This window comes from Amblyomma maculatum, chromosome 1, assembly GCF_055883805.1.
Source record: "Amblyomma maculatum isolate TAMU_Amacu chromosome 1, ASM5588380v1, whole genome shotgun sequence".
In the NCBI taxonomy this organism is placed as follows: Eukaryota; Metazoa; Arthropoda; class Arachnida; order Ixodida; family Ixodidae; genus Amblyomma; species Amblyomma maculatum.
The window spans coordinates 197,071,464-197,215,642 of NC_139344.1; positions in this window are offsets into that span (position 1 = coordinate 197,071,464).

The window sequence follows — 144,179 nt, forward strand, 5'->3', positions numbered from 1 at the left end:
GGCTCGGGCCTCGGCTCAGCGGAGCGACGCTGCGCTCCGCGCGAGGGCAGCGCCTGCGAACCGCCGAGAGCGCCGTCGTTCGTCAGCGACACGCTCCGATCGCGGGATCAAGCTGCGCAAGAAAAGAGAGCGCAGTTGGGGGAGGGACGGGGGGGGGGGGGGGGGGGGGCGAACCTGTGCGCCGCAAGGCGAAGGCATGCAAGTCCGCCTCAGATATGGTGGCCATTTCGACTACTTTGCACGACGTCGAGTGAGGTGGGGTGGAAGTAGGAAGCGAGCCTGCGCTGTCACTTGATCTCAAGCCTGTAGGTGCTGTTTCATCGAACGAGTGAAAGGACCCCCATAATGTTTAGTGCCACGCGGAAGTTAACCTGACGAAAAGATTTCAATGCTATTAAAGGAGGCAAACTGAACATCCACGTAGTGTGAGTAAAGCTGTTTCCGGCGCTTCTAAAAGCCTAGATGAGTGTACGATTACACCCACTTTTGTTATAGGAGGCCGTGTCCTCAGAGGTATGTAGACTAGGGCCCGAACACAGGGTCGAGACAAGCGCGGCGCAGTTGATAGAAAAGAATTGCAAGGCAGGCCATTCCCTGCACAAAAGAAATCGACGCACTGCGTTACCGTTTTCAGAGAGGAAGAGGACCTGGTACCAAGCCCCTTGCCCCGGAGTCACACATAACTCATCGACGTTCTTTAACACTGGAAAATGCCTCCGGTTTATGACCACATCAAATTAGCCCCACCGTCTACTTTAGTACCATCCATAAAGACAGTGACCCACGAATAGATTGCAGACTTAGTGACCCCTGCAGCGAGTCGCAAATGAATGAACGTATTGTGCTCGTTACCTTTATTTCCGACTGTCAAGATGCACAACGATGTTAATAACGAGACCAGTCATGGAAAACTAGGAGCCACTTCTATGCAATCGCAGCTTTAAAGTATCATTGTTTATGAATTAAAGTAAAAATGATAAATAAGGAGTTAGGGCTTCATTATTAGATTATTGTGAAGCGATGACGACTTGGGAGTGAATAGTTGTACGTTGCTTACATTAGGCATTATAGCCGAGATGAAAAATGGTATAATATTAAACGCGCGTTGTGGCTGAACGTTGTCCACATATGATGCGCACGTACTGAACGATACCGCCCCCTCACACAGCGGCGATCACCGAGCGCAGAAACAAAATGTGCGACGTTAACTCTAGTCATAAAATTGGTTCTATGTCCTTCTGAAGTTTTTATTGCCTTGCATAACAAAAGCACCAAATGTAAGAGATGCGGATAGGTTTTCACTGCAAAAGAAAACAATATGCGTATAAAAGTTTCCACATTTTAATAAATGGGCCCCGCGTGCGGGCATGCGACTGAACATAATAAACCTGCGAATAGTGCTCGAGAAAGCGAACATTTCAGAACCAGCACGTGCCGAGAAGAAACACACGAAGCGATGCGCGACATGCTTGAGACCGCAGAGGCATCGAGCGCGGCGTCCGAGACCTGGCTACGAGATTAAAACTCGCTCATACGAGTGGCTCAGCAATGCTGCTATAACAAAAATTTGCGCTCACGTTTTCTTATCACAGGAGATAGACCTCAGTCAGTGCGGACGGCCCGTCATACAAAAGCAGAGGCAAAAACGAAAATCCCCTCTCGGAGGTCGAAAGCGCCGGAGTGGCTGGGCGAATTTTGGGGAAGAAGATGGAAGGGCAAAAAAAAAAAAAAAAGGAAAATAAAGGTGGGGTGAGGAATACTGAAGCGCAGGGGCATTTGGAAAGAGTGCAGAGGCCAGCAGCAAACGAAAGCGTCCAGCCGCCAGAGGAGAGAAACAATGCGAGCGCCGCCCCCGCCGGCGAGCCCGGGACACAGGCGCGCGCACACGTCCGCCGATGCCGAGTTGGCATTCATTTTAGTTTCTCGCATTCGTATCTCGGCTGCCACCCCCTTCCCCTCGCTCGTGTAGCTCCTCTCCCGCGCGCTTCATGAAGCGACCCTCGGGGTAAACAGACGCACGAACAGCTCGGGACGCGCTTTCATTTACTGCTCGGCCTGGCTCGCGCGTGGGCGCGCTCCTCTGCATTGGTGCTGCATCCCGGCGCCCAGGCGCGCTCTGCACGCCACTGCAGCCGTCCAGAAAAGAAGGAAGAACAAGCAAATAAACCGAGAGCGAGAAACATGCATCTAGAGCAGCGCGCGCGCGCGCGCGCGCGAAAGCTTTGTCCATCTCGTTCTAATCTCATTCCTGAAGTCCGCGTAGAACGCACGCACAGCCGGCGTTGGCGCGCATCCCCTTCCGCCGTTATCCCCTCGGACGTCCCCGCCTCGCCATTCCTCGAGCGCCATCTATCTTTAATTTATTCATTTTTGCTTTCCTATCTGGCCGGGCTTCTTCCGACTTTTATTCTAATACAGTTTCTTCTTCCCACTCTCCCCGCTTCTTCTCCCGGCGGCATTTGTGCTAGCGAGGTGGCTCATTCCGGGTCCGGCGCATCGAACTCAGGTCCGTTCGGCCGGGGAGGCTCCATCATCAGAGGGAGACGTGTTTCCTTTTGATGTCCTCAACAAAGCTTGCGCTGGCGGCGCTCTCGGCGCAGCGCCTTAACGAAATAAGCTCGCAGGGTAGAGGGGGGAGAGGCGGTAAGCAGAGCAAGGAGGCCCCGGCTGCGCTCCACGCCGAGCACCGCAACACAAGGAGTGCAATCAATGCCGCAGACGGAATAATAAGCGACAAGAGCCACGGAAGAGGGGGCGAAACGTGCGCGCGGGCTGTCGGCGTCGGCCGGTGCGGGAGCGATGCAAATGGGCGCCCGCTTTCTTTCGGACGCCAGGCCACAAGGCACGCGCTGCCGCCGCCGCAAACAAGGCACGTCGGAGAGGACGCCGCAGGGCCAGGCGACACGTCGTCCCCCTGCCCGCCCATGGCGGCCGCAGCGTCCTGGGAGGAGACGGAAACGAGCGCCTTGTTCGCCGTCGCTAAGCGCAAATGCTTCACTGCGATATGCAAGCGACCACGGCTGCCCGTGGTTGCCAAGTTTAGTTCGCGATAAAGGACAGAATACAAAGGAGCTTTCTAGTGTACCCGGGATTTAACTTTTTAATACTTCTACTCTGTCACATGAACGATGAAGTAATGACAGTCCCCATTCTCGTCCTAATGAATAGTTGCTTGGCATATTAATGGCTCAAAAAGGAAAACAAAAATGCTTATATGTCGTAAATATGCCTGTGCAGTACATTTTCTTAGGAGAAGAGTTGTATGAAGTTCAGAAGCTTTAAAAAAGTGAGGGTCCAGGCTGGTGGGTAATTGACTTGATGTTCCATAGAGCAAAGAAGAAAGGAAGCAGCCATTATTTTGTTTAATACATATAATTGCTTTAAGTACATTTAGACTACTCAGAACAGCCATTCGGAATACACATTCAGAACTACCGCCACAATGACCTAGAACGGCCGGATTGATTGGGGGAATCGGGGGTCAGGGAGACAGTTGCCTTCTCCAAGAGAAATATTTTACATAAAAAAACCTTCTGCAACAGTTCTTTTTATTTTAAGAAAAACCCAGTGCACCACCTCCACCCCACCCTCTCCAAGAGTAGGCCGTAAATACGCCCCCTCTGGATACCGTCCCATATACGGTGATAACTGGGAGCGCATAAAAATAAAAATGTTGATTCAGGAAAAAAATCACGAACGAATGCTTTTAATACCTCTCAGTTGTATTCATTTCTTCTCTTCGCACAAACATTTTATTCTAAGAATTACGTGCCCTGGAAGTGTGTAAAATTGGCGGGTGGACAGCAGGAGCACGCTTTTAACCTCGGTTTATCGAGAAGAATGCTACTCGATAAAAAGAAAGAATTATATTTGCACCATATGAGCCTGTGAAAATCAGGGAACTGCAGATCTTTTGATTGACGATGGGGAGATTGGGCTATAAAAACTCGCCCTTTTAGAACACGATTCCGACCTCGAGCGCACGGAATCTTGGAAGAATGCTACGATTACCGTAATCAATCAGAAATAAAATTTGAACTTGAAAAACTACCGTTCGTTCAGCTTGCGGGTCGTTTCATATATAACGCAATCATTATAGTAGTCGCTGATAGAATCAGATTAACCTTAAGCCTAAATAAACGAAAGGACCAAGCAGGCCTTCGTAAAGGCCTCTAGATCATCAACTATACTCACACCCTCAACTATATTAAAGGAAAATGAGCAGAAAAAACAATACAACCTCTTTAAGTTGCCTTCATAGACTACGAGAAAACATCCGACTCAATCTAATCATCGGTTGTCATGCCTACATTCGGTAATCACAGTGTAGAGGAAGCAAAATGCCAATTAAGGAGGGTGTCAAGCAAGGAGGCACGATCTCGCCAGTACTATTGACCCCATGTACACAGGATGTATTCTTCGAACAGGATTAGAAAGACTCAGGAATAAAAGCTACTTGAGCATACCTTAGCGATCCAGGATTTGCTGATGACATTGTCTTGCTGGGCAACTGGAAAGACGAAGTGCAAATCATGACTGAGGACATAAACAAGTAAAACAGAATGGTGGGAGTATTAATTCATGTTCACAAAATTTATAGTAACGTTCAGAAATCTCAGAAGGAACAGAAGGCAGAGTACGAATCGTTAATGGAATACATTTCCTCAAGGCAGGTAAATAGCACAGACTCGGACCACGAGAGGGAAATAACTAAGTAAATAAGAGTGGGGCGCAGTGTATTTGGTGGATACTCTCAGTGTATGTGTGCTAATATATATATATATATAGAAGGCATGCATAACAGGTTGCTGCAGAGGGTCAAATTGGGGGACAACATTAGGACATCTGCGAAGACAATGCAGACGCCAGCAGCACACGTCCACTTAAATGCAGAGATACGAGAGAAGTTTCTGCCCTGCCACGCGCGTAGTCAGGCTGCCTACGATGACGAGATAGAGTCCAACCTGTGCTTGTGCACAGTCATGTTCTTAAGAAACTGCTGACAGTTTTCGGTCTTACTTATCTCTTCTCATTAGTGAAGCCCTAATCGCCGTTTAGGGCTTTATCATGCACATAGAGTTCTAAAACCGTGAAGCAGCTCCTGGAGTATGCAACAGATGAAGCCGTTCTTTACTAAACTTTTTCAATACTATAGAAGGTTTGTTTCACGTATATGTATGGCCACGTAAAGACTTTTCTGGGTCTACAAAAACCATGCCAAATGCTTAGCGTTTCTGACACACCCAGGCCCAGGCTTGCTAAATCCATCTGATGAAAGCGCGCTTATCTCTGACAAGGAATTTTTATACTGGTTGTGATGTCATTCTTTTTATAGTGTCGTTTACTAACCATTCCGCTTAACAGAGAATGCACGGGCCGTTCTGTGTTTGCATTTGGAAATTGAATGTCCTTTTTTTTTTTTTTTTTCATATACTTTGAAATCAGCTGAAAGTACCTTTTATATTTATTAAATTTCTTTACGTCAATATATCAAATGTCGAACTACTACTCGAGCGTTAACTGATCACGTAATTTTATTCCGTAAAAATACTATTTAGGATGAGCTGAAATTCTCCTTTACCATGACGCAAGGTTGGCAAATTGTTTGACCCATGAAAGTTTTGCCGTTTTGCCATTTTACACCAGCGCTTTAAACGAAGGTCATTGGCAGAATTTGTTCCTTAGCTACGGGCTTCACATGCGTGCATGTTAGCATTGCAATGTTAATAAAAAAAAATGCGTCCATATTTTACGGAATAAAATTACGTTATCAGTTAACGCTCGAGTAGTAGTTCGACATTTGATATATTGACGTAAAGAAATTTAATAAATATAAAAGGTACTTCCAGCCGATTACAAAGAATATGAAAAAAAAAAGGACATTCAATTTCCAAACGCAAACACAGAACGGCCCGTGCATTCTCTGTTAAGCGGAATGGCTAGTAAACGACACTAGAAAACGAATGACATGACAACCAGTATAAAAATTCCTTGTCAGAGATAAGCGCGCTTTCATCAGATGGATTTAGCAAGCCTGGGCCTGGGTGTGTCAGAAACGCTAAGCATTTGGCATGGTTTTTGTAGACCCAGAAAAGTCTTGAAAAGCTTTTGAAATGTCTTGAGAAAAGTTTGAAAAGCTGCGTGGTGATTTGCCTTGAACTCTTCCAGAGTGGTACTTCAGTATTGTTTAATGTGTTCAAGTTTGCCTTCACAGGTATTACAATCACATATTTGGCCAGAGCTGCTGCCTGTAATATTTGTAAAATAATAGACAACGAACACGGTGCAAAAGAGATGTGGAGATCCGCGAGAAGCATAGGAAAAGCATCGTTTTCAGTCTAGACTCATCTGTGACCTCCAAGAAACGGCTTCTCCCTCTACAGGAGCCACTGAATGCTATAATATCTGTTTTTGTTAAACACGTCGTGGCTGTACTTCCAGAGAAGTTTCAATCCCATAATATAAACGTCGTCTCGTAAAGATTTCTACTTCCTAAGCCGGTCGTACTACATTATAGAGGCTATTTTGTCTACGCAAATAAACCGATGCATTTACGCAGTTTTCATTCCTGAAGGTAACGGAGTTTGTGTCATATTATTATCAGCTCATAGCTTATTACTGATACGCGTTTTTTTAAACCAAAGCACAAGAATAATTTTCAAAGAGTGCATCATCTTTCCGTGATTGCTATGATGAGGGACGCCAAAGAAATGTTTGCAACAGATCTTGTCTATACAGTTGTGTGGCATTAGGTATAGGTAACTAAAAGAGCACCACGAGGAAACTTTACGTAAATTGAGCAGGCAAATGCTCATTACAGATCTTGCTGCACCCTAAGACGCGGATTGATAGAAAAGATGAAGACGAAAAGCTCCAAGAACTTGAAAAAAGTAACGTCGCAGCACCAGCGAGCACAGCAAAGCACACAGCCAGATTATTGCAACTTCAAAACGTGTCGGTACCTCGAGGAACCGAAAAAGGAAAACATTCAGGACATATTCCGGAACTTCCTTGCGGTGATTTAGTTTATTCTTGGTGGAGTGAGGTACGCACCGAAACTCTAGCAAGGCTACATGCATAGGTCATTTGCTTCATAAAATCACCGGCTGCCCATGCCAAAAGTGCTGATTATATATATATATATATATATATATATATATATATATATATATATATATATAAATCAGAGAACATGTCAATTCGAGACATCTTGTGGGTATTGTTCTTACTGATGCTACAACTGCTGAGTAGTCTTCAGTCTATAGTCCACAATAGATGGAGGAGTTTTCAAATTCCGTTGCCGTCTAAGCGTCGAGAGAACCATATTAAGCACAAATATTTGCTGGAATCTGCGCTCTCCTTCACCATGGCCGCGCAGGACCCACAGAATGAATATGATATACCAATAGATTAGCAGTTTTTTTCATCTTTCATCCTCATCACCCTTTCTTAATGGCCACTGGCGGTTATGGATATTATATATATATATATATATATATATATATATATATATAGTGTGTGTGTGTGTGTGTGTGTGTGTGTGTGTGTGTGTGTGTGTGTGTGTGTGTGTGTGTGTGTGTGTGTGTGTGTGTGTGTGTGTGTGTGTGTGTGTGTGTGTGTGTGTGTGTGTGTGTGTGTGTGTGTGTGCGCGCGTGCGCGTAAACGCGGGCTGTGCTATGATTTTGACGGCCTTTAGTATCGACATATAATACTGCCCCTAAAGACAAGTTAAAAAGTGGACAACATTAGTTAATTTTAGTTAATTAATCATTTATTCATTCAGCTCTACCAGATACATGGCATCTGACTCGCTGCAAGACGCACCTGCACAGATCCCAGTGGTGAACCTTTCATAAATTTTAATATACAAGCTTGTAAACGGTTACGAAAAAAAAAAAAAAATCATCCGGCATATGCGGAATGCACTGATATGCTGTTGAGGCCTGATGCGAGCTGGAAAAAAAAAAAAAAAGAAGACAGTGGCAACGCGAATAGTATAAGCTGCCTTTGTGATGAAGACACATTGTACGATGAGTAGACGAAACTCGTGCGCAGCAAATGGCAGTCTTTATTCGAGTGTATTATGGAAGAAACATATCACTTGCATACACTTGAATGCTTTTATACCCGTGTGATTATTTCGAACGGCGTTATATGTAAAGTTTTTCTCTTTTTTTTTTTTTTGTAAGAACCTTAAATTGTCTTTCCTGAGAAGTTGAGAACAAAGTACTTAATAATGCATTCTTTCAGACTTTTTCTCATTTTTGCTTTTTCTCACAAAGAGAAAAACAGTTAACGTTGAAGATTGAAATTTTTTGTTTACCTTTCCATTCAGTGAAAGTTTTTTTTTTCTTGCATAGCTTGCGATGGTTACGCCTACCATTTTAATGAAGTGGTAGGAGAAATAAAATAATGGCTCGAACTTGTAGATATTCTTGCCTGTTTATTTTGCTTTGTTTTTTCTTCTCTCTTTCTTCGCGTTGCAGAGCGCCACGTATTCTTCTTTCTTCACCTTCGCTGATTTCATTGGTTGCCCCTCCATGGATCCGGGATGCTGTAAGTAACGAGCGCCTTGCTCCCGCTGCTCTAATTTATGCCCCCCCCCCCCTTCTTTCTCTAGTCGTGGCTGTAAGAGCGCGAGGTTCCTTAGCATAATGGCACACTGCTCTTTAGCATAACTGAGCGCGCCCAGGGCGCGAACGGGGTGTCTCCTTGGCGCCCCGTAACGATCCTACCCCTTTCCTGCCGCAGGCAAGCGCGGCTCGCTCCAATCATTACGCCTAGAAACACGCGCTCGTCGGGGGCGGGGCCGCAGTGTTTAAGCCCGCCAGTTACCTCATATAGGGAACCGCGCAAGCGCACTGCGCCGCCGTCCTCCGCTTATTTCACGCCATTCTTGGCAGTCCGCTTTCTTCGCCTCCTTTCTTCAATTTCATCCCCACTCTTCCTAATTCTCTCCCCTCCGCTGCGCCGCTATGCACGGAGGCGCCTCCTGGCCGGAGTAACGAGCCCTTTGTCTCCTCCTCGCCCTCGCCGGCAGGAAGCGACGAAGTGCGCCGGGAGAGCGCTCGCGGCGCCTTCGGGATTTTAGAGGCAGCGCCGAGCGGTGGCTCTCGCGCGCTCCGACGCCATTAAAGGAGCGGGCGCGCCGAGACCAAGGAAAGAGAAATTCAAAATGGCCGCCGAGCGGCGCGTGCGCGCAAGAGCGCAGCGGGATGGAAACGGGATGAAACAGCGCGGAATAAGAAGGGAAGCGGCACAGGAGCCTCTTGAAAGCAGCGCGCAGCTTGCGATCTAATGTTGCCTCCGAGCTCATTTGTGATTTGAAGGAGCAGCAGCAGCGAGCAGTCGCAGTGATTGTGTTGGTGGAGAATAGGAGTGAGCGGCCGGAAACGACGCTGCCCCAGCAGAGAGACGGGGGGGTTGCTCTCGGGAAGGAATGCGCTGCAAAGGAATTCTGCATTCGTGGAAAAAGCTGCCATCGCGAGATTCGGCATTCCGCGCTTCGCCTTTCTTCTCGCGCGTCGGCGAGGGAGCGCCGTACCTGCGAAGGGAGGCTGCAGAGCGCGCGAGTAGGTGGGAAGGAGCGGCGAGAGGACGCAAGATAAAGGGTTCCCGGCTCGTTTTCCGCTCTCGCCTGATTGGAGAACCAACTACGTCCAGAGGGCGGTGCCAGTAACGACCGCCAGAGCAGGCGCTCTCGCTACTTCAGCTTTTCCTTGAGGTACCCCCCCCCCCCCCCCCCCCCATTTTTTTAGATGCGACTTCCTTCCTCCTTTATCTACGAACTTTTTTTCGCCCTACGCTGTTTCCGCTGAAAAACGGTGCTCTCGTTCTATCTGCATCTCATTAAACGGGCAGAATGAATCAATAGGACAATGCGTCCTTCTTTGGCGCCGTACAAATGGTGGTGAGCCTCAGAGAAGAGCCTAGGGTTAAAAAAAAGACAGAGGGAATCCCAGAAAGAATGAAGGAGAGAGCGAAACCCACTTTCATCTAATGGCAGCGAATGCGAAGAGGGAGGAACCTCGTAAGATAAAAGCGGCACGCGCAACTATGGGAGAATAAGACAACTGGAAACAAAGACAAAAATTCGATTTATATCTCCTGCCTTCTCGGGGTTCTGGTCGGGCACCGCCATTCGTTGCTGGCTGCACGAGGCGCTTTTTGCAAAAATCTTGGCAAACCGAAGGAGCAGAAGACGAAGATGAGGAGATGCAATGAGAGGAGCCCGCGCGGAGGCCCTGGGACTCGCAGGAGGGGGAGGACGTAGAGGCGCTCCCCGACGGCGCAGAGGCCACCGAGCGAGGGGTCCGCCGGTGCAAAGAAAATGGAGCCTTCGAATATGGATGTTGGGCTCGCTTCGAAATGGAGGATTTCTTGCGAGAGGAGCTCGCATGGCGCGCTGAGGTGCCAGGCGAGCTGCTTCGCGGGTCGACGCTGCGCGGGATGCTGCTCATGTCGTTCATAATTACGGCGCAGGAGTCGTTAGAAAGGGGTTTCAATTTTTACAACTATCCCGTTGGTGCGTTTGTCGCAGCCCTTTTTTTCATATTTTTTTTATTTGCCTCTTCTTTGCGTAGACGGAAAGCCAGCGCCTGGGTGTCGAGGCGTAGACGGGGAAGTGCACGTTTCGCTTGGTCGCGACAAGCTTGCAAATGTACCCTATGCGCACATTTTGCAGTAGAGGAGAAAAACCTGTCAGGGTATTACGTTCAAGGACAGTATGCAGTAAAACAAAAATGTGTGGCTTTATGAAGTTAACATACAGGTGTTAGTGAAAATGAGGCTTTCCTATAAAAAAAAGCCATAAAAGGAATAATTGATCGTATGATGGCGTTTATTACGGATTGCAGCAGTCAGGTTGCTTCCAGGGTGAACACTGCTACTGGAAACTTTGTTTCGAAACCATTCTGCTATTCTGCCACAAAGGTAGCCCAACGGATGGCCATGCATTAAGCTTACGCAATGCTCACTTCTTTCCGAATACCGTTCCAAAGGTTCCCTCAATAGACTTGGCGTTAGCCGCTTGCCGCAGAGTAGGTGAAGACCATTATACAACGGAAGCGCATGTAAAAAAATGCAGGTAAATACCATCTTCTGTTTTCGAAATGCTCATTGTGAAGTGCTTATAGGCGATCATTTCACATTCTCAATTGGTGGAGCGAATCACGTGGTCCAGCACCACTGGCATGGGTATATTACGCGGGTGTATTAAAAAAAAAAAAGTTTTTAGCTGCCCATCCTGTCTGCTGTGCTTCTCTTTTATGTCCTCGTTCCTTCACGCATGGTTAATTCCTTAACAGCAATGAACCAACCCAGACCAAAAACCAGATTAATTACCAATCTTGTTGGTGATTAAAAATGCTTATTCAGGTTTCTTTCTCTACGTCGACGTTTGAAAAGATTGCATAACTATATACAGTTGCTGCAAGTTTTAGCATCATGGCGCCAGGTAGCAATGCCCAGAAAACGTTTCGGAATATCAAGGCTGTGAAAAATTTTGCAGATGCACTTAAAACTGCTTACTTGTATGAATGCGAAAGCATTATAGTTCTAGCGGCAAAAATGGTTTTGATTGAGGATTTCGACGAGTATTTAGGTTCTTTATGTTGGTATTGTATTCAGTGCACGCTTTTCCATATTACACGTAGACTTTCGTGCTTTACACGGCGTCTGGGAGCCGTATTCACCAAAACCTTAGTTTGAAAGCGTACAATGTGGTATTGCACATATCTCGTTGATGAATTCCTGTCGCTAATTGGCCTTCAACTTGACTAGCACATGTCACGTGATATGTGTTGTGAGAAAGCGTATGACACCACCGAAATGCTGTTCGACAAATGGTTGCATCACAGTGTTGATGCGAAGGTCAGAAAACCGGACACCAATTAGAGGTCGAAAAGCGGCAAGTATATAGACGAACGAGATGTTTAAGGATTGTCTGAATTGGTGGTAGCATAGGTCGCGGATGGATCTAGGTACATCTATTTGAGGCATCGTGGGGGGTCCGCTCCGCTTGCGTAGTGCGTTAGGGATCTCTTTATGATGTCATCACTTAATGCCGTTTTTCTTGCTGTGCGCCTGCTGATGACGCTTTTTTTCTAGCCACCTATATGATACACAAAAACATCGGCAGCTTTTCGCTTAATGTAATAGGTAATGCTTTCGCATTAAATCTTCAGTTCCCTCGCTGCTTCAAGACTCAGCCAGGCATTAATGAGTGTATTGGGGAGGCTCCGCAGAGAAGTCCACAACTCACCCTTTGATTTCTCTCTGCTTGCTTACGATTATCAGCAGTTACACTTTGTCACATTTTTCCTGCTCGGAAAACATTGTTGGGCACTTGTACAAGCTTATCAAATCTAAAAAATAAAATAAAAAGACGCTCATGTTGGAGTTCGTCCTAATACTCCGAAAGAAGTACTGTTGCGGGTTTTAGCCGTCCGCGTTCGTTTAAGGAAGAAAGAAGGGGGAGAGGGGGGGGGGGGGGGCTTGTTCACGAACAAGGGCAGGTGTATTTCATTTCGCTGGATGAAGTAATGGTGAAAGAGTACTTGCGACCGCTGCGGGAGCCTTTCTACCTTTCTACGCGTTTCGATGGGGCATGTGTATGTTGCGAAGGCACGCCCCTTGCGTTGTTGCGGGCACTTGCAAGTCTACTTATGCTCATCAGCTGAACGGAGCTTGAAGAGCAAGACGTTTATTTTTGACTCGCTTGAAACTGGATGATGAAAGTAAATCTAGTTGGCATCCGTAGTGACAATGCGGAAAAGGCAAGTGTCTGCGTCTGCTCCTGGTGGCACATTTGATTCTGATATGGACGCTTCTGCGTACGAACATTGAAAGAGCACCGCTCGTGAGGGAGCACAAGAAGTTCTGTTTATGCCCGCATTAATACTTTCGCTTTAAGCATCATTAAATTAACTTGAAAAAGCATTCTTCAATTCGCTGAGGAGAAATTTTTGTGATGCGAAAGGAACGTCATAAAAATACGAATGGAAAGTGGCCAATTTAAAGCGCAAAATATTTCGCGCAAGCAAAAGCTTTCACAAATGCATTTTGTTATCATGTGTGCTTACTTGGCAGAGGTTGAATGGACGTGCATCAGCGCCACTTTCTTAATAGCGTGACAGGGAGGAGTGGATGACATGATATAGAAAGCTTTCGTATTTGCTTAAGTTTTATTTCTACTTGTGTTAAGTAGTGTAGCATTCCCCTTGCGTCTCTCAAATTCCTGATTGTGAATTCCAGCGATCGAAACTAGCACTTGTACAATAACCTAGATTCCTCGTCATACCTTCTCTGTACCTGTTCACTCATCTGCCATCTTAATCTCCGGCTGTCAAAGAGAATGAAAAGCCAGACGTGAAAGGATAGGAAAAAATCGTCGCCTCAGTTGTCAATCAGGCCACGAACCGGAGCAGCGTCGGCCGGAGCATCGCAGCTCGAGACGGCGCAATAATGGCCAGCTGCGCCGTGTTTCTCCCGATGTTGCGAGCGAGGAGAACCTTCGCCGAGAGCTTTCTTCGCGCCTTCATTTGCGGCATTATTTCTGGCTGGCCCTTTCCTACGCCTCAGAAGGCGCGCCACGGTAGCCCGAGGCGAACGCGACATGTCGGAGAGAGTGAGACGAAAGCGCGGGGCTGGCTGATGAAAGCGACGGTACATTTCTCTCGGGCGGCTATGCCGCGCTGAAAAGGCATAAGACAAAGAGGCCGCGCGACTGCCTGGGCGACGGGCAAAGAGAGCGGAAGCGAACAAGTAATGAAAATGGATAAAAAGTAGACAAGGGCGACCAGGAAGAAGGTAGCAGCGCCGAGGGGAGGGGGTGGTCTGCCGGACATCGAACGGACCTCGGTGTGAGAGGCGTCCGAGGAGTCCAATCCATAAGGGCCGACCGCTGGCCGTGCGGTTTCTCCTCCCTCTCCCCGCTCGGCCCCGGCTGTCCGTGCCGAACGCCGAAGGCGAATAAATTCTCAGGGAAAATTAAAATCATATTTCATTTTAGTTCGCGTCCGCTTCTTTGCGTTTCTTCTCCTTGGCTTGCTTTCTGACTATCTGTCGTCGTCGTTTCCGACGCGGGGTGGGGATAAAAATAATGAGAAAAGGAAAATAAAATGTCCAGAGGAATGAAGGAGGAAAAGAAAGTCGCACGAAGGAGGCAAGGGGCCAGCGAAAAGCGAGGCACTGCACCCATGCCAAGCATCGTATAGAGATATAGCTGGAGAGGGATGTACGCAGAGCACAACGAGGAAACGGCGCAATGAAAACATCTATACGGCAGCGTATTATAAAGGAAATAACTCATCGACGTTGTTGCTGTTGCATTTCAGGCGCAGGAGACTGCGGGAAAAGGAGGCGAGACGGGTGGACATCTATCCTCACCTTTTATGGTTTTTCTCTCACTGCCAGGCTTTTCCGTAATATCATTTTGGTTTTCTTTTTGTTTTGTTTTGTTTGTTTTGCAGCTGGCGGGGATACTATTTCTTTCGTTCATCCACGCTTTTTGTTTCCGTTCTACCGGAGCATGCTTCTTTTCCGCCCCAGAGGCAAGAAGGAAAAGTGAAAAGCGTTAACGACGGATGTACTGACACGAACTGAAGTAAAAATGCGAAAAATGAAAAGTGAAATGATCGCGACAATTCGGGTAAGGGCGCTCGATAAGGTAATATTTTACATTAACACGGCGCTTATTGCCATTCGCGAGAGCACCCTGGCCAAATACGTGTGCCCGTTACTTGTCACGGTGCTATAAAATGGTGTAACAAACGAAAGAGACATTGGAAACTCCGTGGCTGCTTTTCCTTCTTTTCTGCCGCGTCGAATGGCGTCATTTCGAAGCGGACGCAGAGGGCCAGCCGACCACAATCGGGAACGCTTTGTACCTGGCTTCCTGCGAAAAGTTAATATTGGGATCTGCATCGTCCAAAACGGGTGTTTCAATTTGTCCTAAATTTAAACACCGAGAAAAAGAAAAAAAAAATGTAACAGTGCACCGTACGGTTGCCCGTTACGCAGCTGCTTCGTGATGTCAAGTCTGTCTTCTTACTGCTAACTTAACTGTAGAACTTTCAATAGAACCCGATTCAATGATAAAATTTGGGGCTAAAGAATCGATCGCGACAAGCTGCACTTAAATATATTAGTTACCAATAACCATCGATATTCAATGTGCGTTCGTTTCCAGGTTCATTCACTACGCTGATAATCTTTAATACACCATGGGGCCATAGTAAACTGCTACGAAGTCAGGTGGGCCGAACATGCTTTTCCGCAACATTGCACTATATTTATGGATACGTATTCCTTCTCAACATAACAGTTATCCAAGTCTATGCACCGACCACTGCTGCTGAAGAAGCTGACGTTGAGAGATTTTATGCGGACCTACAATGCCTTTTAGACCGCACCCCATCATCAGACGTCGTTTTTCTCATAGGAGACTGGAATGCTAAGGTCGGGAGTGAAGAAATATCCGGAATTACAGGCAAGTTCGGTCTTGGTGAGCCAAATGAAGCTGGGCAGAGGCTAGTAGAGTTCTGTCAAGAAAACAACCTGACCATAGCGAATACTCATTTTCAACAGCACAAGAGGCGCCTGTACACATGGATTTCACCGGACGGTCTGTACAGGAATCAGATCGATTATATTATTTGCCGGCAGAGATGGAGAAGCGCTATACAAGCAGTAAAAACAAGGCCTGGGGCCGATTGTGGCACCGATCATCAGCTTCTTGTTGCCAAAATTAAGCTTCGATTGAGGAAAACGCAGAAAACTAGAAGGCCTTTCAGGTATGATCTGGATCAGATTCCATTAGAATATGCTGTGGAAGTGAGGAATCGATTTCAAGAATTAGATCTAGAAGACAAAGAGCCCGAAGAGATGTGGACTGATGTTCGTGATATAATACAAGAAGTTGCTACTAAGGTAGTTCCAAAGCAAAAGAAATGCAAAAAAGCAAACTGGTTATCTGAAGAGGCTTTGCAAATAGCTGAGGAAAGGAGGATGGCAAAAGGTATGGGGGAAAGAGAAAGATACAAGGTTCTCAATGCGGATTTTCAGAAAATAGCAAGGAGAGATAAGAATGCCTTCCTGAACATACAGTGTCAAGCAGTTGAGGACAACAGCCAATTAAGAAACACAAGAGCTCTGTATAAGACAATCAAAGATATCAAAGGAAGCTTCTGTGCTAAGCTGGGCGTGATAAAGGACAAACGAGGCAAGGACCTCACTGAAGCCTCAGAGATAAAGAAGAGGTGGCAGGAATACACAGAAGAACTGTACAAGAAGGACCCGTATGTGCAATCCCAACATAGGACAATTGTGATTACTGATCTCGAGCCGGGCATCCTGAAGAGTGAAGTTGAATGGGCCTTAGCCAGCCTTGCTAAGAACAAAGCAAGCGGAATTGATGGTATTCCAGCTGAGTTGCTTCAAAATCTCAACCACGACGCTGTTAACACACTGCATACATTATGTCAAAAGATTTGGACAACCCTGCAGTGGCCACAGGATTGGAGGAGGTCAGTTTACATCCCCATTCCAAAGAAAGGCAGTGCCAAAGATTGTTCCAACTACCGCACGATCGCGCTTATTTCGCATGCTAGCAAGGTGATGTTAAAAATCCTGCAAGGTAGGCTGCAGCAGTATGTGGATCGGGAGCTTCCGGACGTGCAAGCTGGGTTTCGCAAGGGCAGAGGAACTAGAGACCAAATTGCCAACCTTCGCTGGATCATGGAAAAAGCAAGAGAGTTCCAGAAACCCATTTACTTCTGCTTTATTGATTATGCGAAAGCGTTTGACTGCGTAGATCACAGCAGATTGTGGCAAGCTCTCCGAGAGATGGGAGTTCCAATTCACCTCATCTGTCTCCTCAGGAACCTGTATGAAGGGCAAGAGGCCACAGTCAGAACTGGGCATGGTCTTACTGATTGGTTTCCGATTGAGAAAGGGGTGAGGCAAGGCTGCATACTGTCGCCCTGCCTATTTAACCTATATGCAGAGTGCATCATGAGGAAGGCCGGTCTGGACGAGTCTTCAGCTGGAGTGAAGATTGCTGGAAAACGTATCAACAACCTTAGATATGCGGATGATACCACTTTAATGGCAGAAAGTGAAGTGGAACTCAAGAGACTTCTGATGCGCGTACAAGAAGAGAGTGAGAAGTTTGGGCTTAAACTGAACATTAAAAAGACGAAGATCATGGCGTCTTGCCCTATCAAGTCCTGGAGCATCAATGGACAAGAAGTGGAAGCTGTGACAGATTTTCTGTTCTTGGGCGCCAAGATTACCTCGGAAGGAGACTGCAGCCATGAAATTAGGAGACGCCTGCTTCTGGGAAAGAGAGCAATGGTTAGCCTTGACCGCCTAGTAAAGAGCAGAGACATTAGTCTGCCAACCAAGATCCGTATAACCCGTGCTATGGTCTTTCCAGTTGTGATGTATGGATTCGAGAGTTGAACTGTGAAAAAGGCTGACCGCCGAAGAATTGACGCGTTTGAATTGTGGTGCTGGCGAAGACTCTTAAGAGTTCCTTGGACTGCCAGAAGATCAAATCAGTCGATATTGTCGACCATAAACCCTGACTGCTCATTGGAGGGTCAAATTCTAAAGTTAAAGCTCAGCTACTTTGGTCATCTGATGAGAAGAGAGGAGTCGCTGGAGAAAGATTTGATGTTGGGAAAGGTTGAGGGTTGCCGGAGAAGGGGTAGGCAGCGAACGCGATGGTTAGATGGCATTCTCGAGGCATTGCAGATGAAGCTATGTGATGTTAAGAAGATAGTGAGAGACCGGAAAGCGTGGCGTGACATGGTCCATAGGGTCACGAAGAGTCGGACACGACTGAACGCCTGAACTGAACTGATTCCTTCTATTTCGGGCATTTGAATGCCACATCAATGACCTAAGCAGATAGCGACGTATGGCGATACATGAGCTGCTAAAAGTCACTGTTGCAGGAAGGTCAGCAGTTCACATCTTTTCCTGTCTTGAGGCTCGCAAGAATTCACCTGTGAGCCTCTCCGTCGACGATGGACGACCCTAACTCGCTTCAAAAACATTTCGTTTTTCTGCGCTGTCACTGTGTTGCAGGAAGGCTCAATTGTGTTGGCCAGCTTAGTTTTCTCATCACTTATTCGAAGCAAGCACTCATGCTGGGTCCTGCGCAGCTTTCATCCAGTGCACGCAAGTAACCGAACAAATGCAACGGACTTGGAAATTCTAGACGTCAGGCACTCGGTGCTATTTCCTTCCAGCCTCTCTTCGGTCTATCTGCCTCTTGCCTTGCTTCTTTTTTCTTCTTTCTCCCTCTGACCACTGTTTATTTATTCGCTTTGAGTAGGGCAGTTACCATGGCCGGCTTCAATTTGTTTCCCTTTTTGCGTTTTGATATAATATTATACTCCACTACCCACACTAACGCTAAACGGTTACTTTTTTTTAAAAGTCAGGACCGGGAAAGACAAGAATCAAAGCCCGCTAGCGCATCGCTCTAATGTTGATAGCTTCAAATATTTCTGCTGGATTTTTGTGAATTCCCTTCAAGTGCGATCTAAGGGAACGTTTCAGTCATATTTTTGTTGCCGATATTTCTGGTTACCGGAAATTGTAAAGGAAAAGAAAGCTTGTACGCTTAGGGGCGAAGAAGGCCCAATGAAATGCATGTAAAAACCCTGACACTTTCTTACACATGACGTCCAGCATTGAGGAGTGCACGGCTAGCCACATGTAAACGCGTGGCACAAAAGTGGCAGAAAATAGCATATTTGCCTGCCTAGGCACTGCAAGTCCTGGCTCCTTAAAAAATGCAGTGTCGTCATAACATTATCATCCTTTATGGTGCTGAAGCGTTGCTCAAATGTTATCCTCCCGCCAAGTAAGTTGTTCATGCTTTATATTTTTCTAAATGTATAATCCTCCAAACCCGTTTTCAAGAGGCACTGCATAGGGCCTAATGAGTAGAGTTTCCCTGCTGATTAGTTTCACATGGGCTGCAGCACGCAAATGTTTACGGGCAACCGCGACTCATGAATGGTCTCCGCATCTGCTTCGCTAATCGATTGACTAATATGAACGGCTGAAAGGTGAACGCCAGTTTAACTTCCTAAATGTTGTCGTTTGTTGTTTATTATAACAAAGGCTAATTACGACTGTGGGAGTTTCTTACTTTGTAATGTAGCGCGAGTTAAAGTGGGGCGTGCAAGTCTTTCCTGCATGGCAAATCCATGAGCCAGAACGAACACGCATCCAAATTTTGCAAAATCACCACCGATCTTCAAGACACGCCCTTTTCTTTTTTCTTTTTTTTGCTGAGGAAATCAAAAAGAGAAACAAACTCCGTTGACCGCCTAGTCTATCAGAGAAGGGAAAGCCTCACATACCACTCGAAGAAGGGAAGAGTATAAAAATGCTAGCGACAAAGGTCTCTGCTGGCATTGAAGTTTGGAGGAACATGATAGCTAACCTAAGTAGCCTTATTATGGAAACCGCGGGCATCTACGATATGCCTCGTGTTTCGGACTTCACCAGTAGCATGTAATCTCTGAAACGATTTTTGTCACGCACCTGCCAGCCATGTGACACGCGGCGAGGTCAGCTAGCCGCCTTCTAAACACTACGGTTTGTTCAGTAGGAAATGACCGCGTAGGCTTAACTCTCTTTAAAAAGTATAAAGATTGTCCTTAGTCACGCGATAGTTTCGAACCATCATATCAGAATGTCTGAAGAGAAAATGGCAAGACAGTACGACAGTTTCTCGGGCGTGGCCTTTACGCGTGGACGTCTGCTTCCGGCCGCGTGGTCAACCGGCGGCCATGCGGTCCGGCTCTTCATTTTGCAGAAGCCCCTCCCGTCCTCCTTGCCCTTCCATGACGCTTCTGAGCTTGACCCCGCAGTAGCAGCTGACGCATATTCCCCCCCCCCCCTCCCTTCTCTCTTCCCCCTCGACGTTTGCAGTACCGGCTGACGGTGACGGGCAGTAGAAAAACTTTGCTGCACTGACGCTCATTGCTGAATACACCAGGGTTGATTTTCGGACAGCAGAATAAAGGAGGGGTTTGTCTTACGGTAAAGGCGGTCTCCGACAGACACCTGTTCTTAGGTCCAGTACGCCGAAGGAAAAAAATGTGCCCCTTTAATGGCATTATGCGAAAGAATTAACGGCTCCCGTCTGCAGTTCCTCTTGCGGATCCTCGCTCGAGTAGATGTTTTCCGCGTAATCACCAGTACCTTAATTTCTGTCTATCTTGTCTCGAACGTACTCACTGCCATACAGTCGTAAGCTATCCAGATACACGCATGACTACACGACATAGATATAAAGCTCAGCATTAACCAAGCCTTACGAACTTGATTGGCATAGAGGTAGCATGATAGACTCGAGATGTAAGAGTCTCATGTTCCATTCCTTTCTCCTGCCACTCATACCCTTCTACCACCTCCGTCCTGTCATTCAGTCTCGTAACGCCACACAACCAGTCATGTTCCCTGCCAACTACCACCTGTCAGAGACATGCACGTAAATGTTTCCTTCCAACGCCTGCAACGCTGACACCGAGTATTTGGCTGAATGGGAGCCTTAACGACATATTCCTTCAGAATGCTTAGTTTGAAGAGCACTGAGGCAGCTAACAGATGGGAAAAGATAAACAAGGCACTACGGGGTCGTTGCTTCAACCTGCTGCAGGAAAGAACAGCCCTCTATCTTATTAGCTTCTATTTAATTTGTCTGGTATCTCTACCTTGGATAAGGAAAGCTGCACATGGCGTAATGTCCTCAAGAAAAAACAATTCGATGTGGCTTAGCTGTGGTTAAACCAGGATGGAAGCGGAAGCTTCTTTTGCCTGCTACATTGTTCCCCTATCACGCCCTGTCAGTGTAGGGCGCTACATTTTTGGGGACACTTAAGCTCAACCTTTAAGGGTATGACGCGAGATAGTGAGCTACCAGCCCACTTATAAAGTCCCGCTTTAACCAAGCCGTATAGACGTGCCTGCGTGTCGTAGGGGTGACGAGAATGCAAACGGTTGATTCTGATATCACCCTTCCATATGAAATGAACGACCCGAGTTGGCAGCTCCTGTTCGTGGCATAGGGATAACGTGAATGCAAATGTCACGACAGGCTGACTCTAACATCACCCTTCCACATGAAAGGAGAGGCTCGAGTTGGCGCTCTTGCAGGCACCCACCGACACTGACGCTGAAGCTGCCGTAGTGAAGCTTCCGCTTCAAAGGACGTAGGCATTGAGGAAGGCAGTAGTATTGAAGGGTTCCAGGTAACTTCGTGCACCTGTGGTCCTTTAACCTGCACTGACATCGCACAGTACACGGGGTCTTGCGTTTCACCTATACTAGAGCGTGGCTGCCACAGTCGGGATCGAATCTTGTCCTTAGTTTCACCAGTCGAACACTACCACCACTGAGCCACAGCGGCGGGGACGGAAATAACATATGTGCAACATGTAACTTGGCTACTTGAATACAGCTTTTAGATTAAATAGAGTTCCCGTACTTGCTTTGGAGATAAACTTAGTTAAACTTTGTTACCTTAATTTGGTTCTTTCCCTTTAGATTGTAAGTTACATGTATTTCTTTTAGTGGTTCCTTAGGTTGCCTTACTGTTTCGTTGTCACAAAAGAATAGACAGATCTAAGCAGAGCTTTTGGATGATACGAGGTGGGAAACTCCGCTTCAAAAAGTGACTGGTTTTATTACGCACTTTTTGGGTGTCTATAAATTGTCACGCCATCTGAAGCGATCAGTAGAAACTTTCTGCTATTGTTATCATTGCTTTCTGGAAATGACGTCTTTTTTCTTTCTTCTTTTCGCCCTTAATTACTTCAACGGCTTCTATATCTAAGAATTTTCCCTCCTGCAACATTTGAACATATTTCATGGCGGTTGGGCATTTATCAAAAATCTGAATGTTTACAATTTAGACACAGCTTTTTTTAATGACCGCGGGCGCCGCCACTATTCTTAGACACCCGAGTTTTGACCAATCAATACCGCCGTTTTTTATACATGAGCCCTATGGGAAGTTTTGCAACTAGTAATATTAAAGAGCTCTGGATACAAGTTATCACTGACTTCACGTGACACTGCCACGTTCTAAAGTAGTTATCCTTATTTAAAAAAATAACATATATTATTTAACTGGTACTCAATCTGGCGTTGCCCGCTCTGAATATTGCTAAGGAGATTACTGTTGTGCTGGAAAGGTAATTCGTGGTGTATATTACATCATCAGCCGGACTATACCCACTACAGAACGAAGGCCTCTCTCATATTCCTCCAGTTAACCCACTAGCTGCATTCACTTTATCCATACGACGTTTCTAACCTCAGCCGCTCACCTGACTTTCTGCCGCCCCCTGGTACGCTTTTCTTCCACTGGTATCCAATTTGTTACCCTTTTCGACCATTGGATATCTTCTCTCAGCCCTACATGCCCTGCCCATGCCTATTTCTTCTCATTGATTTCCACTAGAATATCATTTACTTGAGTTATTTATATGACTCGATCTGCACACTTCCTATCTCTTACTACCATTTTTCGTTCCATAGCAGTCTGCGTTGTCCTGAACTTGCGTAGAACCCTTTTCGTTAGCCTTCACGTTTCAGCCCCATAGATGAGTACAGGTAAGATTCAAATGCTATATATTTTTTCTTCAATGATACCGCTGCTAGTCATAATGTGCGAGTAGTTGCCAGTGCGCTCCATCCCAATTTTGTTCTCCTAGTTACTTCCCCTTCATGATCCAGACCTGCGGTTACTACCTGTCCTAAGTAGACATATTCGCCTACCACTTCCGATGCTTCGCTACCTATTGTAAACTATTATTTCTTCCCGTAGCTGTTGAACATTACCCTAGCCTTGTACATATTGGTTTTGAGCCCAACTTTCTGCTCTTGCTACCTAAGCCATCAATCATTATTTGCAATTTGTTCCCTGAATTACTCATTAAGGCAATGTCATCAGCGAATCGCAAATTACTGGAGTATTCTTTATCAACCCTTACTCCTAACTGTTCCCATTCTAAGACTTTTAATACTTCCTCTAAGCAAGCTGTCAATAGCACTGGGGAGACTGTGTCTTTCTGCCGAACACCTATCCTTACGGGAATTTTATTACTTTCTTTATGCCTGAATATAAATGACTCTTAGCTCTACATGAAATAGCGAATAGATACCAAACGAGGTTACATGTTTAACTTTTTTTATGAGCGCGAGACGGATGCCTAGTGCTAACTTATAAGTCACCAGCTAGAAGCGTCACCGTATCACGGTGTATTATAAAAATACTTTCAGATATACGCACTATCCATTTCTTTACTCGATTCACAACGTACGTGACCTGTTGCAGACAGCATACGCCCATTACTTTGGTAAAAGATTCCGAGAGGGGAAAAGAGGCCATGATACGATTCACTCATAGAGATACATTGCTCCGAGAAGAACCCAAAGCATTCATAAGGACAGTTTCGTGGCCGCACGTGACAGGTTCTTATGTTTAAACAATAATATATAAACAATGGTGAAGTTGCAGCGATAACACTTGCGAGCCCGCTACGTCTATGATGAAGCCCACTCCAAGATATAATTAGGTGAAGCTTACCTGAGTGGCATAACCAAATGGAACACATTCTCACTGGTGCTACTTCCAGATCATTCAGATTAACCTCAGCGTTGTCAGGAACGTGCACGCAAACGTTTGAGGCTGTGACACAATATGACGCCAGAGGCGCTTGCTGCAGCTGCAGCAGCGAAAACAGGAGCAGCGAATACTGGGTAAATTGATTAAAATTTCACTTCCATACCGTCAGCGAGAATAATCTGGTCACAAGTAAATTGAAAGGTTTAATATAAAATCCGATTTCGTTTTCTTTCTTTCTTTATGTCAAACGGCAACATCGCGGCTTGCGATCAACAAAGAAGTCTGTCTCTTCTGCGTGAGAACCAATCGCACCAGACAAGAGAAAGCAAGGGAATTCTTCACTACGTGGAACAAGATCGCAAACCGAAAAGCCCATGAATTCGGAAGTGCGAGATCTCTGGCCGAATGGCAGTAAAAGGACGCTGGTCGAATGCGAGCCCGAAGAAAATGTCAAAATAGAAATAAGCAAAATGGCGATGGGAGAGGTGCATGAGCAGGAAAGGGCAGCGAAGGAAGGAGGGGAAGACGTACCAACTGGACACAGCGCTCGTAGACCTGTAACCGAATTAGCGGCTTTACTTATTCATTTTGCCATCCGAATTTATATTGAAGCTAGCAGGTATGCATAGCTGGCGGCCATGTGGGTTCCAGCGAAGGCCTATGTCCTAAGAAGGAGGAGGGAAAAAAACAATGGAATGAGGAAACCTTAACGGAGAAAGGCAACTGCCAACTCTAAAGAAAGACGAAGGGGGGGGGGGGGGGGGGGGGGGAGGGGCAGGGGGGAGGCGGAGCGGACAGGAGACACGAAGCGTTGGTACTGACATTCACGCAAAAGCAAGTTATAAAGGATGGAAAATTTACATAAAATCAGGGCAGCACTATGCGAAGTCCGGCTCTTGGGTAGAGGAATGCCGTGCGTGGTGTTCTAGGAGCCGAGTAAACTAAGCTCAGCAGGGAGAAGTGAAAGTCGGGCATGTTTTTCTTATTTGTTTTAGTTTCGTTTACGAGCGCCTGAACAGAAGGTGGAATGGCAGTGGCGACGAGCCCCGCAAATTCAAGAAGGTCTTGGTTCATTAAAAAACACAGAGAACTGAGAAGCTGAGAGAGGAAAAGAGAGGAATGGAAAATGAGGGAGAGGAGGTTGTTGCTAAGCTTGGACGGGGAGAGTAACATGGCGAGTACAGAGCGAAAGGGCGGAACACTGAAAAAGAGCAGTCGTAGTGACGACGATAGGACCAGGTCCTCACCGATTGCACTGGCGGCCTAAATTATTCAAACTTTCTTGTTTTCCGCCCGCGTCTTCTCGTTCTTTCTCTTGTGAACCCGCCCCATCCCTGACGTTCTTACCTCCCTTACCGCCGGGCCAGTATTGTTACAGGGGAGCCTAGTTTATGGTTCCCGGGGTGAGCATGCATGCACGGGAGAGCGCACGTAGCCTCCACTAGAGGCGGGCTGGCCAGCGGCGGCGTCCCTCAGGCATGGCCACTCGCTCGTTTGCCCAGGCGCGGGCGGTGAATGCGGCACGCTTCGCCGTGGTGTTTTTTGGCGGGGCCGCTCGCATGCGCTACCCGTCTCGCCTTTATTTTTACGCCCGCGCAGTTTTCGCGCTCCTCTCCGCTCCAATTGCTGATCAGGAAAGGTTCCGGGAGCTTTATACGTGGTCCTTTCTTTGTGCTGTTTTTTTTTTTTTTATCTTCATTTTTCGCTTATTTCTGTGCCGCCAGCGAGCGCGCTTGACTCCCCTGTTTGTCAAGCGCGGGGTGACGAGCAAAGGTACGGCAAGAAAAGAAAAGAGAAGCGCATGCGCAAGAAGTTTATTTCAGATGCCACAGCCACGGCTCTTTCGCTCTTTAGCCTCCATGACGGCGCAAAACGTATTAACACAATCAGGCCCAGCTTTCAGCCCTGTCTAATGCCAGCGGAGGGTCCGAAAAGGAGCAAAGCCCTGCGAAGTTGACCGCTGGTATTGTAGGGCTCCTTGATCGAAAGCTATTTACAGACGAAGTTCTAAGCGGCAAAGACAAAAATAAGATAACATAAAACGGTAGGAAGCTTTGCACACAAATCTGATCTCGCTAAGTATACTTTGTACAAAAACCACATGGCCAGTGTCACAATATGTTTAGGAAATCAACAACCTTTCTAACGCGAGTAAAGCTACTTTGCAGCCTTTAGCACTTATAATCTATGGTGTACGTAGAGAACAGTCACTGAAACAGTAACTTTGCGCATTTGCTTTTAATGGGATAGCCTTCGCAGTCTCGTCGGGAAAGATGTGTCGTTGGTCACAAACATCATTCATTGCCTGGAGGGAAGATGTCACCAGACCAAAGTGAAAAGTACACACACACACACACACACACACACACACACATATATATATATATATATATATATATATATATGAAGGAAAGAAGCCAACAGTCGGCGAGGCCATGGAAAGCGTTGGGGATGGTACTTTGTCTTTTTTTTTTTTAATGTTTACTTGGATAATCACAGAAACTAGTAATGTAATCTGTTTAGGGGAAAGATAATTAAACACAAAGTAGAAGAAAAAACAACGTGCCGATGGTGGGAACCGAACCCACGACCTCCGAATATCGCGTCCGGGAGGTCGCGGGTTCGGTTCCCACCATGTATGCCTTGTATATATATATATATATATATATATATATATATATATATATATATATATATATATATATATATATATATATATATATATATATATATATATATATATATACAAGGCATCCCTTTAGGTCATGTATGTATGTATGTATGTATGTATGTATGTATGTATGTATGTATGTATGTATGTATGTATGTATGTATGTATGTATGTATGTATGTATGTATGTATGTACGTGCTTTTGTGTGTGTGTGTGTGCGTGCGTGCGAGCGTGCGTGCGTGTGTGTGTGCGTGTGTGTGTGTGTGTGTGTGTGTGTGTGTGTGTGTGTGTGTGTGTGTGTGTGTGTGTGTGTGTGTGTGTGTGTGTGTGTGTGTGTGTGTGTGTGTGTGTGTGTGTGTGTGTGTGTGTGTGTGTGTGTGTGTGTGTGTGTGTGTGTGTGTGTGTGTGTGTGTGTGTGTGTGTGTGTGTGTGTGTGTGTGTGTGTGTGTGTGTGTGTGTGTGTGTGTGTGTGTGTGTGTGTGTGTGTGTGTGTGTGTGTGTGTGTGTGTGTGTGTGTGTGTGTGTGTGTGTGTGTGTGTGTGTGTGTGTGTGTGTGTGTGTGTGTGTGTGTGTGTGTGTGTGTGTGTGTGTGTGTGTGTGTGTGTGTGTGTGTGTGTGTGTGTGTGTGTGTGTGTGTGTGTGTGTGTGTGTGTGTGTGTGTGTGTGTGTGTGTGTGTGTGTGTGTGTGTGTGTGTGTGTGTGTGTGTGTGTGTGTGTGTGTGTGTGTGTGTGTGTGTGTGTGTGTGTGTGTTCAGACGAGTAGGAATCCGCAAACACAGCAATGAAAGGATGACAGAAAACGACGTAAAGGCATTAATGAACCTAATGTGACGTTGTGTCCTATGTGTTTATCTTTAAGGGTTTTTTTTTTTTTTTTTTTTTTTTTCGCAAGCGAAACACTCTCAGGTCCGGGGTGTGAAAGTGAAAGGATAAATCGCATTGGAAAATGACCGCAGCCAATCGTTAAGTGTGCTGCCTGTAAAAGTCGCTTCTCCTTTAAATGTGTTTTGTAGTGGAAAAGCAACCTTTACAAAACGACCGCACATCAACGTTAAAGGGGCCTTGTACCACTTCCTTTGCTTGGCTTGTAATGGAATTCACTTGCTAGATTGTGTTGCGATGAAGACTGAAGCAAAACAATACACACATACATGCAGTATAGAGCGCACAACTTCCTTAAACGTTTTCAAGCACTCTTTCTGTGAAAAGCTTCTATGTTAACGTTTTAAACATGAAATGTTAACGACCTTGAGGTTACCTCAAGCCAACACCTAGTACAAACATCCAGGCTTCGATTACAGTTCATCTGAGCACCGAAACGTGAACATCCGGAATCCAAACGGGATTTAACGATATGATTTCTCCGCTCTCTAAGGCTTGAACGCTCTCCCCAAGTGTGACGCCATGGTGCCACACGCTCACGCATGCAAACACTCCCGACGCCGGCGGTCAAGGCAACAGTAGTTCGAAGTGCGGTCGGCTATTTGGAATCAAATATTTCACTATGGTGCGGTGAAACTGCTTTTCCCCCTTTATCAAGCGGATGTATACACGCTCGGCAAGCGCTCGAATGCTCTGCTTGTCCTATATTCTTGTCAGGCCTGCGTCGCTTCTTGGACGCGTGCGCTTCTGCATAGTTCTGCATTCTAATGCCTTCATCGCCACAATTACTTAACTTCAGCAGTGATACCTGGTGAAGGGAGAGGTAAGAAACGTCTTGCAGAAAGCGATCGTTTGGCGAATTCTACGCCACAGGAGAAGACTGCTCGCCCCGGCCGACTACGTGCTCTGTTCAGTGCCATTTCATGCTTACATCCACTCTCAGTTACGGGAGAGGCAGTGATTTTTTTGAATGGCTATTGTTCAGCTTCCTGCAGATGTCACGCATCTATTACGCACTAAAACGTGCTCAAAATAAATTGTAACATTAACTTTCAGTTGATACAAATCAAAATTATGCATCAGTACAGAGGAATGTTTTTGAAAGATTTTTGTTTTACAGTTTCGGCCTCATGAGGCGGCCCGGCCGGCCTTCGCCCTTTTTGCATGAGATCACCAACTGTACCTGTCGCCGTTGCCATGGCGGCCGGATTTTTGGTGGCTGTAGTGCGTTTTTCATCTTTATACTTTTTCATTCCTTGTATTTCCCATACAACAACGGCTTCGAAGTTCGCTTACGCGTCGGCAGGTTTACGACTGCAGTGCCTATGTATCTTGCACCTACGTACCCCCGCCGGGGTGGCGCAGTGGTTACGGCGCTCGACTACTGTTCCCAAGGACGCGGGATCGAATCCCGGCCGTCTGAGCCGTTTCTTTTCTTGTGAAACTTTTCTTAGAGAACTGCCACTTTACAAAGGTATGATAAGATTTACATCTGAGTACCCTTGCTATGTCTAGGAGACTGCGAAGATAATTTCCTAGCATCAGTTCCCAGAATCCGTTTGAAATCAGGCCACTAATTTTGTACTGCCAAACTACCCGTACCCCGCAAGCCTATCTGAAATGAATCGTCTCGAGCCAAATTACCTTGCTTTCCGTTGCATGTCCTTCTGTCTAACATGGCTTAACTGAACCATTTATTGAAGGAACAGTCGTATCTTAAGCCAGCATAGCCAACCTTGCGGTAGCCGTAGGTTGAAAGTTGGTAGGCCATTTTTTCGCGACCGTAGATATACAATTTCTTTCGTTATCTACATCTCAAACAAATTTAATCTTGTTTCAGCCTCTATTGCTGAACTAAACTCATAGAAACTATAACCAATTTTATCTTTTGCCTGGCCTCTTTTAGTAATGTCGCCTAGCATTGAGGCAGGGAAAATGAATAAAAATAAACACTCAGAATGAACTCTCACATTTGATGTCTGGTTTGAGTGCCTGCTTTTTGATGTGGAGGCAGAATGCAAGAACGCCTGTGACTCAGGTTCTCCAACACGTTGAAACATTTTATGTCGCTGAAATCAGTGCGACGCCTTCATCTGCACTGCACCTGATAGGTCATATGTATCTTTGATCTGTACCCTAACATTCACTAGTCCCGCTGAAGCACAGAACTGCGCCTTCGTTCGGCAATCAGTTATTTTTAAGGTCTTCCACAGGCATCTGTCAAGAAGTGTTAATTTTGCGAATCTGTGCTTGCAGTCATCTCTCATTGTGATGAGTTATCAGACCAATTCTCCACATTTCGGACGAACCTGTGGACGTATGATAGGGGAAAGATTCGGCAATATTAGTGCATCTCACTTAGTTCCTCATTTAATGTTATCAGTAGAATGTAGTTCCCTAACTACAAAATGTAGGCTTTGTTTTGACTGGGGCAGCACTGCAATATCCTCTTCTGAATTTCACCATCTTCATTTTCCTGCAGTCTTTTCCCTACATGGTCTGTGCCTGGATCCTTTAAGCTTTTCTTTTTTTTTTTTTTTCAGAGGATGACAGCCAGCTGTGACCTGAAAAAGAGGCCAAATATGAATCATCTTTTTTATTATTTTAAGAGAAGGCTCTTCTGCGTTCCTTACGTGGCAAAATCGTATGTATCGAGTAATGGCTGTATAAGAACCATTTTGCCTCACATTACCTACGTCACTTAAGCAACGATTCTCTCTTTTTTGCATTAGCTTGTATATGTCGCCCCTTTATTGAGAATGTGATGGAACAACTTCAGGATGTTAAGATAAAAGAATTTAGGGTAGGTGATCTAACGTTGAGGTATTGACATCGCCTTTTCTTGCAGCTCCATTCCGCATTATGGTGGCACTGGAGTTGACCCACCAGCCGATTTGAAGCTGTTAGGTAGTGTTATAGAATCAAGTGATAGCCCTGAGTAACTGGCTCTAAGGCAAGACAAGCCACAGTCTGTATCCTCCCTGAAACCTGTATCTTGGCCCAAATATGTACCTGCATGGCTTTTTTAAGTACACTACAATAAAAATGCACTGTTTTCTCATCGATTTCGGCTTGGTATCCGCATAACTTCTGGTTGTCCTCAGAAAGCATCTGAAACATTTTCTTTTTGAAAAACAGCAAGCAGCTTCGGCATTTATTTTCAATTTAAAATGATGGAAGGTGTTTGTTTTATTTTTATGCCCGATACTTTGATAAGAACAAACAGAAAGTTACAAACGCTCTTTCCTGTCTCATGTGATAAGACCTGTGCGCAAATTTGAAGCGGCATGTGTGCCCACAGCACGTCACGTGATGCGGATTAAAGCAAGCACAATTTATCACTGATGACACATCAGCTGATTTGCCTCTAGGTACATCTGCGAAAGTACCCTGGCTATGCAACGCCTGTGTTACATGGACCGGCGGTTGGAGTTTTGAAACACACCGCTATTGTTATTCAATGTGCGCAGCGAAGCAGCGATGTGCTGCTGTAAATGCAGCAGCCAGCACCTAGTACTGCACTACTGGACACACGCCTTTGAACCTCCAAAAACAAAATCAGCAGGACACAATGTGCTTAACTCACCCTGGTCAAGCCTTCAAAAGAGCTGCCACTACAAAGTTCTTAAGCTTGCCTGTGCTTTGGAACCTGGTGTATGGCATGTCGATGCAACCTAAATACACTTGCTTCAAAGCACTATTCATTAGACACAACTTGTATAAGACAAGACTTGACTCTCAAGATTTTATGTTGCACACCTATCCTGTGCATTTTAATGTACAAAGGGTCTGCCGAGAATGTATTTTTTCGTCTTTCCTTTTTATTTACAAAAATAAAACTTACAAGCTTCACTGGGCCCATAGCCTGTATCGCTAGTGGGGAGTCCATATGCAAAATAATCACAAGAGAAGTGGCAAGAATTTCACAATACATACAAAAGTGCACAGAAAACATTAGTCATGACAATGCAGATCTTCAAATTGTGTAAAAGAATAAAAACAAATGTACAAGAAAAAATAATACCCAAATGAGGTGACAAATTAGCAAATCTAAACACAAAACATATTTGCTTCAATAACTCTGGACAGTCCAGAAAAATGTGTTTCAATAAAACTTGAAAATTGTGTTTCAATTTTATTTTAACAGAAATCTTAGTACATATCAGGGCACCATTGTACTGTAACAGCATTTTACCATAAATGCTGTGACAAAGGTTAAATCTATTATTTGTCGCGGCTCTTGTTTGTCTCAGCGGTGATCTAAACAGTGAAATGAGCAAGGTATTATTGTTTCACATTATTGTATTTATTACTTGAGCTATTTTTAATTTGTATGCAACTCATACGAACAATATTGTCAGCTGTGGACAGAGTGGCTGACTAGCGGCAGTTGCCTTTAAAACAGTTATTGTACGAACAGCATGTTTCTATAAGCGAATAACTGATTCCAAGTTTGTTTTATAAGTACTGCTCCACGTGTCTAAGCAGTTGCACAAGTGGCAGTGAACAAATGAAAAATACAATATTGGCAAAATTGGGCCATGAAAACATTCTCTAGCCCTATGGAAGAACGGCGAGCGCTATTTTAGAGGAAACATATGCAATTTGTTGCTACCACTGAATATCCGATTTTAAAGCAACGCCCAAATACGTAGCGTGAGAGACATTAACCGAACCAGTACCATCCGCCCCCCCCCCCCCCCCCCCCTAGGTTAACTTTAAATTCTCACAGCTAATATTCTTCTTGCTTGAGTGGAACACTGTATACATCGTTTTCTCTTTGCTGGTTGAAGTTGAAGTCACGTTTATTAGAGGAGGAGGAGGAGGAGGAGGAGGAGGAGGAGGAGGAGGAGGAGGAGGAGGAGGAGGAGGAGGAGGAGGAGGAGGAGGAGGAGTGCGGAAGGAAGTTTATTAGGGAATCCAAAACAAAGTTACGAGCATATACACCGAAAGGTCCCATTGTACAAGACCGCAGCTGGCACCTCCCATAAAAATAAATTTCTATAAGCCACTAAAACGAAATGCGTTAAGAGTGTTAAGTGTGAGCAGATTGTTAGCGAACCACTAGTTCTTCGCTTATCTTGCTCTCTAGTTCCTCTATTGTACACCCTCTGAAAAACAGTGTAGTATCATCTGCGAATATAACAGCTTCAGAATGAGTCAGACATAATGGGCAGTCATTATTGTGCAGATAAAAAGGAGAGGTCCAAATACAGAACCATGCGGTACACCAAGTGTGATTTTCTGAAGGACTGATATGCAATATTTAACTACAGCACATTGCAACCGTCCTGGGAGATAACTATTAATTAAATTAAAGATTTTGCCCCTCATCCCATAAGTTACCATTTTCTGTAATGATATCGAGGGGTCCACTGTGTCAAATGCTTTTATATATCTAGGTAAACTACTACACCTATTTTGTTTTCATGTACCGCAATATTTATCAGCTGCGTCAAAACAAGAACTGCCATGGAGGTGGATTCATCATGGGGTGAACTTCTTGATTTAAATGTATCTCCTACATTTATCGCATTTCCACTCTATTTAAGATACCACATTCTTCTTGCGTGGCCGCATTTAAAAGCATTTTTCAGTCTTTTATTGACTTTCTTATGCACCCTCTTGTAATCAGTTGCCTCAATTTCCTCAAAGAAGAGCAGCATGTCAGTTCTTTTTACAAACCGGATAAAATATGTTTTTCTTTAATGGTTTGGTTTATAGGGTTCAATGTCCCAAAGCAACTCAGGCTATGAGAGAGGCCGTATTGAGTGGCTCCGGAAATTTCGACCATCTTGAGCTCTTTTTTTGTTCCCAAGTACGTAAAAATAACAGAAAAAAAAAATACGAATACAAATTCGTGCAGCAGGTTCTGGACTTCTATATTTTACATTTCGCCCCAAGTTTCTTTGTCCATTCAGAACTGTATTTTATGACGGACTGACTACGAGAATGTCATGGTTTTGTTGTGTGCTAAATTAGGATGCACTATAATGAAATGTGCAATATAGCATTCATTACCTTTAGCGATATGAAGTATTGAAATAAACGCCGGAAAAAGGGTACTGCGCCGGCCAGAGATCACACTGGCTTAACGGCCTAATTTTTGTCAAATTTTGGATTTATCTTTCGAAATGTACATACATTCCCGTTTACATATGAGCGATTCTCTCCAAAAAAAAAAAAAAAAAGAAAGAAAGAAAGAAAAGAACTGAAGGAACTGGCCTCCTCAGCACTTTCCGTTTCGGTGTCCCTGACAATGATCTTAACTGGGCTAGTTGGTGAACGAATTCAGACATGGTTCTAGCGCAGAAGAAAGCCACACAGAAGGTGGGGAACAGGACACACGCTAGGCTTGCAACTGAATTTTACTCCGGAAAAGACACATTTATACGTATCTCTTTTCTTTCTTTTTTTTTCTTTCTTCCTCCTTCTTAACTTGCTGCGCTGGTGCCCCCTTCAGTTGCAGTCGGATCAAATGTGATAAAAAGCTACCTAAAAACCTCACGTTTAAAACAATGTGCTAACGTCACTAAAACCGTAAAGGCTGAAATGCAGGAGTGACACTGAATACGAAGATTACTGTACGAAATAGACCTCAAATAACATAAAAATACAAACACGAAAGAAAAGACGGCGAACCAGTCATCAAAAGGCAACGTGAAGGCTAAAGTTGTCTTTGAGGCTGTCGATATTTACGGGCTAGACCACGGCTGCGGTGCTCATAGTATGATGGAGACGGAATGTAATTAAAATAAAAAAATCCCCGTGTACAGTGGTATGGTAGCGTGGAATAAAGAACCCTGCAATCGGCTTAAACTCATCTGCAGCCCTCCACCACACGGCGTCCCTCATTGTCCACATGTCGCTTCATCTGGCTTTGACGCAGTTTCAGTAAAGCTGTGCTCGAACACAGGCCTTATAAAAAACAAAGTTGTGGAGAGGCGCATTTTTTTTTTGTGTGTGTGTGACTGGGTTGAAATTGCGAGATATCCAAATTCCCAGCCGGGCTTTCACGGAATTCCATAGCCTATTTTAAGTACTGTCTTTCCCGCTCACTTACTGCGACAAATCCGCGCTTCTTCACACCACAACCCCGGAAAAAACCACCCGGGCTATTAAAATATTTCCACAAAACGTATGCTGTGATTACCACGTCTAGTTAATAATTACAGTATTATAATTCAGTTCTTACCGGCAGTGTCAGAAGAATCAGCTTTAGTAGCGCTCCTTGACGCAGAAGCAATCTTCCCGGGGAACCCAAATCACGCACCCCATCCCACTTGAAATTACAGGAAAGCAGAGGAGACTCGTGCCCAAACTTATGGAGATTTTTATTGATCGCTCCAGAGCAGATTTTCTTGCTTCGCGATGAAGAGTTCGAATTCCACTGTTCGACCAAGGTCGGGGAAGAACGCAGTAAGGAAACTACGACGAGAAGGAATGACACAACACAGGCGCTGTTGTTTCTCGGTTGTTTTCGTCGCCAATATTCAATGCACCCAACTAGCCCTCCAAAATGCTTTCTTCGACCAAGGTAGGTGATGCGTATTCCGCTGGTCGTCTGGAGAAACTCTGAGTGCTCCAGCTCGATCTTCCAATCAGAGCCAGATCTCATCGGAAGTTCTAATCGGCGATGTCGTCACATCCGAAAGTAGGGGGATTTCTTGCATTTTTTAGGGGTTTGAAAAGTATCGCCAGAGGAGACCTGGGCATCAGTTTTTTTGCGCGCGTATATTGAAGTGCATCTGTCAAAAATGTCTACAGCTTTAACAGCATGAAAAAGCAAGTTGCAGAGTGCCGCGCCCCCGCCATTCCATCAATCGCGACGCATTTTGGAACTATAGGATGTGACCAACTTCTAAACCTGGTTCAGAATTACCTCCGCCGTGTGCCCTGCATGTTCCACTGGTCGACTAAGGCTGACTCGCTGCGTAAGGGTTTAGGTCGCTCTGTACCTATTCTGGCGCCCAGCTCCAATCGGCCAGGGGAAATCGCCATTAGACGCTTTCCTCTCCACAGCTCGCTGACCGATGAGCTGTAGCCGCGCTTGCTGCAGGCTGGCGTCTTGAGGCACTTGGTATAGAATTTTCCGGCTGTCGGCCATAAGCGATGCCTTCGCATCGATTGACTGCACAGTGTCGTAACTTTCCGTTCATCTCTCATCGAAAACGATCGTCAAAGGCTATCTTCACCAAACCAGTGAGCGAACAGGCGACCACAGAGACCTCCGTACCTACAGCACACGTCGCACACGTGAAGTAACACAAAATCAGAGGCGAGGTCAAAGCCCGTAATGTTTGGCGCAGAAAGGAAACTTCCAGAGTTGCGGCGTGCAGCGATAAATGAAAACATAAAATCCCAAAACCGTGAAGGCTGTAGTTTCGATGTGCTGTGCCCGTGAAGAAGAGCCAACATTTTAGCAAGAAAAAAAAAAAATAGAAAGGAGAGTGACAGGCGCGAAAGCTTAGAATTTCGCATTTTGAATGCAAACAACTAAGTTTCTAAACATCGCTTTTCAAAACTTCTTGCTGGAAGATATTCGTGAAGAGGCGTTCTTTCACATACGGCACATAGCGCAAATGTGTTGTCTAGCTCTTCAAAACACCTTTAAGAGTGGACACTCGATAGGGGCCTTTCGCGGCCGAGGTTAGAGTTCCACGCATCTGCCCCAGATGGCGTTGCACATAAAATAAAACTAGAGTCACTCGATAATTTTCAGAGTACCGCGATTCTTTTCCCCGCGCTGCTGTGCCACCGTTTGATCCTCATTGGTCACGCGGTGCGCCGCGACCCGCTTTCGCCATCACGTTTCCACTCACAGCTTGGATGCCTTTCACTGCAGTGGGCGTGCGGAGATTGCGATATTTCGCGTCTGGGTTTTGTTGCTCGGTTTTTTTTTTTATTATTGTAACAAGCACTTAGCGGAAGAATGCCGGGCTATAGCACCTTCGGCTGCAGCAGCTGGATAAGTCCGAAAAGATGTTTAAGGCTAAAGCGTTTCTAGGCTATAGCCGTTTAGGGAAAATGTGTGCGTCGCATCTGTGCGCTAATATGTCGCTCGCAAATAGCGGTCGTGTGAGGAGGGAGATTAAGAATGGAAACGATTGATGGTGATAGATAATAAATAAAAGTTATAGACATCGATATAGTTAATGACTAATGCTAATGATTAATAATGATGAATAAATGACCAGTATGCAAAATACAGCAGGATTTCGGAAACGGTACTCTACCATCGATCATATCCATACCATCAACCAGGTGATAGAAAAATGTTCGGAATATAACCAGCCCTTACACATAGTATTCATTGATTACGAAAAAGCATTTGACTCAGTAAAAACCTCGGTGGTGATGCAGGCATTGTGAAATCAGAGGGTAGAAGAGCCACACATGAAAGTGCTGGAAGATATATATAGTGGCTCCACAGCAACCATAAAGAAAGTAACAAAATGCCCATAAAGAAAGGTGTTAGGCAAGGAGACACGATCTCCCCAGTAGTATTCACAGCTTGCTTGGAGGAAGTATCCAGAGACTTGACATGGAAGCAGTTAGGGATAAGGGTAGATGGAGAATACCTCAGTAATCTGCGATTTGCTGATGGCATTGCCTTGCTATAGGTAACTCAGGAGATGAACTGCAAAGATGGTCGCTTAGGGTAACAAACTGGATTCCAAGGGAAGGAAAGCGTAGCAGGGGGCGGCAGAAAATTAGGTGGGTGGATGAGGTTAAGAAGTTCGCAGGTGTCAAGTGGATGTAGCTAGCACAGAACCGGGTTAAGTGGAGAAATATGGGAGAGGCCTTCGCCCTGCAATGGGTATAGTCAGGCTAACGATGATAATGATGACAAAGATAATTTTCAACAGCCTCGGCAAGGAACAGCAGTTTACGTTAGGTAGCGAAGCACTGGAAGTAGTACGCGAATATGTCTACTTAAGACAGATAGTAACCGCAGATCCGGACCATGAAAAGGAAATAACAAGAAGAATAAGATTGGGATGGAGCGCATTTGGCAAGCACTCGCAGATTATGTCTAGCAGCTTACCGGTAGCGCTCAAGAGGAAAGTATACAACAGTTGCATCTTGCCGGTACTCACGTATGGGGCTGAAACGTGGAGGCTAACCAAAAGAGTTCTACTTAGGTTGAGGACGACGCTGAGGGCTATGGAACGAAAAATGGTAGGGGTAACATTAAGAGATAGGAAGCGTGCAGAGTGGGTCAGAGAAATAACTCAAGTTACCAACATTCTAGTGGAAATTAAGAAGAAATGGGCATGGGCAGGACATGTAGTGCGAAGAGGGGATAACCGGTGTGGTCTCTTAGAGTAAAAAACAGGATTCCAAGGGAAGGAAAGTGTTGCAGGGGGCGGCAGAAAGTTAGGTGGGCGGATGAGGTTAAGAAGTTCGCAGGGGTCAAGTGGAGGCAGCTAGCACTGAACCGGGTTAATTGGAGAAATATGGGAGAGGCCTTGGCCCTGCAGTGGGTATAGTCAGGTTGTTGATGATGATGATGATGATGATGATGTCAAAATACGACTTTTAATGACTGCAACTGATTGGAAATTAGTAAAAATGCTTAGCGATGAGTAGTAATGACTACAATGACTAGCCATGACACATCATGACTGCAAATGACTAAATAACGACCAATATGTCAAACTGACTTGTAATGACCACATCTGATTGGAAACAAGTAAAAATGCCTAATTATGAGTGGTAATGACTACACTGAGTAGGCATGACTCATCATGACTACGAAACAACAAATATGACAAACGGGGATTTATAATGACCGCAACTGATTAGAAATGAACCAAAGTTAAACTATAGTGTAATGATTACAGTGACTAGGAATGACTCATGGCTACGAAAGAACCACAACGTCAAACGACGACTTGAATGGTAGAACTGACGGAAACGAGTAAAACTTAGCGATGAGGAATAACGATTGCATTGACTAGGCATGACTCATAGGTAATGACCAATACACCATAACGACTTTAATGACCGCAACTGACTGGTAACGAGTAACAATGCTTAGCGATGAGTGATAATGATTAGCTATAATGATCTTGATTGCGTCAACAAAGATGTTTAACAAGCAAGCACGAGTGAGCTTGCGTCAAAGTGTGCCCGCGCATGTGCGGCGACCTACAGGTAGTTGGCATCAGCATCGTCATAGAGAATCAGTCAATGTGATCATTTACGATGGTAATCGAGGAAGGCAAGAAAGTGGGAGTGATCACAGTTCCATGAAAATCACAACAGAAGCAAGGTGTCGGATTAATCTCTGGCAGGACTGGAATGCTCCGCATGCAGTCCGCCGCTCAGCCTTCCATACATTGCAAGCTTACCGTTCCCAGTTCGACAATTCTACTGTTTCTAAAATAGCCACGGGGCTCTTCAAGGCAATGCACAGGCAAATAAATGCCCATGCTGCTTTCAAAATGTCATCAAGTGCCGTGCCTGAAGCATTTGGAAGCTTCATGGCCGCGCCGGTCTTGGTTGCCAGCACGCGATGGGACCTTCTCGCTACTTTGAAAAGAATTGACTGACTCTAAATAAAACTTTTCGAGGCACTTATGACCGCCTACGTGCACGTAAGTGAAAATTTGCTCGCACAGCGACTCCCGATTCAGAAAGACGCGCGTCGCTAAGTCGCGTTGTCTAATGAGGCTGCTGGTATGCATCTATATGCAAGTCACATGACAATCGGGACGTCATTGCTTCTGTATATATTTGGCTGCAATAAATCTGGGAGCGTCGTTCTTGCACACAGGCTACTCTGTTCGTCCCTTTGTCCCTGGCAGTATCTGCACTCCGTTACGGCGCTCGAGTTGGATAGCGGCTGCACGCTGCTACGACGATTAGGACATACACTTGGAGGCTTATATGGGGGTTCGAATCCCTATCGCTAAACTAGACTAACAGATGTATGCCAATTAGGCGGTATGACATAACCACAGCACCTTGAAAGCTGCATGAAGAACAATTGCGGCACAATTACTGTATGATGGGCCAATTCACATGTGCAGACCCATTGGAAATCGATCTTCACGTGACCAGAAACTTCTAAGCAATATTACTCGTTTCCTCCATAGTGGCGTCTTGGCTTTTACTGTTCTTGTGCAGTTCAATCTCAATGCCACAAATGCCGGTTGTTTTTGTTTTTTGTTAAAATTCACAGCTCAGTTCCTAATACGTTAACTCTACTAAACTCTTAGCAGAGTACAATAACTATTCGTTTTTTTTCTTTTTTCTTTTTTCTTTTTGCTCTTCAAGGCTTATTTTAAGAAAGCACAGAATGAAAAACCGACAAACAAATAAAGAATCGGTGAGGCGAAAAACTGAGATATTTAGTGAGTGTGTCTATACATTACATCTGTGCTGAAGCTATCTCGAATGAGTAAGACAAGACCACGCAATGAGTAAGACAAGACTACCAATACTCTCCATGTCAAGCCTAAAAAAAAGAAAAAAAAATCACGTCTGTGTCGGTTAATTTTTGTTAAGTCATAGGGTACCATAAGGGCAGTAATAAAATTATTAATGAGAATCCAAAAATACAGTGCGCATAGCGCATAACGAAAAACTAGAATAGAACAGATAATGATATAAGCGCATCCTGAAGGGTTTATGACGTAACAAACACCGAAGTTTCGAAAAGAGGTCCGCTTTGCAATAAAATTGAAGGCTGCAGGTAGCGATGACAATCCGTTGGTAAGAGCATCAGTTATAATCAAGTAATGTTTTTCCTCGGGTTTATATGCTCAATTCATGGGGCCGTCCTGCTGGAGCCGGTGGCACTTGTCAGTTGAATGAGGTAATCAAGACTGCAGTTTCAGTGATTATGGGCATAATGAAAACCGCTCAGCGGATTAAGCTGCTAATGTATTTTTATACAATAACCTAATTAGTTCACATTTGTGTGTTTGTAGAGAGGAAATTGCTGATTTTACTCGAAGAAATCATAGCCGCGCAGTCGGACTTGCAAAATTAGACCAACCAATCTAAATGACATGACCAATTTGACCCATTTAATTGCAAGCTATGTCCAGTTGGAGCTGTAAACCGCCCATTGGGGTGTAAGGAAACCGAATGGGCCACCCAATCGGATTCACGAGTCCAAATGGCAGACATAATGATTACATTTTATTTTAATTGTATTGCCCAGTTGAGCACGATGGCTTTTTTTTTTTTTTTTTTTTTTTTTTTTTTTTTTGCCTGGATAAAGCTTGAGAAAACCTGGCAGAAGTTAGTTGCCGAATATTATGATATTCAATGGCCCTGCAGTCGACCGGTCTGACGGACAAAATAGTTATACAGCTCAGTGGCGTAGTGGTGGGTAGGACTCACGCGCTGCGCCATCGACATACTTAACCATCTATAATTTTCAAGTGACTGGGTTAAAGGACCCGTTCTCTAGGAAAATTTGGAGGAAATTTAAAGTCCGCTCTTAATGGTTGGACGCAACTACCGTAATGACTCCCCCTTACGGCTCCCCTTGGCGATCCCCATTCGCATACATCTGTTTTGCTACTGCTTAATCATTAATCTCTTAATTTGTGCCTCTGTTTACTCATACGCACTCATAGCATACAGTCCCAAGCTACCACATTATGTAAAAGACAACCCGACATAGGTATATAGCCCGGATTTATTGAAGCCGTACGAAAATCCCTGCGTGGTCAAGGGGGATGGGGTCTGGACTCGGCATCCAAGCATCCCGGAGTGTTCGATTTACAGCGCATCTTTCCATCTCAAAGGAGAAGCCCGAGTTGGCAGCGCACACAGCCTGTTACAACCAACCAATCGATGCCCCATGGCAACTTCTGCCTGGCAAAGACATGCTCATGATTATTCGCTCACAACAACGACAACGCCGAAGCACGCCGGATTTTTTTTTTTTTTTTTTTTGAGAGAGAGAGAGAACGGGCTCTTTAAGGTTATCAGAGCGTAAATTTTTGTTTGCAGGACAGAGGCCCGCCATGTGCATAGCACATGCACAGAACTCGTCGACGTATTTCTCACACTTTCCCAAATAATAATCTGTGTAAGTTAAAAAAATACCTGATGTAAACGATTATTTGTCGTTTAAAAGGTGGCCTTAAATATTTAAGTGTTTCAAACTTTGCGAATTTCGGTAACAAATTATTTAGATGAAAGTGACAAATAGAAGTGCACGGTTTATTACCCTTCTGTTACTTTATGACGCAGTATTTCGATATTGGGGATGAGACTTAAATTTACAATGCGTCGACTGTCTGTGAGGTACGAGTTGGCCTTAGCATATTGAAACTCATTTAGCAAGAATATAAATGATGCGACTGCTGTCATATATCTTTGGGGAAGAGGTCCTTCTTTTGTGCGTGTGTGTTTCAGATGTTCGTTCTCATTGTAAAACGTGGCTCAGCTGGGCCACAACCATCCCTACACCCGATTTGCGCTAATAGAAAGCACGAGTTGTTAGCCTATGTGCGGCGCGCGGCGCTACCCTGTCCGCCATTTTGCCTGCGGGAACACTGCGGCTCTCAGCAGAGAGATGGCGCAGCGACACCGTGCGCGCAGAGAACGCGTGGAGAGGCGCGTTCTTTTTTTCTTTTCCTCCAGCCCTCGAGGCCCGAACGCGCGGCGCTGCTGACGCTGCCGGCGTTGGATCCTCGCTTTTGGGCGAGTAAATCGGCGGCGCTTATTTGCTGCGCTTTCAAATATTTTAGCGTTACTGCCTTTCCTACTTTTGTCGGCTATCGCCCAGGGCTTTTATTTGCACACCCTGAAAACACCGACCAGGCAACAGAATAGTTAATATCTCTGGGCATTTCGTTGAACAAAGAGACGTCGTCAGCAGGGAAGTTTATTAAAATTACAAATAGTTTCCCACAGCGTAAAAATGATAGCGGGCCACACCATACTAATTTCTCATCACACCTGTTGTAAGTTATTACAACTAGATATATTATTACAACGGTTATTACAACAAAATGACACCTAGAGATAGCGCTCTGAGCTTTTTTCCGCAAAAAGTCTGAACTAGTTACCTTCCGAGATGAAGGCATCCGTCTAGCCGCGTAAACTACACCACTTGCTGATTTTTTGTCATTTTTATTTTGCCCGTGTACTACAGCATCATAGCTACTTCTGAAAAGCATAATTGGATCATTAAGTGTGCTCGTGGTTTCATTTTTCGCAACTCTCTTTTGTTAGTGGAATTCTGGTTTGGTTAAGCTTGGTTTACTGGGTTTTCGACCATCTGTGGTTGTTCAACGTGCACTGACATCACACAGCACACGGATGCCTTGCTTTTCACCTCCGTCGACAAGCAGCCACGGCGGCAGGGGTTCGGTCCCGCGCCCTTGGATTAAGCATCCGGGCGCCCTAACCACTGAGTCATAGCTGCCGGGCGTGCGAGGAATTCTGTTGAGGAAAACTGGATATTTATTTATTTATTTATTTATTTATTTATTTATTTATTTATTTATTTATTTATTTATTTATTTATTTATTTATTTATTTATTTATTTATTTATTTATTTATTTATTTACATATACTATCGGTCCGACCTGGACAAAAATAGAACTGTAGATACACAATCAGAATTTTGGGAAACGCAGACCAGCAGCAACAAAGATTCAATAAAACGCAGTCATAAAATGCAGTCAATAAAACATTCCATTTATATAATCTATTGTTTTAGATATGGCAGCAAGGAGGGTGGAAAACTGTTCTCGAGGTTGTCCGTTTACAACCTGATTTGAAAGCCCATTCCAGTCGGACGCTGTTACGGGGTAAAGGGAACGTTCGAAACAGTCCTTATAAAATATCTCTACATGGACATGTCTAGTATGTTTATTACGGCTTACGCGTGTTCTTGTTTCTTTGATTACCATGGCGGTTTTCTTCATAAACAAGCGCTGTATAAAAGCACATTTCTATGAGTTTCACGCACTTCACGAACTTCACTCCAACTCCTGCATAATCATAAAGGACGAATCAGCGCTGTCATGACTGGGTGAGGCCACAATTCTGAAACCCCTGGCAGTGGAGTGGGCAGAACCTCATCTTGAACACGTAACCGCTACCACTCTCGTCTCTTTCGCTTTACTGGATTCATTTTAACCGTAGAATAGTTATCGACAGTGTTCAGAAAGTGAGTTTCCGTTCAGATAAGAAAACTTCTCGCACTTTTTTCAGCCAATGTTGACGATGAAAGAGTCCTTCTCAGAAAGGCTGTCCTTTAAGAAATAAAAAGTTGATTGGTCTGCGGGGTGCGAACTAATGTCTCAGTGGTCCACTGAAGCATTGTTACAAATTTAGCGACCACCTCAGTGGGGAAAGTGCAGGTTTTTACGTGGAGTAGAGCGTGTGCGAAGCATACATTTAGGATGTTACGTTAGGTGCAATGGCAGCGAAGTAAGCATACGCGCACACACTTCGCATACGCAGCAATAAACTACTCCACACGCGAAATGATGAAAAAAGTCGAAATACATGGTAGCACATATGTAGTAACGGAGATGTTTGCAAAAGAGGGAGGAGGAGTTGATGCAGTAAGTGAAATTTGTGATAGATACGCATAATGTCAAAACAAGGTTCCTTCGTTGCGGCACTTCGCTTATATCAGGTTCGTCCTCGATTTTTTTTTTTTATATAAGTATATTACAACAGGAGGTAGGTCTCGGTACATCTTTCTGTCATAGAAATTTCGCTGCAGCTTTTAAGAAATGATGGGCAATGGGCCAGTTTCGAAAACATTCGTGAACCAATGAAACGGGGGTTTCGTCGTTTAAAGTATATATCAATATGCACTTTCTTCAGAGGTACCAAAGAACCTGCACTACGAAATATACAATAAACTGGACATTCTTGTCTACGTTAAATCGTTTTTTTCGTTCTGTTGTTTGGTAACACTGGCGCTTGTCATAGTCCACCAGGTAGAAAACCATGTCATTAAGAGATTACAAGAAAAGAAAAGAGACAAAAATGACATTTTGAGGTTTCGAGGCATATTCATTCGTTGCCGTAAATCAGTGCGCCTGAAGTTCCGTTCTTTGGAGCACATAGCTTTGCTAAAAAAAAAAAAAAAAAAAAAATGACGACTGGTCTGTAGAGCAAAATACTTTGAAACAACGTTGCCTCAAGCCTTTATATTCTTCTGCATAGACCAGCCATTGCCCTTGTGGGAAGGAAAGGCATGAGAGTAGATGAATTCTTAATGCTATATAACAGTAGAAAACACACTGGCCCATTCTTTCTCCATCTTTGATACAGCCGTGACCTTTGCAGAGAGCACTGTCGCCTCTTCCTTCGTCGCGGCCGTAAGGTTCCTTCTGTGGCCGGTCACTCCTCCCTGGAAGTCCCTTTCAGCGCCTTTCCTCGGCAAGGTTTGTGTCCCCCAAAATAGCAGCATCTTTACGACAAGCCTCTCCCAGTTGGGCAAGGTCGGCTCAAGCGGCCTTGACCCCGGCACATTTCAGAGAGCCATTGGTCACTCGGCTCCTGGCCGCTCACACTTTCGGCTTGTTTCCTTGCGCGCAGTCTTTCGTGTTGAGCGCTTTCTGTCTTGCCTACTGTATACCAACAGAGACGCACAAACGCGCCGGCACAAACACGCGAGGAAGACGTCGAGCCCAAAGAAAGCGCACCAAAAGGGAAGGAAAAGGCGGAGCAAACGAAAGAAGCCGGCCAAAAGCCCGCTACCACCACCAAGCGGCTCGGATGTGCTCCTTCGCTCTTCTGTGCGTGCGTGCGTGCGTGCGTGCGTGTATGTGTGTGCGCGAGCGTGTGTGCGTTTTGCTGCACCCAGCTCTTGAAAACGGGGGTTTTCCCCGAGAACTTTTTTTGTTGTTGGTACCTCTCCTGTGCTCAGACATCTCCGCATTTTTTGTGTCTTTTATGTTTTCTTTCATCTGTTCGGTCATTCTTTTCTCTAGACCGGCAATCTTTTTCATCTCTTTCTTGTGGAGTACGATGGACAGGAGAGCTGCTATTGCCGAGCCAGACCACTCTTTCAGTCAATGTTACGCGTGTGGACACACACACACATACAAGCTCGCAGATGTCCCTCTTCTCACTGCAGAAAGAGCGTACGACCGCACAGTGAAAATAAAGGGGATTCCTAGTAGTGTTCGCAACTCCGAGAGCGTCTGCCAGCCTAGCGCTGACTCACCTCGGCGCTCGATTGGTACACAACCGGTAGTCTGCGCTGAAAGCAGCGTCGCCGCCTAACTCACTCGGTGGCGTCCTTGTGAGAGGTAGTACGCTGTGGTTTGCTTCGTCAGTCTGCATTGCTGCGGCGACGGAATTGCGTGCGTATACATAGCTTATAATAACACAACCACAACGCAGATGGTCAGTGTGTGTATATAGAAGCTACTCTATCCAATAAACGTTAGGGAATGAAAAATTACAAAAAGGTAGACAATCAGAAAAAAACAAAAGACAGAAGAGTGACAGAACTAGTCTATGGCTTAGTTAAAACCACGTGGTTGAAACTTTCGGTGAAGGTCTTGATGTCTCTCCATTTTCTCGTCCTTCTTATCCCTTGTGTCATTTTACTTCCGCTTTGCCTCATTCATGCTTCTTTCGGCTTGACTTCTGTCTTGTTCTTTCTGTATATATCTTGTTCCTTCTTTTTTTAGCTTGTCTTCTTCCCCCGTGCTCGTCCTCTTCTTACTTTTCCGCTCTTTTGGCTTGGGTTCTGTAATTTTATAGCTCATCTCTTTTTCTTTTTTTTTTCCTTGCGCTGCTTTGGCTACTTTTATTTTATTTTTTTATTGTTATTTTTCTTTTCTATTTATTTTTTGCTTGGCTAGGTTGGCGGATTTTTGCCGCTACAGCGGGCTTCAGTTGCAGGACCACTAGAGTTGGGACTCTGGCCAGACAAAAATTTTTCCCGACCTTTAAAAGCGAATGACCACAGTGTGCGTTCACGGCCTGTTCACTTGAGGAGCAGTAAATAAGCGGTTTCTCGACTGATAATATGTCTATTTGATTTTTCTAACTTGTTGCCCCCTTCACTTTGTTAGAAGACGTTTTCACAAACACGCGAGGACATAAATTTTAGAGCAATTAGACTGAAGGCAAAAGAAATACTTTCTCAGCGTCATTACTTTCCGTGGCGCAGTTTGATTTAGCCAATTCTATTGTCGCCACATCAGTTTAGAGTTAGAGTGAACCTTAACTTATTTGAGTTTTGTCTAGACCATGGAAACTGAGAATCTATTTTTTACGGCAACTACTGAATTCCCTTGGACGAACCAACTGCATTAAAATGTGTTACAATTCAAAGCTTCACATCTTATTATTCAAATTTGATCCCTGGCCCCTTCGTGACAAAATGAGGGAAATCACTGAATTTCAAGACCTTTTTTTTATTCGAAATATATACATTTTTTAATGGAACGAACGATACCTGTCAACGATAATAAAATGGGCATCATTGGCTGTTTATATTACACTGTGCTTGAAAAAGCCCCGTCAATTATTATCGAAGTGTAAGCTTCAAACAGTGAAGCATGCGCGCTTTCTGAAATTTTTATTTTTCACATTGTAGCGGAGATAAAGAGTTGTAGAGACGAAATTTCAATAAAATAAATTTCCGACAGCAATATTTTTAGAAACAGTTGAGGGCTGAGAGATTACACTCCAAACAATGGCATCTACTCGGTTGGTAAGATACAATACATTTCGTTGAAGTCGCTGTAACAGGTCCCCAAAAAAAGAACTTTTGATTTCCTTGTTCAGAATGAACGCTGTATTTTCGCCAAAGCGAAAAGCGCTCCCTAACTCCGCTTCCTATAGTATTCGGTTCGATGTTTTTCATCTGTTTCTATCAAAGCAAGATAAAGAAGAGTAATAGTTTACTGCTTAGCACAATTAATTTTACTCTTAATCATGCAACAGCACACAATCATTTTTTATTTTAAATTTATAAGTAATGTCGTTTTTCTTTTGATATGTAAAATTATTTATTATTTAAGATAATATTACTGTTTAAATAAAACAATTAAAATTATACAGCAGATCCCAAAAACGCTGCTCGGCACACGAATTGGTAATAAGGAAAGAAAGGCCCCTTAATGGACACCTGATTTCCATGGCGTTCTACTCCAGACTGCTGATTTGTTCAGCGAAATATTGTTTAAGGAGATACTTTATGACTATTTATCGTGCTGTAGAGGAAAGTAGTATGGCATTTCTGCCAAACTTGAAAAGCAGAAAGGTCGCCCTGCGTAGTTACCATCACTTGTAAGGAGATGGCACCCATATTAAAAGACAATGTAGTAGTGCATGACACAGACTAAGGCAGTAGACGATGCTGATTTCTTTTCCTTAAACGCTGGCCATAAAATTGGGCTCTTCAATCCCTTCACACATCCCACCTCTAACATTATAGTAGCCCTGACCTTTGTTGTCCCTTGCAGGTTGGTAGCCCACAAGGTGTCTCTGCTCCACCCATTTTTATCAAGAAATCTTTTCTCTTCCCTTGTCTTACTTGCCTTACCTGACAGTCCCTTTTCATTATTTGCGCGTATATCATTAACATTCAAATTATTTGCATGGTAAATTTGTTTAATTTGCCCCACAGTATATTTGATAACGATGGATGAAGCAACCTTTCTTTCTTTCGTTTTCGTATGACAGCATGGAATCTGCTTCTTTTGAAGGAGCGGCGGATCTCAAAACCTGTATGGGACCCTTTTGACCTGCTTCTCACTGCGAAACTCGAGCACCGGGTCAAGGAACGCATGAACCAGTTTGAGAAAGCCGGGGCTTCACAGTGTTCTAGCCAATGAGTTGAACCTAGTGTCTCATTCGTAACAAGCTGATGCTATACCATTGCGCTGCCACTAGACCTCAGAAAAGTAGCATAACTGGCGCTAAACTCTACGCGCGAAAGAGTGCAAAATATTTCGCCTACAATTCCTGCTTGCTTTTACATCGTGAAGCTGTGCTACAAGGGAACAGGACAAATTATCGGAAGTGGTGTTTAACATTACTGAAACTAGGCTGACTACTTTTAAACTTAATCGAATGCGCTGGTAATTGTGGTCGATTGATGCGGAAATTATTGTTTTTTTTCTGTGCGCCCCTAACGGTTGAAATACAAAAACAACGATGAAACTCTTTTTAAGCGTGTCAAACCTGCGAAACCGGTTGCGCCCCGTCACAACGCGTTATGGTCGCTACATGTCTACTTCGTGGCTTCGTGTAATCACTGCCACTTCAACAATAATATTTAGAACCTTGAATGAGAAGTTGCAGCTGCATTAGTTATATTCTGGATCTACACGACTGCCACTCCTCATGTGTAGGAAGTGTCTAATATCTGTTGTACCAAAGTCTGAATGTTTATTCGGGCTCTATGGAGGCAAACATCTGCAAACGGGAGTAAAACCTTAGTTCTTTAGAGTTACTGTTTTAACCCAACATTCGCTTCTTCCTCGGAGCTACGTTACTTTGTCGTAACTACAATTAAACCCGTATTCCTTTCGATATGGGGCCGGCTGTCGATACCTAACGTGCTCGATTCCAATTTCACAAACTCTGAACCAAATGAAATATTCGATCAGTGCATGTAAGACAGATAAATCGCTAGATATCACAGTGTATAACGTCAGTATATCGCAAATGTAGTTGGGAAGGCCGTTTAATGAATTTGTTGGAATTACTGCATCCGCGTTTGAGTGCAATGGCCGTCGCTCACCAGCTGCAGCGCTATCTCGAGAATGCATTTCAAAAGAACACTTTAACCGATTGGAGACGCTAGCTTGCGCTAAATAAAACAGAAAAGGCAGTACGACACCTTTTCGCTTTTCCATTGTCTAGTTTCCAGCAAAAATTAATAAACGAGTCATGTGATGTACTGTACGTACGTTCATGTTCTTTGCACTCATGCTTACCGACAATGCACGATAACCTGTGAAGTGCGGTGCACGCGCAAAGACAATGGACCATCAGCACGGCCTCTTTCGATCCAACAAACCAGACAGGAATACATTAGTGCTGGTACGAAGAAAAAACTAGTTTGTAAACAAATTGCATGGTTTCTACAGCTATAGACTTTCCGCTTATTAATTAACTACGACAAATCACTTTTGATCTGGCTGCAGGCTCGGATTATACAGGGTTCAAAGGGTTCAAGTGAACCGGGCCCTCTGTTCTCAGGGGCCCGATCTGAAAAAAAAAAAGAAAGAAAGAAAGCGGATTTTGAAGTTCGTTCCGCAAAATACTTAAATCATTTATCTTCTTCCTGGTCTTCTATGATTATAGTTAAAGTTTATGTATTGCAATGTCGTATGCTTCAAAACCTTTTCTTCGCGACGTACGCTCCGTGACAAAGCCAGCCTCGTAGTTCGCCAGTCAAAGTGCAAAACTTCGTACTTGGCCAAATAGATGAAAAAGCCAAATGGTTTTAGCGGGTTCTAACTGGTTGCAGTTAGTTTCAGCTGGTCCCAGCTGGTACTCAGCTAGGATTAACTGGTTCCAGATGCCTACCAAGTCCTCAGTGGGTCTCAGTTGGTAGCCGAGTGGAATCAACGGGTTCTAGCTAGCTTTCAGTTGAGAGTCAGTCAGCTCGTACCAGCTGGTCAACAAACTGACCTCTGCCATTACTGCTGTTGAGGTCAGTTGTGTGTTTTATTAATCTGAGCGTAAGCGGTGAAAGCTGTGGAAAAACCAATACATTATTAGTTTGAGATAACGAATGCTCATAGATGAGAGACGACTCCGCAATTTGTCGCTGCTGAGAGTGGAGACGCGAGATTCTCAGGCGGGTGAAAGTTGGCGATCTCATCAAGAAACTCTTCCAGCATTTGGCTCGAAAACGCTTATAGAAATACATCACATGCATAAAATTGTAATGAAAAAAAGAATCAGACAAGTACTACTAATGCACGACCCAAAGTTGAACTCTTGTGAAATATTTAAACTTATATATTCTTCTTTGTGCAAACGTGTAATGTTTCTGTAAAAAATTACAAGGTTGATTAAGCTTCACCTTGAGAATAGATGCGATAGCACGGCGTAAGTTTTTATTGTAAACTGCAAATTTATTCTTTAAGCTGAAAGGATAAAAGATGCGCAATACATGCAAAAAATGCTTGCTTTGGTTTCAAAAGCGGAAATTATGTTGCAAAATGTAAATATGCAAATGTACATGTAAATAGCAATGTGTTCTAGTCTCTTTCTGTCCGCCCATGTTCTAGCGCTGTTTTAAAATAATATTCAACCAACTAGCCCATCATGCCACTCTGTAAATATGTAGTTTTATTTGTGGACAATCTACATAAAATGAAAAGGTATGTTACTGATTATTTGAGCGTGTTGAAACTAATTTCGTGGCGGTTCAGTAACGATGTCGTTTCCCACAGGCACCACCATTTCAAACAGATTTAGCATCCCACATTATGACAGCGTTTGATGTAATAAGCATTAATTGCAGTAGTTTACGTCAGCATATAGAACATAATATCGTAGTTTCTGTAGAACCAGTGCCTTAGGCGGGCTTCAATTCGTCTTGCTAGATGAACTCACAAAACTATTACATGAATGGTAGCGTATTTACGGTAAGAATTTGCGAGCAGCTTAAGAGCAAGAGCCATCTCCACTTCGTCTGTGCTCTCACGCAGCCAATCGTCCTGCGCGGTTAGCCAAGAAAATAACTACCCGAGAAATTTATTTTTTCACGAATGCGCGTTTTAATTTTTAGTTTGGTTTGGTTTGCGGCGTTTAACATTACAAAGTGACTCAGGCTATGAGAGACGCCGTAGTCGAGGACTCTAAAAATTTCTACCAACTGGGATTTTTTAACGGGCACTGGCATCACACAGCACACGGGCGCCTTGCTTTTCGCTTGCATGGTATAGCGGCCGCCGAGGCCGGGATTCGATCCCGCATCCTTGGGAACAGTTGTCGAGTGACGTAACCACTGCGCCACACCGGCGAGGTCGTTTTAATTTTTGAGGGCGGATGTTGTGTGTCCTATAATTTAGTATAATAGCTCGGTCTATATCCCAGTCTGTCCATGTGCTCTGCGAGAAATAATATGCGCAGGCGTTAATCGTAAGTAGTAACAGTCGGTAGATTCTTCGAGAAAATATGGTTTGTGCTCTCTGTAAGAAATACTAAAACGCGTCGTCTCAAACATGACAGCAGGGAGCGGGATGAGGTGGTGGGTAGTTAAAGGAGCCCTCCTGATTTTTCTTTTTTTCAACCGGGTCCTCATCCCTGCTAATCCGGTCCTGCCTGGCTGTGCTCCGAGCACAACCGAGAGAACGTACAAAAGAAATTCGTAATGGGCAAGGTAGGTGGAAATGAAATCAACCTATTCTGAGAATGAGCCCGGATATTAAACCACTTGACTGGTTCGTTCCTGGCTCGGCAGGCGCCTCGCAGCAGCAACTGCAAGAGAAAATATTTGATTGCGTGACGAGCAGTGAGTAATTAAACAGAAACCCTTCTTACGGGGTCATGCCTTCCAAGAGAGTGTGCGGTTTATTTCAAAACATATGGGAGGTCGGTATATATACCAGTTGTCCCAACAAAAGGTAACGAAGATTTTGAAGTAAACAGAGTGAAAGGGTTTAAGGACTATCGAGAAAAGAGTGCTCTAGTCTGCTGTATTTTTTTTTCTCTTCATAGTTAATTACCAAATAATAGTGACCGAAATTCTTAGCTAATAACGCAAAAACACTAATCGTTCCGTTCTCCTGAAAATCCGGCGTCGGCGCTTGAGCGAAACAATACGCTGTCTGGCGTGGTAGTTGGCAGGTGACACGTTCAGACCCTGATTGGTCAGTGGGCCGTGCGACGTCACGAAACCACGGGAGATAGGCAAGCTGGCAGGAGCTTGAGCTTCCACTCAGGTAACTCTTTTAAGGTGGAAGGGTGAAATGGGAATTGAACCCTCCGGCACTCTTGGATCCCGAATCGGACTGACACCCTACTCCCGTATAAGGCCACCCCCATTTTTTTGGTACGACTTGGTTAAAGCGGAGTTTTATATCTGTGTCGGGTGGTCTTTCACATTATATGGCAGCTCAGGACTGTATGCCAATGAGTACCGGAGAGATAACAGACGCATAAATGAGGGGACTAGCGATTTAATGAGTGCGTATGCGTCCTGGTCCTTGAGATAAAAAGTGTATATTACAAGTGTTGCTAGTCAGCGCTGTTCCGTTATTCTACTCTGTTTGTACCGAGTACCGGTGCTGTTCTTTTTTTTTTTTTTTTTTTTTGCGATTTAATGAGTGACGAAGTGCATGTTCGCGAACGTGGATCCGCAAACGAAGCTGCCAACGGGAACTATCATAGCCGTCGCATCATAACCCTTAAAGGCAGAACTGAGGTGTCCCTCAAATTTTTTGGCGCCAGGAACAAAGTGTCAGTACGGAAATTACAGATTGTCTCGAAAAACTGCTTAGCCGCAGTGTTTGTAGCAAAGGTAATATTTAAACAACTTGTTTTACTGGCTTCGTGTGCTGTTGGCGCGTATGCCCCTCTTGTGCCCACGTGAAAGCCTCATCGGGGAGAGCGCCACAGTGAAATGGCAATTTTGTTCTCGTACGCGCCTTGGGACGTTTTAGTAACACCACTGTCAGGTGGAAACTTTATTATTATTATTATTATTATTATTATTATTATTATTATTATTATTATTATTATTATTATTATTATTATTATTATTATTATTATTATTATTATTATTATTGCGAGAGTTATCTTTGAAAGTCAGTGTCACGCTCATCAACGCGACGTACCACACCGCCGGCGTCTGGGCTGGTACCCGCTCATCGACAGAGCAGCGGCGTTGTTATGTTCACTCGAGAGCCGACGCTCGGTGCGTGCTTTTCCGTTCGTTTCCCACGGAACCTGGATCGCGGGGCTGGTGCAGATCTCAAGTCACCGACGCAACGCCGCCCGTAAGACGACTCCGGATGTCTGCGCGTCGGCGTCGGCGGCGTCAAGGAACGGCGATCCCGACGGCAGGTTCGGAGATCATATGTAATGTGTGGGTGTCTGTGTGTGTGCTAGTCTCTCGTGTAAAGGAGCGGCGGATGCAACGAAGCTTCTTCCCACGCGACTCGGGCTGTCTGGCACGGGCGCACGTGACGACGGCCGCGGGTTCAACTTACTCATGAATGTGAACGGGTGGAGTTGTTTCGTGCAGCTCTACAGGTGTGAGGAGGAACTATGCCGGAGCCTTTTGGAGTTTACTTCGCTCCTATTGGCTTAGCGGTGTGTTCAACGAGGCTATTTAGTTAGGTGTCAGGGTGGATTTAGAGACGAGTTGTAATAAACATGCTGTAACCCCGTTCGTCTGGGCTCCGAGTAGTTCTCCAAGGTGGCTGGCAGGCCCGCCTTAAAAGACCGCCGGTGAGCGCTTCCGAGCACGGCGGGTGAGAGGAGAACCCTATCGAAGGCCAGCAGCTGAAAAGACCGTCGTCTCTCTGGACGAGCACGGCGGGTGACAGCTCGAACAGCGGCTTCGAAACTTAACTGTCAGTAAAAAGATTTTCAGGCAAACTCTAGCTTAGTGCAGACTCTTCGGCCAGTCTTGGTTGTCTTCGAGAGGAAAGAGAGCATTCTCGGTTGACTCTTTCCCTAACTGTCAGCTGTTTCTTAAGACAGCCTACAGCTTGTGAACTGACGCTTCGTTATTGAAGCCGATATTTAGAAAGGTCACTAACTAATCCTTGCTAATGATTCAAGTTTGTAGAAAGAAAAAGTTCTGCAGACTAGATCAAGCGACTCTCAACGGCCCTTCTTCAATTGGTTTCACTGGATTAGGACACATTGTCGTTTTTTTTTTAATCTTAAATTTAGATCGGACCCCTGGTATAAGCTCTCGCGCACGGGGTCCGTAGCAATTTGTCAATGTTATATGTTTCAATGCCCTCGGGGACAAAATATACAAACTTTCATGGGAGGAGAAAAATAAATGTAGCGCAGGGGTTACTAATCCCACTTAGCTTTTTAAAATCTGCGCTCCCTGTTAGATTTCTTCCACGTTCGTACTTATTCAAACTCTGCTGCTTTATCGACAGCACATATGGACTTAACAAGATGAGTTTCAACGTGATAAAGTCACGGAATAGGCATACGTTTTGAGAACTTGAACTTCGTGGCGGCACCGAGTAGTTTGCAAAGCAGTCGTCTTCTCAGGGCGACTCTTCGGCCAGTCTTGGTTGTCTTCGAGAGGAAAGAGAGCACTCTCGGTTGCCCCTTTCCCTAACTGTCAGCAGAGACGGGGAAACTTTCTTCCCTCATTTCTAGGGAAACCTCGGAGCAGCCAAAGAGAGGGCGCTAGCGGCTGGCAGAGTCGCTGATTTAATGCATACAAATCCATGCACGCCAGCCGCTCAAGTCGGCGCATGGGCATTAGCGCTTCCTTCCATAGTCCCTCGATCGATAGCGTCCAACAAGAGGCGAGGAGAAAGGCGAGGATTTAAACAATCATAAAACGCTGCACGCCGCCATCGATTCCGACACGTGCTGCCATCTTCATTGCTCCGGCGATATTTAAATACTGGCTGGATCTTTTTCAAACGCTCAGTTTCAGTGGTGCAAAGAGCATGTGAACATAGTTTCGCTTGAGTGAAGCTTCAATAACAAAGTCTCTTATAATGAATGCCTTCGCTAGAACCTTATGGTTTGCATACTACAAAAGCAACAATTTTAAAACAAGATGTGTTCTCGGCGACTCTTTTTATAGTATTTCAGCCACCTGTAAAATTGGTGAATGCTGGCTTCTCGTTTCATTCAGCATTTCATGTCTGTTAATTTAAATTATGTAGAATTATTGTTACACCTGGAACGCGGTCATCACTTTGAAACTCAAATCTGTGCTTTGGAGTATGTGGCTACTACTTTGGGCAGCTACAACTTAAGGTTCCTTTTTAGCTCTTGACAGCAGACAAGTCCTGCAAGTCTACCACAATAACGCTCTCGCAGTACCTTCAAATGCTCAGTGGTAAGAACGGGGTCATCAAGCCAGAAAACGTTGTGCCAATCCACGCACTTTCCTTTAATAATGAAATTAGTCACAACTGTTTTAACACTTCCAATTTAAATCACGATGTTATACTCAGCACAGACATCTCTGGTTCCCACTTTGTGATAATTTAATATGTATGACCTTCGCCCCTATAATCTTTATGACGGTTATAAGCCCTATTATGAGGAATGTTGCGGGCGTGTAGAAATCTGTAGACGCCACGTTCGCATCTTTACCAAAGAACGGTGAAATTTCATGGCATTTTTTTCTTTCTCTTGCCAGGATGCTCGCTAAACAAGAAGTGCAGCGTTCGTCGGTAATGTGACTCTCTCTCTCTCTCTCAGACACACACACACACACACAAGACGGGCTTACTGAAAATAAATGAAATTTCAAACAGACATACACCTTCGTCTCATCCAAAAAAATTGAAAACTGACGCGAACAATAAAAATGGTCCTGTTTCCTCCTGTCTATGTGAGCTCCAGTGATTTCTAATGCGACAGCGTTAAAACTGTCGTCCAGCGGAAGACGAGACCTCGTCCCGGTGGTGGCTTTGTCAGATAGCACCTACGTACCCACGTCACGCTTGGATGTGTGGAATTGAAAGGACCTGTAATGTGAATAAAAGGTCGGTGCATGTCTCAAACCGACTTAACTTTATAAAATAGTTCATTTTACTTGAAAATAAATGCCCTCTGTTTTAGTCCGGACTGGAACGCGCAATCATATGGTCACCTGCCGGGCATGCAATACTGGCGTGGCCCCGACTTCATGTTGACTCGGCTTAAGTGCGAGGAGGGAAGGGGGATATGAGTGTGTGGTGCTGGCTTATTTTAACCTTATCAATGCGGCAATGTGGACAAAGAATAGAGACAGTGTGTTTACAAAAACCGCATCAGAAAGCCATCACCGCTATAGCTTCGTACCCTTAAGAACATTTCAATGAAAAGGCCAGAAGCAAACAGCTTGTAAGAAATGCGGGCCCAGCTGTAACGCAAGTGAAACAATTGCTATAGCGGCAATTTACTTCAAGTAGCTATGGCAAGTCAGCTTCGGACATAACGATCAGAGTTACGCAACGAAAAAACAACAAGCATGTCCCTGGCAGATTTCTTTTTTTTTCACAGGTGACGAGCGGCACGATGATTGGTTATCGGGCTATTCAACGTCATAAAACCACGTGGCACGACCGAGTTATCAAGACTAGTAAACTCATGCATCTCCTTTGAAATGGAAGGGGACAAAGGGGGGGGGGGGGGGGGGGGTTGTAATTAGGGGTCAGAGGAGATCGAACCTTCCGAGACCCTTGAAACCTAAATCAGACGACACCCCTGGGCCACGTAGGCACGTTCGTAAGGCTTGGTTAAAGAGGGCTTTATACCAGCGTTGTTTGGTCTTGCACATAATGTGGTACGGTTCTAGTCTAATGAGTGTATGTTAGCTAAGGGAGGCGGAATTCAAGATATTATTAATTATGCGAGCAAGGTTTATAGCCGAGGGCGCCATGCCCTTAAAGGTGGAGCTTAAGTGTCCACCAGAATTTTTTTTTTTACCTGTGGATAATTACAGCCGCATATCGGTCACAGGTAAGTGTTGAAATTACACTATTTTATATTTTATGATAAATTTTGTTTCAGTTTATTACATACCCTACAGAAAACAACACAGATTTCTCTGTGGCTTGTCAATGGCTACACAACTGGCAGATATTAATGATGTTTTTGCACAATGTCTCAATAACCAGCCACAGATTGATGCCATTTTATTGTATCTATGTCAGGTTTTGATCAAGTTTGCCATACGAAACTCCACTCTAGGCTTAAAAATATAATTGGTCAAGGATATAGCTTGTGAGTCTTATCGATTTGTGAAATATGATGATCATGCGTCTAGATTAGTGCCTCTCCTTTAAGGAGTCCCTGAAGGTAAAGTTTTACCTCCCGCTGTAGTTACCGTTGCTTATAAATGACAATCAAAAGAAACTAATGTAAAGATCCGTCTTTTCGCGGATGATTGCGTGCTATATGAATAAATAAAAGACAGTAATGAATGAGCATAAAAAACACAGCAATGCGTTCTGAAAAGTCGCAAAGTGTCACAATAAATGGCAAACGGTAAATAATTAGAAATGTATATATGTCGAAAAAAAAAAGAAAAAGGATATGCTAGACAATGTGCACCCTTTGAATGATGTTAATAAGCGCATTCTGACTAAGTATCGGTAGTTTTATGTAATCACATCTGACTTTAATTGCATCACGCATTTTCAAAGCACGAACAACAAAACAAACAGCAATTTTTTCTTCCTTAAAACGGCCCTTAGTCAATCCACACAAGCTAAAAACATTCCAGCTTGTGTCACATTTATCCCATCAGCTTTGTGCATAGCTGACATCGCCTTTGTCCCTTTACACTGAAGACAACGTCGGAACACTTGAAGTGGCCCAAAAGAACGCCGCACGATTTATCTACAAATGCGATTGCCGCACGCATTCATCCACAGGCTTTCACACAGTGACGAGCCGTGATAAACTACGCCGTCTAAGGTTTTTGTATTAACTACCTAAAAACACTGGAGATATCCTGTACAGAAAAAAAAAAAAAGAAAACATGTGGCTCACGTGCCATAGAGCAGAAGCCCTCATTTAAATAAATCGAGGACGGCACCTGTACACAACAAAAATACTGATATAAAAATATTGTCATGCCGAGAGAAATGTAACTACAGGGCTCTCAGGAAGTTTATTAAATTTGTCGACAGTTAGCTAGACTGTGATCAATGAAAGCAATTGATTACAGTCTCGACTACTTGCGGGAAAAATAATGTATTGCGGAAGATATCGCCCCCCCCCCCCCCCCCCCCCCCATTGCGTCAAAAGAATTATCCAACAGTGAGCGCATGCATACTTAAGCCTTGTTGCCGTTGTACTGTCAACATAAAGAAAGTCTGTGCAGGCGTTCACACAGTGACGAGCCGTGATAAACTACGCCGTCTAAGGTTTTTACATTAATTACTTAAAAACACTGAAGATATCCTGCACTTTCCACGTGCATACTTTGTCCGCTCCTTTAAAGAGCACAAAACGTGTTTGACAGTATTTTGAAATACAAAATAAATAAACGTGCTTAAGCGTGTACGCTACAAAATGCTTGATTCTCAACAATGCTTGGTTTGTTACGTTAGGCGGCCTTTACCAAAAACTCCGCCCAATAAGAGCCGTTTCCTTTTATTTTATTTTTTTACATACTGCAGCTCCATCCGGAGCTATAGCAGGAGTGGAAGGTGAACATGATAAAATAAAATAAATTATACAGTACGGTCAGTAGAGCAGTAACAAGACAGAATTTAAACAAAACAATAACACTAATAGGCGGCTAGAGGTTACTTAACTGTGTGAAAGAGTCACTGTTCGATGGCGTCAGTAAAATTTTGTAAACGAAGGGAGCGAAGTGAGCCAGGAAGCTTATTCCAAGCTGCGATGGTACGAGGGAAGAAGCTGGTTTTAAATGGATTATGTCGAACAAAGTAGGCGACAATATTAAACCCATGGTAGTATCTGGAGGTAGTAGGCCAGGCTGAAGTAATGTAAATGTTAGATAAAGGTCGATAATGAGCATGAAGGATACAATACAAGAATTTCGACGATTCCAAATGCCAACGACTTGATAGTGTAGTAAGCTGTAACGAAAGGAGGGCAGAAGTAGGCGAAAAATCACGGTGATACTGGTGACGGATTAAACGAATGGCTTTCTTTTGAATTCTTTCGATCTTGGTATCAGTTAGCTTGTGAGGGTTCCATACAACGCATGCATAGTCTAGCACGGGACGGATTAATGATTTATACATTCGTACTTCACATCACTTGGGGCTTGAGCTAGGGTACGTCTTAAATATCCTAATTTCATGAGGGCTTTGCTACAAATATAATCAACATGCTTGGACCAAGATAAAATGGTACTGAAAATAACTCCCAAGTATTTTAATTAAAGACCCTTTCCAGTGGCATGCTATTATACGAGTAGGCGAAAAAAGAAGCGGAAGAGCTGTTAGAAAATTTTATGACTACAGATTTACGAAAATTAATACTCATTTGCCAGTTATTGCACCATTCGGAAAATGTAGTAAATAACTGTTAAGTTGATAATGAGCCTCAGGGCAATTAATGATGTCATAAATAACACAATCATCGGCATATATGCGAATCTTAGATGTGATATTATTCGGGAGGTCGTTAATATAGTGTAAAAAGAGTAGGGGTCCTAATACGGAGCCTTGCGGCACACCAAAAAAACCGGGGCCACATAGGAATCACCTGAATTGTGTGTTACGTACTGGGAGCGGTCTGAACATATCCAATTAACCAAACACGGATTCTTTAAAATAAGGTTTAACTTGAACAGGAGTTTATAATGAATAACGGTGTCAAAAGCCTTAGAGAAGTCAATAAATATTACATCAATTTGATTACCATCAATTTAAGTTAGAAGAAATATCATGTACAAATTCAGACAGTTGTGTTATTGTGCTAAAGCCCCGTCTAAAACCATGTTGAACATTACACAAGATGTTATTAGTTTCTAAATACTCTGAAATATGTTTATGAATGATACGTTCTAACATTTTACATCATGAGGATGTGAGTGAAATAGGCCGTATTGTATAAGGACCCTTTATCCATTTTCCGCATCAGATCAATTATAGTATCCTGGCGTTGATCACTGTTACTGGGTGACGACGCAGTGGCTTTCAAGCGTCGGTGGGAAGCCACTGGAGCATCGCCAGAAGTTAGAAAGTGGATGCCCCAGTAAGAACCCAGAGGGTTGCCGTGGTACAAGATTGACGTACTTCACGGTGATGCGGCGGAAGAATGGGAGGACAGCCGTGAGCGAAGAAGCGCTCTATGCCGTTTCGACTCAGCTCTCATATTTTATTTCCGCCACATAATCAGTGCCGTTGCTCTTCAGTCGGAAAATGGAGGGAAATAAAAATGAATTAGAATGCTTGCCATCGCCTCCGTTTTCCAAGCTTCTTCAACTCATTATTAAGGCAACTGTGGAGTAGAGACAACGAACTCACGTTGTAATTATAAAATTCTGCATCGAAAGTGAGGCCGCGAGTGCATTCTATAGTCCGCAGTCGCTGGCGGCCTCTCAGAGTGTCAAGGGCAGTATGGGGTACTGATGAGGTGAAGAAGAGGGAAAAAGTAGCCATTTCTGAAACGAAGCTTAAGGTCGCAGTAGCGTTTCTCTACTGCAACTTTCTCTCGTATGCAGTCATGTGGCAATAATAGGCGAGATGTCGCCTCCTGTTTTATTACTTTAAATTTCCCAATGATCAAACATGCTACAGTAAAAGTGGCATTTTTTATTCCTCGTGACGAGCAGCTAGCGTCGAAGCACAAACTCAACAATTCCAACAGTCCACTCTGTGGATGACTTCAAACCAACCGTGAGCCGGCGACTGGCAGTCTCGCGGAGAATTAATCTCGGTTGTTGCCGGCGATGCAACACCATGCTCGCTCACGCCTCGGCGTTTCTCCCGCGGCGCGCCTCGCTGGCGGCCACTGCTGCCGCTGTTTTGTTTTCCGGGCGGCGCCTTTTGTGTCGGCTGCCAGGGCCGGCGATCATTCGGCCCCGTCCAGTTTGCCAGGGCCGGATGGAACACACGGCCTGTCGAGAGAAGCAAAAGGGAGAGCCGGGCCTGCAGGATGGGGCGCGCTGATAGCGGGCCCCGGTGAAACAGCGTATTAGCCCGGGCATTTAAAGCTCATCAGACCCTTTATTGATACCTTGGCCATTTTCGCTGGCGCAGTCGGCTCCGGAATTGGCGCGGACAATAAGGCGCGAACGAAAAAGGCATGCCTCCCTTCCGGTCTGGGAAAGAAGGGAGCCGGCCGACTCCGGCAGTTGCGTGCTACACCTTGATAAGGGATGCGCTCACTGCCGTGAAAGTAAGGAGGATGGCTGCATCCTCCTCTCTGCCCCCATTCCCTCAGGCCAGGAAAAATAAAATACGCACAGTGCATCATCTCTTGCTGTCATAACGCACAGACAAGCCGTAAGAGGGGGGGAGTTTAGCGGCAAAGAAGTAATCACCCAGCCAACGAAGGCGAAGGCATAGGGCGAGAGCGCGCGAGCATGCGCCGCAGAGCATCATCGTAATTGACAAACAGCCTTCCCATTCAAGGCTAACCCTCGTCTACCTCTTCTGTTGCCGTTTCTTGCTCCCTTCTCTGCGTTTCGTCACTTGGAGAAAGAGAAGCAGAAGAGCGCAACTGCGTCAGGAGCCAGTGCGGCCACCCACTCACGGACGCCCTCGCACTACTCGAAGCAAAGGAAAAATGACAGAGGAGAACGTAAGATGCGAACCTGTTCTCTTTGCAGGCCTTATCTCGATCGTGCCGTAAATAATATATAAACGCGCAGGAGTCAGGATTGATGAAGGTGGAAGAATTTGTCCAATTTGTTATAGTCGAGGAAGAGCACCGGCGGCGGCTGCCGAGGAAAAGCATCTAATTGATGTGTCCTTTGTCCCCTGAGGGCCCAAAGGAAAGTTCAGGCAAACCAGCGCACCACCAGAGAAGTAAAAATGCTGCTAGATGTAGAAAAACACGGAGCCAGGCACCGCCGTGTTCGTTAGGACGAAAAAGAGACTAGAACCTTGAAGCACGAGCACCGGATTCTCTCTCTTATTTATTTTTTTTTCTCCCTTCGTTCGCAAGCACATATTTTATTTCTTCTCGCCCTGTTGTTCGTGGTATTTGGGCGACGGTCTACTACGCTCCCTCTCATTTCTTTTTTAGTGCTCCGGTCGAGTTGCACCTAATTGTCTCCCGGGCTTCGCCTTAGTTGATCCCCGTGAGATTAGTGTTCGGAGAGTGAGGCGGTACTGGAAATCTGGCTCTCCCAAGGCAGTGCACTGAACGTTTTTTTTTTTTTCTACGGCGATGCAAAAGGAGAGGTACACGTTGACGCACGCTCCGACGGCAGCGTACACCTTCAGCCGCCTTCGCAGCAAAACTCTCGATTTTTCCGTGCACTTTGTTACATATCACGCTTCTCTGGCCCACATTGTACCGCGGTAACATAGAGCAGCGCTTTGGCGCTAAGACAAATTCCGAAACTATTTAATGGGGCCCAGAAACTAAACAGTGACAGTACGAGCAAAAGTCGGACAAATGACATTTTTTTATTTCTAAATTTCCATTCAATATTATACGCTCTGGGCGCACTACGCGTGAATAATGAGTATATGGGATTGCATGTCTCCTACAGATAGAACACTCTAGAGAGAAATTCGTGATGTCGTAACAGGTGATAATAGCGGCTGCATGTATTTTCAGAGGGGTGGCTGAGCACATGCCTGCCGGCTGAACACTATGTTACGAGGATTATAAGCGTAAATGAGGCATCAGCTCATACTTTAAGATAAGTCTTTGGTGTCACTGCGACCACCTGCCGCTATATTTATAGCCTGTTGTTGATTAGTGTTATGAAATACTCGTTGAAATGAGTAACTTTTATTCCACATTTGGGTGCGATTTTCTGAGTCAGTGCCCTTATGAAGGCTCTTTTAATAAAGCATCAAATGTGCTGCAGACTGTTAGATACTAGACGGTCTCTAACACATAATTTCTACCACACAAGATGGCCCCTGGAAAAGCAAAACTACACCCCAGGCTTTAAATAACGGATGAACACATTGCGTAACGTATTGTGTAACGAAGGCAGGAAATCTTTCCACATCTTGTCAAAACAGCAACATAGCATGGGGCAAGTATATGCGCAGCGAGACAGTACACTAACCCAGCGGCGAAAAGGCCTGGACTGAATGCCATTGAAGCCAGTTCCGACACACATACTCACTGCAACATCTCCCCTCATTTCTCAAGCGATGAGAGTTTTAGATAATATGGTTTGCTGATTAGTTTTCAATAATTTCGAGCTTCACAAATGCTGCATACCTTCTGACGTGTTCGACTACTAGTAAGAGTACTGTTACTTCCCAGCTTGAGCTATCAATCAACAGACTGAAATAATAAAAAATGCCCAATCTATCGTTACATACTTGCAGTTCAAGGAACAAAAAAGGCAAGAAAAGAGCAGGAATAGCAAGCTCATTAGCGAGGTGGCACCGTTCGTGCTATTTACGGATCACGCAGCATGATGAAATCTTGTCTTTTTAATGGCGCCTAGAATGACTTTGCTTGCCATCTAAGGAAAGTGTTTCAGAAACAAAATGACCGGTCTGCTTCGTGGTTTTATCATTTTGTAGAGAAAGCTACACGACGTTAAGTCGAAGTGAGCTTCACCATGCCTGAGGCCAGAACAACGCATGCGCCGTAACCATGGCAACCAGCTGCGCCGCTCCACAGGTGTTCCGTCGCTGCGCAGACTCATGACGCCACTTGCCTCGTTATGCAGCCTCACTGCATGCGCAAACCGTTTGTGGGTCACCCAGTGACCCGTGAGGTACACGTGGTGCCCGCCACAGAGAGCAGGAGGAAGGTAGCGGCATCCTAGCAGATGAGCGCGCTGGCACGGAGTTGCAGAGAAGGGTAGTTTCAGCACTATGCATGCGCGCGTCTCCGCGGAGTGCTGACCGAGTGGAGCAGGAAAGCGCCTACCGGCATCGCATGCGCAGAGCATGAAAGTGGATTCTGCATAGAACGCCGGTGAACTTTAATGCCTTCAACGAAACGCTGGTTGTGTTCGATGCAACTCTCGGTCGCCCACAGCCAAAGCTTTCGCTCTACATTCGGTTCGGCAGCGTTGAATCTCTCGAATTTGTTGTGCCTCGGAAGGAAAAACAAATTAGACCAAATAATAACGCGATAGCTGAACAATACATGAGACAGTGATTTCGACTTCAATGTTTGCATTAAGGAAAGAAGGACACTTCACTTTCGTGGATGTACACAAATGATCATGCATTTCAGGGCTGTACATTTACACGCACGGTACTAAAAATCTTCCGAATTCCGATTGGTGGCTTGTAGGAGTTTTTCTTTCAAATCCCCTGCCCATATATCTCGCTTGCCCGTCACGTGACAAGCACGTGATCCTAGGATAGTTCCCAACGGTAGGGATGTCATATAGCTCAGTGTGACGTTCCTCCACTTCAGCACGAACGCAGATTTTTCTTTCTTTTTTTTTTATTTTTTGCTGCCCACAAAAAGCACACGACGGAGATGCTGTCACTGAGCGAGACATAGTTATTTTAAGGTTCACGGCCAGTTGAACATAGGCCATCGCAGCCACTTTACGTCATGGAAAGACAGAAAGGTGGCATGTGTCCTGATGGCGACACATCAAAGTATGGTAAGTTGTTATAAATGTCGTAGAGTTTGAAGGCAGCTTAAGAGAGCGTGGTGATATGTTCAGATAACTGGACTAAGCAGCCACGCCAGTAAAGAAATACAATAAAACTTGATCAAGAGAGCTCCTAACGGGATTTGTGGAAATATTGAGACAGAGAAAAGGTGCAGCGGCGAGAAAAAAAGAAAGCTACGCTCCTTCGGACAGCGCGTAGATGCCGTGGTGGAGCGGGAACAGGCTGCGAAACAACGCAGCCCAAGTGGAGAAAGTGGGCGGGCTAGCACGAAAAGCTGGGCGTGCAGACGCACGCAAAGCGTTTGGCATTTCGTTCTATCAAGTCAAACAATCCTGCTTCTATAGTCACTACAAACTGCTATGCATACGCAATTTATGGAAAAAACAAACGCCCGCAACGACGCAAGGTAAACACGCGCAGCAGGGCGGACGTCCCGTAGATTTGCATAAAGTGCGGCGAACCAAAACAGAACACGGGAGAGGCAGCAACGGCCGGATGGCTGTGAACAGCCGAGTGGAAAAAACGCCAGAGCGGCGGCGGCGCTCAGCGCAGCCTGACTCACCTTTGCACCAGTTAATGTGATTTGTTAAGCAAAACAAACGGAGGCGCACGCGAAACAAAGCGCGCCCGAGCAAGTTCGGCACGCATGCAGTTTTGCTGGCATTCATCTACTCGAATCATCTTTCTGCTCGCGCCGCTGTGGCGGTGCACCAAAGCGGCTCGATGCGGCGACGGGGGAAAAAGAAAAATTCCCGACTGCCGCCGATGCTTTAGCCGATGCGTTGCCGCCGCCGCAGGCGCGATTGGCACGTAGCGTGTCTGCTGCCCGACGAGCGCGTCCGCCGCGCGCAACTGCGAAACATTGATGGTGCGCGCAGCAGCTTGTTGTATAAGGCAGCGGCAAAGCGAGCGTAGATGAGCCAAATAGGAGCAGAAAACATTCCCTCCCAGAAGCGCAGCTAAATAAATGTAACAAGGCCTTTCTGTTGGACATAAATATGTGTTGGGGCTGCCGTGTAAAAGAGACGGGTTCTCCACCCCACTGAAGCCCTCAAGAGGTGCGAAATCGTGCCACACACGACAGTGCGCGCCTTCACAGTGATTTTCGACCGACGGACAGAATTCCTTCCTTTCACTCTCTCGGTGCGGCTTTTTATTCTGAGGAAGCGGGATGAAGAGTGCAGGAAGGAAACACTTATTATGTGATCCAAGTTCTAAGCTGTTCTTGCACTGCATCCTAAAATGTTTTAGGGGGACGCTTAAGCTACAGAATAGTAGTAGACGCGATAGCGCCTTTAATCGCCGTTTCACTATGCGAATTTTTTAATACATGTTTTATTTGTTTAGGTTGGTTTTTAGACGAAAAAAATGCGCAGTATCTGTGTCACTTCTCGGTGGGCAGTTCCAATTAATCGCGTACAGTTAGGGGCATATCTCTCTTTGGCTCGAATCCCTTTTGAAAACTAGCGTCCAACTTGACTAGCAGGTGGATGCTAACCATGAAGCAAAACGGTATGATGCCACCCTGAAGGCTGCACAGAGAACGGCTTTCGGGTGTTTTCCCCGACTCGTTTGGAACAATGCCAAGTGTCTACCCAACAATTCTGGGGTACGACGACGGCTTTTGGGCACAACGAGCCGCGTTCGCTGTCGCGTAAAGCGGTTTACTCATTCGGAGGTGTTGGACATACTTCACTATACGATGGCAACAGAGCAAGTCGACAGGTTCGTCAAGGGCGTAAGTAGTATGAACCCTAACGCTGGCGCGGCGCTAGAAGTCAACAGGAAGTGAACGCATAAACGCCTCACAGAGGCGTTTATGCTTGGAGAAGGCAAGATCACGTACGCCAGAAAGGGGTAAGCATGTTCTGGCATAATGATTGGCGCACATTTTTATTTTGATATTTTTAGCTTATTTACCACGCTTCTATCAGTTACTGATAAAATCGCCGTATATACTGTATTTTGCCGCTTAATGAACGTGCCCCTTTGTTTTATTCGCAGCATGCTGATGACAGTGAATGCTAGCAGGCGCTCTTTTTAGAGTGGTGAAACAAGGTACGCAACACTAGAGAGTACTACCATAGAGAAACTACGTAAGTATGTTTCTCTATGGTACTACCTGTTCGATGTCAAGGCTACCATACTTTACACCTTGAGATGACACGCCGATAAGAACGTTCCGCGAGGATGCAGATAACCGACGTCTGTCCACGAATGGTGTTCGATACGCGGCATGATAGTAACTTCGGCCTTTGGCTGGATGCTGTGAGTTATGGGCCACTGCGCTAGTTGCGGGATCGCGCTCAAACGTGGACATTTATAAGAGGCATTGTAGAGGATGAAGTATTGCTTACGCTAAACTAGTTTCTTTCTCGTTTTTACCACTTCATTTTTTTTGTGCATTTTTGCTCAGCGTAAAAACCGCATGCATCAAATATTCAGAGAATTTGCGGGGATAAAAGTGGTCATTGTGCGAACAAATATCGTACAAATATTAACAAACACAACGTGGAAACACGTAGCTAAAATGTCGCAACTAATATCGGACATGAGGTTAGTGCTCGCAGCACATAACCCTAATGCTTTTAGGTTATTGCAAACCCCTCAGTACCTCATATGTTTGAGCTTCTAAAAGGTATTTGGAAAGGAACAGGGGTGTCAGGGCTTATTTTCGATAATGCAGCCTTTGCCTAAGGGCAGACGCAAAGTAGATCAAAGAGCTGTTGGAGAATTAGCGCTAGGTGCTCAAGGAAAAACCACAAGCAAAGCAATGCAGGAGGATTTGGGCTGGGAATATTTCGAAGCGTAAGAAGATCAGAACAAAACATTACATGAAGAACACTTTAGGAGGTTGCACAATAAAAGGTGAGGAATCTAAGGTATTGTCGCGTGGTGGATTATTGGTTTTTGTCTTCAACTGCCGCCACCACGCGGCTGTTGAAAACAACAGCAAATAATGCTTTCAGTAGTTCGCGGCAATATTTAAGTACTTAAAAAAATGCGTTGACTCAGTGGCGGGAAAGGACTACGAAACTACCAGTAAGTCCGCAGGAAACTGGACGGCTAAGGTTTGGACGAGTTGTCAACCACGGGGAAGGTAAGAAGGGGATTGATTCAAAAAAAAAAAAAAAAAAGGGGGGGGGGGGGGTGCAGACTTGTATAGAAAGCGAGAAAGGCAAATCTGCAAGGAGTCGATCTATGCTAACTCAAGAGGCAGCGCCGTGCGCTTTGAAGTGAGATCAGGGTATCTTATAATGTCAGGCTACAAAAAAAAAAAAAAAATTATGGACAATTAATTTAATGCGCATGGTTATGCCTTCGCATGTGGGCTCTCATTTCGTGAGTGCTCTCCGTTGGTGAACTGGGTTCATCCACGTTAACGATAAATAATTTCTTTGTTATTATGCCGCGGCGGCACAAGTTCTCTACCCTTCCGTCTGACTTGTTCCATGCTCTCCAGGTGGTCCTTCCTTGGGGCCTTGTGTTTGCTTTTTTGTTTCGCGTCAAAGCGCCCGTGTGCTGTTGCATTTGAAAGCGGTCTCTCAAACCAGGCCAGGCGTTAGTGCTATATAAGACTCGCACGTGAAAAAGATCCGGGTATCCTTGCGTTGCAACTGACTCGAGCACGGATTAAATGTGATAAAAACACATGTTGGGAACTCCACAGCCTCTCCCCACGCACTTTTGCTGGCGGGGAGAAAACCTGTGGCGATTGGCGATTGGTTTCAAGTGGCGTCTATCGAAGATGATCTGTTCATGTGACAGCGGTTTGAATCCCGCTCAGGAATGTAGGTAAGTAAGCTTTTAGTTTCTGCACCGTCCCACCTGTGGCTTCATATAGCCAGCGCTGACGAGTAGGATTTCAGGACATGGAGGTGCTGATGCTTGGGCATTAAAATAAATCTAACCAAGAAGACGACAGGTGGTGCAGTCTGTAGAAAATACGGCGTGACAACGGGACACATTTTACTAGAATGTGGCAGTTCCCATCCAAGTGCGAATACAGGAGCATACAGTTTCTCTTTGGTACTAGCTAGGGTTCAGAGTGAGCAAAGATAACGATTATGAATTTGCGGTAGGCACTACTAAAAAAAGCAATTAGAATACTGATGGTTAAAACCAGGATGATGACTCAAGGGTAGAAGTTCAGGATTAAGAATTGGTAAAATGGCGAATTTGTAGACAAAACAGTTACGTGTGACAGTTTTGTTGAATAAATGTCGATAAAAATATACCAAAGCGTGGTAGCAGCGGCCACGACCTCGTTACGAAGCGGGCTTTTCGTCCGTCCGTGCGTCCGTTCGTGTGACTAGCGCCTTTTGTAGCATTCCAAGTATGCCCGCATGCGCCTGCCTATATAAACGCGTTCGCACAAAATCGGCCTGCGTGTTCGAACTTGGGCTCTAGAGCAGTCAATGCTCTAACAGTGGCCTCGTGCTCTATAGCGTTTGAACTGACTCTGTGCAGTGGAATTGTCGAGGCTTTGCGAATAAGGCCTCTGAAGTGAACATCCGTCTTCGCGACAAAAAGCTAAAGGCGTGGGCCTTCTTACTTCAAGAGCATAACTCACTTCCTCGCCTTTCAGGATTCTGCGCTTACCATTCACCTTCCATTCCTGATCGCCGTTGCATCACCTCTTCCCACAGCCCAGGTAAATCTGCAATTTATATTCACACTTCAGTTCCCCACACACCGATCGACCTTTCACGCTGGTGTAACACACGCCAAGAGGTGGTAGCACTCCTAGTTAAGCCTGTACGCACGCCACTTATACTAGTTTCCTTTTATGGCCGTCCTGGTTCCGCATCTCCTAATCTTGGATGGGTTCGTTTTCTGCGTTCTACCTACTCGGGTATCTCTATTCTAGTCGGCGGAGACTTCAATGGCGCACACACCTCGTGGGGTTACCCATCGGATTCTCCCAGGGGTGCACACATCCAGGGAAGCTTTTCAGATAATTCTTTTCACCTTTTAAACCACCCGCATACATCTACCCGTCCACGAGGTGGGCCTTATTCACCTGATTTGACTTGGTGGTTAGGCCCTGGTAGCCCTCGTTGGGCTGTTGAACCAGATACCTGGGGTAGTGATCACAGTCCTATCTTTATCTCTCTCACTCCTTCGCGGATACGTAAAATACGCCGTAGCGTACGAATAACATCTTGGGACTCTGTACGCGCAGACAATCGCTTATCTGATTTCACCCCATCATCAGCATTGTCTACTCTCTCTGCTGTTCTTGCGTCCCACACGATTACCACCACTGTAAATGAAGACGAGCCAAACCCGGACATCCACCTCCTGAATCTTTGGGCTCTGCGTCGCCAGGCAGATCATTATGCTGCTCGTAACCCCGATGACCCATCGGCTATCCCCGCTCTTCACCGGGCTACCGCGCGTGCGAGGCGGTATGAAAAGCGTCTAGCAAGGCAACGTTGGGCTTCATGGTGTGAGCGCCTGTCCTCCAAGCAGAGTAATCGACAACTTTGGAGAGTGTTTCACGCCATGGAGCGCTCTTCTCAAGTTTCTGATTACACAGAGAGCATTCGCCTTGCTATGAATGTAGATGAGGACACATTTGCAAAACAGGCGGCCAGACAGTTTTTTCCCCACTATGATTCCACCTCAACTTCTCCACCTTGCTTACCGGTTACCGAACCCCCCGATGAGATTACTTCTGACCTAACCATGGCAGAGCTGCTGGCCTCCATTGAACGCCTCAAATCTAACTCTGCTCCCGGCCACGACGGCATACCTAACTCCTTATTCCGCAACTTGGAAGGGACTGCTTTGCAGGCCCTGCTTGATGCATTCAATGACGTGTGGCATTCTGGTGTCATGCCGGACGAGTGGAAGCATTCTATTGTTGTTCCAATACCGAAGTCAGGTCATCCTCCAGTTTCTCTCTCGGCCCTTCGTCCAATTTCCCTGACGCCAACAATCTGCAAGCTTTACGAAAACATTCTCGCCACTCGCTTATCGTAGTGGTTGGAATCCCATGATTGTTATCCAGAATCCCAAATTGGCTTCCGCCCGCAAATAGGAACGGAGGACGGTCTTGCTACGTTGGCTGCTGACGTGCTTCACCACTCTCCGCACAGTCATCTTGTTAGAACTGTGATCGCTACAGATATAACAAAGGCATATGATAACATCCTTCACTCAGCCATTCTTGCCTCCCTACAAACTCTTGGTCTTCCTCACAGGTTTCTCCTCGCCATTCACGCCTTTCTAACAAATAGAACATTCAGTGTGCGTGTCCATGGAAAGCCCTTTGGTCACTTCCCCTCAAACAGAGGAGTGCCCCAGGGCTCCGTTCTCGCCCCTACTTTATTTAATGTGGCCTTCATTCCACTTATTCGAGCCCTAGAGGCCATCCCTTCTATACGGGTGCTTGCGTATGCCGATGATATAACCTTATGGTGCTGTCACCCAGATACGTCTGTCCATCAGGCGGCCCTCCAGCATGCGCTGGATATATTGACATTTCGCCTCCCTCCTTTGGGCCTAACTCTTTCGCATACAAAATCCTGTTTCATTCGAATTGGAAATAAAGCTGGCTTACGGAAAGCTCCCAATATAAATTTTATGATAGATAATACCCCAATTCCTCAGGTACAAACCGTTCGCATTCTTGGTCTTCTTCTACATTCCTCTGGGACTGGCACACCGTGGCTGACAGCCATCCGTAAGACCGCTCACGCTACTTTAGGTCTCATTCGTCGCATAGCTATGCGCTCTGGCGGCGCGCGTGCTCACACGGCCCGCCAGCTTGTTCGCTCTGTACTCCAGCCACGTATAATATACCAGGCACAGTTTCAACGTCTCACCCGCAGACAGTGGGACTCCCTTGAGGCCATCAATCGTGAGGCTATGCGTGCAATAACGTACCTCCCCCGCCTAACACCCATACCAGTACTTCAGGAGTATGCCCAGCTAAATACGCTCACTGAACTCGTTGATCAGCGGACGGCAAACAGAGCTCGCAAACAGTCTTTACAATTACATCATTTAAAGACACTACCTCCATGGTCGTACTGCCAGCTCACGGACAATCGCCCCACTGCTTCCCCGTCGGTATCATCCGCACATCTGCCTGAAGGGTGCATATTATATACCGATGCATCACATACTGCAGAGCGAGGAGTTACTGCCGTGTATAGTCCCTCTCACCCGCATCTCAACACTCACGTGACATATACCGCGGATACGTGCACCCCTCTGGCACTGGAACTCCAAGCAATTTACAATGCTATACATTCCCTCCCACCAGTTCCTACATTCAATGCAGTTCATCTTTACACAGACTCTCTCACTGCCCTTAAACAGCTTAAGGCCGTTCGACGCACATTCCAAATAACACAGTCTATACATTTGCTATGTTCAAAGTACCCATGTCCTATTCGCATACACTGGATTCGCGGCCATGCTCGCGATCCCCATAACATACAAGCAGATGCTATGACGCATATAAACACATCAGCCGATCCACCACCTTCCCCTCTTCCCCCAGATCCGTTCCTGTCCCACGTTTCCGATTCGCAAGTTCTGCGCCACCGAACACGCGCTCTCATTCCTTCGTGTTCGCACCCTCTCCCCCGTAGTCTTACTCGGCAGGAGGAGGTGACAGTGCGCCGGATCCGGGCAGGGGCGGCTCTGACCCCATCTGTTCGACATCGATGGCGGGAAAAAGACCTACCAGTGACTGACAGGTGCCCTCACTGTGACACTCCACCTGACGTCTGCGATGTGCGCCACTTGTTGTGGACGTGTCCATCAACAACGCACATCAGGCAACGGATAATCATGAAGGTGGGCCTGCGGTGGAATCGCGATAGTGATTATGACAAATGGACAATGGACAATCGCTATACTGCCAACCTTCTCGAATTCATAAGCACAACTGGACTGCACTCCTTCTTTTAACTTTCTATCTCCTGCATCCCATTCCCCCTTTCTCAACTTATGCCTTGTGGCAAACTCTTCGAAAAAAAAAAAAAAAACTGACTCTGTAAGGCACAGGTGAAAGCTAATGAAGATGACAATATCGGAAACACAGAGCAAGAAACTGGTCTTCTTTGCCGCCAATACGAGTGACTTGCTATATGAGGTGCTCTAGATGACGTTTTTAAGGCGAAAGCCTTTAATGGCTTATACTGTCGTCGACAAACGCTGTCCGCGCGAGCGGCGCACCTGATTGGTCGACAGAACAGTCACGTCACCAGCCGCCAAATTCGAAACGACATACCAGAATTCTTATGCCCAATCACCATTGATTCGATACTTAGAAAATAAATTGATAAACCTTGTCTTCCACCGGGGAATCGAACCTCTATCCCTTGTATCCCCAGCCCAGCGCTTTACCACTGCGCCACGCCCCGGATTTTTTATTTTATTGCATGGGAAAACTTTAGTAAAAAGAAAAAGAAAAACTCCACTTACATAAACATGTCCATGTCTGAAGTTACCGGGCTGCTTAATGCGTGCCCGCAATATCCCTAGCCCGACAATGCACCATCATAAAAACATCAAAATTCTGGGAGGCACACACATGCATCTAGGTACGCATCCAGTTTCGTGAAACGCTCTTCACAATTCCCCTTGTCTACAGTGAGAATGATAGCGGGATTCCGCGTGTGACAGATACTGCACCTTTCTTTTCCTGTGGACAAATTACAGAACGCTGGTGAACTGCAATGCATTCAATGAAATGCTGCTTGTGTTCGACAAGGTGCTCGCGATGTACCGTCACGGTAGGTGATGACGTCACAAGGTGATTCATGCATATAGACCAACACCGATCTGTGACGTAAGCACGATGAGGCGGCGCTTCTGTCGCTAGGCTGGGCCGACTGGGAGTGAAAAATAAGGTTAGCGGCCATAAGAATACATGGAAGCGAAGTTTTCTCATTTCACGGGGCACCTATGATGTCATTATTCCACACAGAGCAACCATGAACATCCTAGAACAGATAGTGAAAGTATGAAATCTCATTACCGAAGCGAAGTATTTTTAAAACACCACGAAACGTAGGGGGGTGCGAGTTGGGAGAGCGACCCATAGAAACACATCTAAATACAAATTGCCGCAACATTTTTCTCGTTCAGCAGAGCACCAGAAGTGGTATCCGGCCGTTAAACGTTGTCCAGCACTTTAAAGAAGTGTGTAAAGAAGTATGCTGCATCATTGTGGTGGCAGTCTACTTTTAAAACACCTTGTTGTCTAGAATCTGAGTTAGAAATACATTGCGGAAGCGCGGCCCCTACAAAATATCTGCAAAGAACGGTTCGCAAAGAAGCTGACTTATGCGGCTACGAAAGCAGTCTTTTTTTAAGAGCTGATGCATTATTTTAAGGCCTTGATTATACGTATGCAACAACATTTCACGTCTGACGTCTCTGTAACCTATATTTGTCAATAAATATGTACCCCCAGACGTACCTAGACGTACCCTCACGTCTAGGAGGCGAGTCGCAAGAGCGCTTTTTTTGTTTTTGTTTTTTTTAGTGAACGTCTTGTACCACGCCCCGACATCATGTTGAATGGCGGAAGTGAAAAAAAAAAAAATTGCGAGGGCTGGCGGTTTGCCCGAGCCAAGTAAGGCAGTAATGATGCCGTCGAGACATGGTTCATTTTGTAAATTGAGAGGGAAAAAAACGCAAAATAACGGGCACGACTTCATTGCGTACTGAAAAACTCAATCGTGGCTAAGTAGACGGTAAGTATTAAAATGAATGAATATGTATTTGCGTCGCGATACATGAATGCGGTGAGCAAGTCGTAAGCAAACATTTTGACAGGCTCTATATTCCGACGTCCGTGCACGCGCTGCATGGTCTGCGCCGTACGGAAAGAAAAAAAAAACACAAGACCAGGAAACCGCAAAGAAAGCGGAGACCGATATACGACAGCCATAGCAATACCGCGGGGGGAAAGAAAAATAAATGAAAAATATTTAGCTAGCATGTATGCCCGTTGATGAACTTGCGCGCACCCATCTGACTCAATATAATTGTATGCCTCCTGGGACTTGTATGCCTGGACGGTCTCTGCAGTGAAGCGACTCGTAGAAAAAATGACATACACTACAATGTTTGCCATGCCCAATAGTGTAAGAGCACCGACGTCAGCCTGGAGGACTTCCCAATGTGTTTTAGACGTAGCAAATGGGTCCTGGTGCACAACGCCGTCAGTGTACAGCTTTTTATTGTAGCGCTGTTTATCCGATTCCGGCAAGCTTTTCACGTAGTCCGATATTGCTGAATCACACACTACATTCCCTTGCAAGCACTGAAAGTTTGGCGATTTACAGGCCTCTTCATAGCACGATAAACTGACTGCGGACAGTTGCAGACGACCATGCACCGCCGGCGCCGTCGCTAGCAAACGCTAGCAGACGCTCCGGACCTGGAGGCGGCTGAGCCGTCGTCTGCTGCAATGCGCGATTCTCGTCCGGTCCATATTGTCGTATGGCGTTTGACAGCGGCTCTTTAAATGTAATTATATCTAGGCTGCATCACTCGAGTGACAGTATTATCAAGCTAACTTACCCATGCGGTAGCATATCAGACTATAAACAAAACTGTGCGATTCGCTACGCCCAGCTTTCTTTTTGGGGGTGTCCGGATTCACAACACAGATTATTCAGGAAGTTTTAAAAGTAGATTGCCTTCGAAATGACGCAGCATACTTTGCCACACATTTCTTCAAAGTACTGACCAACGTTTAACGGCCGGCTACAACGTCTGGTGCTCTGCAAAACGAGAAAAATTTTGTGGTAAGTTACGGGTCGCCTTCCCAACTCGCACCCCCATACGTTTCGCGGTGTTTTACAAATACTTCGTCGCGGTAATGAGATTTCATACTTTCATGATCGGTTCTACGATCTTCATAGTTGCTCGGCACCGAATAACCACATCATAGGTACCCCGTGAAATGAGAAAACTGCTTTGGAACCTTTCGGTTCCATGTATTCCTAAGGGCGCTAGCCTTACTTTTCACCCCCAGTCGGCGGCGGTGCAGCGAGCGCCTCCTTTGTTTGTAGACACGATGTTGGTCTATACGAAGCTGACCCCATCGGGCGTGCGATCCAGGCGTCCGTGCGCCCTTTCATTTGCTGCTTCCTCGAACGACGCACCACACATCAAACAGAAGCAGACCCAGATGTCTAGGAGCCGTTAATATAGCAGGCATCAGCGGCGTTTTAAATTGATTTACAGGATAGAAAAGGTGCAGTGCCTGTCACAATTCTCCGCGGACACATATACCACGCCGTAAAGGGAGGGAGGAAAGTGAAACAGTAGTCACCCTCTTTACTTGAAGCATCATTCACCGCCACATTCGCAACAAATGCGTAGCAGAATGCGGCATTCAGGCTTTCGCCTTTAACAACTTTAGTCGCCAAAGTGTCTCGTAATTTTCTTGACTTTCTTTTTGGGTCGAAGTGCCCGTGTATTCGTGCATTTTTAAATGATCGTACAGAACTGTCCACGCGTTCGAACTTCGGCTCGCACGTGCAAAGCGGCTGCATGCTGAGGCTGTGGGACGACTGTAACCCAGAGGATAATTGATGAATACGGCGATACCCAAGCACAGCGCGAGAGGCTGCCAGTTCAACGCGCGAGAAGAAAACTTGCGACATCAACCGCAGAATAAGAACACTTGCTGCTGGGCTAGTTGGGTTTGGTTCATGATTAAAAAGTTTTAAGGCGCAAGAAACAGACAAGACACATAGGTAGGTGACAGGACGTCCTGTGACCTATACCTATGTGTCTTGTCTGTTTTTTTGTTTTGCGCCTTAAAACTATTTAATTATCAACCGCAGAAGACTGAGTGTTCTTTTCTTTTTTTTTTTTTTTCGTAACATTAAACGCAGAAGACTGAGTGCTTTTTTTTTTTTTTTTTTTTTTGCGCGAGGTTCTAACTTTCTTTAACATTTTAAAAGGAAGTTTCTCACTGGAATACCTAAGTACTGTAACCCAAAAGCACCTGTTTGAGGACTTGCTTGATGTGACGATGCCAGTGCCGTTGTATCAATCATTACACTGTGGAGGGGAAGGTAAGGATGTCTTAAAAAGAGTTAAGAGATGCCAGTGCGGTCGTCAGCAAAACGTTTCTTCTTATTTTTACACAGCAGTACATTGCCTGTTAAATGGTGGTTGAGGAAAAAAGACTTCTTTGTTCCGTGGTCGGTAGACTGCTTGATTTTCTATAAACCGGAAACCACAGACTATAATTTCCTTGACTTCTGGGATGCAGTCTTTCTGTGGGATATCTTGCAGAGGATATAACTGCAGATAAATATGGAATTGCCTGCTAATGCAGAATGGCCGCAAAAACTGGAGCTTTCTTTGTAGTTGGCTTGTATGAACTATTCGTAAGCACGACTCACCTCTGGCACTTGACACTTTCAAATTGCTTAGATAAATACGCTAGAAATAGTTGCTCATATGCTAACAGTTCATTTAAATTCTATTTGCGTCATAACTGGATTTGTGCATGCCGTATCACAGGCATTACACGGTGCATTACGGGATTAAATATCATTTGATTTTAGAAAGCAGCAATGCACAAGAAAACTCTTGCACTGAAACAGATCTTTGTGCACCGGTGAAATTAAAGTCAGGAACTTCTTTCCTGCGCAGTGCAGTTGACACCGTTGGTCAACTTTGGAAGTAACTCTTGAGAAACATTGCATTATTAGTTTTTGCAAGAACATTTATTGCAAGCAAAGTAGTCGATAAAAACAAGCTTAGAGGTGATAATTTTGTTTTCAGCGAACACAAGCGCCCTAAAAGCAAAGGACACTCAAACATAAGACCTTCGTTATTGTCACAGTGTTAACTTCGATGCTAATCATCAACTACATCGGCTATATCAGAAAGACAGCAAAGGGAAGAAAGAACGTTCCAATGATGCATCGCCATGTTAGTGAGCTTGGTCAGAATCTTGTTCATGAAGAACTTGAGTTTCGGTGTTGGGCATCGGCAATATAGGCGTCGTTTGCGTAGCAGCATCAGCTACGTCAGCGCAACTGGTGACTAGCTTCAGTGCTTCGAGGTCACGCTGACAGGAAGCCAGTTCGCTATTGAGCTTGTCCATTTGGGCCTCGTACCAGCGGTCCTTTGTCGGGTCGCCCTCATCCTTGACTTTTAGGCCGGCGCCACTGACTTCGTAAGCCGGCACCGGCATCTTTGCCAGTTGCTCTCGCAGTCGCGCGTTTTCGGAGGATAGCCGCGAATTTTGCTTGACCTGCTCACGCCTCTCTCGCTCCAGCGACACACGCTGTCGAACAATGTTGAATGCCGAACGCCTCAGGGCATCACTTCGATCGACAACCTTCCGATAAGCTTCGAGAACGGGAGGACATGCCTCAGCTACGCGGGCCAACTGCTCGCTGTGCACTCTTACTAGCTCTTGCATTTGTCGTTCTTGGTCTTGCAGGCTTTTCACACTACCCTCGAGCGTTAGCTTTTCGTTCTCCAGGCTCCGAGCACGGTCAAAAACGGCGGACAACTCGCTCTCGGCGTTAAATCGGCAATCTTCGAGCGAAACCCGTTCGGCGGTAACCGATCGCCGGCGATCTTCGGCGTCACGAAGAAGTTCGGCCCGACGCTCGGATATCAGCTGTTCAGTGAAACGAAGTCGCCAGTTTTCGGTGCCAATTTTATAGTGCAGACGCGCGATGTCCTGTCGGAGTTCTTCGATACGCGCGTGGTTCTGTGCTTCGTTTAAGCGCCGCGCGACCAGTTCGTCGAGGGCTCTCACGACCGCGATTTCTGCAGTGGCGGGGTTAAAATTAGTGTTCGTCTCGTCCTCTGCTTGAAACATATTACGCTCACTCTGGACTTCGACAAGGACAAATCAGCAAGATAAATATTAGGCCTCGATCGTAACTTACGCTCCGCGTTGCCTGTCGCTCCTCCACTTCTAGCCACCGTTTCTGCCGTCTGCTGGCCGCTCTGCTCCGCGCAAACACTGCTAGTGGCGCTGTAGTCGCGCTGTTCTACATCGTCTGTTAACGCGATAGTTTCGTCTGCTGCAGTAACGACATACTATTCAGATACTCCTGCTAACTTATGGATGATGTTCGCTGTGATTGTATAGGTGGCCCGAAGGGTGGTCGCGCGAACTGTGGCGCTGTAGTCGCGCTGTTCTACATCGTCTGCTGGCGCGATAGTTTCGTCTGCTGCAGTAAAGACATACTATTCAGATACTCCTGCTAACTTATGGATGATGTTCACTGTGATTCTGTAGGTAGCCCGAAAAGTGGTCGCGCGAGCTAGTGGCGCTGTAGTCGCGCTGTTCTACATCGTCTGCTGGCGCGTAAGTTTCGTCTGCTGCAGTGACGACATACTATTCAGATACTCCTGCTAACGTATGGATGATGTTCGCTGTGATTGTGTAGGTCGCCCGAAAGGTGGTCGCGCGAACTAGTGGCGCTGTAGTCGCGCTGTTCTACATCGTCTGCTGGCGCGATAGTTTCGTCTGCTGCAGTAACGACATACTGTTCAGATACTCCTGCTAACTTATGGATGATGTTTACTGTGATTGTGTAGGTAGCCCGAAAAGTGGTCGCGCGTGCTAGTGGCGCTGTAGTCGCGCTGTTCTACATCGTCTGCTGGCGCGACAGTTTCGTCTGCTGCAGTAACGACAGCCTATATAGTCAGATACTCCTGCTAACTTATGGATGATGTTCGCTGTGATTGTGTAGGTGGCCCGATAGGTGGTCGCGCGAACTAGTGGCGCTGTAGTCGCGCTGTTCTACATCGTCTGCTGGCGCGATAGTTTCGTCTGCTGCAGTAACGACATACTATTCAGATACTCCTGCTAACTTATGGATGATGTTCGCTGTGATTGTGTAGGTGGCCCGAAAGGTGGTCGCGCGAACTAGTGGCGCTGTAGTCGCGCTGTTCTACATCGTCTGCTGGCGCGTAAGTTTCGTCCGCTGCAGTAACGACATACTATTCAGATACTCCTGCTAACTTATGGATGATGTTCGCTGTGATTGTGTAGTTGAAATATTCTTTGGTGAAATTTGTGCATTTGGCAACTTCAAGAGAGTACAACACGTGGCATTCCCTTTTGTGCCCGGCCGCACAAATGGCAATATGCAACAAGTCATTTTTTTCATAACGCCTCGTGATGCGTTTTGCGAGTACAGACGGATACCTCTCACTTCCAAGGAACGTTGAGCGTCTTTTTGAGGAAGTTCTTATTATCAAAGACTGTAAGCATGTTGTAAATGAGCAAGAGGTGCGAATTTCTTGCAGGAAATCGGCACCCGGTGCTGTCTTTACTCTTTCCTGGCCAACCAGAGGGAACCTCAAAGCCAAGAAAACGTGGAATAAAGCGATAATAACTGAAACAGCTTGCTTTCATTCAGGCCTATATAAATACGGAGGTCACTGCATACACGTCCTCTTCAAGCCACCCGTGCGATGCGCATTCTGACTGAGGTGGTGGGCTGCTCATCTGAAATCGTTACATCTGCACCGCCACTTGGTGACCAGCTACAGTGACGCTACCCTCTATACACTGGCACCATGAATAAGTACAGCATTAAATAAAAACAAAGGTAGCGGCAGAGTGCCTATATAAACTGTTGTCCTATGTCCTGATTAAGGAATATATTGCGTTGTGCTCGTTTAAAGACAAATATATGTGGATAGCCGGCAAAGTGGGAACTGTTCACCACGAGATTGTTATGCATTATTTTTATGTGTGCCTGTATATTGAGTTTGCAAAGACTGGTCCAAGCGCGGAAAGAAATTCGGAAGACTTTTAAGCGCAATCTTGGGTATGACGCGAGAGTGTTAATGACTGACACCTGTTTTGCCGGTAATCTTTGCAGATCGCTGTTCGCGTCTATTCCCTTTCAGCATCATCATCAACAATCTGACTATACCCACTGCCGGGCGAAGGCCTCTCGCATATTACTCCAATTAACCCGGTCCTGTGCTAGCTACATCCACTTGGCCCCAGCGAACTTCTTAACCTCATCCACCCACCTAACTTTCTGCCGCCCCCTGCTACGCTTTCCTTCCCTTGGAATCCAGTTTGTTAGCTACCCTAAGCAACCATCAGTGAACTAACTACATGTCCTGCCCAGACCTATTTCTTCCTCTTGATTTCCACTAGAATGTCAGTAACTTGAGTTATTTCTCTGACCCACTCTGCACGCTTCCTATCTCGTAATGTTACCCCTACCATTTTTCGTTCCATAGCCCTCTGGGTCGTCTTCAACTTAAGTAGAACTCTCTTGGTTAGCCTCCACGTTTCAGCCCCATAGGTGAGTACAGGCAAGATGCAACTGTTGTATACTTTCCTCTTGATCGATACCGGTAAGCTGCTAGTCATAATCTGCGAGTGCTTGCCAAATGCGGTCCATCCCATCTTATTCTCCTTATTATAATGCGAAAGCATTACTTTGCTACGCTCACAGATTTCTGTCCGCAGACCGCGTCCGCAGGGCGTGTCCTCAGGCCGCGTTTGCAGACCATGTCCATAGGCCGCGTCCGCAAACCGCGTCAGCAAAATCGTGTCCACAGCAGTTGTGACAAGTGGTAGAGGTTAATGAGTGGTGTCAATCGATAGAGGGTGACGTAATGTTGTGTCCAAAAATAATTCGGTCAATAAGTTAATTAGGTAATTATATAGAGGGAAAACACGCAAAATTTTGTCCGCAGCAGTTGTAATTCAGAGGTGGTAGAGTTTAATGAGTGCATGGTGTCAATCTATAGAGGGTAACGTAATGTTGTGTGCGAAAAAATAATTAGGCCAATAAGTTAATTAAGTAATTTTTAGAGGCAAAAATGTAAATGTAAAGGCGAAAATGGTTTCATTAGCCAATGGCTTGGCGCTACTAAAATGGTTAATTAAATCAGTCAATTAAGGTGACGTCAAGGATGTGACGTCACGCAACCTGAAGTCGAGCCAAAAAAGGGCACAGGAAGAGATTAGCGCGCAATTTGAAAGTACCAGACTAAAGTAGTTAAGGCAGTCAATTAGGGTGACGTCAAGGATGTGACGTCACGCACTGGAAGTAGATCCGAAAAAAGGCATAGAAAAGGATTGACGCGCAATTTGAAAGTACCGAAGACTAAAATGAGTAAACAAGAAATGACTTATTGTGACGTCATATATGTGACATCTAAACAAGCTGTTTAGATGTCACATATATGACGTCACAGCTTGTTTAGAGGAAGTATTCAGAGACTTGGAATGGGAGCAGTTAGGGATAAGGCTAGATGGAGAATACCTCAGTAATCTGCGATTTGCTGATGACATTGCCTTGCTAAGCAACTCGGGAGATGAACTGCAAATAATGATTGATGACCTAGACAGGAAAAGTAGAAAGGTAGGCTTGAAAATCAATATGCAGAAGACTAAGGTAATGTTCAACAGCCTCGGGAAGGAACAGGAGTTTACATTAGGTAGCGAAATACTGGAAGTAGTAGGCGAATATATCTACTTAGGACAGGTAGTAACCGCAGATCTGGACCATGAAAAGGAAATAACAAGAAGAATAAGATTGGGATGGAGCGCATTTGGCAAGCACTCGCAGATTATGACTAGCAGCTTACCGGTATCGCTCAAGAGGAAAGTATACAACAGTTGCATCTTGCCTGTACTCACCTATGGGGCTGAAACGTGGAGGCTAACCAAGAGAGTTCTACTTAAGTTGAGGACAACCCAGAGGGCTATGGAACGAAAAATGGTAGGGGTAACATTAAGAGATAGAAAGCGTGCAGAGTGGGTCAGAGAAATAACTCAAGTTAACGACATTCTAGTGGAAATTAAGAAGAAGAAATGGACATGGGCAGGACATGTAGTGCGAAGAGAGGATAACCGATGGTCGCTGAGGGTAACAAACTGGATTCCAAGGGAAGGAAAGCGTAGCAGGGGGCGGCAGAAAGTTAGGTGGGCGGATGAGATTAAGAAGTTCGCAGGGGTCAAGTGGATGCAGCTAGCACAGAACCGGGTTAAGTGGAGAGATATGGGAGAGGCCTTCGCCCTGCAGTGGGTATAATCAGGCTGATGATGATGATATGTGACATCTCGCAACCGGAAGTAGCCGAAAAAGGGCATAGGAAGGGATTGGCGCGCAATTTGAATGTACCAAAGACTAAAATGGCTAAACATGTAGTTAATTAAGCAACTAGAAGCAACCAACAGCAGCATCCGTGCTTTCGCATTACTCCAATGCAAATTCTGCAGCGCTCTTTTTTTTTTTCTCTCTCTCTTTCATGGTCCGCATCGGCTGTTACTACCTGTCCTAAGTAGACATATTCGCCTACTTCTTCCAGTGCTTTGCAAACTAACGTAAACTGCTGTTCCTTCGCGAGGCTGTTGAACATTACCTTAGTTTCCTGCATATTGGTTTTCAAGCCTACATTTCTACCTTTCTTCTCTAGGTCATCAATAATATTTTGTAGTTTATCCCCAGAGTTACTTAACAAGGCAATGTCATCAGAAAATCGCAGATTACTGAGGTATTTTCCGTCTCCCCTTATCCCTAACTGCTCCCATTCCAAGCGCCTGAATACTTCCTCTAAGCAAGCTGTGAATAGTTCTGAGGAGATTGTGTCTCCTTGCCCAACACCTTTCCTTAGAGGAATTTTGTAACTTTCTTAATGCAGAACTATGGTTGCTATGCAACCACTGCATATATCTTCCAGTACTTTCACGTATGGCTCGTCTACACCCTGATTTCGCAATGCTTGCATGCCCGCTGAGGTTTCTACTGAGTCAAATGCTTTTTTGTAATCAATGAATGTTATAGGTATAAGGGCTGCTTATATTCCGAGAATTGTTCTATGACCTGGTTGATGGTACGGATATAATCGATAGTAGAGTACCGTTTCCGAAAACCTGCTTAATATTTTGCTTGATTGCAATCTAAGTTTGTCCTAATTCTATTAGCGATTACCTTAGTAAATATCTTACACGTAACGACTAGTAAGCTGATTGGTTTGTAATTGTTCAGGTCCTTAGCGTCCCCTTTCTTATAAATTAAGATAATGTTTGCGTTCTTCCATGGTTCCGGTGCCGTCAATGACACCAGGCACTGTATACAGGGTGGCCAGTTTTCCTAACACGATAACCCCCCCGTCCTTGTCCCGCCGGGGTGGCGCAGTGGTTACGGCGCTCGACTACTGTGCCCAAGGAAGCGGGATCGAATCCCGGCCTCGGCGGCTGCGTTTCGATGGAGGTGCGTCCGTGTGCTGTGCGATGTCAGTGCACGTTAAAGAACCCCAGGTGGTCGAAATTTCCGGAGTCCTCCACTACGGCGTCTCTCATAGCCTGAGTAGCTTTGGGACGTTAAACCCCACAAACCTTGAACAAATCTACAGTTACCTGATCCTCTCCAGATGCTTTACCCCTTTTTATAGTGTCTAACGGTTTTGTTAACCTCGTCCTTCGTGACTGGCAGAACGTCTGTCTGCTTTCCCCACTGCCAATCTCATTATTGTCCTGACTACTTTGGCTACTGTAGAGATCAGTATAGAACTCCTCGGCTACTTTGACTATATTGTCCATATTCGTGATGACGTTGCCCGCCTCAGATTTTTGCATATGCCCAATTTATTCACCGCTTTAAGGTTTCCCCCGTTATTTAGAGAGTGCTCAATTTTCTCCATGTTATACTTTCTTGTATCGGCCACTTTGCGCTTATTCATTAGCTTTGATATCTCTGTCAATTTTATCTGGTTTGTTGGATTCGAAGCTTTCATGCTTTGGCGTTTCTTAATCAAATCTTTTGTCTGCTTAGACAGCTTATTGGTTTCTAACTATCCTACCACCTACTTCTACAGCGCACTCAGTAATGATCTCTCTGAAATTATCGTTGATTGTTTCTAGCCTAATGTCGTCATCCTCGGTTGGAACTGAATATCTATTCTGTAGCGAGATCCTAACTCTTCTGCCCTCCCCCTCACCGCTAATTCGTTAATAGACTTCTTTCTTACTAATCTGTCTCGTTCCTTCTTCAGATTTAGACTAATTCGAGACCTTACCATCATGTGGTGACTGCATCGCGCTTTCCCGATTACCACTACATCCTGCATAATGGCGCGGTTAGAACACAGTATAAAGCCAATTTCAATTTTAGTCTCCCCGTTAAGACTTCTCCGTGTCCACTTCTGGTTCTTCTGTTTGCTGAAGAAGCTATTCATGAAGTTATTGCGCTCTGCAAACTCAACTAGTAACTCCCCCAGCTATTCCTAGAACAATGCCACAGTCACTCAATGCCTGGTCTCCTGTATAAGAAAGGCTGATTGGGCGAGCCTGGTCTCCTGCCTGCTTTTTCCCTACTTTAGCATTGAAGTCGCCCATTGTACAGTATACAGCGTCTTTCTTTTCCGCATTGCGGATTCTACATCTGCAGTGAAGCTTTCAACTGCCTGGTCATCATGACTGCATGTAGGTGCGTAGGCCTGTACAACCTTCAGTTTATGCCGCTTATTACGCTTAATTATGAGATCTGCCTCCCTCTCCTTAATGCTATAAAATTCATCGATATTACTAGCTATATACTTATTGACAAGTAAACCTACTTCTATATTCTCTCCTCTCCGGTAAACCTCGATAACACAGTACATGCCTGTCCTTCAGTACAGTGTATGCCTCATTCGTCCTCCTAACCTCTCTAAGCCCTATGACATCCCATTTCATGCCCTCTAGTTCCTCTAACAGCACTGCTAAACTAGATTCACTAGCTAGGGTTCTAGCGTTAAACCTACTAGCTTAATCAGTAATTCATTAGGCGATCGTACCTCTATTATCCAACGCATACAGCATGCCGTAATGTAAAAGACCACCTGACATAGTTGTAAATTTTTGGATCTACCAAGCTGCATGGATGTGCCTGCGTCTCCTAAAGGCAGTGTGCCCAACGTGTGGGTAATAGAAGGTTTAATTTCAAGGAAACCTTTCGAGTAAGAGGTACGTGGAAGAGCACAGTGATGTCCCGACAGCGAAAGTACCATTCTCAGAAATTACTGACCAAGGAATTGAAACAACAACAAAGCGGGCAATGCATGGTGGCATAACATAAATACTTCTGCACTGAAACAATTTTTGCACGGCATTTGATTGTTGTGAAGTGGAATGGAATGAATGAAAATTATTCCAGGTTTATTTACACCAGGTTTATTTCTATCATGCTATCATGTTATTTACACCCCAGTAAACAAATTAATGTAAGTGCTATAACTTCTGAAAAGCGTAGTGAAAACCAAAGTGCTCGGACGGCAAGACGTACACAGTGGGATGATGATCGACATGTAGGAAGGCAATCTCACATTTCAGAGTCTCATGTCATTCTTTCCAAGCTTGGTGTGTTGACCTTTGTGGCATGCAGCGTGCGCTTTTCACAAAATACCAACCACATTCTTGTTTTAATATCATGCTGGGAAAAAAAAGGAATCATCTGCACATACAGGTGGCTACACCACCTGTCCTCATGGAGGCGTAGTAAACGACTTATGCGATGTGTATAAAAGCGAGACTGCAGCGCCGTTAGTTCCAGCAACGTCAACTGGGCCACCCTACTGTATAGGTGGCTATGGGAAGCTGCGAATCTTCATCTATCTAAGAATGTTGGTGCATGCTGCCCCAGCGGAACTTGAAAGAGCTCATCACATATAATTCGGGTAACAGTAAATGCATGTAACTTTTATTATATTTTTACAGTTCAGACTAAATAAATTTTTAGAAATGCGTATCCACCACCTCTTATTTACAAGATAGCGTTAACCTCCAACCCGCGGCAACAAGAGAATTTCATTTGGGATTGTCAACCCTATTTAATAAAAGCATAACCACCTGCAAATGCATTTGGTCTAAATAAAAATCGGTGACTGCTTAACTAAATTAGACGCTGTCAACAAACAAAACACAGTGTCTGGTAAAAGCAGTGCAGTGCTTCATACTAAGAACAAAGCGTTAGGCGCCTGGCCACATGAAAGAAGCAAACCGACTGCGGTGCGAGGGAGTGTGTGCAATTTGGTGGTCGTTCAGTCTTCCCATCGTGAGGTTGCAGGAAAATTCATGCTGTACATTACAGCCTTGCTTAAAATAAGTCAATGCAAGTCATGCATGGCCAAGTATGCAGATGCTGCACAAGTTTTCTGACCAACATAGGTCACATTAGTCACTTTTACCAACAGAAAACATGCTTACTATGTAGCGATTGGCAAGTGACTTGTTCCTTAGAAAACACCTTTGGATACGCTATAGGTACGGAAAAAAATAGCATTTGACAATTAATTACAAGGCAAAAGCAGACCAGCTGCAGGATTTGGTGGGGGTGGTGGTAGTGGTTGATTTATTTTTTTTTTTTTATAATAATCAAAAAGAAGGAAAAGAGTATTGCTGGCCGCGGCAACTGCTATCTAAAAAACTGAAGCACTTGAGCTGCGGCAGGCGGGAAGGAAAAGGGGATAGGGAGAGGATAGCGAGGGGAAGTAGAGAGGGAAGCGATAGGAAGAAAGGACAGGAGGAGCTTTGTACATTATTTACAAAGTGCAGACGGTCAACGAGTTCGCATCGCTCGCGCGCAAGTGTCCGAGCACTGTCCACAAATGCCTGCGCGCGAGCGGCCACTGCAATTGTTTACAAATTATATGCATACACACACACACACACACACACACACACACACACACACACACACACACACACACACACACACACACACACACACACACACACACACACACACACACACACACACACACACACACACACACACACACACACACACACACACACACACACACACACACACACACACACACACACACACACACACACACACACACACACACACACACACACACACACACACACACACACACACACACACACACACACACACACACACACACACACACACACACACACACACACACACACACACACATATGTGTGTGTGTGTGTGTGTGTGTGTGTGTGTGTGTGTGTGTGTGTGTATATATATATATATATATATATATATATATATATATATATATTTATATTTATAAATAATACCATTGGTGTATATACATAGTCACGCGCACGTAGCGTCCTGTCGCAGACAGATCGCGCGCGCGACACAATGCACCAGCTGCCAGGGTGGGGCGCCCGGCAGGCAGGATTTCTGCAAATATCATTGTAGCAAGTAAACTTAAAACACTACTTTGCTCAAATAGTTGCACTTTAAATACCATGCAGACGTTATGTGCTAACACTTCTGTCTTTGCCTTGATTTGCAGCCATTTAGATTGCTGCACTGAGACCATCACTGTACGTAAAGGCTAATAATAATGCAGTGAATCTAAGCAGATCATCATTGAAACAGCATAATAACAAAGCAGAAACAAGCAGCACGTTGCTTCTGTATGACCAAAGTGTTTTTGCACTGCTCTAACAAATAACCTCGCTCAATTGTCCTAATTATTCATCCAAGTCTAATCACCATTGCAACAAATGACCAAGCAAACGACTTCAGTACAGCGTGATTGACAGGCAAATTAATAAGCATCAAAACAGTAAGTATCTGCTCATAACGAAGCTTTGTTGGTGATTTAGTGTTGAAGAGAAGCACATGCTTACGGCTACTCTACAGTCTCGTATGAACCATGCTTTACCAGAAGTAGAAGACTCCCTCTTACGACTCTACATTTCATACCCTACTGTTGGCAGCATCATTACAAGGGCAAATGCCTTTGTCGGCTTCGCTAACACTGGTGTGTTGGAATGAACCATATAAAACACACTCAAACTATCCAGAAACATGGCTTAAGTAATCAAGTACAGTCGCCAAATAATTTTGAATATAGTGATAATTCTGACATCTCTGCAAACCAACCAGCTTCATGGAATGGCTGCAGCAGCAAAATTGACGTTGATTCCATATGATGACTTGGCTGGTTCTGTTGAGCGTGTTGCAAACGCCTTGTAACCCCCGCCAGATTTTTGGCAGTTTCAGTTCACAAATAGCAGGAATGGGGAAGTGATTTTAGCAGATATAGCCGAATATCTTAAATCCTTGACTGGAGTCCGCGGGCAGTCCACTGATAAATAAAAGCTTGCGTGACATTCTTTTGGAAAGATAATTCCAGAGGAGACATGCTGTCTTCCACTGTGGGACCGCACGAATCAGATGTAGCACGCTCAGTACTTTGCAGCGCGTTGTACACAAAATAACTGATTTGACGGCTGAAATGATAATGGAAGTTGAAAGCACAACAGAACGGTAATGGCTCTGAGAGCTAGCGCTTCTTGACTTACCGCGTACATTGGTCATACGGAGCCCGAGGGGGCCGAATGCGAGGCGAGGATTCTCCTTAAAAAAGGACTTTCCAATTACACCATATGGTATACGGTTCCTGTCTGTCCATATACAAGGGGGTGTGTCATAAGACTTATTCATGTTGTTATGCCTCCACAGTGCGTGGAAAACGAGAATGGCTGCGAGACACGCTTAGGTGGATGTTCGCTCCGCGAGGGAGGATTTCATTGAAAGGCTAAGCTACCTGACCGCCATCTATAATTCCCAAAGGGAAGGACCTGAATGGATGCCAGTTTTGACCGAGTTGGCTTACCCAAAGCGTATTTGAAACTCTGTGAAGCCTTACCTTTTGCTAGCGCTCTTCGGGGTGTTATAGTTTGAGACTTTTGCGCCATTGCATTGCTCATTGTTAACAGGAAATGAAAGAAAAAAAGCGACGATGGCCGAGTGGTCGAGACAGTTGCGCAGTGACGCCATATTCGTCCCGCGAAAGCTTGAATCACGCTCGGGGCCAAAACTGTGGTATGATGTTTTTCTTTTTTTTTTTAATGCGCTCTATGTCAAATTACGATGAAAGCCGCCGGCATCATTCGCCATTGAGATGGAGAGATGATTATACAATCCCGGAGATGGCTAGTAAAAAGGGTGACGTCATCGAGTGGTCGTACGAAGCACACGGTATGTCGAGCATCCAGGATGAATCACTGAATGCATCCAGACCCATCCATGACCGAGGCCACTACCAAGTTAGGAAAACCCTATACGTGTCGTTTGTCTATAAATATATGTGCCCCGCTGATGGATCTCATGTGGCGGCAGTTTACCCGTCATCCTTATCAAAACTATGATGCAACCACTCGTCGAATAGCGTTCGGGGCAGTGCAAATCGATTTCTCGCATAGTGTATAACACACATATGCTGGTCAAGTCGGAGTCTCAGCGCGACTCGAACCGACGACTTATGCGCTTGCAATTGTATGCCTTCAAACCGAAGTTTCAGTTCGGAGATTACGGCTAACTACACGCCATGTGAAGCATTGCAGTCTACGTGAATATGCAGACACGCAAGCCGAATACAATACCAGGAGACAGAACGTGAATACACGTCGAAAAACTCACTCGAAAACGTTTCCCCCGCGAGACTATAATTATTTCGCATTCATGCACGTAAGCAGTGTTAAATGCATCTGCCGAATTTTATTATATCTTTTTTTTTTTTTTTTTTTTTTGCTTCCTCGGAGTTCAGTCACCGAAAGACGACATCACTGCCCACCATGCTTTCGTTCAACTAAACGGCCTAATGCTAACCCATGAACAAAATGTCAGAATGTTTGAGGCTGTTGCATACGCAAATATATATATATATATATATATATATATATATATATATATATATATATATATATATATATATATATATATATATATATATATATAAATCGACTTTTTGTTGTAAAAGGAACAAAAGTACCAAACCAGCTCTTGTGGAACATTGTTGTGCTTAAAACAATTATTGGGTTTTAAACGTTTTGTGCAAGCAGAAGGAGAAAAAGATCAGCGGCATTGCATTATGCTTTGAAATGATGCCATAGGCTTAGTACAGAAGACAAGAAACCAGCAAAATAAAACAAAATATAATAAAATCACCAATCAGTCCAAGGGTATAAAAAAAAAGGCTCAGTATAAAACACATAATTAAGATCATGCTTTCCGCAAACCGAATTCCTTTGGTGACGCGTGATCTCTTCCGAATGTAGACTTATGAAACACACACGTGCCAAAGAACGCTTTTATCCCAGTTAACAGGGGAGGAACCTTTCAAAGCATGCTGAAAAAAATATTGTTGCCCTATACGAAGTATTGTAAAAAGCGGTCAGTAAAGCGTTTTAGAAAAGGTGAGTGAGTCCTTGCAAATGATAGAGGATTTAAACTTGTTTTACCTTCTGTAACCATGCATGGCTTCCGCCTGCAGGAAACGTAAATCATCCATACGCTATCCTTCAACACCGGGAAGCAAACGTGCGAATGCTGGGCAGAGCATCCAGACTTACTTTCAGTGCAGCGACTGTCTCGAAGAAATATCTCTTGACTATGTTTTTGCAGCCTGCAAGCAAAGCTAGGGCCTTGAAAACAGTCGAAGTACAAAAAAAAAAAAAAAAAAAAAAGCTCCTTGTTGCGTGACCACTAGATGTCTGCACGCTGTGCATGCACCCTGTTTTTTGTGAGCATCGCGCCCCCCTGCCCACTTCCAAAACGCGAAAGTTTCATTTGGAAACCAACCAACTGCCGATCGCAAACTCGGAGACACGGGAAAAACTCGAGCAAAAGAATATATCACCATGAACGAGTATCATTTTGTCTCTGACCACCTGACGGGTCATGAATCTAACTCGTATGATTGAGTCTCCCGCAAACTCACTGGTGGCCCCCGCTCTACCACTGGCAGCGTGCATTACTTGCTGGGCGCTCTCAGTGCGTGGCATGCAGGGTCGAGCACGCGAGGGAGTTTTCTCCTGACCACCGGCGTGACCCGTAATGATGCGGTTTGTGGTCTCGCAGGACCCACTCTTAGATGAGGTGGAAAAAGCAAACACGAAGGAGGTATAAGCAGCTTCTCTGGATCTTTTTTTTTTTTTTCACCAACGGGAGCAGGGTGTCCTGGGGTTCTTGCAGCTGCACATATTGCAGGCGAAAGGAGGAGCACGACGGAAGCACCTGAGGGGAGCAACCGATTAATTAGATGACATCACTTCCAGGAACCTGAACGCCCGAGGCAGCTATGGACATGCGCACTGCAGTAAAACAAACAAAAAATAAAACAAATAAAAATTTCTGCAATAACATTAAAGTACAATTCGCGTTGAAGAAAATAGATGTAAATGTCATAATCTGTGCAGCCCTATGTCAGGAGTGAAAAATCTTGACATAGGGCAGTGAGCGGTGTATGTAATATTTTATAAAAAAAAGTGTGGAGAAATTGCAACGATAATGAGATGAATAGTCGCTAGAAAATGAAACACGTCTGAAGACAGAAATTTCTAGCTATCCCTCAGCCTTGACCTGACAAGAGACAAAGGCAAAATGGAGAGGAGAAGAAATAAATCGGAATCATCGGTTCCAAAATGCAGTTCCATAACAACGCATTGCAACACATACGCAGAAATCTATCTTTGTGCAATTTCTTCTCCTCTGCTTTGCTCATGATTACAATTTTCGACCTGCTACTGTGACCGTTCGAGGTGCACCCCTAAGGCGCCTACAAATAACCCCTCCCTTTGCAGTTGACGCTCATGATAAATTTGTTTCTCCGCACATGGTGTCAGGTGATGTTGAGCACAACATGTGTAAAAAATGATGGAGAAGAAGCCGCAAGATGTCTCCCCGATAAGAAGAGGAGACAGCCGCCGGGCACAAAGGAGAAAAACCTGCGGCAGAGCAGGGCAGAGCGCCGGGAGACTCCCGACCGGGAAATCAGTGGATCCCGCGGTCTCGTCCATCACGCTTCTTGCATCGCAATGCTGTCGGGACCGAGGAGGAAAGGGTACAGCAAGAGGGAAGGCGCGCGTGACAGCAGAGGCGCAGGGAAGGGGTTGTGCGGCGCCACTGACAGCCATCAATCAGGGCGCACAATCGGCCACTCCAGCTGCGCAAGGGGAGCAAGTGGTGGCGCCTTTGTGGCTTGGCCCGTTATGATTGCGTAACAATTGCCTCATGCGCCCTCCCGTCAAAGAGTGCTCAAAGGGTTTCAGACGGTAATAAATGGCACTGCCTCCCCTCGACGAGGCCTTTAAAATGCAAACGCGCGCTGGCTTCCGCCCGCGGCGAAAACGAGCCAGGAAGACGGGCGCCACGGCGACGCGCCACCTGTGGCGGAGGCTCCCCCTTTCACGCGTCTAGGCTGCTCCCCGCGCCTGCTCATCACCGGGGAAGCGTCGAGAAATTAAGAGCGAATCGCAGATCAGTTGAGCGAGCGATCGGACGTGCCAGCCTGAGCCCCCCCCCCCCCCCCCCCTTCTGCACCTCCTCTGGCAACCATGCGTGGCCCGCGGGCAGCAAACGGAAGCCCTGTACGCTGCTTCCTGCCCCTTTCTCCTCTGCTGCCTCGCTTGTTTTTGGCTCCGTTCTCGAGTCGGGATAAGAAATAAAAGCGCAGAACACCTAGAATGCCTGGGGCTCCAAATCTGTGATTGTGTGCCGTCTCACGCGCACAGAACCGCTGCGCGCTCAAGTGTGCATTCCCTGTCGAGAAAAGATGTCGCTCGGTGGAATTCAATTCGCGGGATAGTAGTCTTGTTTTTGTCGCCTGGGCACGCGTCGAGCACTTTCCCTAATTCGGAGCTTTGTCAAGGCTACGTCAAAGTTTCCTTCCTTATTTCACCACGCCAGAGGAGATGGTTTTTTTTTTTTTTTTATTGTTCTGTGCACGCGGGCCCGTTTTCTTCGAATTCCCTCTCGACCGTGGTTCTCGTCTTTCGATCAGCCTTCCTTTATTATACATTGGTGCATTTTTCTTGCAAACTGTTGGTCTACTGCGTGGGGGGTGTTCATTGCAGCTTGTGGCCGCATTAACTAACACAGTCACGAGTGCACTTGAGGTGTGGCACGAAAGCTGCACGCAAACTCGTTCGCTGTAATAAGCAACCATGCATTCTTGCGGCAATCTAGAGCATTGGGTAATATAACTCAACGCGCGTAATTGCTTCAGGTAATAAATTAAGCACGAAATTCCTCGAACCAACTGTTTATCTGTCAGTATTCCGGAGCATTCGAGGAGCAGTAATGCCAAAATAATTATGGCGTTAGCGTGTAATTAGAAAGTATTAAAAAAAAACTAAATACGGTAACGCACCAGTGTGATTACTTTATCGCCGATGTCAAGCTTAAGTGTGACGTACGAAGGTGTATAAAGGGCCCAGACACTGAATAACTCTGATCGCATCTCGCCTACTTCGAACACACCCTACGCTCTGCTCACCGGCTGTTTGTTGCCGACATTTCGCTGTCAGGAATAAGGGGGGAAAGTGTGGTTAAGTTGGCAGCACCGCGTGTACCTTTGGTGCGTATTATATGCGCACGCTCTGTTTTTCGATCCTATCTCGATGCGAATCAAGAAATATGCAGTCGCCGCGTAGCGAGAAGCGAACGGCGTGGAAAGCAAATTTGACTACTCTTATCTGCCCTTTTCTTTTCGCGAGCATTAAAACGAATGAGCTAGATTTCGCGAAATCAATTTTTGTCGCCGCCCGAAACAACGCAAGAAAGCAAGCTGCTCTGGAGAGCAAGAGAAAAAAGCAAAGGAGATGCCAAAAAACGCACCGCAGTACAGAGGCAACAAGGGAGGCTCAACGCAGAAAACAAGAAACGTCGCGCTGAACCCAAAAGCGGAGGAAGGATGGAAGGGGGGGGGGGGGGGGATGAAAGTAAAGAATAACCTACGTGGATCGTTTTCCCGCCGTGTCCCTTAGACGAGCATAAGAAAGCTGCGTCAACTGCAGCGTCGAAGAGTGGCTCCTATGCCAGTACGCCTGAGGCAGGCGTTTTTCTTTTTCGCTCGGAGCGAGAGAGTATTATCGACTGTTGAGTTTCATTTTCGCGCTCTTCTTCGTTGTCTTACACGAGCCAAGTCGCATTGCGAGATCCGAGTGCAAATGGAATTCCAAGTCTCTCTCACGCTCTCTCCCGCTTCTCTGCATCGCGCGCTCTCCGAAACGTGCGCGAGCGCGCGTGGCTTTATCGGCTAGAGCGAATCGGATCGATCGTCATCAGCTGAAGAGAGGTCCCGAGGATTTAATCAGCTTGCAGGTGCGTGCGCCGATGTTCGCGCCTGGAGCGCGCGTGCGCGCACGCGTGCCTCGCGGGTGACACCACGGCAGCGCACGCTAATGAACCTCCGCGTCCGCCCGTTTCAATTTGGCCGAGCGGCGACGACGGCGCGGGAGGGAGCATAGGCGCCTTTCGCAACACCGCTGGAGCGCGACGCTGAAGAGGATGCCTGCGGCCGTGAGAGAGCTACGCGCGTCTGGAGCTCGCCCGGCGCGCTTAGGAACAAAGTAACTGACTGCCGTGCACGAAATATGGTGATAGTGATTGTGTGAGCCGGTGCGTTACAGCAGTGGGCGCACTTACGTGCAAGCACTGTTTATTCTTTTGAGCCGGAGAGCACAATCGGAGCGGTCTACGCAAGCCTGATGAAGTCTGTCCACACTATATGCGTTCCAAACCAGCAGTACTGGAAGATAATAGTCGGAAAAGGCACAGCGGATACTCAGCTGAGAGCGCATGTTATTGATGATTGCGATTGAAAGACCATGTAGTGACATGTAACTGTTTGCCATCTCAAAGCTGAAATTAAGTCGCATTAACACGCATATTGTTTGTACATGGCTGTTTCATGCTGCCGAAACAATACGCACATAATATTATTGGCAGCCACCTTCTCTCGAAACATAAATGAGAGGACGTTTACAGCAGCCCTAACTTCCATTCGTCATCCATTGCTGGTCTACCAGACACTATTTCAGTCTTTCTTTACCATCGAGTTTCTCAGCTCAAGTGTAGCTGCCGGCGTTGTTATTATGTCATTATCTCCGTTTGCTGCAGCAACTTACCGTGTTCATATGCTGCCCACAAACTGCTCCCGAAAGGAGCGTTTGGTCACATTGTCTCTGTAAGCATGCCAACTGCCGGCAGAGCTGGTTTATATAGGTACTTAGTGCCGACACTCCTGCCGTCTTTCCTGTCTCATGCCTCATTTTGTACCCCTGACCTGATTAAACACGAGCGAAGACCCTTAGAATGCTATGCTCTGTGGCAAAAACCACAGCGCAAGCAGCCTGCCGGAAGTTTCAGTCAGTTCTAATGGACTCCCTGCATAACTGCGCAGAGGCGTAAAGGAGAATGAGAGAAGGGTGGAACGCTAAGGCTTTCATCGTTAGGGCTACTTTGTTCCGTACATTTAAACCGATCCCCGCTAAGGTGACTCAGCGGTTAGAGAGCTACACTGCTGAACCCTAGGACGTGGGGCCAAAACCTCGGCCGCGGCAGGTACTTTTCAATGGAGGCGAAAAGCATGCCAGGCACCTATGTACTGTGCAATGTCAGTGCACGTTAAAGAATCCTATGTGTCGAAATTTCCAGAATGTCCTTCAACTACGGCGTCCCTCGTAGCCTGAGTCGTTTTGTTACGGTAAACGCTATGCACCAAACGAAACCCTTCAACCCGACAAGAGCGTTTTCTTTTTATTGTGTTCGCGTTAGGATCCCCATTGTGAAGAAAAGCCGGTGTTTATCGTTTGTGTGTAGGTGCGTACTTGTGTTGTGTTATGGCCCCGTGAATATGTATAGGGGATACGAGAGGTGGAATCATAAATTGAGGTGTGATTACATTACAGACACGTGGTACAGGTAGCTGTAGTATGACGTGATTGGGTGTCAGCACTAATTAGTAGTTGTACTTTCCGGAGCAGTACTAGTTGACGCTAGTAATATAAAATGCGAGATTCTAAATTAGCATACTAGTTAGCTGCTAATGCTTAGAGTGATATAATGGTTCCAATTACAGTTGTGGGTATTATTAGTGGTTGTATTAGTTCGAGGTAGTGATTGTTCGTAGAGGGACGTTGCAAGCCGGGATGTTAGATGGGTATTTCAAAGTGAAGCAGAAGAAGACGGATAACAGATGCAAAGGCAAATTAAAGCATAAAGAAGCAATTCAAGGGGCAATAATGCTAACGCATCGTCATCGCATAATGTTGATTGCGCGCCAATACGTTTTGTTCGTTAATTTTACTGCTCATTTGCACGAAAATACAAGAATAAGATACGCAAGACGGTGTAGGGACACTTTCATAAGCATCGTCGTTTTGCTCTTTTGTCAGAGAGATAAAATTCTTGAAAAAAAAAAAAATGCCACCTGTGATAATTTTGCGAGACAGAGCAGAAGAAAGCAAAGATGTTTAAACCTTAACGTTGATACGGCGATGCATCTGCTCATGCCACTCGAACCGGCAGCGCGCTACAGTGAACGACAGCGCACTGTCGATTCCGGAGGCTTCTCGGCCTGACTGGCCCCAACTGCGCACCGATCGCCAATGGACGGTGGTCTCGCATCAGCACAATTGCGTCCTCCCTTTGAACCTATTTGGCACCGACCGTTCTGGTAGCAACCGTCTGCCGCATGGACTTCACACTAATTGCACCATTAACGTCTCTGCAGAGCGACGCTGCGCCCTGCATACCAATGCGGGAAGAGGTTCGGCCGGGTGCCTGCCGCGTCTATACGTACGGTCGGAGGCGTCATTACGCGAAAACACGTGCACCGCATCGGCACAGACGCGGACCGCATCGCTGATGCACTGCGACGGTGTCATGAATTATTCGGATGTTCATTGACTCGGGTTATTGTTAGGCGGGTCCGGCAATTACACCGCGAACATCATGTTCTGATATCATCGCGGTGTTCCACGAGCAGGCGGAACGTGATAGCCGTGGCCGGTGGCAAAACAAGGAAAGCCGACCGCGGGAAGCCAACCGCAGCGACTCATTCCGAGCTTGGCAGTGGATGTCACTGGCAGCTTAGTATTCGGCGGCCTCAGTCCCCCGATGACCACCGCATAGCTCACACATTGCGGAGGCTGAGCGGAATTCTCTAACGCAGCCACAAGGGGCTTCCTCACTAACGCTGCTTGTTTTCCGCCTTCCTAATGGATTAGCCCGCTCTTCCGTGGTGTGCAGGAGGCAAAAACAAAAACAAAAACGAAATAGCCAAGAGTAGCATCTGCACTCTGTGGTTATTTGTTAGTTTTATTTCCAGATGACACTGAAAGTGGCACCAAGCGCGTTTCGAATTCTCGCGGTAATTGTTTGACGGTGGACTGTTTTCATGACACCTTTGTCACGGCCAGAATTGTGTCATATTGCTGTCCTCGGAAACACCGTGGGGACACAGCCTTGGGCGACACCTGCTCGGAGTCCTATACTTCCATTTGCTTTTCAACATGCCGAGGCAAATTGTACGAGTGCTATCTCGACAAGCGGGCTAGGTGGTCCTATTAGCCTTTTGATGCATTCTTGACTATTGTTGCTTTACAGACGCATTTATGCCTTATATCCAAATAATAGCTAAAAGGGTAAATTTTACAGTAATACAATAGGTCTTTGTTTGAGCGATTTACATAGGATATGTCGGCTTTGGACCACAGGTATTTCATTTTCAACAGGCTGTTCACATTTGGTTTAGACTCGTGTTTTTCAAGTAAAAGACCATCCTAAACGGAGCCTACTGTTCCGAGGTAATTCGCTAACATCTGCGGGGCAAGAGCAATGGCTGCGTGATGCTTTGTTGAAACCTCCTAACCGAATTTCCGTATTAACTGCAGCCTATGGATTCCTTAATTCCAAGTGCAATACGTTTGTGGGTATCTGTAGACACACACGCAGAAAAAAAGGAACTCTAAAATCTCCTCCCTATTTGTCTTCCCATAAATCGTTCAAAATTTCGAAGTTAAAATTAGAGGGAAGCGCGCAATTTCGCTTTACCGCTCTAATATGTTTATTCACCTGCAATCATTTACGTGTAGTTTATTTTGTCCTCCATTGATACTTTTATATCCTTGGCGGGGCGCTTACTGAACACAGCACGTTAGAAAATTACGCGCACGCCGCCCCTTTTTGTGGACTTTGAGCTTGCCAGAAGCAAGTACAGTACGCAGCCATTAAGAGGATCGCTTTTTCAGATTCCCGCGTTAAGCGCTTAGGTTGAAAACAAGTAGCGTACTACCTGCCAGCGGGAGTCAAAGCTTGATCTGCTGTCTCATTTTCATCCGCCTTTACGCATTCAAGACCCTGCGCTGTCTGGCGGGCGCTTTTAGTGCAATCAGCGATGCTTCTTCGTCTCGCTCAGTTCCCTGCGCTTTCTGTGCCAGATTTACTTCCTTCGACGTATATATATTACAGATATTTATACACATGCATATAAAGATAAAAGTCTCCGGGCAGATTTTTCTCGCTGCCTGGGTAAATCGCTATGCTCGAATGGGGAGCCTCAATAATCACGTAAATTACCGCGGCGTGTCCTGGCACGCTTCCTCTCCTCGGCGACGCTCGTCAAGCGCCGAGGAAACGATATGGGCAGCGTCTGCGCAGAATGAAACGCTGGCAACAACGAGGCGTCTCTAGCTGCGCGGCACACTCTCGCGCCATCAAAATACAAGAGGTCGGTATCGAGCCGCAAACAAACAATTGAAACGCGCAAACAATATAGCGCGGAAAAACAGCGCGGAATCGGTCGGGGCCCGCATCCGGCGCAAAATCACGATGCTTACTATTTCCCTGCCTCTATGGCCGTGTTGAAGAGTAAGCGCGTTCATGTCCGCCCTTCTTCGCTGCTTCTCTATATTTTGCTCCCTTTTTTCCCCTCTTTCTGCGGGCGTTGTTTTTCCTGCTTTGCCTATTCAAGCGTTCCGTCCCTTTTTTTTTTTGTTTTTTTTTTTTGCCCTGCATTTCTCCCTAAGTTGCGATCGCGCACATAGCGTCACCCATAATGAATCAGTTGAGCGTGGAGACGGGGCATTATGACATGAAAGCGGCCGGCCCCAAGTAGAAGCATAAAGTTGGCGGCTGATGGCGAAAAAGGAGCGTGGGGAGTGGGGACTTCGGGAGGAGGCCATAAACGCACTGAAACTGTTTTCGTGTAGGATAACGAGTTCGTGTGCGTTTGATTTGTGCGCGCGCGATCGGCTGATGTTCGTTTGGGGCTGACGAGGGAATCGGGACCGCGAGGAGGGAAGCGGGCGTACGCGTCGCGCGCAAGCTGGCGCGCGACGCCCGCCGCGGCCAGGCGCCCGCCAGTCGTCGCCCAAACCAGGCCGCAGGAGAACAGATGCGTGGCCTCCGCAGAAATCGCCGCCAATGGCCTCGGCCAGCTTGCTTCTTGGACGCCGACAGCAGTCGTCAGCGCGATGGCTCCAGGCTACTTATCCTACAAGGTCCGGCCTGTCTTCGCCGCCGCACGAGCAGAAACATGAAAATGAAGGCATGCAGTTAAAGCGGCTGCCTCGTTGATTCCACAGTTTCTCGCAGATGCTTCCCGTCCGCTCCAGTTTTTTTCCAAGTGTACGGATTACACTGGCGACATGTGCCTGCTTTTCTTGTACTATCTATTATTTCAGATAAAAAACAAAAATGTTAGTTATTACCCGTTGACAAACACCGCAATATCAAGCTAATCAAAATGTTTTCCTGTACTTTCCTGGATTTCAGAGGCTGTTGGCTCCTTTAAAATGCACGTAATTCTGATCTTCTCCTTTCCTCCCCATCTTAGTCTGCTCAATGTCTTAACAAGGGCCTCCGCTATGGATTCCGTAGAGAGCACGTTCTCGCGTAGCCGCCGTTCTCGCCTAGTGGAGTAGAGTGGTGAGCTGGGCTAGTTGTTGATGTTCATCGTACGAATGGGACAACTGCAGTAAACAACCACATGTACTATAGAAAATGAAAGACAGTACGTGCGTCCTATCATTCATTTTATATTGTCCGTGTTGTTGTTGTTGTTGTTTTTCTAGCGCAATTGTCCCATTCGTACGATGCTCTCGCATAGTCCTTCTCGAAGGCACTACCTGCCCGTTCGATCAAGTTCCGCGTGTCACTCGCGGTAATCAGGTCCACCGCCCTGGAGGAAGGCGGCGCTTGTGGGCGCTCTCAAAGTTACATACAGCCTAAAAACTCCAGGACCAGAAAACTAGAAAGCAGTCGCCGCCATAGTTCAGTTGACATGTACAGCACGAGACGTATGCAGATCGTGGGTTCGGATTCCATTTGCGCATGCGGTTGTTTTTTCTTCTACTTGCTGATCAAGCCCACAAATATCAGACAAAATATCAGACAAAATATCAAACATTGCCCATTGCTTTCGCTGATTTCGAGGGCGCTTTTTTTTTTTTTTTACCATCCATGCCCTGATGAGCCCTTGATTTCTTTGCCCTTGTCTGCTCAGCCTGAGTATTAAATTGAAAGGTGGGGTATGAGTGTACAACAGAGTCGCTGGACTTGCTCAGCAAAGCGTGTGTTTTGCTAAGAGAGTGGTGCTATTAGGGTCGATAGTGAAGACAAAAAAAAAAAAAAAAAGAGCTTCCCGCTCTCATAACACGTATCGCATGTATTGCAATAAATCTTACCGTGCGATCTCACCAGGTGCACATGCTTGCGCTCACGATCATGAAAGCTTACCATCTTTAATCGTCTCAATTATACCGATCTGGAAACCGAATAATAACCACTTCTGATCAGTTCTGCGTTTTTGTAACCCACTAGTATTCTAGAGTCTCAGAAAACGAACTAAAAGATATTGCGCGTAGGCCGTTTCGATCACGCAGACTCTTGATTCTTAAACCCGAGGATAGGAGAATATTCGCGCAGTTGCCCTAAGCTTCAGCTTTACGGTTTGAAACAAAAAGACAGATAAAGATGCGCCGAATCTATTTTCTTTAAATCCATGATGACTGAAAAAGGTCATCATGGATTTAAAGAAAATAGATTCGGCGCATCCTTATCTGTCTTTATTCGCGCGGCAACTAGCTGACTATTGAGTACAAGTTGTAGTAGGCCAAAGGAAAAAAAAAATGAGAAAAGTGCACGAATCAGCAATGCGGGGAGACGGTATCGCTGAAACTTAGCGCAATGGTCCTGAGTTGAGGCATTGATCCGTGAGCTTAGACACGCTGTTGCCAATCGGAAGACTCCACTTCTGAGCTAACCGTTATCGGCTAGCGTAGCGCTATCTGCTTATGCAGGGCAGCCGAATGGGCTTGGCGGCACGGGTGCGATGACAACGGCTCATCCCAAGCCACGCCACTGTTCTTTGCCCACCTACTAGTCCTGGCCTATTTGCTTCTGCGGAGTAGACAACTAAGCTACCAGAATTGCATCTGTGCTCGGTGCTTGCCTGCTGAACGACGTGGTTGGACCGTAGTGATGCCTCCCAGGTGTCTCAACTTCGACGCTCGGTTTATCATCCGCCCACCGGCTCCTTCTACCGCAGCGTTGTCCGTATCCCCACATCGAGTCAGTCCCCTGCCTACTGCGCTCTCCCATAAGTAGTGCCTTTGTTAATGATGATCGGTCTGCTTTATTAGAAGCTCTGACTGAGCTAAAAACGGAACAGGCGACGTCCTTAGGTGAAGTCAGAAACATTGGTGAAAAGCAGGCTGAAATTGAGAAAATGCTGCTAGATACCAAAGATGAATTCACCAAATTTGAAGAAGAATGCAAATCAAAGCAGATATAGGAAGTGTTCGAACACTCGAGACAAACGCATGTCAGATTGAGCACTTAACTGCTCGAGCTAACAGTACCGACAATAAGGCGCGGCGAAAAAACCTGGTGTTCTACGGAGTGCACGATGAGTGCAATGAAAAATGGGCGAGCTCTGAGGAGAAAGCAGTCGCCCTTCTCAAAGAACACTTGAAGCTGTCCATTGAATCGATGGGCATAGAGTGTGCCTATAGGCTCGGGTCCTTTGATGCGAGTAAACCTAGACCAATTGCAATGAAGTTTGCCCATTTTAAGGATAAACTACTCGCCGCTAGCAAGCAAAGCAAACGCTCAAAAATAAATGTCGCCAGAAATCTATCTCTGGCCACTTACTTAGTCCAAAAAATCTGATCGAATTCTGAAAGAAACGAAGCTTTTGATCTAATGTTATAGGGGAATCTCCCAAGGGGGAGTAGATTTGTAATAAGGAAGTAATTGCTCATTGACGTCCACCCAAGCGTAGCCATACCGCTACAAGGAAAACTATAGAGCTTTCTCAGAAACTCTGAAATTAAAGAAAAATTCGTCCTGATCCGGGGATCGAGCCCGGTGCCATCGCCTTTCCGGGGCAGTCTTCCTTCTTAGCTTTCCTTTGTAGCCGTACAGCTGCGCTTGGGTGGACGTCAATGAGTAATTACTCCCATATTAGAAACAAAGCTTTTGCAGCTCTCTTCGCCACAACAGACCAGAAGTACGAGATGACACATACGTTTATGATCCCGTCGGCAAACAAGTTGTTCTTCGTTCAACATAGCAATTAGCGCCCGCCAACCACGACAATATCAAGAAATACCCCTCCTTCCTTTCCACTAACATAAGAAGCGTGTTGCCAAAACACGATATCCTTGGTAATATCATTTATTCATCGGATTATAATATCACTAAATAGTACTAGCTGAGACATGCCTCAATTCATCTGTAGGTGGCTCGGATATTTTTCCTTCCGATCCAGACTTGCAAATTTTCCCAGTCAACCGTGACAACAGACGGAATAGTGGTGTTTTTGCTACACATCCTGATTTAATTTCCACCGAATAGCCACTAACACTTCTTTAGAAATCGTGTTCATATGCTGTTATTAGGTACACCCCCGTATCATCCTGGGGGCATGCTATCGTCCCCCCCCCCCCCCCCCCCCCGATTTCGACCCCTCGTTCGTGCTCAGTTCAATGACGCACTTAACTCGATAGGACCTTTCTACCCACATGCCCCTATCGTTATATTCCATGATTCTAAGTTCCCTGGTATTTCTTGGTCTAACCTCGCCCTCACCACTTCCATGCATAATACTGAAAGCAATTTTATTAGCACGTGCTTAATATTCACATTGTGTCACATTGTTGACTTAGCATCTAGGCATTCCCGTCATTCTGCTAACATCTTAGATCGTGTACTAACAACCCTCGACGATAGAATTTCACCTCTGTCATACCTAGATGCAGTCTGCCATCATGAATTAATCAATGGTACATGCCTAACCAGACTTAGTCGCCCATCCAGAATTACCGTAACGTTCGCCCTACATGAAAAAGGCAATTATTGAGATTTAAATGAAAAATTAAGTAGGCTTTGGGGAATTTTATCTGTCGATTTTTGTGCGCGATCAGGCAAGCACAGATGAATTATGTTTAAATCTAAAATGCATGAACTAATCGATGCCTATATTTCATTCATAAACATTAGCGAGCGTCGTTCCTCCCGTCTCTGCCCTTAAGCGTCTTAAAAACAGAAAAAACAGACAATTTAGTGCAGCCAAACGTACTAACTCTCCAGGGGCATGACAGACTACTAATCGGAGGTTACACAATTTAAACGGTCCTTTTATATATCCATCCTGCCTACCTTACTTCGTACTAACCCGAAGCATTTCTGGAAACCGATTAGCCCCAAAGAGAAATGATAAATAAGCATCAATAGTGGATCATACAAGACAGCCTGTCTGCAACGAAGAAGTAGCGGGAACCCTAAATATATATTTTTCTTCCACTTTCACAAGAGAACCAGACGATGACCTTTAGCATGTTTCCTCGTTTAACTACTCCCAACATACCAGATATCCCATTTTCACCCCAAGTGATCTTGAAGCTAATCTAAACTTTAAAATTGACATCTTCAACTAGCATCGACAAAATCAATGCGAAAGTGTTCTACTACATCAAGTGAGTAATCACTGTTTTTTTTTTTTTTTTCCACATTTTTCAGCAGGCATTTTTATCCAGAATCGCCCCTCATGATCGGAAATTGAGAAAGGTTGTTCCAGTTCCTAAGCCAGGTTCTACTAACTACCGATCCATGCTACTAATCAGCACCTGTTACAAAATTATGGAGCAAATTATTTATTCACAAATCACAAATTTCCTTAAATCCATCAAATTATTTCCCCCTTACCAACGCGGATTTAAAAAGGAATTTCATGCGATACCTAATTTGCGCTATTTCTACACGACACGAGTATTAATGTAGACCTTTACATATCTGTCGACGCCCCCTTCATCGCCTTCGGAAAGGCTTTGGATAAAGTTCCTCACAAACACCTCCCAATAAAACTTTCGCAACTAAATCTTAATCCGCTTGTCTTCAACTGGATACAGGATATCCTCACTGACGGTCAGCAAAACTGCTGACCGTCAGCGAGGATATCCTGTATCCAGTTGAAGACAAGCGGATTAAGAAGCCAGCAACCAATCGTCTCCTTTCTCTAACGTACTTTCTGGTGTGCCGCAAGGCACTGATCTTGGCCCTCTTTTTTTCTTGATGTACATCAACGACTTACCTAGCAATAATACTGCGGATATTAATATCTTCAATCTGATCTTCAAAACTTGTAAGAGTGGTGTCATAAATGGTTAATTGCATTAAACACTAACAAAACTTCCCATGTTTCGCTCCACAAATGACACAATTACCCTACTCCATACTACGTCCTGAACCGTTCCTTTGTGTTATCCCTTAGTTGCATTGAGTACCTTGGTGTTGACACCTCGAATACTCTTAACTGGTCTACGTACTTGACGCGGATAAATAACAACGCTAACAAAACTTTCTGCTATCTTCGTCGTAATTTGCGCTTATCTTCTACCAATGGTAAAATTATTAGCCTATAAAACATTATTAACATCAACAGACGAAACATTAAACAGACGAAGGCCAGCAGACATTGCTGGCCGGCGGCGTCCCAGGCCAGCTGGACTGCGGCTAGCTAGACCTAGGGCCTTCCAGGGAGACATGGTCTGATGGGCGGTCGCGGTTACTCGCTAAGACCGGTACACAGCAAGGAGTTCAAAATATATAAACAATAGCACACAATAAAACATTTTGCCTAACCAGTATTCAACAGGGAATGCAATTCTTTGTGGCACAACTGCTGAAGCTTAAGCAATCTCCATCTGTAGATGTCGTTACTATTCGATGCTGTTTTAATTTTAAGGAAAATAATGATTGCAAAAATTATAAAGTAAAACTTATCTGCTAAGTATGCTCATTGAGGCAGACCACGCTTCTTGCTAGAGTTCGGCATAGCAGCAAAATCATTTGTGAACCGCTTTTTTATTTTATAAGGATGCAAATCTACACGGTCAAAGCGCGTGCACCCTACTACTTTCGACTGCTCCAACCTTTCCTGAAACATCCACAAGACTAGTGAAAGAAACGCCATCAGCCTTCGCCCCTTCTTTCGACGTGGAAAACAAGAGTAAGAAAGGTGCGCTTACAGTTAGCGCGCTTTCGAATGGCACTTATACTAATTTCGTCGCGTGACAAATTGCACTTCTCTCGGTGCCAAAATTGAAAGGTCGTGCCCGCTGAAAACTGTGTCGGTGTTAGGGGGCTTCGAAAGTGCAACGCGCAACTGTGCGAACAGAAGCTATTTAACGACAAAAACCTGCTCGTACTCTCGCAATTTACTGCCTGTGCTTGGAGGCAGTTTAAGCTGCTGCGGTCTACTAGGAAGAGGTTTCGCCATGCGCGATAATATTTAAAACAAATGCATAGCCACAAACTTATACTAGGAAAACGCGCATGGCCATTATTTGATTTTTCTATCGTCATGAAGGAAAAATTGCCGCCCCCAAGACGCAGCGACGTCGATAAATGTCGAGGTAATTTCCGAATAGCGCAGTGAAAAGCAGGGAGCGAAATATAATTTGCATAACGCGACAGGCAGGCAGAGGAGGGAGCGCGCTTAAAAACTACGCAAGCAGAGGAACGGTCCAAAGCGGCAGTAATCGGAATATTATTAAAATACGACAGAGGGCCGAGACAGGATTAAAAATAGTGCGCAGTGCCACTTTCTTCGTTGTCGTTACTTTCACGAAACCAGCTGACGTACGCAAGGAGCCAATCCTGGGATTGGAGAACAGGAATGCAGCTACAAAGGTGGAACACTGAGGGAAAGAAATGGAGGGTTTTAAATCTTTAGTTTCATCGCCGACGCCGAGCATGGGAAGAAAAGCTATCGTGTCATTTTCACTTTCTGAAAAGGAGGGAAAATTTATTTCCGGACATCTTAGATTGCTGTGGCCTGCTCTAAGGAGACGCGGGTAGCTCACGGTGGCTGGAGCTAAATTTCGGCAGCTGAGCGAAGGTCGCGAGATAGACTACAAACCGGCCGGTTTTTAATGGGCATCCGATGTAAAACTTCCGCTCAGCTGTGCGATGCTAATGCATTTTTAATAATTACAGAGGGTCTAAATTAGCCCGGAGGCATCCACTATAGCTTTTCTCTTGCCATACCAGAAATGTTGGTTTTCTGGGAAAGAATTTTTGAACGTAGTTTTTTTTTTTTTTTTTTGCCCACATTCCTTTGACGTGAAGCTAAAAATCAGTATAACTGCAGATTCTTCAGCTGGAAGCATCCAGTTTTTTTTTTTTTTTCAAAAACGCGCCTCATTGGTAATCTATGGCAGTCTTTTTATATTTTTGTGAGCGCAAGACAGAGTTATAAAAATAAATTTTGTTACGCATCGAAAATGTAGAGCATTTCTGTCACTATGTTCATAAAATGTATCTTGAAATACTGCACAGTTGCCTTTATATTCAAAAATTAGCTCGGGTTTAGCTTTAGTTAAACCAGGTAGGTTGCATAAGCAAAGCCGACGTAGCTTCTTCTTCTTCTTCTTCTTACGTATACGATTGTGCGCAGTGCTGACTCGGGGTGTGGTGGCTTCATTTCCGAGGTGAACTTGAGACACTACGTTGGGGAGGTAGAGTGTTTATTGTTCCATATCGGTTGGCTGCTCTCAACGAACGCTAAAAACATGACAGCCGCTTCGTCACTGCGGTGTTCTTTACGCTTCCCTCATAACGAACATAAACAGCAGAGTAAAGCAGCTATTCAGGGACGCGCGCACTTTCAAGACTAGCATCGACGCAGTCAAGCCGACACGGAGAGAACAACGCTTAAACAGAACGCGGAGAAGGGACGAAACAAAAGGCTACGCTCGAACTTGAAATGCGGCGAATACCGCGCCGAAGCTATAGTTTCTCACATAGAGTTTCTTACTATAATATGGTAATACTTAGAATTTCTATGGTATCCCACACGGAGCAAAACCGACTTTATTACTGATAGCTATCCATGCGAGCAAGGCGGTAAAGCCGTAAGAAAGCCCGTCCGCAGCCAAACGCGTGAACTGAATAAGGCGCCGGCCTTTTTCGTTCGGCGCGCGATCCGCGAACGATAAAATTTGCGGCACCCGATCAATGAAGGTCAAAGCAGTGACGTTTGTGTCACTTTCACGCAGAGCGAAATGACACGCGTGGACCATCATCAATACTGTCCGCTCATCTGAACCCACCTTTAAAGGCGAATTAAGTGTCCCCAAAACTTTTAACATTATGTTTAAGTGCTATATTTAGTTTCATTCTTAAAGCGAATATTTAAACATTCAGTTATATATTAAATAAAACTGATTACCTCGGTGAACAAAAAAAAACTGCAGCGTATTGTTCAGCGGATTGTTCATATTTAAATGGACACCTCGTATAGTTCACCAACACCCTAATCTGCTTGATGTATTAGCGTATACCATGTTCTTTACTACGAACAAAGCATGTGTCACACTAATTAAAGAACGGCATAAATATCTAGAGGTGCGCGATGTAGCAATTTTCCAAACTAAATAGTGTACGAAAAGTGTAGCTAAAGAGAGTAGCGAATAAGAGTCGAATACAAATCAAATAATCGCACCAGTATTCGCTAATTGTGAAAATACTCGTGCAAGACGCACAATGAAATTCTTCACTACTTTGGAATTAAAGATATACTGCCTATTGAAATATGGTACACTAATCTTGACTTCGGCGTCTCGACAAAAATACAGTATACCGCATCTATGACCACCGAGTAGAGGCTCCGATTCCTGGGCCTATCCGCACCCAGCAGCGCCGGTCCCCTCGGAACGCACGGCGGGTCGCGGGAAATAGATAAATCTGCAGTTCCGAGGATGTGTGACTACTCGGCGGTGGCACTCACGTTTCTCTTTCTCTCACGTGTGTCTGTCTATATCGGACGAGTCTCGCGCTCCTATAATAGGTAAAGAAAAATTGTATTTTGCGACGGATGGCAAGAGATATATGAATCAAAACCATACAACAAGACATAAAATGGGTGGCAGTTAAGCACGTGCTGTAGCAATCGAGATCGGACATCAATGCAGTGTTCGCTGAAATTGCCCTAACCCTGCCGCGTCGTCTAGTCTCAGGGGTCATGTATGAGCATTGTTAATGTGGGCATTCAATGACACACGTCGATTTGCCGAAGACGTTTCATCCCTTAAATACCGATCCCGGAAGGATAGTACGCCACGTCCGTGTGCGGCCTGTTTGTGTTCTCTAGCACAAGAATCATAGTTCATCAATTTTGCCGATCTCTTTGTGTTTGAAGTTGCCAGCGGAATCTGACGACTTGAGCAGCTCCTTTGACATGCATAGGAATCGAACCGACTAGCAGCTTTGATGCCGAGTCGAACACGCTACTGTCTGGCTATACAGGCACGTTCTTGAGACTATAGGTAAAAGTGGGACTTCACATCTTTGTTGGAAGTTATATCCCTTAATGCGATAGCTTACGGCTGTATGATAACGACTATGCGCGACCCGAAACCGAAGTGAGGACCGATGAGCTAGGGCACCCAACTCGCATTTGGCCCAACCACAGTGAATTGCGGTAGTTTATTTTTGCTGTAGTCGTCGAAGAAAAGCACGGCAGGCCCTATGCGAACCTCAGGCCAATTATTAAATAAGTATTCGGAAAGTTGACAATTTATTAGCATAATTTCAAATAGCTTTAAAAATGCACTCTTTGATTCGTTGGATAATCTAATAGGAGCAGATTGCTTCACTATAAGAAACTTTCGGGTATTGCCCCCCCCCCCCTCCCCCCGCCGCCTTTATTTTGCATGCATGTTAAATGTCATCGTGTACATACTATTTTAGTCTACTGTATTAACAACCGACGTGCTCTATAATGTTTTTAAGGCAAAATTTATTTACTGGCTGTGTTCTTTTCAAAATTGTGCTTGCGTGTGTGTGCTTGCCTGTTTGTGTTTGTGCGTGCCCTCTCTCTCTCTCTCTCTCTCTCTCTCTCTCTCTCTCTCTATATATATATATATATATATATATATATATATATATATATATATATATATATATATATATATATATATATATATATATATATATATATATATATATATATATAGCGACAGAGATAGAGAGAGAACCGCCGAATATCTATATAAACTGAAAGGAATAAATGTTTTTATATATATATCAGAAATCATATATCAGAAATCCTCAAGGGAAATTGAAATCCGATACTTAGGTCAATACAACTCTTAATTTTGCAACCATTTAAAAAGCAGCGTTAAAATAGCAGTGTTATGCTTAATAAAATTTTTCTATATTTTTTTTCCACAAAATTAGAATTGGGGAGAAAATGTTCCAAGCACAACTTTTCAGGACTTTTATCGCCGTATTTCAGGGTTCTCTCCACCCCACTACTGGACTCGCATTCCTGCAGCAGCCAGTGTACCGAAACGCGCTGACAAGCAGCCAACGACAAAGAAAGAGGCGCTGACAGCTTATGAACGCAAGACACAATAAAGGAGACCGCCGGAGCCAGGCGCAGAATTTCTAGAAATGCGCGCGCTTTGTCCGACGAACTACGCTTTCCGCCGCGATCCCGCAAGAGCCGGGCTATTACGGAACTTGCGCCACGCGACTTTTCTGCGCTGGGCGCGGGAGAAATGAAAGAGGGGCACGAATGCAGCAGCGACGGCGCGGGGGCCACAAAAGGCAACGAGGGCAGAGTCGTCTAAAGAGCTTCCAGAGCCAGCAATCTTCGCTCTTGTTCCTCTCCGAAGATCCGCAGCTAATGTTCGTAGCGCATTCAAACCAAGTTCGGTGACATTCCGAGGGAACACCATGCGAGACCCAGAACGAAGAGCGTCCTCGGCGAGCGAGCATGCGGGGGCTCGTTGAAACAACCCATTGTCACGCAGCCGACGACAGCTCCCACGTCTCTCTCAGCCTGCTTCTTGTTTCACATGCTCGATTCTTGCCGGGCCGCCAAAGCTTGCCTGCCCTCTCAGCCTCCGACGCTGTGTGGCTGTTGCTGCTCTCTCTATGCAGACATCACTTCCATCCCCAGTCCATCAGCCCGCTTCTCTTGGGAGGAACCTTACGCGGCGTGCACTTTTATTCGTGAAGGACACAGGAAATGAAAAGGGTTTAGAGAAATGAGAACTCTTTGCAACTCGTATTTTATTTACTTATTTATTTATTGTGGAGATGCGCATGCTTTAGATATTTCCTTCTCAGTCATAAATAGACGTCGGTTAGCTTGAGTAAGGCATGCAGAGAAAAAAAAAAAGTGTTGAGGCTTGGCCAGGCTGGCAAACTCCTTTACCAGGAACATCCGTTCTGCAGAATTAAACTGTCCGTGAATAATCACTTATCTATAATTTTAGAAATAAAGCGTCTGGGAAAAACATAAATCATTGAAAAATGCTTTCTTTTTCACGTTTTCTCCAAACTGGGCAGTAAGCAAATGCAGTGAACGAAACCTGCTTGCTGCTTTAGTGAGTCTAGGAAAGAACGCAGTTCGCAATAAGAAGCATGAACGTGTATTGCATATCGGTCAAAAATATGCGGCTGCAAGAATATATCAAAAATCAAAATCTTTTCTGTAGTCAGGCGCACCATACAAGAAAAATGAATTCATAAAGAAAACTGGTCATACAGTAATGTCAGTGACAATGAAACCTCATATCTGAACTGCGCGAACTCTTAAACGTTTGCCTTAGTTTTGAAAGCGTGAGCTCTACTGGTTACGTTTCTCAAGGACATGTTTTCCGCAACAGAAGCTCATGTGTACCATTGTTTAAAAATGGCAACTTAGCACGGTCGACGCATAGCAACAACGTATATAAACCACTCGACCAAGGTGGAACGATATCACGTGACCAAAAGTAAACTTTACCACTTGACTACACGGCAGTTGCACAGCAGCAACAGGCACGTAGCGGCGGTACTCCGGCGCTGCAATTCAGACCTATTCGTTTCGATATAAGAGCCATCTGGCGGGCATCGAGGTTGGGCCCCTATTGGTAATAACTTTGTGGGCTGCCCGTTTGGAATAGAAAGTCCGAGGGCATGTCAAACGATTCGTCGGGTCACGCAGCAGAAAATTTCTACTCGAGCTGCAGTCTACGCGGAAGATTCACACCGGCTACCTTTGCTCTCCCAAACCTTGCCCGTACGGCGATCTTCAAACGGCCACAACGACCGAACCGCTTGTCGCAGGTCGTTTCGGATGGTGTCAAACGATTCGTCGTTTTATGCTGTGTATGTTTCTATCTAAATTTGGTTCCCAGCATTCATTTCAGATATAACAAAGGAGTATACCGTATACTCCAAAGGTGGATATACGCCATGTGATACGGATATAAACAGAGTTGGTATGGCCAGATTAGTTCAGAATCTATTCACTAGAAGGCGCTACTTGTATTTGAACAATTGCTTTGCACGTATTCTGCCTCTGCCTGGTGTATATTAGTAGATTTCTATACCTAACGCTAGATAACCGATCACTTACTCAGCGTTGGCTCATTTTAAAAGCGAAACTTTTTACTACTCCCCTCCGCAGCTTCGCCATGTGCGCGCGTTTGGCCTTGAACCAAGGAGAAGCCACGTGACAGTCGTTGAAAATAAAGACGAAGCGCCACATTTGTCCGAGCCAGCACGCTCGCGCATAGACGCTAGCGTAAGTGACATTGTGTTCTTCTTTGATTCCGCCACAGCAGCTATGTCACTCAGTCGCCGCCGCCGAAACCGAAGTAACCGCGCGCTCGCCTCTGCCTGAGATAAGAAACGGATTTTGAAGGGAAAGCATCACTGAGCTAGCTGTGGCGCGTTTCGCACATGCTGCAGCTTGACCTTCAGCCGACCTTCAGCTGCGTGCCTCGCGGCGCTGAAGGTTTGGCTGTGGTTGGTTGTGGTTTAGCTTCGGTTAAACCTAGTGGGAAGCAATAGCTGAAACATGGTTACACATGGTAAAGCTCTTTATTCAGCAGAAGGTTTTTCTTTGGTTATAGCTATGAAGAGACTTCGGTGATCCGGAAGGAAATTCGTCTTAGTTTGAACTTGGCGTATCCGTAGATTGGGGCCGGCGGCCATCTGTGCTGCTTGTCCTCCCCCCCCCCCCCCCCCATACATTTTTTAAAATGCAGTTCTGTCTAGGCTGCGTAGTTTGAACGACAGTAAAAGTAAGCAAATGTTGAGCATGCAGTAATATGTTAGGCAGCAAGAGAAGCTTGCAGAATTCGGAGAAAAGCCACGCGAATAGTACAGCCCTTTCAGTGGCGTGTCTCGCTTCGCAACGCACAGTTGCAACAGCGCTTTTAAAATGCCTAGCCTTCGGAAGGACTTAGCATACATTGTCACATCTTTTTTGAAAGCGCTCACTAACTTTTAACAACCAGCCGCTTCCATTAGGTCTCTGCGAAGAGAGAAAAATAATGCGGTAAGTTTTTTTTTTTACATGTGCTTCTATGGGTCGCGCTCCCGACACGTACCCTCATACGTTTCATGATGTTTTAAACATACTCTGTCTTTCAAATGACGCATTGTACTTTCGCATTTGGTCTGATATGTTTATGGTTAATCTGCACCAAAGGATGATACACAGCCTCCCCGTCAAATCAAAAAACATCTTGAAAGCGATCGCTTCTCTGTATTCCTATGGACACTAAGCTCAATTTTCAACTTGTCTGCGGATGGTGAAAAACGCAGCATTTTACAGAGGGCGTAGAAGCTAGCATCGAAGCATTGCGAAATTACGAAGTGGTGTGGAAGCGATTTATACGGTATTACGCTGCTGTTATACAGAGAGACTACACCTAGTGAACCCGGTATATAGTAAGGTGATTTCTTCACTGAGCGAACACAGCGTTTCCTCTTAGCGCTTGTTTAGCCCGTGGTGCTACAAGCCCCTTGCTTTGCATTTATTCTCCGGCAAGCTTCATCGACACATGGTGATGCATTCTCTCGCGCTCATTGATAGAGCGTGTTGCCTGCTTGTGTGTATAAAAAGTTGAGCGCTCTGACAGCAACGTCATAACTGCGAGAAGACAGGGTGAAGCTATGAGAGGTTGTAGCAACGAGAGGCTGGCGCGGTCATTATTTACGTGCCATCAAAGTATTACATTTGGCATTCATACTAGTTCCCAGAAATGCAATCCGCCTTTTTTTTTACTTCAGATCATATCAATCGGTGATCTAAAAGAGTTTCATGACGATAGCATCATTAATAATTGAGCTGCAATAATATGTAATCGAAATTAAAAGTTAGCCCAAAAATTTGCGGGAGCACATAAGTTCTGCCTTTTAGTGTATCACGTGACAGAATTAACGGCTCCCGTCTATGTCTCCCCATTTTGGCCCTCGTGCTTGCAATGTACTATTTAAATCACCGATCCCTCAATTTGCGTCATTATTATCTCATACACACTAATAAGCATAGACGGTTGTAAGTTACCACATCATGTGAAATACCACCCGACATAACAAAGCCGTACGAACGCGTGTCTTCGTAGCCTCGGGGTGCAAGGATCCCGAGTGCTATATCCCCCTCACAGGAGCTACACAGAGTTAGTAGAAGTTTCCAAACTCGCGTAAGTCCTGCGGTCTCGTGACGTCACTCAAACAGTGGACCAATCAGGGTTGGGCCTTCTCACCTGCCACCATCCCTTGCCTTAAGTTTCTTAAGTTTTGCTCAAAACGCTGACGTCTAGAAGGCCGACGCCTACGCCACTTTAAACAAACAACGGGGCCTTTAAAAATCTCTCGATTACTTCCAGAGTTGCACCTCTGAGCCATGATATTATGACAAATATCCGCCGTGTGCCTAGCTGCTCGATTGTTCGGACTCATAAGCTTACACACGCTTGTACCAATTGCCACAAGTGGCATGCCTTCAGAGCAGTGGTGGTAAACAATTTCAATTTTGCGAAATTCGATAATTATGGAGCGCATTAAACTGTCGCAATCCTCAAAATCCGCCATTTTTTCCTCTTTGAACATAATTCCGTTAGCAAAACCGCATATTGTTCTCAGGCAACCTCTTAAAAAGCAACCACTGCGAGTTGGACGGGTATATGCTGAAATGACTCCGAGAAGTCTGCCGCAAGCCCCGAGACAGTGGCAGCATACGGCTCCCATTGGCACTAGAACGGGACTTTGTCCGTATACGATCGGTGCGCTAAGACACTTACCATCATTGTTTCGTTTCCCGCATTCGTCAGATGTACCAGAATATATTTGCTTCAGGATGCGATAGCGTTTGTTAACGTTTTTTGTAGTCGTTGCAGCCACATACAACTACGATATCAGCTTCAATCAAGTCAGCTTCCAAGAATGCTAGCCAGGCCTACTGTGGGCTGTTTTCTGATCCTGATCCGGAAATTCCTGATTGGATTAATTTGTGTGAGTTGTGCGCGTAGCTTGCAAAGCTGGACAGTTTTATATTTATCGTGAAATTACATTGTCATTCCCTCAACAACTTGTCTGCCCAATCCACATTTCTGTTAATGATTTTTTTTTGTAAACAAGAAGCGTCTTCGTCTTGGCTGCAGCGAAAAAAGACTAATCAACAATAAAATATTGTTATTGGATCATAGTTCCTAGCTGCAGACTGCAATTGATCTTCGAAGTCGAATGGTTTGAAGCATGTATTTTCATAAAGAAATATGACTTTTTCTTTGCGATAAATAAATTATTCTGGGTTTTTTTTGCTCGCGGTTGTGTGTCCTTCCTTACCTTTTATATTGCCCCGAAAGTGATGTGATATAGGACGCCCTCTTAATATGAGTAACAAAAGGTTACGTTTCGAGAGTAGATGGAGGCATTCTCAGAAGGCTTTCTCGCATTTCCAGTATGATCAGAATGTGTTGTATGGCGGTAAAAGCAAACAAGATAGAAAAAAAAAAAGAGGTAAGATGGCGTGCCCGCCGGCAACTTCCCGCATTCTCAGAAAGCTTCCTCGCATTTCCAGTATGCTCAGAATGTGTTATGTGGTGGTAATAGCAAACGAGAAAAACGAAAAGAGGCAAGATAGTCGGCAACTTGAGATTTCTCTAATAAGGCTGCGATGCCGTATCCCACCTTTAATTTTCTATTTTTTCAGGTCTGGTTTGGAACTTTCTCCAGTCTGCGCATTTTGCGGTGAGAAGGAATCATCCTTGGAGACAGTCACAGGTCTGTTTTCACCGCCATGCAAATTTTTTGTTACTAGAGTCAAATCGTTTGCCTTGCTAAATATTTAAACATCACTTGTTCTACAACTGCAGTGTCAATCTCCCGTGTGTGTTACCACTTTTCATTTAATATTTCATTTATTTCCCTTTTTGTTTCCTTTCCTCTACCCCTCAAATCAGTTTTTCTTTTTTTTTTTTCATGCAAGTATGCAAGTATACTTCAAAAATTTTCTTTGCTACCCAATTCTTGGCCAATCCCCCTCTGTGAGGTATGTGCATATGTTATTTGGTCAACAACAACAACACTTGAACATGATTATGCGAGCAGTATTTTGAAGGTGCTTCGTCATACATTGAAAAAAAAAAAAAAAACGCACTATGTGCCTCCTTGACGAGTCATTGAATTCATTGCTGGCAGCGACCTCTGCGGTCTCTGACGCATCCTCAATCAAGGCTGCCTAATCGTGTGGAACGTCTTTAACAGGCGAGGGTACGGGGCTGTTATGCGACGTGATTTCTGGAAGCGCCAGCAAGAGCCCTAAAGGGAAAGGCGAAGTTAAGAATAAGAGTGATTCTTGAATGCGTCTATAAGCCCGGGAAGAGATAAATATACACAGTATCACGATTTTGGCACGTGGCTTCAGGGCCGTGATCTCTTCACCTTTTTCTTTTAATTCTCTTGCTTAGAAAGTTCCGCACCCGGGTCGGACGGCCACCCCATATTTCAGAGCCTTAAGCCGCTGCCGCCCGCGGTCGCACATCCGCGTCCGCCGGAGACCTCGAGTGCTCGGCGGCGCTATCGGGGCCTGCATCGCGAAGGCCTCTCCCTCTGCTGCTGGGCCCCAGATTATCGCCACGCTCCAGGTTCGCGCCAGCTCTAATGACCGCGCGCTGCTCTCTTCACTCCTCCGTTTGCGCGCCCTCTCCCCGGGTGGAGCCTGGCTCCCCATTGGTCGGCGCCAATTAATGGCACGTCCGAAGGGGCCCCGTTAATCTCGCCCACGTCTCTGCCCCGGAAACTACCTTTAAAGTCCTGTCTTCGTGTCACCTTCCTCGGCGTCCGCCTGCCTCCGCCCTGTCGCGCTAATTTAGAATGGCCGCCTCCGGTTCCCTCCAGACTGCTGCGCCTTTTCTTTCCCCCGTTTTTTGTCCTCTCCGCGACTTGGCTGCCACTTCTTTTACTTCATTTCTCCTTTTTCAGCCAGCCCCATGCTCCTCTCATTTCCGGGCTCTCCATCGCGCTGCTTTACTCTAGTCTCGGGGAGACGTTCTGCTCCGTCGTTGTGGGCGCATGGTGGGGCGGGTGTCATATACGTCCCCGCATATGAACAAGATCTGCGCGGAAATTCTTAAAGGATTCTGCTTTTCTTTATTTTGTGCGAGGCGGCGGCTGTTAGAAGTTTCGACGAGCGGTGATGAAATTCAAAGAAATGGGCGTCTTTTAGGCAAATTAAAATTTTGCATATTAAATGGCGACGAGCGAAGCCGGTGGTTTTTGTGCTACGCCGAGCCACACGTGTGCGAGCTTAGAGGTCACAAGAGACGCCTATGCACGCTCCTTTGCTTGTAGCGTAAAGTGTTAAAAGGAAAATATTTTAATATCGGCGTTTTTATACGAATAAAAATAAAGGACGCTAATTTCTGTATATCGCAAAATGCGGTATCGTTGTTTCTCAGAGTTAGTTGTCAATTTGAAATGCAGCTATAGCTTCTACTGACCCTTATTACGAATTTGACTTTGTGTAGGGGGAATCACCTCTGAAACAGGAGAAATGTTTTAATTTCAAAGGGGAGCAGTATAACCACCTTAAATATGGAAAGTCGCTTCCCTTTGTCGTGACCAGTGAGCCGCGAAGGCTCACTGGTCACGACTTGAGCTGGAGCCTTGAGCCAAATTGAGCTGGAGCCTGTGATGGTACAGATACGAAATTAGAATGTGTCTTATCTCAAGATAGAATTTTCGAGGATCCACTTCCGCATAGGTAAACGATAAATACCGGAGCGAAGAGTAATACTGAGGTTATGAACGTGCGAAGATGTATAAAATGCGTTAAGCAGCCTCGACCCTTGAATTTGCATCAATTGGGATAAGCGAAGCTCTTAGTTGCTGTTGTCATCCTTGTTTGGAATTTGTCTCGTCCTCGAAAATATGTGCCCTTCGAATTACGGGGCATAGATGGTTATGAAGGACGTGAACAGAAATAAGAGAGCGAGTACTCATTGGCATGGTCCGATGTTTTAGTGCGAAACCTTTTTCCCAAGCAGGTCATCCTAGAAAAGCCCAGCACCAAGCCGGAGGAAGTCTTGTACCCATTGAAAGACCGGTATGTGCCGTGTGGCATCAGGGATCGAACGTGGTACATACCTCATGCGAGGCGGATGCTTTACCAAAAGGCTTCACCAAAGCGCAGAGACTGGGGGCAAAAGAAAAGCGATATAGCGTTCGAAGACCAAATACATTTAATGGCTCCCATAGCGGTACTCTGTACATCGTATCTAATCTCAGTGATAACACTCAACTACGCCTCAGACCTGCTTTGTGCGCTGCATCCTGAAGTGGATCTCTCCGAAATAATTTCGATTGTTTCGGCATAAAAGAATGTTTGCAATTTTCTTGCATCAAAAAATTAGAGGGATATTGAAGCCCCGCCGTTAAGCGTATGGCACGTAACGTTTCACACACACGGATGATTTTTTTTTTTGCACTTTTAATTTTGTTTTATTTTTATACACCGATACTTAGCATCAGCAAACACTGGTTTTTCATTCTGAGCATTTTAAGACCCCCCCCCCCCCCCTCCTTGCAATTTTTCACTTCTTGAATTATTTCACTTATTAAATTGATCAATTACACACTCTGCTTTTTTCATTAACTTCACCAAGCACTGGCCTTTCATTCTGACCATATTTTACACCTTTGACCCCCCCCCCCCCCTTTTTTTTTCATTTCTCTACTTTATGAATTATTTACAATGGTTTCATTAAATCAATCATCAATCACTTGAAATAAAAATTATCATGATACGATGTTTTTACGCAGCCTCCGATTATTTCCGACGTGCGGTGCTGAGCACTATACTACTACTATTACTGCTACTGCGCCGACGGCTTTTCGACCGAACGAGCTGTAGGAGCTATCACTTATAATGCAGCCTCTGGGGCTAGCTACAGAACTTGAGAACTAATGCTCGCCTATGTAACGTTTAAGCTGCCGAATCGCTCCATGTGGTTTCCGTGCAGATGCACACAGCAAACGGAGCATAAATTGAGCTGGAGCCTGTGATCCTCCAGGAGAGGCAGCATGCTCAACATCGCAATCTCAAGCTAATGGCTGTAAACATAATTCCCCATTCCACTTTCCTTGACTATATGTAAAAAAGTGAACTCTGGATCTATGGTGGTCTGGTAAACTAAATAACTTTTATCACGAAATCGTGAATGCTGACAGGCATTTTTGAACAACAAAATGGTAGGCGGATACCTCACAAACCCCATTTTCTAATTACCCTTAGAAAGCAGCGCTTAAAGAGGCACCAGGCATTGGATCCTGACAATATTGTAAACTGAACATCTCCTTTTAAGCCGAACTGATCTGATGAGCACGTACATTCTCCAACAAAAATCCTCAGGCCACGCGCTTCTGTTTTGGGCAGCACTGTGGACACCTCACGGCAGCCATAAAACCAACGCTCCATCCGTGACAAGAGTGCGTCAGCCTAAACTTACTGCGATTCCGGGATTTAAACCTGTAAATAATTTCCCCTAATATATAGCAAATTACAATAATTTCGAAGGACACGTGAAAGTTGCAGTTTGGCGTCAAATGGGCGTTCCTTGAGGATGGTTACATCGCAACGATTGAAGGAAGGGTTTAAAAGTGGTCTAAAGCGTTGGAAGGCACGTCACACCACTTACGCTTTCCGACTACCACCGTAAAACGTGCCCACACTTATACCTTCCTCCTTGAAAGTTTCTCAAAATTAGAAGTAAAGGAAGAAACTTTACTCACTGGATTACAGCGCTGGGTTTGAAATCAGCTCAGAAAGAGCCTTTCTAAAGACTGAACCTTCTTCCACGATTGTGGTACCTGTGATTACTTTGTTCGATATACTTCCCAAAGTTCCATTGCCGGTTCCCAGGAGAATATATATAACAACATTCGCGTCATTAAATTCTTATGCAGCGTTTTCAGACCCTCGCTAATTTCTACCGGAGGCTAACCAAGCGACACTGAGCACTAAGACAACCCTTGAACAATATAGATGTCTTCCCGCAACGCGACCTCGTGTACACTTTTAGCTTTAATTTTAAAGCGATAGCTGTTAAGGGCATGCTCTCTGGTTCTCAGGTGCCATCGGCTTAACGCCATGCCATATTCGTTGGTCAACAGGCTGTGATGTCACACATACATCACTACAACGCGCCACGCTGATCTCTCAGGCAGCAATTACGTCACTGCAACGCACCATAGCACACACCACTCTGAATAGTTCAAGCACAGGACGCCACACTGACAGCATAGTCACGTTACATGACCTGTACCAGAGAAGAATACAGATAATACTGAATAAATAAACAATAATATGTTCAAGATCACAAACAGCTGCGACTGAATTTGTCTTACAAAGAGGTCCTGTGAGTTTATTGTGCGGCACCAAGCGTTGTAAAAATTTTCAAATCTATATCATTTGCCTCGCAACTACCTAACAACCACATAAGATAGTCCTTAGTCAGGTCTAAAGTTTTCGAACTTTAGTTTTCTTCAGCAGTATGATCCCGAACAATAACTATGAACTGAAAATACAGAAAAAGAAAATAAATTGGGATTCTCACTTCGGTTGGCGCACCTTTCGATGCCGCTTATGTAGTAATGAGGAGCACATGAAGGGCACTTTTGGCAACTTTATTTTACTCTTCGCTGTTTCCACCCGCATCACTGCATTACACGCGGCGCCATCAACAGACGGTCTAACCCCATGGGCCAATGATGTTTATTTACTTAATTTTGCTGAGTCATGCTTAGTGATCTTTAGCTTTGCTGTGTCATTTCTAGGCACCTATAATTTTGCTGAATCATGTCCAGTCTTTTTTGTTTTTCAGAGTCATGCATATGGTGAGGACTCATTGTGGGCTTTGGTCATCATCCGTATACTTATGAAATGGTGTTTCCGGTGGAGGTGGTCTGCCTCCGCTCTAGTGCGCAGGAAGGGACGCCAAACACGACACGAGTAGGACGCCTCTTGAGCTTTAGTCGAGAGTTCGAAACACTCGCAAAGTTCCATCGCTCTTCTCCTGGGCCTTCGAGAACCCTGCAGATCTCGGAGGCCATCCTACTTTCGTACAAATGGTGCGTCATCATCATCATCAGCAGCAGCAGCCTGACTATACCCACTGCAGGGCGAAGGCCTCTCCCATATATCTCCAATTAACCCGGTTCTGTGCTAGCTGCGTCCACTTGACCCCTGCGAACTTCTTAACCTCATCCGCCCACCTAACTTTCTGCCGCCCCCTGCTACGCTTTCCTTCCCTTGGAATCCAGTTTGTTACCCTAAGCGACCATCGGTTATCCTCTCTACGCACTATACGTCCTGCCCATGCCCAATGGTGCGTAATGTGTGGCAACGAGTGACGCCAGCACATGCTAGCGAAATGGGGGTGTAGGTTTGTCAGGCGCCACACTACGGCGTTATATTCGCAGGTTTCTATGCATACATTGTATGATGCACACATTGCGGAGCTTGAGCTACGCACGGGTCGTCGGCCTGTGGCTGCGTGAGGGCCGCGCACATTGCAGTTGCTAACATATTCAACTTTTTTTTTTTAAACATGCCCACTTGAGATGCTTCGTCTCTTTTTTTTTTTCTTCGTCTGAGCTTGCTTTCGGCCATTGTAGAGTGAACTGCAGCTGCCCGCAGCATCTACTAGCGCGGACTGCATGACGGGATTGCAATATGTTCCACAGCAGGTCTCCACGGAGGCACAGTGCCGCACACTCGTGTCGTGCTCGTCCCAGCCACACGTGGCGGCCAGCCGAACATGTGGCAGAGCATGAGTGAACAAAAAACTCCACAAGTGCCGTTAAACGAGGACGTCGTAATAAGCCACCTTTAATTTCTTAAGTCACTCTTAGCCATCCTTGTTTTGCCTAGTCATGCTTAAGGACCTTTTTTTTTTCAACCTACACCAGTTACACTAGTGTAGCAAAACATCATTGGAGGTATAGGAGTTTTGCTACATGCTGTAGCTAGAGTAGGTTTAAAATTGAACCCTATAAAGTCACGGGTCATGGCTGGGTTTTGTTTATTCATCGTTAGCATATACTTATCAACTACCAGTTACCTACAGTTACTCCTAGCCCCACTTCTATATTTCTGTTTACCTGGTACATACGTGTAAACAAATCACTTACCGAGGCTTCAGATAGACGCTGACGGATAGTTTTCGCTTTCAAGGCGCTCCTAAGGCTTTCGCATTAAAAAAAGGCAGCGCAATTTGCTTTACTTAGTTTGAACTTCGATCATCGCAACAATTGATGCATTTTGCGATCTGCGATTATATGAAGCCTCTACCGACACTCATGTGGAAGGTGCTTGTTTTTGCTGCTGGTAACGTCATATTACGTAACGTCGCTGGTCTCTTGGTGTGGTATACTAACACTCGAGGCATACTCCGCGAGTGAGCAATTAACAACTACGTTCTAAAAGGGAATATAAGATAGAGGTCGGCGCGCTAACCGGTTTGCCAATAAATGCGGTCCGATGCGAGCACTCTCACGGACGAAGGTTCGTATAATCAGGCCGTAAATCGAGCATTCGCCAGGGCCAATACACCCGACCTGGTGTACCTTTAAGTTCATCGATATCACTTAAAACGAACAACCGATCTCCAGTGCACTGGGACAGAAGTTGTGCCGTCTTGCAGCCCCCTCTTTGCTTCAATCAGGAGAACAGCAGGAGGAGAAAAATTCGGCAGAGACGCTTAAGACTGCTTACGTGTCAGAGCTTGAAAGCTATGCGTTATTTTATATTGTGTTCCTCTGCAAAGTTTTGAATCGTGCTACATTGCAAAATGACTATGAATAATGGCTATGGCTGTGACTTTTAACCACGCGCATTTTGGAAGCTTTTGCGATGTCGGCCATGACATGCTGTTCGCGACCTCACTGAAGCCACCAACCAAATCTGTGAGTGCCCGGCTATAGCCCCTGCCAGAGGCATGCTTGTGATCTTTCTAACAGAGAGAAAGGAAGTTTTTCACTTAATAGGGCTGTTAACGCATGCACATTAAAATCTGAACGACAAAAGACGGCTGCATGATCATGTGAGCAAATAGTCCCTGCCCTCGCTCTGTAATAAGCCTCTGTAATTGCGGTCATCTGCAGTAGCAGCAAGTTAACTCTTTCGCTTCTCTTGCTTGCGGCGGAAAACTTGCGCCTGTGCAAACTTGCGCCGGCGGAAAACTTGCGCCCCCCCCCCCCCCCCCCTTTTTTTTTTCTTTAGGCCAGGCCAGGACCTTGAAGAAAAATTAAGGAGCACAAAACTCAAAGCCCCTCTTGATTCCAGCATTATGAGCTGTCTTATACCACGGAGGTGTTGGGCATCTTTTCTGTAAATGAAAACAAGAAAAAGAATAATTTTGGCCCACTAGCCTAAGATACGAGCAGGAGTACATCGCGTCCCTCGGGCGTTGCTCTGCAAGCTTTATTGATGGCATCAGCAGGATGGAAATGTTACTTAAACTTTATTAGTCATAGCTCTGGGACACCTCCAGTAAGTCACGACGCAGGAAAGGCGAAAGGATTGGCTTCGCTAAGGCAATAAGAACGAATGTAAGAAAAAAAAAAAACCTGATGAAGGCGGATATGAAGCCGGGAGAAGGGCATCAATAAAAGCGGTCGGCCGGGTCTAGTTGTTACATCGGCCACGTCTGTTTTACCTTCTCGGAATTTTTATTACGTGTCTCGTGCCGAGGAGTCACTGTGGCGGCGTGCCCGAGAGGGCGAGGGCTGAAGCAAATGGGGAGCCCCTGGGACGTGCCAGAGAGGAACGACTTGAGGCTAACCAAAATGGCGACCCATGCATCGCCAGCGGGAGTCTAAATAAAAGTGATTAGCCCCGGCTGATCGATCGATCCTGATCGCATCGCTCCAAGGAAACTAATGCGTTTTCTTTGTTTGCGAGAGGAAGTAATGAGGGCGAGCGGGAGCGGAGGGAAGGGGCAGGCAGTGGACGGCAGGAGGGGAAAGAAAAAACGAAAAAGAGTGTGAGCGAGAGACACCAGGCGAGCCGGGAATAAATGAATAAATGAATGAATGAGTCTGGCTCTCCGCGACCGATTAAATATTAAGGCCTAAATTGAAAACAGCGCGTGCATTATCTTCTCGATATCGATCTTGCGTGTGCTCTCGTGGGTGTCTGCCGAGGAAGGTGCCTGCGCAGAGAACTTTGTGTACGCCTGAATACGCTAATGTCTACACGCACCTGGAGGGAGAGAGGGCGCTGCAGGGGAAACACATAAAAGCTCTTACAGGGGAAGGCAGAGATGTCTCCGGTGCCATTAAATGACGACAGGTTCGAAAGAAACAACATATTCTATCCAACGGAACGTCGCCCGTTCTGCATGTGGAGTAATTTCTGATGACGTAAATTATTTAGGGCCAAGCCTTGACAAGCACAATTCGATCGCTAGGTCGCTTTGCACCCTTCGGACGCCGGCGCCTTCCTTTCGCCGGTAAAAGCAATGGTGAGATGTCATGATGTTAATGCGTTTTTGTTTTCGCGATGCGCAGCGTCTTTTCATTGCCTTCTCTATGTTGTGTTCCGTTGCTAAGGTTTTAATGCGAGAAACTCAAGGAAAAAACTGAGCCGCTGTACAGGCCAACAAAACGAAGCTCAAAATATTACGAGATGAATAACTGACAAATAGAAATCTTTTATAAACAAAGTTAACAAATTGTTCACGTATTATCACGCCGTTTAAATGCGTAGCAACTATAATATCGGCATTTTTCTATCAATTTACTGCCTCTAGTCACATTCTTAGATCTATAAGTGACGTTCAGATTTTGCATGCACCGACTTACCACAGACAGGAATGTTCGCATAAGAGGGTTGGTTACAGCAGTGCAGCAGCAGAAAGCGATGATGGGCTAGAGCTGAATCTACCGCGAAATATACATTGTTGTTTCTCACGCTCTTTACGCAATATTAGCAATAATGTATTACGTACTGCAGTAAAACCATAAAAATCCACTTTGAATAAAATCCATAAATACTAATTTGTTTTAATAGATTAGGTTAAGAATATATATATATATATATATATATATATATATATATATATATATATATATATATATGCTATATATATATATATAGCTTGAGAGTACTTTCCCTCCCACCCCGCTGTGGTGGTACAGTGGTTGAGGCGCTCGACTTCTATGCCGAAAGATGCGGGATGGAATGCGCTTTTCGTTGAAGGCGAAAAGAAAGCGCCCATGTGCTCTGCGATCTGAGTGCACGTTAAGGAACCCAAGGTGGTCGAAATTTCCGGTACCCTCCCCTGTAGCATCTCTCATAGCCTGAGTCGATTTGAGACGTTAAACCTCATAAACCAAACCAAATCTTTTCCTTCCTATCCACCCAGCGATAACAGACGCGATCGTGGTGTCTTTATTGCTACAAATCCTGATTTAAATTCCACCGAATAACTATTAACACTTGCTTAGAAATCGTGTTCTTATGCTGTAGTTAAGTACACCTCCATATCATCCTGGGCGCATTCTATCGTCCCCCCGATGCTAAACCCTGTTCGTGCCCTAGTTTGATGACGCACTTAACTCGATAATGTATCTGTATCCACATGCCCATATACTTATATTGACTGATTTTAATTCCCTTGATATTTATTGGTCTGATCTCGCCTCACCACTTCGAGGAACAATAATTCTCACTATCTCACATTGTTGACTCAGCAACTAGGCCTTCCCGTCATTCTGTTAAGATCTTAGACCTTGTACTTACAACCGACCACGGTAGAATTTCTCTGCTGTCATACTTACATGCAATTAGTGATCATAAATTAAATCATGGCACATTCCTAACCAGACTAAGCCGCGCATCCAGAATTACCATAAAGCTTCCCTTATACGACAAAGTTAATTAACGAGATTTCAATAAAGAACAAACTAGGTTTTCGGAATTTTTATGGATGGATGGATGGAATATAGGAGCGTCCCCTTTGAAACAGGGTGGTAGCAGTAGCTATCATGCTCATTTTTATCTCTATATCTTAATTATTGATTTAGATTGGTTAACTAAACCATCATTTTATTTATTAAATTTTTTGTTTTTACATTAGTAAAATTATGTCACTTCTCTGCTTTTAAGCCACCAATCTTCCAGTCATTTTCTGCTAGTTTCCACCGCCGGTTTATTCACCCGGCCACTGGTATCTCTAAACCCCAGAGCTTCAGGAACAGTGACTGCGCCTGCATCAACTTCCAGATGGATACCATTACATTCGAGTATAATATGGTCAATTATTTCACTGGAGTTACCACATACAGCACATGCGTCATCTTCATTGTTAAATTTCTTTTTGTAGCTGCGTGTTCTAAGGCACCCTGATCTAGCTTCAAGAAGTAGGGCACTGCCTCTTGAGTTATCAAAGAAAGCTTCCTTCCTGATCTGCACTTTCCAATTTCGGTATAATTCCACACTCTGTTTCTCTTTCCATCGAATTTATCCAATTTTTACCTTCTGTGTTTTTCACCTGTTGCTTAATGCTCTTTATTTCTCCGTCCTTGTGACTAGCATACTTACTAGTTAGTTTCCTAGCTCTTTTTCTCCATTGTGAGTCAACGCTTGTTAAGTATAGATATCTAAATACTTTAGCTGCCCATCTCTTACTGTCCAATTTCCTCAGGCGTTCCTCATATATTATTTTACTCTGAGCTTCCCGTACTTCGAAAGATGCCCAGCCCATATCTTCCTGTACCGCCTCATTTGTGGTTTTGCCGTGGGCACCTAGTGCTAATCGTCCAACGGCTCTCTGATTTATTTCTAATGTCGACTGTACCTCTGATTTTAGGCACAAAACCGCATTTCCGAAAGTAAGTTCGGGCACCATAATTCCTTTCCAAATACCCCTCAAAACCTCATATCTGTTGTATCCCCATAATGCCCTATGCTTCATTATCCCGGAATTTCTTCGCCCTTTGGCCTTAAGTGATTGCTCATGCTTTCCAATGTATGCCAATCCTTCGTTTACCCATACCCCCAGATATTTATATTCTGCTACTCTGGGTATTTCATGGCCTTGTATTTTAAGACCCTGATCAGTTGAGCAGTTGAAAATCATCAGACCCGACTTAACTGCGCTAAAACTGAAGCCTAGAGCGTCCCCTTCGTCTCCGCAATACTTAACTAGAGTTTGCAATTATTCCAGACTCTCAGCTAGCAGAACAATATCGTCTGCATACATCAAACCGGGGAGGCGCTGCTCTACCGCCTTTCCACCTTCTATATAACATGTTAAAACCTAGGTTACTGTCTTGTATCCTGCGTTCCAGGTTTATCATATAAAGCATGAAAAGCAGCGGTGATAGAGGACAGCCTTGTCTTAATCCTTTGCATACTTTGACATCTCCCGTACTTCTTATCCCTTCTCATGTAATTTCTACATTGTTATCCCGGTATATTTCCTGTAGGAACTCTATCATCTCATAACCGATACCTTCTTCTTTTAATATGTTCCACAGGAGTTCCCTGTTTACATTGTCGTACGCCCCGTTTATCTGTTGATTTCTGTGCTCCATCTGTCGAGAAAAACTGATTAATGGTTAAATCGAAAATGCATGCACTAATTGACACCTGTATTCCAACCATAAACATTAGCGAACGCAGTTCTACTCGTTGGTTTATTTCTGCGCTTCATCACGACATAAATACTAAGGCAGACCTTCAGAAACCTGTCAACGCCCTCTTCATCACCTTCGAGAAGGTTTTTGACAGGGTCTCTAACAAACGCCTCATAAAAAAAAATTCGCAAATACATCTTAAGCAGCTTGTCTTCAGCAGGATACAGGATTTCCTCTCTAACTGTCAGCAGATTCTAGAAGCCAACAACAAATCTTTCTCGCTCTCTAACGTACTTTCTAGTGTCGCGCAAGGCACTGATCTTGGCCCTCTTGTTTTCTTGATATACATCAACGGCTTACCTAGTAATATTCCATCAAACAACAGTTTATTAACTGTTGACTGTGCCATTTAGCGTTCTATTAATAATGCTGCGGATATAATTATCTTCAATCTGATCTACAAAACCTGGAGGAGTGGTGTCATAGATGGCCTATGGCATTAAACACTAACAAAAGTGCCCTTGTTTCGTTCCCCAGACGACAAATTTACCAATATCCCCTGAACGGTTTCAGTGTGTTATCCTTCAGTTGCATTATAAGTACCTTGGTGTTCACATCTCGAATTGGTCTACCCACATAACGCGGGTAATTCACAACATTATCAAAACTCTCGGCTACCTTCATCGTAATTCGCGTAAATATACTAGCTTATGAAGAATTAATTTAGCCGAAGTTATAGTATGCGTCCACCATCTCGGACCTCACTCAACTTAACCTAACCAACTTCATTGAACTTTCTCAAAACCACGCCGTTCGATTCATCTACTCAAATTACTTGTACTCCACCAGTGTTACTTTCCTGAAAAAAATAATGCATGTCAGCTAATCTTCAGAAATGCCGTATACTTTCAAGGCTGTGTTTGTATCACAAAATGACCACAATTCTTATAACTGTCCACTCTAGCCTGCTCATCGTTCTTCTGTCCGCACTATCCACTACAAGGCCGTTTAACACCTCCTGCTTGCACTGTGGCCCATTTTCACTCTTTCTTTATCCAAACAGCTCGTGACTGGAACAGTCTTCCCACAAGTGCCATCCTTCATGCAAACCCAGACCAGTTCAACAAAAACACAGAGTCAATGTGTCAATGTTTTATTAACATCATATATATATATATATATATGGTTTTTTTTCTAAATATATTTCAGTGTGATCTCTGCAGTTTGATTGCGTGGCAGCTCTAGCCTTCACACCTTGACAGTATATTTATCAAAGGTGACAAATTACTTAATATTATCGAGTAATCTTGTTAATTTTGGTTCTTTGGCGCAACATTGTATTTCGAAATTGAAGCTCGGGGTGGCGCAGTGGTTACGGAGCTCGACTACTGTGCCCAAGGAAGCGGGATAGAATTCCGGCCTCGGCGGCCGCTTTTCGATGGAGGCGAAACGGAGTGGCGTTCGTGTGCTGTGCGATGTCAGTGCACGTTAAAGAACCCCAGGTGGTCGAAATTTCCGGAGTCCTCCACTACGACGTCTCTCATAGCCTTAGTCGCTTTGGGACGTTAAACCCCACAAACCAACAAACCAACCAACAAACATCAAAAGCGAGCTATGTTTAAAATATCTGAACAGGCGTAGTGCTCCGATGGATATTGAAAGTATAAAACAAACATTTGAAACTCAGACTGGCTTTCCCACATTGCAAATTTATAGCATGGCGTCGCTAGTCGATTTATTGCAGAGAATACCTGCCTAATTATTGTATTTACGAAATAGCAGATTATGCCGCATTTTTTTTTTTTTTTTTATGACGCAACGTGCAACAACGCCACGTGATGAAGGTGCGAGAAAGAAATGGCAACTTAATGACCGTTAGAAAATATTCTTTCTACGCTTGATATCTCGAACCAAGTTGCCGATTCGGAAGCTTAATTAATTGGGTTCACAATCAATCTAGACAGTCTTCAATTTCCCGTTAAAAATTTCAGCTCTTAAGCCAAAATAAAAACATGGTTATTTGGCTTTAATTAGCTGTATATTTTTATTGACGCACTAACACGTAAACGATATCCGTCTTGGCCTACAATCAGCATGTACAGGATGCACAGTTACACCTTTTATGCTTGTATAAAAAGATGGACTAAGCTTAAGTATCGTCAAGAGCGCAATCTGATAACATTTTTTCCCACAGACGGTGAGTGACTGGCGACGCGAATTAATGAAGTGTTGCTTGACAGTCTGATGATACATTTGTGCCGTCGTCAAACGTCAAACCATTCTGCTATTTATTATCAGGGAGCAATCTAGAACAGCGAAGCGTCGTGTCTATGCTGCGGATGCAATGCCCTCTGGAGTCGGTGTTAACGCATGCTGCTGTACAACATGTTTATTTCCGTTAATCTGATCCATTGCTTTCTTACATTGAAGCTCGGCTCAATATCGCAATGCCTTTGTTTTGCTTTCGACCACAAAAAACAGAGGCTTAAAGAAAAAAAAAACGAAAATGAGGGGTGGGGTGAGAGCAAGAAAGACGCCGATGGAGATTTCGATACTTTTGAGGAAGCCCGGCCAACGCTAAAGACGAAGTGCTGCGAGCAGCCACGCTGGGAGCCGCTCCACGCGGGAGAGGGCGGCACGAAGCACGTCAGGAACCAGGACGCTTTTTGGGGATTTAACTCCCGCCAGAGCAACGATGCCTGCGTCTGTGTACAATATCGATTGCAGAAAGATTGATTGCCTGATTGATTCGGCCGGAGGGGAGACTCCAGTGGCCTGTGGAGGGGGACGACGCGGGCCAGATCTACAGATTCCAAAGAAAAAGAGAAAATCAAACAACCGGTAATTATTCGCGGATGCTCGCTGTTGCGCCGTCGCTGTATTTTCCTCCGCTGCCTGCACAAAACTTGTATTTTTCCTCTCAACGGGGAGGGGAGCAATATAAAGGAGAGCTCTTTTGTTCATTGGGGTATCGGCTGCCGTTTTGTGCGGCCGGCTCCCCTCATCTTTTGTTTTTCTAACGATTGTGTCACGCTAACGCCAGACCGATAGCGTCACTCAGCCGCTTAGCGGGGCTGCCCTGCGCGCTCGCCACGGTAAGGTTCTTTCCTCTCAGCAATGAAGTGACGTAGACTTTTCTCACAGGTTGTCCTTTTCTCTCAATACCTTGAGACATAGTGGCTCTCCAGCTGCCCGTCACGTGCGCAGAGAGAAACAAATACGCAACTGAGCACGCAATAAATATGAAGGGATCCTTGAACAATATCTAGCGTTATATGCTATAACTTCCCGTTAGAGCTTTCATTGTAGAGCTGCAATGCTGCTTACACTATTTTAGTGACCGCGTATTTTTGCCATATGTTACAGCTTAACGGGGGCGAAATAAAAAGCACAAAAATTATATGGGGTCTGCTATAGTCCTGCAAGCAAGCTATCATACGGCCATATCATCATTTGCGACAACATCACTAACTAGATGAACTCGTTGATCATTATGGGCTGTATAATAAATCATTGATGTGCTTCTTTAGCAACTTTTTACTATTTGCATAACTATTCTATAATTCATCGGGTGTTTCGCTTTTTATTTTGTACTGATTATATAATTTTACGACAAACGAAATTGATGTGCAAAGTAGTGTTTTCCTGCTATTGTTTCTTGTGATTCCTGCATGGGGCCCATGTCTAGCCAAGAATTTTAAGAGCCCAGATGATTGATATCTATGTTTTTTACTATTCTTGTGAATAAATTATTAAATTAATTTAAGTGCTTAAATTTGGACTGTTCCATGTTCCTATCAAATTTTAACCACGTTCAGCAGCATGAAAAAATACTGCGACCAGCTGGGCTAACGTTTCCATTATATTGAAATATCTTGTAATTAAATATTTTGCCAAATATTCCTTGCGCATTATAAGTTAAAGGCGCCAAAACAACACGTGCGTGTTGTTTTGACACCTTTAACTTATAATGAATATACACCAACTAGCCCAACAAGTTCTCTTAAGCTACATTCCTTGTGCCCGTCGTTCGGTAAGTCTCCTCGAGAACTTATCTCTGTTTACATAGCCACCAGCCTCTCTAGCAACCACTCTTAAAGCAGTAAACGCCATTGAAGAAAAAAATGTTCCGTGTACTTCTTTTCCGTGTGTTTTCATGCATTTCCCTGGTCCATTATTGTAGATTCGCACCAACTGGCCTAAATGGTCACCATGTTAAAGACACTCCTTTGAAACTTTGATTTCTCTCTTTCTTGTGGGTGTGGCTTGCAAAAACACACAAAACGATAGGATGAATATTTCACGTATGATAGGCAGTGCCGGATTAACAGGGATGAGGGCCCGGTTCAAAAATATTAAGAGTGCCCCTATAATCCCTCACCTCACCTTTCTGACCCTGTTGCCATGTTCGAGACTTGACGCGCTTTAGAATTTCTTACAGGGAACCCACACAAACCACTAAAACTAGCTTGTATTTCTTTCATCCATTTAGACGAGTACAAAATTTGTTATGTTGACTCACCGTCCGACGAAAAGCTATTGGAACATTCTTCATTGCAATACCTAAACTCTAATTTTAACGATGGAATTTGACTATTTCTTACCAAGCATCGAATGCTGCCATTATTTTCATCTCGCGGGGGGCCCCAGAGAACGGAGGGCCCGGTTCATTTGAACCCTTTGAATCCTGGATAATGCGGCCCTGACTTTGGTAGGATATTCATCTGTAACGAAATGCGTTCTGAGCAGTTTAGGTGCTTTTATGCTGGTCGATATCGATATGCTTGATTTGAAAAAGAAAATTAAAAAAAGAGCAGGGGGACAGCACAGGACAAGAAAGAGAACACGCGCAGAGCCTTGCGTGATGCTACCTATGTATGCTGCCTCGTACTGCGCTGCTCCCGCGCCGTACTACGAGTGATATGGAGAACGAACTCGCACCGTAGTACCAATCCTGGACTATATTACTAGTACCATCAAGTGCGCCCATTTCTTCTCTTCAAAAATCTGTTTTGAGTCCCTGCCAGTCAATGCGACCGTCGGACTAGCACGCTTTTCTTCTGCATGCGTGGCCAGTGCTGCCCACACGCTATTCCACTAGGGATGAAAATCACTGACTCGCCCAGAAACTCTCCAACCCAGGCAACATGCACCAGCGCAGCATTGCGACCCTGCCTGAATGGAGTTGAATGCCAAGTTCTGCTAGATGATGATAGCCTGCAAGCGGAGGCAGGAAGCCACTTCAGTTTGTCTAATTTCCATTTTCTGTGTAAACGTCCTTCACGAGCCGTGCGTCGAAGATAATGCTACGATCGGAGATTAGAGGGCTGGTCTGGAAATATTTGGACACCCAGTAATTTTGATTGCCCCTAGGAATGGTTTACGAGCCACATATTTCTTGAGAGTAAAATGAATTTATAAAAGTGGTAGGGTAAGGAAGAGGGGGGGGGGGGTAGGGGGGGGGGGGAGAGAGGGGAGGTTTCACCCCGGTATGTGGTTTTCCATTTTCTTTTTTCTTTTTCTTTTTTTCTTTTTTTTAATATTAGTAATAAGTAGGTGTCAGCGGCTCATATAAGAGTTAGATGAGAGCACGTGCGGCTTGCCGGCTTCATACCAACCCCATAGCTGCCACGCAGGAGAAAAAGAGCCACATCACTTGGCACACGGCGCAGGAAGATTGGCTCGTGAGCTAATCGCTTACTTTCCTAGCAGATAATTAAAATTGGTCGCCGGGATTAATAATTGAAAGAAAATTTCCGACTTTCTCTCGGGTACAAGGCCTTTTTTCGAGTAGGAGATATCCACATAGAGGACTTCCCCATCTGCAACAAGAGCATCCCGCAGAGATCGGTCTCCTCACCCTTCCTCTTCAACGTCACAATGCTCAAACTGAGCGCTGAAATTCTCAGCCTCTTTGATTGCCGCCAGTGAAGCTCTAATTACGCAGTGCTCGTTACTTTGAAATCACTTGATCATTTCTCACATCTCCTATTCGGCCCTTTTCGGTAAAAAAGCCCGGTTTTAATCATCGGATCAGTACAGCAACGATTATAATGCGACCTTCCCTCCCATTGATGCCGTGACGACTGATAAACGGGGTCATTTTGCGCTTTAGCCTATGTGATTGTAGCTAATAACATGCCTGATATAGAGCAAAAAATGAACACGAGCGACCGCTCCATCGCTCGCTCTGTCAGGGAAGGTAGGGGAGAGGTCACGCAGGCCGATGAAGAGCAGGAGTGAGCCACGCTGAGCATTGCGGGCATGTGTCCGACGTGGCACACGGACGTGTGAGGATGCGTGGCAGCCAATCCCGGGGGCTGCACCAGTATTGACCTTTTCCACCCCGGCAGTCGCTCTTCCTTCGAAAGGGTTCGTCCCCAGAGCGGGAGGGGAGGGGGACCGAGCGGTCAGGACTGCGGTCTCAGCGCATCTTCCGGCGCAGTTTTCCAATCGCGGCAGGCCCGACGGCAGCCCCGAAGCCATTCGGCCTCCCGACCAACGCGGGCGGCCGCGCCGGGAGGAAGGCTGCGCTTACTCGGTGCTCTTAACTTTTGCTTCCCGCGGGGCGCCGGCGACACACTAACGAACTGCGCTCCATTCGATTAACTTGTGATGACGGGCGGGCCAATCGGAAGGGTTGGCACATCACCCACAGTCCCCCTCCAACTCTTTTCTTAGGCGTCGATGGACGAATGGGAGGACCGAATTCATTAGTGGCACCAGTGTGGAATTACGCTGCGAGGAGGAGCGAGGCGCGAAGAGAAAGCAGGACCGGACAGCCTCCGGGGGAAAAGGGGGACAGCGCTGCGCGGAGAAAAATCGACCCCACGGTCGCCCGCACCCGAGGCGCAGTGTTTCTCTAATGGCGATCGATCTTTCCTCTTCTTCCATGGCCGCTGTCGCTTGTCGCATTTGCATATGACCGCCTTCTTAATTGAAGCCTTCGAACAAGCGGCGCGAGGGCCCGCCCTGCACTCAGCCGATGGGCCGACCAAGTCTCCCCGCCACCTCCTTCGCCCGACGGCTCGGCTGCCGCAGAGCCCAGCCTCAGCGGGCCTGGGGCTGATGGAATGTCTTTGCCTTGTCTATGTCACCGTGCAAATGATGCTGCCAGTGGTACAAGGAGTGCGAATGCTGCGCTATTCGTAAAACTTTCTCAAGAGCTCCAACTTAAGACCATGCACCAGGTGTCATGACTTTCAGTGTCTACTCGTACCAACTGCGTACGGGAACTAGCCCAACGCGCCTTCAGGTGCGTTTAATAGATCCCTCAGATACCCTTCCGCAAGTCACTGACAGCTAGCTGCTCTTCTTGAGATACCGCAAACTTTACTAAGGAGAAAGCCTTATGTTTCATGCAGCGAAGAACATGTCGCCGGCGGTGGTGGTACCAAATGTCGCGTGACTTGGTGTGAGATCATAAGATTAATAATGGTAATTAGGTGTAAAGTGGATGACGTGATGATATTTCGTAGCGAAATTTAATAAAGGCCGGATATATCGTTCTACACCCGTCGTGGCTATCTCGCGTCACGGTTGCTATAGCAATGTGACGCCAGACTTTGTTGAGCCACCGAAGCAGCAAGTGCGACAACGGTATGCACAACATTTGCTTCCCTCTCTTGTCTCTGGCGCCATTTGCCCGTAAGGCATAACTGGCGAACCTCCAAGTAGCGCCAGATGTCATTTCTGTTGTATTAAAATTGTGACACAACCGTTCTTCGTGCAGTGTTCCGGGTGGTGGCATACCGTTTCGCATTCATCTGCTAATCCAGTTAGAGATAGGGATTCAAACCGACATATGGGTCTCCAACTGTATACCCTAATTACCGCACATGCCCGCCGTGACCTAACGGAGGGGGCGTTTTCTGCGGAGGAGTAGTGGAGTGAGCGCCGTCAAAGGAGTAGGAGGAATGGAGCACGGCACTATCAGTGCAGCAGAAAAACTACATCACGCTTCCGGTCGCTTGGTGACGCGCACCATAGGAGGAAGCCTGGTAATCGGGCGTCGCTGAGCGAGCGAGCTTTCGCCTTCACACACGTAAGCGGTCCTAAGTATCTCAAAATTTTTCTAAGCACCCGGCGCGTACTGGTCTCAGGTCTCAAAGCAATGCTTTTTTTTTTCTTTTCAGCTGCCCGAACGATGGAAAATTGGATTAATCTTAAATTTTGCTTTTCCTCTAGTTATGAACCAGCATCAGTAAGTTGCGTACCAGCGCCGACCTATTTACGGTAATATCCCGAGTCACCGTAATTCATGAAAAAAGTGAGCTTGGTTCGTTTGTGGGGTTTAACGTCCCAAAGCGACTCAGGCTATGAGAGACGCCGTAGTGGAAGACTCCGGAAATTTCGACCACCTGGGGTTCTTTAACGTGCACTGACATCGCACAGCACACGAACGCCACTCCGTTTCGCCCCCATCAAAACACAGCCGCCGAGGCCGGGATTCGATCCCGCTTCCTTGGGCACAGTAGTCGAGCGCCGTAACCACTGCGCCACCTCGGCGGGGCAGAAAGAAAGAAAAACAAGTCAGCTGGGCTAAGTCTGGGGCACCAAATAACAAAGAAACCAGAAAAGTTGAAAGTGTATATATATATATATATATATATATATATATATATATATATATATATATATATATATATATATATATATATATATATATATGTTATCGGCGCTGCACATCACGGTACAAAGAGATAGCGGCCCCCTGTTCTATATCAGGTGCCAACTAAATTCATTGCGCTTCAAAACAAAAGAATGCTTATACACCTCCGTTATCTGCATTCCTTTTCTTCTGCACGACCATCTTTTGACCTTGGGGGCGCGAACATTGGGAGGACACATATATAAAATAGTTTCTCTCTGTCTCCTCTTGCTCTCCTTTTTTTTTTTTTGTGGGGTTGCGATGATTGGGATGGCGTTATTCGCCAATTACAAGGCCCGCCGGTCACGTTTTCTGTAGGGGTGGGCGATGGTGACTCGGTGGTTTTTAAATAATCGATATATTGCCTTGAGGTGTGTGTGTGTGTGTGGCGGGGGGGGGGGGGGGGGTACCGGCGGGGTAGGGGGGGGGGGAGGGGGTGACTCAGGATATTGCGGTATTTTGTTCCTGTGATTGTTATGTACTTGACACTAAATCATAAAAACGCTCAGAAGCCGGCGGTTTGATTTCAATAGCGACTTGCACGATGAGCTAAGTCATGCAGGATGAGCTTATAGTGCTGTACACACATTGCTCAAAACAGTCAGTCCAAAGCTGGACGGGTACATCCTCAAGTGCCGAAGATATTGTCATTACAATTCGGAAGCTGCATCCAAACTGCTCAAATTCTGGGCCGCGAACGCTTTCAATATAGTGAATACCTTGTTTCAGGCACTTTCCGATTACCGCAGTCCAAGCTTCATCTGATGAAAAATGCAGTTATGAAATATATATATAAACGACTGATCTCCCGAAAATTGTGCATTATTAAGAAAGCACTATTTTGTATTTCTTGCAAAATGGATTCCACGCGCTCTTTTCCCCGCCAAGGTTTTATAGTAGCTGCGTATAGGTGATTTTAAGGAGCAAGCAGCTAGAAGTGCTGAGCAAGCAATGAAATGCGAAAAAATGAAAAAGAAGAAAACATCAATGCCGTAATTGTGCCTGAGCAGTAAATGAACGATTATCGAAAGCAGAAACTATGTATACGTTTTGTGGCTTTTGTGTCTCAAGAGTTATTGATGACGGCATAAACACCATTTCTGGAAGCGTTTTTCATCTGTCAGGCTGAAGGAATGAGGACATGCACTGTTTTCGAGTGTTATGCCTAGTTCGCGACGAAGACATTCGAAACGACTCTTGACACGTGTGGGCTCCGCATCACGCAAGATCATCTAGCCATACTCCTCAGATAAAATGGGCATGCAGGTGCATAAAGGCATCAATACGGTACGGGTACCTTTTCCATGCGGTCTGGGTGGTTATAATAAGCAAGGTGATTCGGCACACCTATCCGAAAATTATCGCAACATCATACTGGGTTATTATGGGCAAACAGAACTCCGGAGTAACCTGCTTACTTATTTGACGCTCCTTAATAAGTATGCTTTCAGTATTGAAACGGCCGACAGCCCTGCCTGTGAAAATTGTGGCTGTGAAGAGGTAATCGAACATCTCTTATGTGAATGCCCTGCACTTGTGAGTGAAAAGCATAAGCTGCGTTATGCGGTGAACCGCCTCGATCCTCGCCCTTTAACGGCGGATAAGATCCTTGGTCCATGGCCACGGCAGTCGACCGCCTTTAAGGCATACAAGGCACTGTTTTAGTTTTCTAACAGCCACCGGCTTGTGTGACAAACTCTGACTGTGCTCCACGTCCCTTTTCTCTTCCCCTCTTTAATCCCTTTACCCTTTTCCATAGTGTAAGGTAGCCACCCGGAGGACTTTCTGGTTAACATCCCTGCCTTCCATCATCATTCCTATCTATCTATATTTTTTTTTGTTTAGGTGCAAAAGGGCGCGAACCCAGCGTGAATATTCTCTCGAGTTGCGCACCCGTAAATAATTAGGGACTGACAGCAAGCGGATACAGTTAACACATATTGCTTTAATAAAACCATAAATCGCACCTTATTTCAGTTTTTATTTTAATATGTCTATTTTTCAACGTTAAGAAAGAACGGATAACGGCCGGTTTACTACCAGGCTACCACTGAAGCGGAATCTGTATCCAGGAGCCATCCGCCACATGCCAGCCGATGAGGACGCCCTGCAATGATAAAAACAGAAAAGCAAGCTTTCAGAACAGGTGTAATTATTGATTTTTTTTTCTCTCTCAGAAACAAGGCCTGTGCAGGCCTCGCAAATATACTGAAAAATATTACGTTCACTGGGTGAAAGGGAGGCGCAGTGAACGCATCTTCAATTTCGTCACAGCATTTTTGTTATAGAATAGCCACCACTGGGCTGGAAGAAACGCGGTCAGAAGAACTCAAAAGGTCCTACAAAGGCAGTTCATAAGGCTCCGTCATCTCCCTCCTTGTCTACTGTTCAACATCGCAATGATCGATCTAGCCAATATACATATCCCAAATAGGCCCATACGTTGGATTCACCATTCGCATCGAAGACATCGCTCTATGGTATACACTTTAGGCTCACTGACCCATAAGAAGAAGCCAACTCTCGTTAGTGTTGAACATGTCTCCCTGAAATATAATTGTTAGCTTTGTTTCGTATTTTGTTGATGAGCTGATGCATTCGTTTCGCCTCTCCTGCTAGGGCCCACTTAGTGCCTGCAGTATTTTTAAAACAAAATATTGGAAAGCAGCAACAGCAGCTTTCACCATCGCTGTCACCCATTGGGGAAGCGATCGGGGGATCCCCAGTTATTGTTTCAGACTTAACGCTTACCTGCAGAGACTTCACAAACTGCATGATCCCAAAAATGCGGCAGCCCTGCTCTCAAACTTTTGGTCATCCCCTTCGTTTTTCAAAATGACGTTGATCAACTGGACTCCTAGACTCAATACCCTAAGCAAGGGGAAAGGAGGAGGCGAACAGTTTAGTTCAAAAGCTAACCAACCTAGCGGGGCACATTCCTCGGGTCATTGCCCTCCCCACAAACTATGAGACCGGCAAGAAACCCTCAGAAATCACCTCATAAAAACTTCACCACAGATGAAGCCACATATCGCCTTATCTTGTCGACAGACCCAGACAAACTCATATCCTTATCCTGAGCACGTACGGTTTATTTTCTCTAACCAATACCCTAATACATGTCTCTGGTGCGATAACCGCCCAACGCTCTTCCACATCTCGTGGGGCTGTAACGATAACCCACACCTAAAAACATCACACTCCTCGTTCGAGTAGTTGGAGGTGTCCCTGTATACCAGTGATCCGGAAGATCAGCGGGCAGTCTTATCGACCGGAACAACGAAGCAGCGGCAGATATCATCTTTCTTAACTAAAAATGCCGACGACTGACTCTTCAAGTCCCTGTTAAATAAATGTTTTCCATTCAGTTAGGTTAATGAACCCATCAACGAATCAATCAATCAATCAATCAATCAATCAATCAATCAATCAATCAATCAATCAATCAATCAAACTGGGATAAATATTAAGTACTTGACTCTCTGTTCCGTACTTAACCTATGCTTCACTTTCGTTGCTTTTTGCGCTATAACACTGCACTCTACGCTTTCACCACTGATCGCTCTCACTGAGGTAAGCTCATTGAGGCACCTCATCTTCAGCTATGGTCGTGCGTACTTCCTTTTTTTTTTTTCGTAGTGTTAGAACAAAAGAAAAAAAATGCAAACGGTTTAACTCACTAATCACAAAATATCGTGCAGCAGCAGGGTGTTTTGACAGGATTGTGTTTACTGTGTCTCAGTTATTGAACGTTATTTTGCTGTGTTAATCAGAGGGTCATGCTTCCAGACTACACACTACATATGCTTCACAGATACGGTGTTCTTAAAGTAATGCTTTTATTAGTGATGGTGTTGGGTACGAACCGAAAGCACTGCAGAATATACAGGGGAGAAATGAGAAAGTCTGAGCGATGCTGCTGCACGCGGTTTATCGCGCGCCCTTTGTCGAACAAAACCAGCGTTCCATTGAACAGATCAAAGTTCATCGGCGTTTTATAATTAGTTTACAGAAAAGGAAAGGCGCATTATCTTTTAAACTTGCTTCTGTTGACACCTGAAGTCCCTCGGAAAGGTCGAAGGTCAAATCGGCTTCAGACCTCGAGTTTTTGCGAGAATTGGAGTAGAATTATTAGTGCTAATTACTAAGTAGTACTAATATTAAAACAGGAAGCCACAATTTCGTCGAAGTGATGCGAAAGCAACCTCTAACCACCCACGTACCTCTATTTCCTCTTCTATTTCAACTTGCACACTCTGTTACTCGGCGCCGCCTCTGGCAAGGATGCCAGCTGGCTCCGAAAAAGAGCCTTGTTTAGTTCAAGCGAATATTAGTAGGATAGAATACACGGTTTTTCAAAATTAAATTCGGAGACGGACAGTCAACCCAGTACAAATATATAATTTTTTCAGAATGAGAACACTGAGCGCGGTTCAATGAAAGCATATCGGCATCTTACGGGACATTACCGAATGCGGAAGAAACATTAAGTAACTCTGTTATGTTCTTCTGGTATTTTTAATTTTTCACGGTTTGTTACAGTATCTCTCAGAATAGTGATTCTATGTCTCTATTAAGTGAGTACTTAGGCAGACTCCAATGCGTTTTTATACAAGAAGAGGAGTCTTTAAAATTAAAATGCCAATTAGTTGTTACTCAAGAATGTGCAATGCAACTTGGCCGAAATGGACAACATTAAATACACATTCGCCACGAACAGGTAGCGCTATAACTTTCAGTATTCATGATCAATTTGAAGTACAGTATACCTCAGGATTTTCAGTATTCATGATCAATTTCAAGTACAGTATACCTCAAAATATCTTTTGAAGGTCTGCGGTTAATTCCCATTGCGAGTCCATACTAAATGAAGATGGATGAAAACGAAGCAAAACACAAATTTGGTCTAGGCTGTAGTGAAATATAAAATGCTTGATTCGCCTCCATATGCGAAGCAACTGACTTATTCGCATCGGTTGTTATAGTCGACTTTGTTGGATGCCGAAAAAGCACTAAATCATGGTAAACAGGGGGATTTTTATGCACTAGCCCACACTCGTATGCATTTTAATGAACGAAATAACCTGATTCAGAATTTGCGAAGCGATTCACGAAATACTCATTAACAGTTGCTTATGCTTCTTGGTAAACTAAAACGGCTCGAGGATATAAAATGTCGCAAATTTTAGGCAGCTTCTAAAACAAAATCTTTCTTCTTTTCTTTTGCGGATCCCTCTTGACTAATAACTTTGTGTCACTATAAAGAAAAGGTAAAAACGTCCCTTAGCAAACAGTGTTAACAAGCTACGCTTCATTTTGCTGCCCAGAAATCATTTTCGACCTTTAAAGTTGCATAGCACACTATGTCACATATTAAACCTACTGCACTCGGTACACGCAGCAACAACAGAAGCACAATATAGTTTAGTTATGGCAAACGTATACGAATACAATGGCTATTGAGAACGACACTACATCCCACCTCGTTCAGATTATGCTCATGTAGCGCATAGTTAGCATAAGAAAGGGATGTCAATCAGACATTCCGTCTATATTATTAAGGCGAAAGCCTTTCTAGGCTCATGAAACAACATCCTGTGCGCGAGAGTTGTGCGCGAGATCTTTACTCGAGAGTCCGCGAGATGGGTTCTCCTTTTCTGACGCTCCTGCCATGTGCAATGCCACACTTTAACGCGCGCCAAGGAACGCCACGTGACAGGAGCGATGATGTACGATGGGAGGCATATTATAGGAGAGGAAGAGTATGCTTTCGCCATTCTCCTCTTAAGAGAAATCCAACAGACTCTGTAATAAGTTTTTTTAATCACTGTCCCATGCATATATGTGAAGTATTTACGGGTGATATTTCATTACATCCTCTAAAACTTTGATGGCAATTTAAAGCCAAAGGGCATCACAAATACTTCTAAACCAGTAATGTCAAAGCAAAAGTTAGACCTCTCCGAAGCGCAGTTGATTTGGCATGTCCGAACATCCACGTAAATCTCAATGGTTTGCATAGCTACTGAGTCAACAGAGACGCAGTTTGGCTTTAACGTCCAGTCAAGTTTTCTGTGCTTATAGCAGTAAAAAGAACCTCCCGTCATTAATAACTCCCTCTCAGCGAGCCTCATGCCCTGAATTTCTTTTAAAAGAACATCAAAAGGCGTGATAAAAAGAGGAGTCGAATGCTCCCACTGTTATCCGAGACCACAAGTGAAACAGCGTGATGCCACCTGGTGAAAGTAGTGACTGCAGAAGAGAAAGTCGCAATAAAAGAGAGAGAGAGCAAACGGGTCCCAACCCGGGGTGCGAGAACAGGAAGAGCTCGCTATTAGACAAGGCGGCGCGTTAGGCCGGTCGTTTCACGCCGTGAGGAGGAACGGTGGGGCACGCACGGCTGGTGAGAGACACGGGAGGCGAGCAGACAAACAAGCGCAGCGTCGGAGAAAACGAGGACGCCAGAGAAGGCGGTTACCGAGCCAGGAGCATTTGAAAACCACCCGAGGCAGCAATTCAAGATCGTTATCCAGGGCGCCATCCCAGCACAAGGGTCCGAACAATCCTCGCCCGCGACTTTCCCTTCTGCCGAGCCCACTTCTCCGCATCTGGCACGGTCCCCGCGCTCAGAGCCGCTAGCAGCGTGCAGCGAGCCATACGAAAAAGACCAAGATGGGAAGCCAGCGCGCATAAAGGCAGGAGAAAAAGAGGGGCGGAAGAATGACGCGGTGGCTGCATCGGCAGCAGCAGAAGCGTTGGGCTGCCGCCGCGGTGTGTACGCAAAAATAATATCCGTCTCCTCTCGTCGAGATAACCTCCTCGTCTTCTCGGCGCACTTTCACTGGGTCGTGTCTTTCTCCCTCGCGGGCGCCCACTCCCTCCGTGGCACGCGTCTCCATGGAGACGGAGAAATATCGAAACACCACCAGAAACAATAATAACGCTCGCCCAGCACGAATACGTCAAAGTTGTCAATGGCAACCGCACACATTTAATAACCGAAGCTTGTTTCTTTTTTCCTTTTTTTATTCCTCGCTTGCCCGCTCCTTTCTTCCCTGCTTCTTCCCCTAAGAGAACGCGTTTTCGGCAGTCGCTGATTTCTCCCCCTCGCGCGGCGCACTGTCGCCTGTCCTCGCTGCTGCTCCTCGGGCGACGAAAGGAGGCGGCCGAGGGAAACAAGGCTCCCGTTCCAGACAGAACTCGAGCCAAGTATATATGGGCGCTGTGTGAGAGGGAAAAGGCGCGAGCGAAAACCCAACGGGCATAAAAGCTGCCCGCGGAGTAGGAAAAAAGAGAGTAAAAGAGATTGCCGGCGTAAGAGACCGGCAGGCACCACACACTGCGCGCCTGAGAGCGCCAAGCGCGCCGGGCGCCGTGGTATGGGCACTGAAGAAAAGAATTAAGGAGAGCAGCGCGCTCGCTCGAACCGAATAATTAGATTCTCTCTCAGCTTTTATTCCAGGCCGAGGAGTTTCTTTCCGCGGGGACCCTTCTCGCGCTCTTGATTCTTCTCATTCATTGTTGCGTGTCTCTTTTTCTTCTTCCTCTTCTTCTACTCATTGATGAACACTCCCAAGAAGAAGGCAAGAGGCAGAAAGGGACGAGGCAGCCCCGGCACAAACAAATATGGGAAATGGGACGCCGCGGGCAAAGGCGCTGGGCAAGAAGGGGAAGTATAGGGAGAAAAAAAAAAGAGGAAAACGTCAAGACTAAAGCGTTTGTTTGCTCTGCGTGCAAACGCGAGAACTCGCCGGGGAATGAACGAACAAAGAGGC